A 135574-nucleotide genomic window follows, 5' to 3' on the forward strand; every position below is an offset into this window, starting at 1 on the left:
GTGTGAATTTGTTGGTGTACCTGTAGGTGGGATAACTGAGTGAATGCTGTCCCACACTGAGAGCAGGTGAATGGCCTCTCCCCAGTGTGAACTCGCTGATGTGCCTGCAGGTTGGATAACCGAGTGAATCCTGTCCCACAATCAGAGCAGGTGAATGGCCTCTCCCCAGTGTGAATTCGCTGGTGCGTCAGCAAATAGGCTCAGGTTCGAAATCTCTTTGTGCAGTGAGAGCAGCTAAACGGTCTCTCCTCAGTGTGAATTTGTTGGTGTGTCAGCAGTTGGGATGAATAACTGAACTCCTTTCCACACGTGGAGCAGGTGAATAGCCTCTCCGTGTCGTGGACTGGCTGGTGCCTGTGTAGGTTGGATAACAGAGCAAATCCCTTCCCACACATGGAGCAGGTGAATGGCTTCTCCCTGACGTGGACTGACTGGTGTGTGTGCAGGTTGGATAACAGCGCAAATCCCTTCCCACATGTGGAGCAGGTGAAAGGCCTCTCTCCAGTGTGACTGCGCCGATGAGTTTCCAGTGCAGATGGGAATCTGAATCCCTTCCCGCAGTCCCCACATTGCCACCGTTTCTCCATGGTCCAGTCACGCTTATGATTAAAACCTTCTGAAGCAGAAAGAAGATAAACCTTTATCCTTCTCGATTCAAAGGCCGATGATATTCAAGTCCCGGTGAATTGAGTGACTCAGTCAGATGGAGACGTGAGGTTTGGTTTGAGATTGCTGTCTGGAATTCTTCCTCTTCTAATATCCTGTAATGGAATTTACAAATGTCATCACTGTCAGTACATGCTAGAAATTCAGAACAGACAATTCTAGTTTCTCTGGAATATTCTTTCCTCTCTCATTCCCCAAAAGGTGTAAATCTCCATCCCACACACTCTCCCTGCATTCTCACTCTGCTGTGTCTAGTATTCACCCTCCCAATTCTCCTGAAGGTGCTGATTCAGGCTGATTGACAGATCCATGCTCACTGCTTCCTGTCCAGGACACAGACATCTGAAAATATTTGTGCAGGCTGCCAGCCTAACGGAAATATGTAACTGGACTAAAATTGTGTTTAATGTACAGGATTGTTTCAGATGGTTAAGATACAGGGGGCTGTGATTGATCACGATCTTGAACTTGCTGCCAGTGAGGGACCTCAAGCAGAGCTGATCAATAATTTCTAACTGAAATTGGATGGATGCTGCAGGGTTACAGAATGGGACCCACTCCAGACTGACAGAATTGGTCGACATCAACTCGAGTTGTCCTTCTGTGCCACAACGACGTTATGACTGGAAATCTGTTGGGTGAAAATATTCACGAATAGACCTTTCTGGTGAGCAAGAGAAGCAATGTATTGTTACAGAGCTCTGGGAGAAGAGTCCCAGAACCCGTGGAAACATCTTCCCGTTCGAGCCAGGGCTTACGCTGGTTTAATATACAGTTTCAAAAAGTGGAATTAGTTTGTGTACTCATTTACATGTAGCCAATCGATTCCCCTATTTACACATTCAGATCACATTTCTCCAATCAGGTCCTTACACATTAGGTTTGTAATTGATAATGTGGAAAGATGTGTCATTTGAAACATGGAAGTCTGACAATACCTGATTTAAGAAACATGAGAGGATGCAGGGAAAGACCCCACGAATGGTTAATAGCAGCTGCAAAGAGCAGGATTATAAAATGCAGATTCCTTCTTCCAAACAGACTTAGCAAACAGACAGGATTTTTGTAAGCATCTGGAAAAGCATGGATGAGGGTTTCACTTGAGTTAGGTGATAAATGTAAACCTTTCAAGTTATAACCAAGTGGATTTTTAGCATACAGCTAAAAGCAATGTTTCACACCTTCATTGAAATTAACTATCTTAGTAAGCAGCTGGAAAGGAAAGGATGAGATTCAGTTGAATTTGGTGACAATACCGTGTGAAATGTTGCTAATATCAGGTAAATTAAAGAAAATTGGAGACTATCAGTCTACGAGAAACATAATTTAAAGCTAAAATCAAAGTGAAAATTATGAAAATTATGGGGACACAATTGGAAAATAAAACTATAGAAATGACAGGGACCAAGATTCACACCCCTCTTGAAATCAAAGCATTTTGAATATCACGAAGGAACTTTGAACATCACAAAGGAACTTTGAACATCACAAAAGACGATGTAATCAGATCTGAGGGCTGAGGTCATGCCCAAAATGAATACTTAGTCGTGAGTTAGAAAAATTCAGATTAAAGGTACCTTTTACAATCCAAGTGAAATAAAAGTTACTTTACAATAAAGACATAAAAACTTAATAACTGTTTGAAAAATATATAAACCCAGAGACCAGAGCAGGAACTACAAGAACCAGAGGGAGGGAGAGAGAGAGAAGGGACAAGAGAAGCAAGCAGAGTCAGCTTACAGTCAGCTCGGTCATGGGACAAAGCAAGGTAGCCGAGCTAAAACAGCTAATACATCTAAGGAAGACTAGAATTTAAAGAGGAGGCAGAGTCAGCTCAGAGACAGCCAGCAGAGTCAGCTCTCACAGCTCGGTACGTGGGAAAGATAGGACATAGCAACCAATGGAGGGATGCTTTTCTAATTGGAGGGCTGTGACCAGTGGTGTTCCACAGGGATCAGTGCTGGGACTGTTGCTCTTTGTAGTATATATAAATGATTTGGAGGAAAATGTAACTGGTCTGATTAGTAAGTTTGCAGACGACACAAAGGTTGGTGGAATTGCGGTTAGCGATGAGGACTGTCGGAGGATACAGCAGGATTTAGATTGTCTGGAGACTTGGGCGGAGAGATGGCAGATGGAGTTTAATTCGGACAAATGTGAGGTAATGCATTTTGGAAGGTCTAATGCAGGTAGGGAATATACAGTGAATGGTAGAACCCTCAAGAGTATTGAAAGTCAAAGAGATCTAGGAGTACAGGTCCACAGGTCATTGAAAGGGGCAACACAGGTGGAGAAGGTAGTCAAGAAGGCATACGGCATGCTTGCCTTCATTGGCCGGGGCATTGAGTATAAGAATTGGCAAGTCATGTTGCAGCTGGAAAGAACCTTAGTTAGGCCACACTTGGAGTATAGTGTTCAATTCTGGTCGCCACACTACCAGAAGGATGTGGAGGCTTTAGAGAGGGTGCAGAAGAGATTTACCAGAATGTTGCCTGGTATGGAGGGCATTAGCTATGAGGAGCGGTTGAATAAACTCGGTTTGTTCTCACTGGAACGCAGGAGGTTGAGGGGAGACCTGATAGAGGTATACAAAATTATGAGGGGCATAGACAGAGTGGATAGTCAGAGGCTTTTCCCCAGGGTAGAGGGGTCAATTACTAGGGGGCATAGGTTTAAGGTGAGAGGGGCAAGGTTTAGAGTAGATGTACGAGGCAAGTTTTTTACGCAGAGGGTAGTGGGTGCCTGGAACTCGCTACCGGAGGAGGTAGTGGAAGAAGGGACGATAGGGACATTTAAGGGGCATCTTGACAATTATATGAATAGGATGGGAATAGAAGGATATGGACCCAGGAAGTGTAGAAGATTGTAGTTTAGTCGGGCAGCATGGTCGGCACGGGCTTGGAGGGCCGAAGGGCCTGTTCCTGTGCTGTACATTTCTTTGTTCTTTGTTCTTTGTTCAACCGAGCTAACCAGCGAATACATCTAAAGAAGACCAGATTTTGAAAAGATTGATTGTCAAGTTGGGCCTGAAGGTCCCTTCAACCAACCAGAAGGATCCAGAAGCAAGATCTTTTTACTTTTCTGTAAAGACAGTGATTGCATCTTTTAAAAGAAAAAATATATAATCATAAAATAACTTAAAAGTTTTAATCTGAAATAGTGGTTATTCCAAAGTCTACTTTACTTACTTTACAATGCGGGACCCAGGATCGATACTACTAAGTGGTAAGTAAATGAAATCTTCAGTGAAGGTATGGGTTATACCGGGGGATAACTTGAAAATATAGTTTGACCTGAATAGCACCCACCGAATCCCTGTTCACTATTTAGAATGTCGGCCCTTTTTGGTATAGGGGGACTTCTAAGAATAGTGGTGAGTTTTCAACAACAGGTTACATTGTTCCAATCAGCTCTTTACATTTGTGATGACATATTGGTCATGGTGTCTCAGGTAGTGATGCACAAAGAGGGCCTCTTCCTCTTTTGGTTGCTATTTTGAGTTTGGTCACTCGCTCCTGTGGTTGTGGAGCAATGGGTCAGTTACATACACAGGATGCACCTGGTCAGGGGACACTTGTTTTCATCAAAGTTTGTGTTCAGCAGAATTCAGTGTTCATACTTTCGAAGGTGACAGGGTGTGTATTATACGGCCTTTGGGGCATGCGGCTTCACAGATGTTCCGTATCTGCACCTTACCTGTAGCTCATCAACTACCCTTCACATGGAGTCCTCCGCACATTGCTCGATATTTCTGTCATCTTTGTTGTTGCCAGGTGCACATATCAAAGGGTTCAATGTTCCAGTCTCATCGTCTGTCACTGCGCTAGCAACAGGCATCATCTGAGCCACCATGACTTTACAGCAAGTATTAAAACATCCAATAATTAAACAACATATTACAAGGACTATGACTCGCCCATGTGTCAGGTATGATCACCAGGATCCTCCCGGTAACCAATCTAACCATCCATTCCCCGGTGATTCGTGTAACTTTTTAACCTCCTGGTGGATACGATCCGCAAGGTTAGTGATGTTCTCCGAACTGTCAGGAATATAGGTACAACATTTGGAGCCAATTCTGGTGCAAGTCCCACCCTCACTAAGCAGGAGGTAATTTAGGGCCATTCGGTTTTGCAGGGTCACTGTCCTTATTGCTACCATTTCGGTGCTTATCTCGATCAGTGCCTCGGTAGTATCGTTTGCCACTTCTTCCAGAATGTTAGCGACCTTTCGTAGTTCTTTTATGGCAAAGGCCACTCCTATGGTGGTGGTGGTGGTGGTGGTGGTGGTGGTGGTGGTGGTGGTGGTGGTGGTGGTGGGTGGGGGGGGGGGGGGGGGAGTAAAATTCCAAAGTATCGCTGTGTCTCGGTCTCTTTTCTGTAAGGCCTGGGTTCTCTCTCAGGGTCCGTATGTGGTGTACATAGGGAACAACATATCCTAAGTAGCAGGATCCTGTCCACTTACTGGGAGCCATGGGTAAGCTTTGTGTCCACAAATAAAGTGGACATTATAATGTACCGTTATATGCTGTGTATTGCATCGGATTAGTTCCCATTGTCACTACCCAGATCCACTCTCTTGCCCCTGGGTATGTGTTATTGGGCAACTCTTTCAGCTATGCATATCCCTTGGAGATGTCATATGTCCATCGGCATGTGCTGTGTCCCACGCTAATCACCCCGGGCCATCCCGTTGGGGTTCTTTGCAGACACAACACCTCATTAGTCCACCTCATATCAGTGATTGCGAACCATGGTGGAGCTTGGGTGAAATTATACCGGGGTTGGTAAAACCCGGTGAACACCCCTGAGATGGTACCCTGCCTTCTTCCATTGTTCTAGATGTATGGCGTATATATCTATCCCCGCGATATCGTCCATCGATTTCCCCCCCGTCTCGTTCTGCTTAATTATTCACGCTGCCACCTCCGTTATATTAAAGGGCACTGATCTCAGGGGTATTCCCCCTTTTGCATGGATTGGCACATGGGCACACACCCAACAGCTAGAGACATCTATGCCTTTCGCATATAAACATGACATGTACAAGTAGGTATTTACATGCAAGTCCCGTTAATTCTGCGTTGGGAGTCTACTCCCGGTTACTACCATCAAACATATTATCATTCTTACAGCAAACATCATGGGTCTTCTGCAGTTTTTCGGAATTTTGGTTGTGTGGAGTTACCTGATTTGAACATAAATACATATTTTTACTCTCGGTATACTTTTAATTGTGCCCAATGTTTCCATCGTCCCATACCCTTTATGTTCACACATACACAGGTATCCCCACTGATCAGGACTTGATACGGTCCTGTCCATCGGGGGCAAACCCAGGCTTTACCATCACCTTTGTCTCTGCTGTAGGGACATCAGGGAATGCAGTCCAAAATAAGTCCAGATTTTTCTCCTTTGTCTCCTGCCCAGTCCACACTGGCTGCCGCATTTCCTTTAACTGATTACTGAGCTCTAATATGTATCTACGCGTCCTGTCCCTTATCGGACTATTTCTTCTCCCCGTTATTATCCCCTGCACAGTTGCATAGCTCATCCCGTCGTCACCTCATAGGATGATAATCCAGTTGTTCGGTTTGGGCTCGCTCTTAACTTCATTAGGACAATGAGCAGCACATCTACCCATTGCTGCCGATTCTCCCCTAGAGCCTTTGTCAGGGCAGTTTTTTAGGGTCCTATTCATCTGCTCTACCATTCCTGAGCTTTGGGGATGGTCAGGGATGTGGAATTTTTGTTCGATCCCCATCGACTCACATGTTTTCTTCATTACTGTTCCAGTAAAGTGTGTTCCTTGGTCCGAATCTAGTTGCAAAGGTATCCCCCAGCGAGGAATCGCATCCTTGTCTAATATTCGTGCCACGGTTGTGGCTGTGCAGTCGCGGGTTTGGAATGCCTCCACCCATCTGGTAAATTGGTTAATTATTACTAGGCAGTATCGTTCTCCCTGGCTCGGGGGTTGTGATCCGGTAAAGTCAATTTGGAGATTCTCCCAGGGTCCCTTTGGTCTCGGCTGATGTGCCACCCAGATCTTTACGGGGCACCCCGGGTTGTACTGCGCACATGGGATGCATCTCTGACAGTGCTTAGCTATATCTCTCCCCATTCCTGGCCACCACCATTAAGTAAGTAGTCTTACAACATCAGGTTAAAGTCCAAAAGATTTGTTTCAAATCACCAGCTTTCGGAGCACAGCTCCTTCCTCAGGTGACGGAGCTGAATTTTCCTCAGCTGAAGGTGAACTTTCACCTGAGGAAGGAGCTGAGCTCCGAAAGCTAGTTGGACTTTAACCAGGGGTTGTAAGACTTCTTACTGTGCCCACCCCAGTCCAACACCGTCATCTCCACATCATTAGGAATTAACACTGTTTCCCAGTGGGCCTGTTGTAGGTTTGAGACTGATCTGAGCTTACTGTTGTTCAACATTTCTACAATGGTATGCCTGGTGTGCAAGATAATATCTCCGTTCATTACTGTAGGTTCGCTGACTCTGACCGCCCATGCTGCGCAGTCCAGAACTGCCACGCAGCGAGCCAAGCCCGTCTTGTTGAGTAATATGCCACTGGTCTTCGCCTGTCCCCGTGGACTTCGGTCACTACTGCGGCATGGAACTCACCTTCGTTCCTGCAATGTATGTAGGTCGGCTTTCTCAGGTCTGGTGGACCGAGGCCGGGGGCAGAAGTCAATGCTTGTTTTAACTTCCCGTGTGCTTCTTCCTGTTCCGGTCCTCATTCTATGGAGCAGACTGATTCCTATTGGCTGATTGCGGCAAGGCTCCCCGTGACGTCACAATGCGGAAGTGACATTTTGAGCCTCACAGTTATTCCTATTGGACAAGTGATCCACTGTGACGTCTAAAGGACGGAAGTGACATTTTGAGCTTCAGAGTGATTTCTATTCAGTGATTCGTACAGGATTGCATTGTGACGTCACAGGAATGGAGGGGCGTTCGCAGTCAGTTTGGGACAAACAAAATGCTGCAGATTGGAAATGAGCTCAGTGCGTCCGGCGGTGAAAGCCCCGCCCACTCCCACGTGAGGCCCGAATCCACCCTCTATTGGCTACAGGAACAATGGAAACCTGGGGAGGACCGGAAATACGCTGGGCCTGCAGCAGATCAGTGTCCGGTCTTTGTGTCAATGGCTGCACGGAGCTTCCTCCACTGGTCTGCCCAGCAAAGCTGCTGCTCCTCTGTCTGAGTGAATATCGATCTTCACACAGACTGAAACTTCCTCCTGTCTCCAACATCTGGGAGTAAAACACTTTCTTTTCTTCCCCTGTCCATTTCTTTTCAAATTCTGACCTTCAATTGCTTTTTAAAAAAAATAAATTTAAAGTATCCAATTATTTCTTTATTCCAATTAAGGGGCAATTTGGCATGGCCAATTCACCTACCCTGCATATCTTTGGGCTGTGGGGGTGAGACCCACGCAGACATGGAGAGAATGTGCAAACCCCACAAGTATAGTGACCTGAGGCCAGGATCGAACCTGGGACCTCAGCGCTGTGAGGCAGCCATGCGATCCATTGTCACCGTGTCACCCCTGACCTTCAATTGTTGACTTATTTAAATCCCCAGGCCTCCATGGGAGGCAAGGGAGGAGATTGAAGAGGATCTGACAATTTCAAATCTTCTCTGGTCACAGGAGCGGAGCTAGAGGACAGGAGGACAGATAATGTAGTACCATTATTCAAAAGAAGTAAGAAAATACCAGGAAATTACAGACCAGTGAGTCTAACTTCAGTGTGTGGAGATGCCGGCGTTGGACTGGGGTGAGCACAGTAAGAAGTCTTACAATACCAGGTTAAAGTCCAACAGGTTTGTTTCAAATCACTAGCTTTCGGAGCACTGCTCCTTCCTCAGGTGAACGAAGAGGTGGGTTCCAGAAACATATATATAGACAAAGTCTAAGCTGCAATACGATGCTTTGAATACAAGTTTTTGCAGGTAATTAAGTCTGCAGGTCCAGACGGAACAACTGGGGAGAGGGAGAATCACAGGTTAAAGAGGTGTGAATTGTCTCAGGCCAGGAGAGTTGGTAGGATTTTGTTTCGATTTGGATTTTGGTCTGACATCAGTGGTCGTTAACTATTGGAAAAAAAACTCTGGGGCAGAATTGATCAAGGATAGTCAATATGGTTTTGTCAGGGGGAGATCGGGTCTTTCAAATTTGATCTGAATTTTTTGAGGAGGTGACTAGGTGATGAAGGCTGTACAGTTAATGTAGTTTAAGTGGACTTCTGTGAGCCTTTTGATAAAGCCTGACACAGAAGACTAGTCAGGAAGATAAAAGCCCTGGGGATACAGGGCAATTTGTCAAATTGAATCCAAAATTGGCTTTGTGGCAGGAGGCAGAGGGTGATGGTCGAAGATTGTCTTTGTCACTGGAAGTCTGTGTCCAGTGATATTCCGATGGGATCAGTACTGGGTCCCTTGTTGTTTGTAGTGTACATTAATGATCGGGTGTGAACGTAGGAAGTAAGTACGTTTGCAGATGACACAGAAATTGGTGGTGTGGGAAATAGTGAGGAGGAAAGCCTTAGATTACAGGATGATGTGGACGGACTGGTTAGATGGACAGAACAGTGGCAAATGGAATTTAACTCTGAAAAGTGTGAGGTCATGAATTTTGGGAGGATTAACAAGGCAAGAGAATATACAATGAATGGTCGGACCCTAGGAAGTACAGAGGACCAGAGGGACCTTGGTGTGCATGTCCATAGGTCCCTGAAGACAGCAGGACAGGTAGATAAGGTGGTCACGAGGGGATATAAGAGTATAGGTCAGAGGAGCAGAATTAGGCCATTCAATCAATCGGGTTATGGGATTCATGCTTCTATTGGCTGAGGTATAGAATATAAGAGCAGGGAGCATTTGATCGGCCAAAGCATACAAGGCTGTGGACCAAGTGGTGGGAAATGGGATAAGAATAGATAGGTACTAGATAGCTGATGCTGAAATGATGGGCTGGAGGGCTTCTTGTTCTGCTGTAAAACTCTGATTCTATGAGGACAGAGAGATGTCTGGTGTTGTTTTATTGCACAGATTAGATATATTATTGGTTGTTCTGGAATAAAGTACATTGATTATTCTGGTTTTGTAATATAGTCCTGTAGCTACGTTATATATTTCCAGTCAGATTTATAACAGAAGACGAGGAGTCCATTGGACGTTTCAAGTCGATGCCCACTCTGTTGAGCAATTCTGTCAGTGTCGAGTGGGTCCCATTCTGTGACCCTGCATTGCCCATCCAATTTCAGTCAGAAATTATTCATCATCTTTGCTTTAAAAATAAAGTTTTTCAGTTTTACAAATTCTTACAGAACATGCAAATTTTTATAAAACCCCAAAACATCCACCAAGAAAAAAAGAAACAAAACACAATCCGACACAAGACAACTCCACCCCCCCACCTCCCAATCCCCCCCACCTCCCAATCTCTTCCCCCCCACCTCCCAATCTCTTCCCCCCCCCCCCGCTACAGCAACTGATAGTGACCAACTCCTTGAAGTAAGTAATAGAAGGCCACTACCTTGAGTAAAACTCTGGACTGATTCCCTCACGGTGTATTTAATCTTTTCAGTATAAAAATTTCATTAGATCCCCACACCATGCTGGGGCAATTGGTGGGGTTGGAGACCTCCACTGAGCAGGACTCACCTCTGGGTGATCAACGAAGGGAAGGCAAGGACATCGGCCTCCGCTCCCCCGTCTGCAGCCCCAGCGAGTCCGACACCCCAAATATGGCAACCAAAGGCCAGGGCTCCAGTTCGATATTGATAATCGCCGACATGGTACGAAAGAAGGAGACCTGAAAGCTCACTAGTTTGGGACAGGACCAGGACATGTGTGTGTGGTTGGCCGGCCGGACCTCTGGAACACCGCTCACACCTATTGTCCACATCCAGGAAAAAACTGCCCATCCTCTCCTTGGTTAGCTGTCCCCTAAACACTACCTTTAGCTGGACCAAGCCCAGTCTCGCACACGATGACGTGGAGTTCACCCTGTCAAGGACTTCACTCCACACCCCATCATCTCCTACAGGCCCCACATCCTCCTCCCACTTCACTTTCACTCCATCCACTGAGCTTACTTCTTCTGAAAGGATCCGCCCATAGATTCCAGACGTGTTACCCTCCTGCGATCCCGCAAGTAAAAGGATTCTTTCCATTAGAGATGCTGGCAGAGCTTGCCCTTGTTTCTCAAAGTACTTCCCAACCTGCTTCTCAAACTCCGACGGCAGTGCCCCCACCAGCATATCCACCGTGATAGGAACGGCTGCACCCACTGGAGTCAATTCCACCAACCTCCCTCCTGGTGAGCCACACGCACTCACCAAATCCGTCGAAGGGTTTCCTCTCGTAACTTCCTTCCCATCAGACTTTTTTAAATTTTCAGCATGATTTTGTCGACGTGTTCACTGAACCTTCAGCTTGACCCAAGTTTGTTCACATAAATTCCCCGGGAATTGGGCAAAAAGGACGAAAAAAACCAACCATCCTGATGGTGCGACGTAGTGTGTGACCTTCTCCAACATACAGCCACCGGAGATCTGACAGGAAGCAGTGAGCATGGATCTGTCAGTCAGCCTGAATCAGCACCTTCAGGAGAATTGGGAGGGTGAATATTAGATACAGCAGAGTGAGAATGGAGGGTGTGTGTGGGATGGAGAGTTACAGCTTGTGGGGGATGAGAGAGGAAAGAATGTTCCAGAGAAACTAGAATTGTCTGTTTTGAATTTCTATCCTGCACTGACAGTGATGTCTTTTGTTAACTCCTAGTCCAGAATATTCAACAGTGAGGATTTACAGAAAGAAATCTCAAACCAAACATCACATCAAGATCTGACCGAGTCACTCGGTTCATTAGGTCCTGAATATCATCGGCCTTTGAATCTGGAAAGAGAAATGTTTCCCTGATTTGTCAGCTTCAAAAGATTTTAACCATCAGTGTGACTGGAAAAGCACCAAGACACACACACCCGAGTGAGAGTGTTCCAGAGCATTGACTGTGGAAAGAGCTTTAACCAGTTACACAGCCTGAAAACACATCACACCATTCACAGCGGGGAGAGACCGTACACGTGTTCTGTTTCAACTGATTGTCCGACCTGGAGAGACACGAGGAGACCCAAAACATGGAGAAACCATGGAAATGTGGGGACTGTGGGAAGGGATTCAGGGCCCCATCAAAGCTCGAAGCTCATAGACGCATTCACAGTGGGGAGAGGCCGTTCACCTGCTCTCAGTGTGGAAAGGGATTCATTCAGTTATCCAACCTGCAGAGACATCAGCGGGGTAACACTGGGGAGAAACCTTTTACCTGTTCTCAGTTTGGGAAGAGATTCACTCAGTTATCCAGCCTGAACTCACACCATCGAGTTCACACTGGGGTGACGCCATTCACCTGCTCTGAGTGTGGGAAAAGATTCACTCGGTTATCCAGCCTGAAGTCACACCAGCGAGTTCACACTGGGGAGAGGCCATTCACCTGCTCTCAGTGTGGGAAGAGATTCACTCACTTATCCAGCATGCGGAGACATCAGCGAGTTCACACTGGTGAGAGGCCATTCACCTGCTCTCAGTGTGGGAAGGGATTCACTCACTTATTCAATCTGCAGACACACCACCGACTTCACACCGGGGAGAGGCCATTCACCTGCTCTGACTGTGGAAAGGAATTCTCTCGACTATCCCACCTGCAAACACACCAGCGAATTCACACTGGGGAAAAGCCATTTAGTTGCTCTCAATGTGGGAAACGATTCAATGATTCATCCGCCCTGCGGAAACATCAGCGAGTTCACACTGGGGAGAGGCTGTTCACCTGCTCTGTGTGTGGGCGGGGATTCACTCAGTTATCCATCCTGCAGACACACCAGCAAGTACACACTGGGGAGAGGCCATTCACCTGCTCTGGCTGTGGGCAGAAATTCTCTCGGTTATCCAGCCTGCAGAGACACCAGCGAGTTCACACTGGGGAGAAGCTATTCACCTGCTCTCAGTGTGGGAAGGAATTCACTCGGTTATCCAGCCTGCAGACACACCAGAGAGTTCACACTGGGGAGAGGCTGTTCACCTGCTCTGACTGTGGGAAGGGATTTACTCAGTTATCCACACTGCGAGTACACGAGCGAGTTCACACTGGAGAGAGGCCCTTCACCTGCTCAGTGTGTGGGAAAGGATTCAGTCAGTCATCAGACCTGCTGAGACACCAGCGAGTTCACAAGTGATGACAGGGGTTGGATTCGGCTGTTATTGCTGCTGTTAATCACACCCAGGACTGAACCGTGTTGATTCTGACACTTGGTGCAGTGGGAGGGTGGGAGGGTTTCTTTCTGCTGGATTGGCCATGACTTTGCTTCCAGTGGGCTGATGATCATTGAGCCTGAGAGAGCACATTTCCACTGAAATAATCCACAAAAGCTGATGGAAGGACATTTATTTTATCATGCAAAGTAAATAATGTTTTTCCTACCACTACAGGCAGATCTAATATAAATACATTTGTCTCTTTGGGAAGGATGCATCATCAATGGGTGCACACTCTCCCCGTGTCTGCGTGGGTTTCCTCCGGGTGCTCCGGTTTCCTCCCACAAGTCCCGAAAGATGTGCTTGTTAGGTGAATTGGACATTCTGAATTCTCCCTCCGTGACCTGAACAGGCGCCGGAATGTGGCGACTAGGGGCTTTTCACAGTAACTTCATTGCAGTGTTAATATAAGCCTACTTGTGACACTAATAGAGATTATTATTAAAGAAGGAAGTAAAGGATTAAACTGAAAGTGCTGCACAAATCTGAAAAGGTTTGTGTTCGGTCAAAGGTGGGACCGATTTTAAGAAGCAGCAAAAAATGAACAAAAATATAATAAAGAGGTAGGAAGGAAGTAGAGTCTGAGGGTAAACTAGCTCGAATATATAAATAGATAGAATCAGATGTGGCATGATTTATACAGTTGGGAGTTAAGGTCAGAACTTCAGCTTGGAACTGCCAACAAACAGCCTCGTCCATAGTACTTGAGGAAAAGGACAGTCACATTGCTGGGTGTTTATTGTAGACCCCCAGATAGTCAGCGGGAAATTGAGGAGCAAATATGTGCGCAAATCATGGAGGTGTGTAATAATAATAATAGGGTAATTATCTAAGGTGATTTCAACTTTCCCAACATTAATTGGAATAGTCATCAATAGTCATCATGTTAAGAGTTTAGTTAATAATCTTTATTAATGTCACAAGTAGGCTTACATTAACACTGCAATGACGTTACTGTGAAAATCCCCCAGTCGCCACATTCCGGCTCCTGTTCAGGTACACTGAGAGAGAATTCAGAATTTCCAATCCACCCAACAAGCAGATGGAGTAGAGTTCTGAAAATGTATGCAGGAGAACGTTTTAGCTCAATATGTAGAGGGTCCAACAAGGGATGGTGCAGAGCTGGACCTAATTCTGGGGAATGAAGCCGGCAGGTGGTTGATGTGTTGGTGGGGGAGCATTTTAGTGATGGCGACCACAACATGGCACAAAATAAAATGGACAAGTTGCAAAAAAAGGTTGTGTATTGGGAGAGAGCGGATTTTAGTAAAATAAGACCATGGAAGTACAAGAGTTACTTGTGGGAAAATCTACAGAAGAGCACTGGGGTCATTCAAAAAGGAAATGGGGAGGGTATAGGCCCAACATGTTCCCTCGAGGGTAATAGGAAGGAATAACAAGCACAGAGAACCATGGATGGCCAGAGACATTCAGGATAAGATGAGAAGGAAAAGAGAGTCTTTTAGCAAGTACAAAGGGAGCAATCAACAAAGGCATTAGTGGAGTATAGAAAGTGCAGGGTGGAGTTTAAGAAAGCAATTAGGAGAGCAAAGAAAGGACATGAGAAAGTTCTGGCTGGTAAAAGTAGGGAAAATCTCAAGATATTCTCTAAGTATATCAATAACCGGGGAAAGAGTCGGGCCCATTCGGGATGAGGGGGAGTCTGTGGGTGGAGCCAGAGGACATTGGCAGGATGTTGAACAAATTCTTCACATCTGTCTTCACCCAAGAGAATGAGGAGGTAGATATGGAACTCGGGGAGAGAGACTGTGAGGTTCTTGAGCAAATAGGGAATGACAAGGTATTGGAGGTGTTGGCAGGCTTAAAAGTGGACAAATCTCCATATGCAGATGATGTATGTCCCAGGATGCTGTGGGAGGGAAGGGAGGAGATTGCACGGACTCTGCCCCAAATTTTTAACTGCTCTCTGGCCACAGAGGACTGGAGAATAGCTAATATGGTCCCACTATTTAAGAAAGGTTGTAGAGATAAGCCAGGGAACTACAGAGCAGTGAGTCTCATGTCAGTGGTAGAGAAACTGTTGGCGAAAATTCTGAATGAGAGAATCTATTTCCACTTGGAGAGGCAAGGATTGATCAGGATTCGTCAGCATGACTTTGTCAGAGGGAGGTAATGCCTAACAAATTTGATTGAATTTTTTGAGCATGTGACCAAGTGTGCAGATGAGGGTAGTGCAGTTGATGGTGGTTAGGGGCTGTTTAGCACAGGGCTAAATCGCTGGGTTTGAAAGCAGACCAAGGCAGGCCAGCAGCACGGTTCAATTCCCGTAACAGCCTCCCCGAACAGGCGCCGAAATGTGGCGACTAGGGGCTTTTCACAGTAACTTCATTGAAGCCTACTTGTGACAATAAGCGATTTTCATTTCATTTTATATGGATTTCTGCAAAGCCTTTGACAAGGTCCCACATGGGAAACATATTACAAAGACAAATGCACATGGGATACAGGGTAACTTGATACGGTGGATTCAAAATTGACTTGGCTGTAGGAGACCAAGGGTGATGACAGATGGCTGCTTTAGTGACTGGAAGCCAGTATCCAGTGGTGTCCCACAGGGATCTGAGCCGGGTCCCCTATTGTTCATCATTTATATAAACAACATAGATGACGATGTGGGGGGTACAATCAGTAGGTTTACAGATGACACAACGATTGGCCGGGTGGTTAACAGTGAGGTGGAGTGTCTTGGGTTGCAGGAAGATACAGACGGGATGGTCAAGTGGGCAGAAAAAAGGAGATGGAATTGAACCCTGAAGTGTGAGGTGATACACTTTGGAAGTTGAAATTTGACTGGGAAGTATTCACTGAATGGCCTGACAGTGGGAAGTTCCAAGGAACAAGGGGACATTGGCGTGCTGTCCATAGATTTCTGAAGGCAGAAGGGCAGGTTAATAGGGTGGTGAAAAGAGGCATATGGGACACTCGCTTTTATTAATTGGGGCATAGATTACAAAAGCAGGGAGGTCATGTTGGAGTCGTGTAGAGGTTTGGTGAGACCACAGCTGGAGTACTGTGTACAATTCTGGTCACCACATTATAGGAAGAATGTGGTTGTACCGGAAAGTGGAGCTGAGTCCACAAAAGATCAGCCATGATCTCATTGAATGGTGGAGCAGGCTCGAGGGGCCAGATGGCCTACTCCTAGTTCTTATGTACTGGAGGGGTGCAGAGGTGATTCACCAGGATGTTGCCTGGGATGGAACATTTTAAGTTGTGAACAGAGGTTGGATAGGCTTGGGTTGTTTTCGTTGGAGCAGAAAAGACTGAAGGGCAGCATGATTGCACAGTGGTTAGCACTGTTGCCACACAGCGCCAGAGACCTGGGTTCGACTGTGTGGAGTTTGCACGTTCTCCCTGTGTCTGCGTGGGTTTCCCTCGTGTGCTCCAGTTTCCTCCCACAGTCCGAAGATGTGCAGGTTAGATGGATTGGCCATGCTAAATTGCCTCGAGGTGGGGAATTGGGCCGAGATAAGGTGCTCTTTCAGAGGGCCGGTGCAGACTCGATGAACTGAATGGCCTCCTTCTGCACTGTAGGGATTCTATGACCTGATCAAGGTGGACAAAATTATGAGTGGCATGGACAGGGTGGATCCAGGGTGGACAGCAGCTGTTCCCTTTAGTTCAAAGGTCAGCTACGAGGGGACAGAAGTTCAAGGTGAGGAGCAAGAGGCTTAGGGGGATTTGAGGAATAACATTTTTACCCAGAGGGTGCTGACAGTTTGGAATGCACTGCCAGGGAGGGTAGGAGAGGCGGGTTGCCTCACAGCCTTTAAAAAGTATCTGGATGAATACTTGGCATGTTCTAACATTGAAGGACCAGGTGCTGGCAAATGGGATTGGGGAGGCAGGTCAGGTGTCTTTCATGCTTCGGTGCAGACTCTGATGGGCTGAAGAGCCTCTTCTGCACTGTATTATTCTGTAAAGATCTGGATGAAGGTTTTGAACTTCAATCGCTTTAATTGATGGGCGGGGGGGGGGGGGGGGGGGGCTGGAAAGGACTCTCGCTGGAAATCACATGAGAGAGGAAAAAAAGACCAGTCGTCAACCTGCTAGTTGTGAAGGCAGTCTCATTGGGGAACAAGCTGAGGAAGGAAGGCTATGTTTGCTGGCTCTCTCTCTCTGCCTTGTCTAAAATTGTGTGTGGCTCTCACCCTGCAGTCAGAGAACTCTCAGTGTGACTGGTCTGCATTTAAACCTGCAAAGCTGGGACCAGTTGGTGATAAATCCCAGATTTATCCACCTGGACCAGCTTTACACGGGAAACTCCAGGTCAACAACCTGGAGACCCTGCAAACTTTATCCTTTGTTTTGTAACAGCCTCTGAAGCGAGACTCTATCTGTTTGTTGTTTGTTTGTCTATGCGTGTACTCGAGGAATTCTTCAGGAAGACATTGATAGTTTTACTTCCCAATTACAACCGTGCGTTTATCAATGCTTGCAACTTGTTAAAAGTACTTTGTTATATAATAAACAGTAGTTTATTGAAAGAAGCCTTGATAAAGACCTTTTTTGGGGAGATTGGGAGAGAAGTTGAACCGTTGGCCATTTTGGTGAGTAAATTGAAGCTTTAGGTGAATGGTACAACCTGCGGAGTTGTGGGGCGAGATACTACTCACACTCCTCCCATCTCGATTGGAACAATTTGAAGAGGAAAAGAGTAACTAAAGCTGGCATTTGTCCTCTGGAGAGTGAGTCTGGGGAATTGATAGTGGAAAACAACAAAATGGAGGAGGCTTTAAACGGGTATTTTGTGTCTATCTTCATGGTAGAAGCCTTAAAAAAATTCAGAAAGGTAATTGAAAATCAAGAGATGATAGAGAAGGATGAACATCGAACAATCACTGAGAAAAGTTCCAAGGAAACTATTGGACCCAAAGGCTGACAAGTCCCCAGGGCCAGATGACTTGTATCCTAGGGTTTTAAAAGTAGTGGAGGCACAGAGAGTAGATGCATTGGTTATAATCTCCCAAAATTCCTCAGATTCTGGAAGGGTCCCAGTGGATTGGAAAATAGAGAATGTAACACTTTTGTTCAGGAAAGAAGGGAGGAGAAAGCCGGAAACCATAGGCCAGTTAGCCTAACATGTGTGTCATAGAATCATAGAACATACAGTGCAGAAGGAGGCCATTCGGCCCATTGAGTCTGCACCGACCCACGTAAGCCCTCTCTTCCACCGTATCCCCATAACCCAATTACCCCTCATAGAAATGATGTAGAGATGCCGGCGTTGGACTGGGATGAGCACAATAAGAAGTCTTACAACACCAGGTTAAAGTCCAACAGGTTTGTTTCGATGTCACTAGCTTTCGGAGCGCTGCTCCTTCCTCAGGTGAATGAAGAGGTATGTTCCAGAAACATATGTATAGACCGATTCAAAGATGCCAGACAATCCTTGGAATACGAGCATTAGCAGGTGATTAAATCTTTACAGATCCAGAGACGGGGTAACCCCAGGTTAAAGAGGTATGAATTGTGTCAAGCAGGACAGTTGGTAGGATTTCGCAGGCCAGATGGTGGGGGATGAATGTAATGCGACATGAATCCCAGGTCCCGGTTGAGGCCGCACTCATGTGTGCAGAACTTGGCTATAACTTTCTGCTCGGCGATTCTGCGTTGTCGCGCGTCTTGAAGGCCGCCTTGGAGAACGCTTACCCGGAGATCAGAGGCTGAATGCCCTTGACTGCTGAAGTGTTGCCCGACTGGAAGGGAACATTCCTGCCTGGTGATTGTCGCGCGATGTCCGTTCATTCATTGTCGCAGCGTCCGCATGGTCTCGCCAATGTACCACGCTTCGGGACATCCTTTCCTGCAACGTATGAGGTAGACAATGTTGGCCGAGTTGCACGCGTATGTACCGCGTACCTGGTGGGTGGTGTTCTCACGTGTAATGGTGGTATCCATGTCGATGATCTGGCACGTCTTGCAGAGATTGCCATGGCAGGGTTGTGTGGTGTCGTGGTCACTGTTCTGAAGGCTGGGTAGTTTGCTGCAAACAATGGTTTGTTTGAGGTTGCGCAGTTGTTTGAAGGCAAGTAGTGGGGGTGTGGGGGTGATTCCCAAGATGTTCATCTTCATCGATGATGTGGTAAACACTGTGAAGAAGATGTCGCAGTTTCTCCGCTCCGGGAAGGTACTGGACGACGAAGGGTATTCGGTCGGTTGTGTCCCTTGTTTGCCTTCTGAGGAGGTCGGTGCGGTTTTTTGCTGTGGCGCATTGGAACTGTCGATCGATGAGTCGAGCGCCATATCCCGTTCGTACGAGGGCATCTTTCAACGTCTGTAGATGTCTGTTACGCTCCTCCTCGTCTGAGCAGATCCTGTGTATACGGAGAGCTTGTCCATAGGGGATCGCTTCTTTAATGTGTTGAGGGTGGAAGCTGGAGAAGTGGAGCATCGTGAGGTTATCCGTGTGTTTGCGGTAAAGCGAAGTGCTGAGGTTACCGTCCTTGATGGAGACGAGTGTGTCCAAGAATGCAACTGAATTTGGAGAGTAGTCCATGGTGAATCTGATGGTTGGATGGAACTTATTGATGTCATCGTGTAGTCGTTTCAGTGATTCTACACCGTGGGTCCGAAGGAAAAAAATGTCATCGATGTATCTGGTGTATAACGCCCTCATAGAAATGTTCCAGCACAGAAGGCCATTCAAACCATCTTGTCCGTGCCAGCCCGAGGACTCCCAGGTGCCCTTTCTAATCCAACCTTCCTGCACCCGGTCCATAGCCCTGTAGCTCAGAGCACTTAAGGTGCAAGGCCAGGTACTAAGAGTTTAGGGTCTCTGCCTCCTCAAACTCGTGCAGCGAATTCCAGATTCCTACTAACTACCCTCTGCATAAAAAAGTTCTTCCTCATGTCCCCTCGACACTTTCTGCTTCTTATCTTGAATCTATGTCCCCTGGTTCTAGAATTCTCCACCAAGGGAAACAATTTTATCCTGTCCACTCTATCTCTCCCCCTCATAATTTTGTACGCCTCAATTAAGTCATCCATCAGCCTTCGTTGTTCCAAGGAAAATAACCCCAACCTAGCCAATCTCTCCCCGTAGCTACAAGTTTTTCTAGGCCCAACAATATGCGTACTTGTACACCAAGATCTCTCACTTCATCTACCCCTCTTCATACATTCCCATTTATTGTGTACTCCCTACAACTGTTTGACATCCCTAAATGCATGACCTCACACATCTCTGTGTTAAATTCCATCGGCCACTTTATCACCCACTCCACCAATTCATCTTCATTCAGGAGATTGTATCTATCCTCTACACAGTCCACCACTCGGTCAATCTTTGTGTCGACTGCACATTTCCCAATCGTGTTTCCACGTTCACGTCCAAATCGTTAATCTATAACACAAACAGTAAGGGTCCTAAAATCGAACCGTGTGGAACATCACTTGAAACAACTTTCTAATTGCAAGGGAAGTCATTACCCTTTGTTTCCTGTTCCTAAGCCAACTTTTTATCCAGTTTGCCACATACCTCTATATCCCATGGGCTTTCACTTTCTTGACCAATCTGCCAACTGGGACTTTGTCACACGCCTTGCTAAAATCCATGCATACCGCATCCACTGCACTACCTCTATCAACCTTTCTTGTTTGTCACTTGCTCAAAGAATTCAATCAAATTTGTGAGGCAAGACCTTCCTGTAACAAATCCATGCTGACTATCCTTGACTAGTCCATGCCTTTCTATGTGACAGTCAATCCTATCTCTCAGGATTGATTCTAGTAATTTGCCCACCAATACACAAGACTAACTGGCCTATAATTGTTTGACTTTGTGATAGGGAAAGTCTGAGAATCCATTATTAAGGTTACAGTAGGTTACTTATAAAATCATAATGTGATCAGGCAGAGCCAACATGGCTTTGTGAAAGGGAAATTGTGTATAACTAATCTGTTAGAGTTTTTTCATGCAATAACATTCAAGGTGGATAAAGGGGAACCGGTAGATGTGGCAGACTTTAAATTCCAGAAAGCATTTGATAAGGTGTCACATCAAAGGTTACTGCACAAGATAAGATGCCATGGTGCGGGGGGGGTGGGGGGGGGGGACGTATTTACACGGATAAAGGATTTGTTAGCTAACAGGAAGAAGAGTAGGGATAAATAGATCCCTTTCTGATTGTCAAGCTGTAACTGGCGGAGTGACACCGGGATCAGTGCTGGTTCCTCAAATATTTACAATCTACATCAATGAGTTAGATGAAGAGATCAAATATATGAAAGTTAAATTGAGCAATGACACCAGGGTAGAGAGGAAAGATGTCAACAGGAGGTGGAGATTCTGCAAATGGATGGGGCCAGGTTCAGTGAGTGAGCAGACATCTGGCAGATGGAGAATAACGGGAGTAAATGTGACCTTGTCTGTTTTGGCAGGAGGAATGGAAAAGCTGTATATTAGTCAAATGGAGCGAGATTGCAGAACTCTGAGGTACAGAGGGATCTGGGTGTCCTGGTACAGGAATCACAAAAGCTTAGTGTGCAGGCACAGCAGGTGATTGGGAAGGGAAATGGAATATGGACATTTATTGCAAAGGGAAAGGATTACAAAAGAGGGGAGTTTCACTGCAGCTGTACAGGGCCTTGGTGAGACCACATCTGGAATACGGTATACAGATTCAGTTTCCGTATTTGGGAATAAAGATATAATTGCTTTAGAATCAGTTCAGAGAAGGTTCACTTGACCCAATCCTGGGATGAGGGGCTGATTGGATGAAGAAGTTGAATAGGTTGGGCCCAATCCCACTGGAGTTTGGAAGAATGGGAGGTGATCTTATTGAAACATGGAATATTCTGAGGGGACTGGACAAGGTGGATACCCAGAAGATGTTTCCCCTTGTGGGGGACAAGGGAACTCAGAGGCAGATTTTAAGAATAAGAGGTTTCCCGTTAAAGACAGAGATGATGATTTTTATTTTGTGCCTCAAGAGGGTGATGAGAGTGGAATTCTCTTCCCAGACAGCAGTGGATCATTGGCTCACTGAATCTACTCAGGGCTGAGTTCCACAGATTGTTGACAGACGAGTCCAGGGTTATGGGGGTGGGAGCAGACAGGAAGGTGGAGCCAAGACCACAGTCAGATTAGCCACGATCTTATTGAATGGTGCAGCAGGCTTGAGGGGCCGAATGGCCTACTCCTGCTCCGAAGTCCAATGTTCCCCTGTTGCTTTGCAAACTTCAAACTACCATCAGGTCACCCTTCAGTCTTCTCTATTCTAGGGAAAAGCCCCAGCTTTTCCTGAGGGTGAAATGCTCTCAGTTCTGCTATTATTCGTGTGAATCTTTGTTACACCTTCTCCAGTGCCTCGATTTCCTTTTTCTGAATGGAAATCATAAATGTTGTCAGTGCTCCCAGTGTAATCTAACCCTGGTTCTAAACAACATAACCCTGCTTTTCAATTCTCTCCCTCCAGAATGGAACCCTATATATGGGCCCCACATCGCAGGAAAGATGTGAAGTTCTCAGAGAGATTGCAGGGAAGATTGACGAGAATGGCACCAGGGATGAGGGACTTCAGTGAATTGGAAAGACTATAGAGGCTGAAATTTTCTCTTTAGATCAGAGCCATAAGGACAGAGAAGGAGGCCATTTGGCCCATCGAGTCAATGCCAAATTTCTGTAGAGCCAACCAGTCGGTCCCACTGCTCTATTCTCTCCCCCAGCCCCACAAAGTGAAATTGAGTGAGGGGTCGGAGAGAGTTTCCCTCCCGCTCGAGGTGTGGGCTGGAAAAACCCTGGGGGAAGCCCTACTTCAGGTTTTCTTGCTAATTAGTGAACATTCAATTAAATTCAATGACTGGCTGTGGATTTATTTTGAATTTGATTGTTACACTTCTCCTGTTTTTATTCCTGTTCTGATTACGCTCTGGGTAAGGATGGTTGACAGGTGACAGGATGGGAAATTGTGGTTTGGGTCTTCACTGACCAAATGTTTTATTGATCTGAACTGTGTAAAAGGGACCAAACTGCAGCAGAAATCGAGCAGAGCTGAGAACAGACGACTTGCTCTGTGGGAACAGGGAGATAAACAGCTCCCAGAGGACAGAGAAAACAAGAGTGCCTGGAATCCTAGACAACACCTGGGTATCAAGGCCATCATGTTTTCACTGCTTGGCATGGGAATGCTGACTCCCCGTACCGGGGACGGAGCGTGGGGAAGACAATTGTTTGCGAGTTTGACGTGGTTTGGGCGGGTACAGACGGTTCAATGACAGGCTTTATAATTGGTCCGTTCAAATGTTAGCTCAGCAATGATTGGGTTAAATCTGTCTCCATAGACTTTGTGATGTAATAAAGTATAAGAAGGGATTCCCCGAGCACAGAGATTTGTTGAGGTTTTACATATTCCACTGGCTGGGACCATGGCATCTGGGGCAGAACAGGGAGCATTAACCTGAAGATGGTGCTTCCACCCAGAGTGTAATGGGAATGCTGCTGCACTTTGATACTACTGCTCAGACATTAGCATGTGTCAGCTCTTATTTATACTGAATAACATCTAACCACTGTCACCAATAAGGGTTATCACTGTGAATCATTTCAGAGTTTGGGGAAGCGGGTGTTAAGGGTCGATACATACAAATTAGGAGAAGTGGGCCATTCGGCCCCTCAAGCCTGCTCCACCATTCAATAAGATCAGGGCTGATCTGATTGTGGTCCCAACTCCACTTTTCTTCCTTCACCCTTTCACTCCCTCGTCAATCAAGAATTTATCAAACTCAGCCTTAAAACCTATTCACTGCCCCTGCCCCTCCACTCTCTTGGGAAGAGAGATCCACAGTACCAGGGCCCTTAGGAGAACAAATATCCTCATCAGCATCTTAAATGGGAACCCCCTTGGGCTGGATTCTCCGCCTTGCCAGCAGCGCACCCATGCTGGGGATTTCCTGGCGGCATGGGGCTGCCCACAATGGGAAACCCCATTGACCGGCTGGTGAGACGGAGAATCCCGCAGCCAGCGGGGCGCACTGCACCAGAAAACTGAATCACAGCCCCGGTTTTTAAACAGTATCCCCGAGTTCTAGTCTCTGCCACAAGGGGAAACATCCTCCCAGCATTCTCTCTGTCAATTCCACTCAGGACCTCGTGTTTCAATAAGATCCTCTCTCATTCTTCTCAACTGCAATGGATACAGTCCCAACCTGTCAAACCTGAGGATAACCCCCTCATTCCAGAATCTGGGGGTCAACCTCTTATGAACTGCTTCTAATGCAACTATCTCATTTCTGAAATAAGGAGACCCAAACTGTACGCAGTGCTCCAAATATGGTCTCACCAAGGCCCTGTACAACTGCAGCAAAACATCCCGACTTTTATGTTCCAGTCCCCTTGCAATAAACAACAATATTCCATTGTGCTTCCCAATCACTGGCTGTACCTGCAAACTAATTTACTGAGATTCCTGTATCAGGACACCCAGATCCCCCTGTACCTCAGAGTTCTGAACTCTTTCTCCATTTCTATAATATGGTGTTTTATTTAATCCTTCCTGCCAAAGTGGATACGTTCACATTTTTCCACATTATGCTCCATCCTTAACATTTTTGTCCATTCACTTAACCTATTTGTTGTCCTTTGCAGACTCCTTAAGTCCACGTCACAAATTACTTTCTGACCTATCTTTGTGTCATCAGCAAATTTCGCTGTCAAGGACGTCATGGTGGTGCAGTGGTTAGCACTGCTGCCTCACAGCTCTGAGGACCCAGGTTTGATCCAGGCCGGGTCACTGTCCATGTGGAGTTTGCACATTATCCCCGTAATTGTGCGAGTCTCACCCCCACAACCTAAAGGTGTGCAGGATAGGTGAACTGGCCACACTAAATTGCCCCTTATGTGGAAAAAAAAGAGAATTGGGTACTTTAACTTTATTTTTGTATAAATTAGCCGCCATGCATTTGGTTCCATCATCCAACTCATTATTATCGATTGTAAATAGTTGTCAATAGCACTGATCCTTGTGACACTCCACTTGTCACATCTTCCCACCCCAAACATGACCCTTTATACCTACTGTCTGCTTCCTGTCAGCAACCAATCCTCTATCCATCCTGAAACGTCAACCCCTACACCAGGGTTTCTCAAAACCTTTTTGCCCGGGACCATTTTTACTAACCGACCATCCTTCGGGACCCACGCTGGCCGACCTTTTTTCTTACCTTTAATGCGAGAGGTGAGCCTGGGCTTATATTCTATACTCTAGATTTCATTGAATTTACAGCTCAGAAGGAGGCCATTCGACCTATCGAGTCTGCACCGGCCCTTGTAAAGGGTAGCGAAGAATGAGAAATGACCTCATCGAAACAGGCATTATTCTCTCAGGACTCTACAGAGCAGATGCAGGATGTAAGTTTTCCTCACACGAGTGGTTTACAGCCTGGGGATATAGTCTGCAAATTACAATGCGACTATTTTAGATATAGATGAGGAGGAATTACAACTCAAAGTATTGTGAAACTTTTTAATCTCTAAAATTCACTATCAAAGAGAGTTCTGCATGCTCAGCCCTTGAGCATGTTCAAGACCAATCCAGGAAGACTGAATTGAATTTTAAAAAAAAATCTTCTCCTGGGTCAGGAGGAGGCGGTGTTTCTCTCTGGGCTCCGCGTGCCCGTATTTCTAAAGCCTCTTGCAGCCGCCATTTTTAAAAGCTGGACGCTGCGGCTGTTGCGCCTGAATTAACGCAATCGGGAACGCCGCGATTGATGGCTCCGTGACCCTCCCGATACCCGCCCGTGACCTACCTGCAGGCTGCGATCTCCACTTTGAAAATTCCTGCCCTATACCATGAGCTCTTATTTTGTGCAGTAACCTTTGATGTGGCACCTTGAGAAATACCTCCTGGAAATCTAGATAAACCACATCTACAGGTACCCCTTTATTGACATCCCTTGTTATTCCCTCAAAGAACCTTGATAAATTGGTCAATCATGATTGACTCCCTGAACCCCATTTTCAAACACTATGTGTCAAAAGAAAAAGAAAATCTCATCTCCCCCTCTGGCTCCTTTATCCATTACCTTTGAGGGACTCACTTTCTGTTAAAGAGCCTGCCAACTCCTCTCACCCACTTTCCCTTAAGTGAATGAATTTGAAAAGACCAGAAAAAAAATCAAATATTTTTAACAAAACAAGTTTATTAATGAAACAGAACATGGTTTAAAAAAACAATACTTGTTGATCAAAGACAACCAGAGTAAAAGAGTAACCAGAGTAAAAGGATGTTCACAATGTTCTGGACCCAAATGGTTTCTCTTTGGCGCCTCTGTTCCTGTGACTCCCCGCTTTGGCACAGGGGTACTGAACTCCGGGGGTCACGGAACCATTAGCCCTGGTCACCCGCTCCAATTCCCAGTCCATCCTCCAAGCACCTTCCTGTTTCTCTGTCAGTGTGATGCCCACGGCAGTTTCCCAACTAGGGCACATTATTCCAGCTAAGGATCACACAACAGGATTTCAAGTTTTATGCTACAAGTGTGAAGTGATGCACTTGGGCAGGTCAAACAAGGCAAGGGAATACATGATAAACGGCAGGACCCTGGGAAGCACCGAGGATCAGAGGGACTTGATGTGCATGTACACCAGCCCCTTAAGGTGGCAGAGCAGGAGGATCCAGTGGTTAAGAAGGCATATGGCATACTTGTCTTTATTAGCTGAGGCAGAGAGTTTAAGAGCAGGGAGGTTATGCTTGAACTGTATTAAACATTGGTTAGGCCACAGCTAGAGTATTGTGTGCAGTTCTGGAATCCACATTATAGGAGGGTTGGGATAGCACTGGAAAGGGTGCAGAGGAGATTTACCAGGATGTTTCCTGGGTTGGAGAGTTTTAGTTATGAAGAGAGATTGGATAGACTTGGATTGTTTTCCTTGGAGCAGCGGAGACTGAGGGGGACATGACTGAGATGTAAAAAATTATGAGAGACATAAATAGAGTAGACAGGAAAAAACCTTTCCCTTTCCTGGAGGGATCAGTGACCAGGGGGCACAGATTTAAGGTTAAGAGGCAGGAGGTTTAGAGGGGATGTGAGGAAAAGCTTTTTTACCCAGAGGGTGGTGGGAGTTTGGAACTCACTGCCTGAAAGGCTGGTGGAAGCAGAAACCCTCATAACATTTAAGAAGCATTTAGATCGGCACTTGCGATGCCCAGGCTATAGGCCAAGTGCTGGGAAATGGGATTGGAATAGTTAAGAGGTTGTTTTGGACTGGCGCAGACTCGATGGGCCGAAAGGCCTTTACTGTGCTGCATGACTCTATGACCCATGTGAAGTTGAAGTTACAAGCAGATCAACTGGTGTCTCTGATGGATAATCGAGTGATTCACTTCTCACATTGAGAGCAGGTGAACGGCCTCTCCCCAGTGTGAATTCGCTGATGTTTCCGCAGGATGAATAAATGTCTGCATCCATTCCCACATTGAGAGCAGGTAAACGGCCTCTCCCCAGTGTGAATCCGCCGGTGTCTCTGCAGGCTGGATAATTGAGTGAATCCCTTCTCACACTGAGAGCAGGTGAACGGTTTCCCCCCAGTGTGAACTTGCTGATGTCTCTGCAGGGTGGATGAATGTCTGAATCCCTTCCCACACTGAGAACAGGTGAATGGCTTCTCCCTAGTGTGAAGTCGCTGGTGTGTCTGTAGGTGGGATAACTCAGTGAATCCCTTCCCACACTGAGAGCAGGTGAATGGCCTCTCCCCAGTGTGAACTCGCTGGTGTGTCCACAGGTTGGACGAACAACTGAATCCCTTCCCACACTGAGAGCAGGTGAACGGCCTCTCCCCAGTGTGAACTCGCTCGTGTGACTTCAGGCTGGATAACGCACTGAATCTGTTCCCACATTGAGAGCAGGTGAATGGCTTCTCCCCAGTGTGAATTCGCTGATGTTTGTGCAGGCTGGATAAATGTTTGAATCCCTTCCCACATTGAGAGCAGGTAAACGGTCTCTCCCCAGTATGAACCCGTTGGTGTCTGTGAAGGTTGGATAACTGAGTGAATCCCTTCTTACACTGAGAGCAGGTGAATGGCTTCTCCCCAGTGTGAATGCGTCGATGAGCTTCCAGCAAACATGGGGCTCTGTATCCCTTCCCACAATCCGAACATTTCCACGGTTTCTCCATGTTTTGGATCTCCTTGTGTCTCCACAGATTGGATAATTGAAGCCTTGACCACACACAAACACGTGTAGTCTCTCCCCGCTGTGAATGGTGCAATGTAACTGGTTAAAGCTCTTTCCACAGTCAGTGCTCTGGAACACTCTCACTCGGGTGTGTATGTCTCGGTGCTTTTCCAGTCACACTGATGTTTAAAATCTTTTGAAGTCAACACTTGGGGCAAACATTTCTCCTTCTAGATTCAAAGGCTGATGATATTCAGGTCCAAAGGAATCGAGTGACTGCCAGATTGAGATGTGACGTTCGAGATTTCTGTCTAATTCGTCCTCTTCTAATATCTTGCAGAAACAATTTACAAAAGACATTACTGTCAGTACAGGATAGAAATTCAGAACAGACAATTCTAGTTTCTATGGAACATTCTTTCCTGTCTCATTCCCCAAAAGCTGTAAATCTCTGTCCCCCACAGACCTAAAACATGGAGAAGCCATGGAAATGTTCGGTTGTGGGGATACAGTGACCCATCTTTGCGAGAAGCTCATCGACGCATTCACACTGGGAAGAAGCCGTTCACCTGCTCTCAGTGTGAGAAGGGCTTCACTCAGTTATCCAACCTACACAGACACCAGCAAATTCACACTGGGAGACCATTCACCTGCTCTCAGTGTGAGAAGGGATTCACTCAGTTATCCAGCCTGCTGAGACACCAGCGGATCCAATACAATCCAAATTTTCTCAGGGAATGTATAGGGCATCCATCGCACTATCAGAAGGAAAATGATTGTCTCCTTTCTCAAGGAGAAAGTCGACATAGCTTTATTCCAGGAAACTCATCTCGATTAACCTCAATTGGGGCGACACAGTGGCACGGTGGTTAGCACTGCTGCCTCACCGCTCCAGGGTCTCAGGTTCAATTCTGGCCTCGGGTGACTGGCTATGGGGAGTTTGCACATTCTCCCAGTGTCTGTCTGGGTTTTCTCTCAGTCCAAAGATGCGCAGATTAGGTGGATTGGCCATGCTAAATTGCCCCTTAGTGTTCAAAAAGGTTTGGTAGGGTTACTGGGTGACTGGGATAGGCTGGAGCATGGGCTTAAGGAGAGAGCTCTTTCAAAGGCAGATGCAGACTTGATGGGCCGAATGGCCTCCTTCTGCACTGTAGGGATTCTGTGATGAGGAACACTTTAAATTGAGGCAGGATCGGGTGGGGCAGGTTTTTTTGCCTCCTTTTCATCAAGTAACAAGGGTGTGGCAATCCTTATTAATAAAAATATCCCTTTTGTCATGATATTCAAACACACACATCATGATGGACACACCAACAGGCAAATCAGAGCACACAACACCACAACCAATCACAGACAAGAACACCAACCACATAAAAAGCACGAGCACGACACCTGGTGGTCAGTAGGTCTGGGGACAAAGAAACAAGGAAGAGCTGTTAAAACATCACAAGCAGGGAACCCCCACGTGCAGAGTGCAAAGACAAAACTGTACATAGTAAGTTTAAATAAAATAGCGTTGTACCATATACAACCGTGTTGGCTCATCTGTGTGTCAGAACACCCAACACCACATGGTACAGGAGTGGATCGATACCTGCCTACTAACCTGCCATTCTGGACATGGACCACACCGACGGACCGCAGCCGTTGCAAGTCGCGGGGAACCTAGGTACCAATTGGAAGCTCTTCAGGCAGCGATTTGACCTGTACATCCGTGCCACCGAAAAACAGAGTGCCTCGGATGAAACGAAGATGGCAATGCTCCTCTTCTACGCAGGTCAGCACGCCACCGACGTCTTCAACTCACTGGTGTTCGAAGAGGGCGAAAACCAGTCCAAATATGACACGGTCATCCTCAAGCTGGACCAGCACTTTCAAGTTGAAGTAAATGAAAGTTTTGAAAGATACCTCTTTCAGCAACGCCTGCAAGGTAAGGAGGAGCTTTTTCAACCCTTCTTGACGCACCTCCGGATTCTAGCGCAGTCCTGCGGTTACGGCACCATCACAGAGTCCATGATCAGGGACCAGATTGTTTTTGGCGTTGCCTCTAGTGGCCTACGCCAGCAGCTTCTTAAAATAAAAAGCCTCACCTTAGCGTCTGCTGTGGAAGCCTGTGTCCTCCACGAAAATGCTACCTGCCGTTTTGCCCAATTTCAGGCGTCTGAGTTGGCACGGAGGGGGTCCCCAGCCGTCGAATCGGCAAGGCAGGCCGCCCACGACGTCGAACGCATCCAGGCCGTCGATTACTTCCCGACCCACGGCCCGGACGACAGCGGCCGCTTCCCGCGCTTTTCGCGGTCTCCCGCGCAGGTGCGCGCCAAAAATAACGGCCACAACGAGGGACGCACTGCGCAGGCGCGCCCACCGCAAGATCGCACTGCGCATGCGCAGTGGCGCAACGAACGCCGTGACGTCATGACGTGCGGCAATTGTGGAGCTCTACATTTAAAAGGGCAATGTCCTGCAAAAAACCGACAGTGCCTCAGATGTGGCAAGATGGGCCACTACGCAGCCCACTGTCGTTCGGCTCAACCCATGGATCTGGCGCATCCTCGACAATCTCGCAGACAAGTCAGGACCGTCCAGCCCACGCATCAAGACTTCCAGTTAAGTGATGCAGATGACCAGGATGCCTTCCGCGTTTCCGTCATCGATGTCAACAAGGTCAATGCCATCAATCCAGCCGATGAGTGGTGTGCCACCCTGACGGTCAACCGATCGCGCGTCGCCTTCCGTCTGGACACCGGCGCATCCGCCAACCTGATTGCATATTCTGCAGTCCAGGCCATGAAGGTCAAACCACCCATCACGCCATCCCGGCTCAAGATGGTTGACTATAACGGGAACGTCATCCCGTCCATAGGATCTTGCCAGCTACAGGTGACCCACAAGATGTACACGGCCACACTCCCCTTCGAAGTTGTCGGCTCATCAAAGGACTCGTTACTGGGCGCACAGGCGTGTAAGGTCCTTCACCTGGTACAGCGCATTATGTCTCTCTCTCCAGATGAGATATCCGACTTCCCGGATGCTGAGTTCCACGCAAATCTCCATTCCCTCCTTGCTCACAACCAGGAGGTTTTTGAAGGCATGGGGACATTGCCATACACGTACAAGATTCGACTCAGACCGGACGCCATCCCTGTCGTTCACGCACCTCGCAGGGTTCCTGCGCCACTCAAAGACCGCCTCAAGGCACAACTGCAGATTCTTCAGGACCAAGGGGTCCTATCCAGGGTCACGGAGCCCACGCCATGGGTCAGCTCCATGGTCTGTGTAAAGAAGCCCTCTGGCGAGCTCCGTATATGTATAGATCCTAAAGATCTGAATAACAACATCATGCGGGAACACTATCCCATCCCGAAACGAGAGGACCTCACCAGCGAGATGGCGCGAGCCAAAATATTCACCAAATTGGATGCGTCCAAAGGATTCTGGCAGATCCAACTGGACCCGGCCAGCCGAAGACTATGCACATTCAACACCCCTTTTGGCAGATTCTGCTACAACCGGATGCCATTCGGCATCATTTCAGCATCTGAAGTTTTCCACCGCATTATGGAGCAGATGATGGAAGGCATCGAAGGGGTACGTGTATATGTGGACGATATCATCATTTGGTCCACCACTCCGCAGGAACACATGCATCGTCTACGACGTGTCTTCACCCGCATACGACAAAATGGCCTGCGTCTCAACCGTGCGAAGTGTGCCTTCGGCCAGACGGAGCTGAAATTCCTCGGGGACCACATCTCAAGGTCAGGGGTCCGTCCCGATGCAGACAAGGTTAGCGCCATCACAGCCATGCCACGACCGGCTGACAAGAAGGCTGTCTTAAGATTCCTGGGCATGGTCAACTTCCTTGGGAAGTTCATTCCCAACCTGGCTTCTCATACAACAAATATGCGCCATCTCGTAAAAAAATCGACAGAATTCAACTGGCACCAATCGCATCAGCGGGAATGGGAGGAGCTCAAGCACAAACTGGTCACGGCACCAGTGCTGGCCTTCTTTGACACGACTCGCCCTACAAAGATCTCAACAGACGCCAGCCAATCTGGTATTGGAGCGGTACTCCTGCAAAAAGACAGCACGTCGTCATGGGCCCCGGTTGCATATGCCTCACGAGCCATGACCCCTACCGAACAGCGCTACGCGCAAATCGAAAAAGAATGCCTGGGCTTGTTAACTGGACTGGACAAGTTCCACGACTATGTGTATGGCCTGCCACGATTTACGGTCGAAACTGACCACCGCCCCCTGGTCAACATCATTAACAAAGACCTGAACGACATGACTCCTCGCCTCCAGCGCATCTTACTTAAACTCAGGAGGTACGATTTCAAACTGATCTACACTCCGGGGAAGGAGCTCATCGTGGCGGACACTCTTTCCCGAGCAGTGAGCACACCACCAGATGCGGAGGGGTTCGTGCGTCAAATTGAGGCACACGTAACTCTGACAGCAGCAAATCTGCCAGCTGATGATCCTAGTCTGGCCCACATACGCGCAGAGACGGCGACTGACCCCCTTCTGCAGCGAGTGATGCGCCACATGACGGAAGGGTGGCTCAAAGGGCAGTGCCCCCAGTTTTATAATGTGCGAGATGATCTTACCAACATAGACGGGGTCCTTATGAAATCACACAGGATCGTTATTCCGCACAGCGTGCGCCAGATGATTCTTCATCAACTACACGAAGGCCACTTGGGCGTCGAAAAATGCAGACGAAGGGCCCGGGAGGCGGTATATTGGCCGGGTATTAATGAAGACATAGCCAACATGGTGCTCAACTGCACAACCTGTCAGAGGTTTCAGCCGGCGCAACCTCCGGAAACACTTCTACCACACGAGATGGTGACGTCCCCCTGGGCGAAGGTGGGTGTTGACCTATTTCACGCGCTCGGCAGAGATTACATCGTTATTATAGACTACTTCTCAAACTACCCGGAAGTCATGCCTCTCCATGATCTGACGTCGTCCGCAGTCATTGGGGCCTGCAAGGAAACATTTGCTCGCTATGGCATTCAAAGGACTGTCATGTCAGACAATGGACCCTGTTTCGCCAGCCGTGAATGGTCGTCCTTTGCCGCAGCATATGGTTTCACTCATGTGACATCCAGCCCTCTGCATCCACAATCGAACGGGAAGGCTGAAAAGGGTGTCCACATCGCCAAGCGGCTCCTGTGCAAGGCGGCTGCTGCCGGATCGGACTTTAACCTTGCCTTGCTGGCCTATCGATCGGCCCCGCTATCCACGGGTCTCTCGCCAGCGCAGCTACTAATGGGTCGCTCCCTCAGGACGACGGTACCTTCCATCCTGGCACCAACAACAGACCATGAGACGGTTCTTCGGAACATGCAACTGCAGCGTGATCGCCAGAAAAGTCGGTACGACACACGAGCGACGGACCTGCCCCCCCTGTCCTCCGGAGACAAAGTACGCGTCCATCAACCGTATGGTGGCTGGTCAGCACCGGCCGAAGTCCTCCGACAAGTGGCTCCCCGCTCGTTCCTGGTTCGCATGCCGGATGGTTCCGTGCGTCGCCGCAATCGGCGCGCCCTTCGCCGACTTCCACGCTCGCAGCCACACAGTACGCACACGCCAGATCCGCAACAGGCTTCCGAGGATGACTTTGTGGAGCTGCCGCACATCACGCCCTTTCCATCGCCACCCATGGCCATGCCTGCACAGCAGCCGGTGGTTCTTGATCCACCCTTGAGGCGATCAACCCGAACTCGTCGCAAGCCCATTAGACTGGACTTATAATACCGTTCATATGTTTAACAAGTTGCACAATTTCACATGATAACCTGTTGTTGTTTATCGTTCCAGATGTCGTCTGACTGGACAACTGTTCAAGTTTTTTTTTTTTCCTTCTTCTCTCGCTCGCATTTATGTTATGTTATGGTACAACTTGGTTCATGTGACGCACCCGACATCGCCCCATGTACATAGTTCCGTTATATGCACATGCTGCACACGACACACACTTTTAGATGCACTCACGACACGATCATATTTATTACCACGTAGGCACATATCTTTGTAAAAAGGGGGGATGTCATGATATTCAAACACACACATCATGATGGACACACCAACAGGCAAATCAGAGCACACAACACCACAACCAATCACAGACAAGAACACCAACCACATAAAAAGCACGAGCACGACACCTGGTGGTCAGTAGGTCTGGGGACAAAGAAACAAGGAAGAGCTGTTAAAACATCACAAGCAGGGAACCCCCACGTGCAGAGTGCAAAGACAAAACTGTACATAGTAAGTTTAAATAAAATAGCGTTGTACCATATACAACCGTGTTGGCTCATCTGTGTCTCAGAACACCCAACACCACACCTTTAAAGGTTGAAATCTGCATCAAGGATAAAGGAGGTCGATATGTGATCATTAGAGGTTCAGTGCATGGAGATGTTGTTTCAATAATGAATGTTTATGGATCCTCGAATTACTCCCCGGAGTTCATTACTAAGGTTTCTGTGGATTTTGTAGTCAGCTTCGACTGACTCTTTTGTGGTTGGTGACTTCAACGGCCACTTAAATCCTCTGGTAGATAAGCTCCTGGTTACCAGAACCCCACCACACACCACGCTGTAAGCTGGGGTGTTGGCCTCGGCTTGTGAGGAGGTGGGTTATGTGGATGCTTGGAGAACTTTGCACCCGAGGAGCAGAGATTTTACCTTCTTTCCAGCCCCACATCAATGTCATATTAGAATCAACAACTTTCTTGTTCCGAGGACAATCCTACACCTGGTGTCCTCCTGCAACACAGGAAACATCGTAATTGTGGATCTTCCCCCCCACCCCCCCCTCCTCGTTGTCCCCGAGGTTCTGCTCAAGGGCTCACTCCGGTCAAGAACGTGGAGATTTGATACCTCCTGATAAGAGGTACTTCATTTACTACACATTTTAAGGAAGAGTTTGAGTTCTTCCTTTTGTTTAACTCGGCCCCTGGTATTTCCCGCTCCATTTTGTGGGAGATGTGTAAAGTTTATGCTCGGGGCTGATAATTTCTTAAACTGCTAATACAAGGTGCAGGATAACCAGAGGCTTGTTTGGCGAAGGCCAAGGAGAATCATATGGAGGCCCCGAGTAAGCTACCGCTGAAGGAGGTTAACGCAGCAAATTGGCTTTGGACTCCCTGTTGACTCAGCAGGCCAAGCTTTGCAGAGTCTGCACCCTCCCTGGATTCACTTCCTTTCCCTTCAGTTGCTGCAAGTGACCAATTGAAGGTGAGAATGAGAAAAGAAATGGAAAGGGGGAGAAGAGAAAGTGTTTTACTCACAGATGTTGGAGACAGGAAGAGGTTTCACCTTCACTTCCGCTGTGACATCACAATGGTGCCCTGCCTGAATCAGCCAATAGCAATTACTGTATTCCGCGGAGTCGTCACCGGGTTCCAGTGCGCAGGCCCAGGAGCCCCTCCTCCTGCAGCTCCTGGAGACAAGGTTTCCAGGCAACCGGCTGACGGCTCCGGCCAGAGGGAGAAGCCGTTCGGTGATCTCTCCCTCCCCCGGTCCGGGACTGCGCATGTCTCGGGGAGAGGGGCAGCTGTGCATTTGCGAATTGAGCCCGCCTCCTGCCCTTTCACCTGAGGTATTGACCAATGGGAAGAGTTGAGCGCGGGCATTGCGTGAATGGATATTGAGCTTCACACAGAGTGAAATCTCCTCCTGTCCCCAACCTCTGTGAGTAAAACACTTTCTTTTCTCTCCTTTCCATTTCTTTTCTCATTCTCACCTTCAATTGGTCACTTGCAGCAACTGAAGGGAAAGGAAGTGAATCCAGGGAGGGTGCAGACTCTGCAAAGCTTGGCCCAGGTCTCTCTCTCTCAAAGACATTGACATCCTTTGCTCCCTCAGCTTGACACATTTATTCGTCTGGCTAAAAGGATGGTTTCTTTCCCAATATTCACAATTAAAGGGTAGTTTCCCCAGGAGATGGCTGACATTTATGGGGATAGTAAATTAATATCGGACAGAGATATGTCTATTGTTATAAGGTACATATTAATTATATTGTTAATGGTTCTGTAATAAAGCATATTATTATTATTTCCAGTTGTGTAATATTGTGCTGTAGCCACGTTATAGATTTCCGGTCATCTCTTCCCTCAGAGGGTTGTTAGTTTCTGAATTACTCTTCCACAGGGACCACTGGAGGCTAGGGGGTCACTGAATATATTTAAGGATGAGTTGAATTTTTTTGTTACGTTTTTTTAACCATTTTATAAATCATGAATGAATGCAACAGAGTAACAGAAAAATTGGTGGAAAATGGGTACAGAGCAGAACGACTGATATTGCCACATAAGTACAAGCAACACATTGCAGAATTAATTTGTGGCAGTACATTTGAGCGACCAGAGTCTGGAGATGAAATGCCAGATCAATTGAACAACTGGTTAACAGGTTAACATAGTGAGTGGAGAAAGAGGGTAAGAATATATAAAAACAGAAGGATACCAATGCAGGTCACACAGCCCAAAATATTACAAAACAGATAAACAGCATAGTTGAATTAAAATAAATTACCTGGGGGTGCAGGTTGCCCGGGAGTGGGGGAGGGGCTCCGTAGCTACAACATTTCTAGTTTGATGGGGAGAGTGAAAGCTGATCTGGCAAGGTGGGATGGTCTCCCTCTGTCAATGGCGGGTCGGGTATAGGCAGCTAAAATGAATGTGTTGACGTGATTTCTGTTTATTTTCTAATGCCTGCCGATTTTGCTGCCAAAGATATTTTTCAGAGAGATTGAAGGAATGATTACCTCATTCATATGGGGAGGGAAGGCGGCCAGAGTTAGAAAGGTGCTGCTACAGAGGGGAAGGCATGCACGGGGTTTGGGCGGCAAATGTGCAGAAGGTGCGGAGCTGGGTCAGAGGGGTTGATTCCCAGTGGGTCAGAATGGAGGAGAGTTTGTGTAGGGGGTCGGGATTGAAGGTGCCAACAACAGCACCGTTCCAGATGGCCCCAGGGAAATACTCAGGGAGTCCGGTAATAATAGCTTCATGGAGAATTTGGAGGCAGTTTCGCCAACACTTCAGGTTGGGGGTAGGGTCAAGAGAAATGCCGATTCGGGGGAATCACAAATTTGAACCAGGGAAGTGGGACGTAAATTTTCGGAAATGGGAGCAGAAGGGGATTAAGACACTAAAAGATTTGTTTCTTGGGGGTCAGTTTTCAGGATTGAAGGAGCTGGGAGTGAAGTATGGGCTGCAACAGGGGGAAATGTTTAGATAGATGCAGGTTCGAGATTTTTCCAGGAAGGAGATACAGAGCTTCCCGGTGGAGCCGGCCTCCACCTTGTTGGAGGAGGTGCTGAGGATAGGGGGACCGGAGAAGGGGGTAGTGTCGGCAGTTTACGGGGCTATTTTGGAAGAGGAGAAGGCACCACTGGAAGGGATCAAAGCAAAGTGGGAGGAAGAGTTGGTAGTGGATATGGAGGAGGGGTCCTGGTGTGAGGTGCCCCGGAGAGTGAAAGCCTCCACCTTGTGCGCAAGGTTGGGGCTGACACAGCTGAAGGTGGTATATAGAGCACACCTCACGAGGGCGAGGATGAGTTGGCTCTTTGATGATGTGTGTGAACGTTGTGGGGGTAGCCCAGCATATCACGTTCATATGTTTTGGTCCTGTCCAAAGCTGGAGGATTACTGGTAGGAGGTTTTTAGGATAATCTCTAAAGTGGTGCACGTGAAACTAGACCTGGGCCCTCGGGAGGCCATATTCGGGGTGTCGGACCGGCTGGTGTTGGAAACGGGTGCGGAGGCAGATGTTGTATCCTTCGCCTCATTGATCGCCCGAAGGCGGATCCTGTTGGGCTGGAGAGCAACCTCTCCACCCTGTGCCCTGGTGTGGCAGGGGGACCTGTTGGAATTCTTGACTCTTGAGAAGGTTAAGTTTGAACTGAGGGGAAGGATAGAGTGGTTTTACAATTCATGGGCGTTATTCATTATGCACTTTCAAGAATTGTATAACATCGAACATTAGTTGGGGGGGGGAGGGGGACTGTGTGTGTTAATGGTGACCATGGGTGATTCCTGATTTCCTTTGTTATTTGCTTATGTTAACATGCGGGCAGTTTGGACCCAGATTTAAGGACTGGGTAAAGCTATTATATAAGGAGCCGAGGGCCAGTGTCCGCACAAATAACATCAGCTGAGAATACTTTCCTCTCCACCGTGGGACTTGGCAGGGATGTCCTATGTCACTCATGCTGTTTGCACTCGCGATTGAGCCATTGGCCATCGCATTAAGAAGTTTGGGAGTATGGAAAGAGATAGTGCGGGGGGGGATAGAGCATAGGGTGTCTTTATATGGCTATGACTTGCTGTTATATGTGTCGGAACCAAGTGTGTCAATAGGGGGAATACTGGAGCTGCTTCGGGTGTTTAGGTCTTTCTCGGGTTACAAATCAAATCTAGACAAGAGTGAATATTTTGTGGTGTCTCGTCCGGGGGTGGCGGCAGGGCTGTTATTCAGTAGGGTAGGGACTCACTTTAGATACCTGGGGGTGGAGATGCTCGGGATTGTGGGGGGGGAGGGGGGGGCTCCGTAGGTACAACATTTCTAATTTGGTGGGGAGAGTAAAAGCTGATCTGGAAGGTGGGATGGTCTCCCTCTGTCGCTGGCAGGTCGGGTACAGGCAGCTAAAATGAATGTGCTGCCGCGATTCCTGTTTATTTTTCAATGCCTGCCGATTTTCCTGATGACCTCATTCATATGGGGAGGGAAGGTGGCCAGAATTAAAAAGGTGCTACCACAGAGAGGAAGGCAGGCAGGGGGTTTGAGTCTTCTGAACATGATGTATTATTACTGGGTGCTGAATGTGGAGAAGGTACGGAGCTGGGTCAGAGGGATTGACTCCCAATGGGTCAGAATGGAGGAGAGTTTGGGTAGGGGGTCGGGATTGAAGGCGCTAGCGACAGCGCCACTCCCGACGGCCCTGGAGAGATACACAGGGAGTCCGGTAGTAATAGCTTTGTTGAGAATTTGGAGACAGTTTCGACAGTACTTCAGGTTGGGGGCAAGGTCAATGGAAATGCCGATTCGGGGGAACCATCGATTTGAGCCAGGGAAGTGGGATGGAAATTTTCGGAGATGGGAGGAGAAAGGAATTAGGATACTAAAAGATTTATTTCTTGGGGGTCGTTTTACGGGATCGAAGGAGCTGGGAGTGAAGTATGGGATGGAGCAGGGGGAAATATTTAGATACATGCAGGTTCGAGACTTTGCCAGCAAGGAGATTCAGAACTTCCCAGCAGAGCTGGCTTCCACATTGCTGGAGGAGGTGCTGACGACAGGGGGACTGGAGAAGGGGATAGTATTGTCGGTTTACGGGGCTATTTTGGAGGAGGAGAAGGCGCCGCTAGAAGGGATCAAGGCAAAGTGGGAGGAAGAGTTGGGTGAGGGTATGGAGGAGGGGCTCTGGTGTGAGGTGTTCCGGAGGGTGAACGCCTCCACCTTGTGTGCGAGGTTGGGGTTGATACAGCTGAAGGTGGTGTATAGAGCGCACCTTAAAGGGTGAGGATGAGCCAGCTTTTTGAGGGGGTAGATGTGTGTGAACGTTGCGGGGTGGCCCCGCAAACCACGTTCATATGGTTTGGTCCTGTCCAAAGCTGGAGGATTACTGGAAGGTGTTTAGGCTAATCTCTAAACTGTTGCAAGTGAAACTGGACCGGGGCCCTCGGGAGGCCATATTCGGGTGTCGGACCAGCCGGGGTTGGAAACGGGTGCGGAGGCAGATGTTGTAGCCTTCGCCTCATTGATCGCCCGAAGGTGGATTCTGTTAGGGTGGAGATCAACCTCTCCACCCTGTACCCAGGCGTGGCAAGGGGGGGGGGGGACCTGCTGGAATTCTTGACGCTTGCAAAGGTCAAATTTGAACTGAGGGGAAGGATGGAGGGGGTCTACAATTCATGGGCATCATTCATTGTGCACTTTCGAGAATTGGATCACATCGAACATCAGTGGGGTTGGGGGCTGGGAGGGTTGGGGGAGGGGGGCTGTGTGTGTTATTGGTGACTATGGGTGATTCCTGATTCCTTTTTGTCATTTGTTATGTGTTAACATGCGGGCTAATGTCTGGGGTTTGGTGGGAGGATGGGATCGTTGTTATTGATATGGGGATTGATATTTCATTCGTTACTGATTATTGTTTATTGTTGGGTGTAAATTTGGGAGAAAATGTGAAAAAGAAGAATAAAAAATATTTTAAAAAAGAAATCTACAAGTTGTGAATCTTTGGAATTCTCTACCCCAGAGGGCTGTGGACGCTCAGTCATTGAGTGTGTTTAAAGCAGAGACTGACAGATTTCTAAATACCAATAACACAAAGGGATATGGGGATAGTGTGGGGAAAAAGGCATTGAAGTGGATGATCAGCCATGATCGTATTGAATGGTGGAGCAGGCTCGATGGGCTGAATGGCCAACTCCTGCTCCTATGTTCCAATGATACAAAGATAGGTAGGAAAGTAAATTGTGAAGAGGACATAAGGAGGTTAAAAAGGTACATGTTAAATGAGTGGGACAAAATCTGGCAAATTGAGAATAATGTGGGAAAATGTGTAATTGTCCATTTGTCAGGAAGAACAAAAAGGCTTATTACCTAAATGGTGAGAGATTGCAGAGCTCTGAGATTCAGAGGGATCTGGGTGTCTAAGAGCATGAATCACAAAAGGCGAGTATACAGGTACAGCAAGTAATTAGGATAGCTAATAGAATGTTATCGTTTATTGTGAGGGGAATTGAATACAAAAGTAGGGAGGTTATGCTTCAGTTATACAGGACATTGGTGAGACCACATCTGGAGCACTGTGTACAGTATTGCTCTCATTTAAGGAATGGTGTCAATGTGTTGGAAGCAGTTCAGAGAAGGTTTACTGGACTCATAACTGGAATTGGAGGCTGGTCTTATGAGGAATGATTGGACAGGCTGGGCTTGTGTCCGATGGAGTTTAGGTGACGTGATTGAACAGTAGAAGATGCGGAGGAGCCTTGACAGGGTGGATGTGGAAAGGATGTTTTCTCTTGTGGGAGAATCTAGAAATTGGAGTCACTTCAAAAGCAATAACTTGTCCATTTAAGGCAGAGGAGAACTTCTTTCTCAGGGGGTTGGGAGTCTTTGGAACTCTCTTCCTCGAAGGGCAGTGGAAGCAGAGTCTGTGAATGTTTTTAAGGCAGAGCTGGATAGATTCTTGAAAATCAAGGGGGTGAAAGTTTATCAGGGGTAGGTGGGAATAAGACCAGAGGAAATAGGAACAGGAGTAGGCCATTCGGCCTTTCCAGCCTGCAACACCTTACAATTGGATCATGGCTGAAACCAACATTTCTCACGTTCACTTTCCTGCCCTTTCCCTGTAATCCTAGGTTCCCTCACTGATCAAAAATCTATCTCAGCCTGAAATATACACAAGGACTCTGTCCCCACAACTCTCTCAGGTCCAAAGACTCTCCAAAGAATTTCATAGAACATGGAACATTACAGCGCAGTACAGGCCCTTCGGTCCTCGATGTTGCGCCGACCTGTGAAACCACTCTAAAGCCCATCTACACTATTCCCTTATCGTCCATATGTCTATCCAATGACCATTTGAATGTCCTTAGTGTTGGCGAGTCCACTACTGTTGCAGGCAGGGCATTCCATGCCCTTACTACTGAGTAAAGAACCCTCTGACATCTGTCCTATATCTATCTCCCCTCAATTTAAAGCTATGTCCCCTCGTGCTAGACATCACCATCCGAGGAAAAAGGCTCTCACTGTCCACCCTATCCAATCCTCTGATCATCTTGTATGCCTCAATTAAGTCACCTCTTAACCTTCTTCTCTCTAACGAAAACAGCCTCAAGTCCCTCAGCCTTTCCTCATAAGATCTTCCCTCCATACCAGGCAACATTCTGGTAAATCTCCTCTGCACCCTTTCCAATGCTTCCACATCCTTCCTATAATGCGGCGACCAGAATTGCACGCAGTACACCAAATGCGGCCACACCAGAGTTTTGTACAGCTGCAACATGACCTCATGGCTCCGAAACTCAATACCTCTACCAATAAAAGCTAACACACCATACGCCTTCTTAACAACCCTCTCAACCTGGGTGGCAACTTTCAGGGATCTATGTACATGGACACCAAGATCTCTCTGCTCATCCACACTGCCAAGAATCTTACCAATAGCCCAGTGCTCTGTCTTCCTGTTATTCCTTCCAAAATGAATCACCTCACACTTTTCTGCATTAAACTCCATTTGCACCTCTCAGCCCAGCACTGCAGCTTATCTATGTCCCTCTGTAACTTGTAACATCCTTCTGCACTGTCCACAACTCCACCGACTTTAGTGTCATCTGCAAATTTACTCACCCATCCTTCTACGCCCTCCTCCAGGTCATTTATAAAAATGACAAACAGCAGTGGCCCCAAAACAGATCCTTGTGGTTCACCACTAGTAACTAGACTCCAGCCTGAACATTTCCCATCAACCACCACCCTTTGTCTTCTTCCAGCGAGCCAATTTCGGATCCAAACTGCTAAATCATCCTGAATCCCATGCCTCCGTATTTTCTGCAGTAGCCTACCGTGGGAAACCTTATCAAACACTTTACTGAAATCCAGATACACCACATCAACTGCTTTACCCTCAGCCACCTGTTTGGTCACCTTCTCAAAGAACTCAATAAGGTTTGTGAGGCACGACCCACCCTTCACAAAACCGTGTTGACTATCTCTAATCAAATTATTCCTTTCCAGATGAATATACATCCTATCTCTTATAAATCTTTCTAAGATTTTGCCCACAACAGAAGTAAGGCTCACTGATCTATAGTTACCAGGGTTGTCCCTCCTCCCCTTCTTGAACAAGGGGACAAAATTTGCTATCCTCCAGTCTTCTGGCACTAATCCTGTAGACAAAGATGACTTAAAGATCAAAGCCAAAGGCTCAGCAATCTCCTCCCTAGCTCCCCAGAGAATCCTAGGACAAATCCCATCCGGCCCAGGGGACTTATCTATTTTCGCACTTTCCAGAATTGCTAACACCTCCTCCTTATGAACCTCAAGCCCTTCTAGTCTAGTAGCCTGAATCTCAGATTTCTCCTCGACAACATTGTCTTTTTCCTGTGTGAATACTGACGAAAAATATTCATTTAGCACCTCTGCTATCTCCTCGGACTCCACGCACAACTTCCCACTACTGTCCTTGACTGGCCCTACTCTTACCCTAGTCATTCTTTTATTCCTGACATATCTATAGAAAGCTTTAGGGTTATCCTTGATCCTACCTGCCAAAGACTTCTCATGTTCCCTCCTGGCTCTTCTTAGCTCTCTCTTTAGGTCCTTCCGAGCAAATTTGTAACTCTCGAGCGCCCAAACTGAACCTTCACGTCTCATCTTTACATCAGCCTCCTTCTTCCTCTTGGCAAGTGTTTCGACTGCTTTAGTAAACCACGGTTCCCTTGCGCGACCACTTCCTCCTTGCCTGACAGGTACATACTTATCAAGGACACGCAGTAGCTGTTCCTTGAACAAGCTCCACATTTCCATTGTCCATCCCCTGCAGTTTTCCTCTCCATCCTAAGTCTTGCCTCATAGCATCATAATTGCCTTACACCAGATATAACTCTTGCCCTGCGGTATATACCTATCCCTTTTGATCACTAAAGTAAACGTAATCGAATTGTGGTCACTATCACCAAAGTGCTCACTTACCTCCAAATCTAACACCTGTCCTGGTTCATTACCCAGTACCAAATCCAATATGGCCTCTCTTCTCGTTGGCCTATCGACTGTTGCTCATTTTAGCCTTAGTTTACTTATTCTTATTCTGTCACCTTTGCTCATGAGTCGCCAGGTATCTTTCTGATACCGCCATGTGGTTCAAGTCCGAGTAATGATTAATAATCCAACACACCGCTTAGTAAGAGTTAAATCAACGCTCATTTATTATATACAGCAATTAATACTTATACATTAAATCTACTGCTAAACTACTTCCTACAACTAACAGGCCAATACGTAACTTTGGAAATGGCCCACCAGGTCAGGGAAACGAATGGTCTTTTGAATGGGTTCTGAGCCTGCGGGAATCAAAAGCTGGTACAGGTCGATAGTCAGGAGTGTCTATCTGGTAGCGATCGCTGGAGTAAAACTTACGTTATCTTGCAGAAGGGTTTCGAAGGGTCGAGTTGAACTTGGCCCCTATTCTTATAGTCCCCAGGGGCTTCCCGCCTCTTGGGGCAGATCTTGTACCTGGTTCCAAGTGATTGGACTTGGTCCCAATCACTTGGTTCGACGTTCTCCAATACTGGAGCGATTCCTTGATCGAGGGGTGGATGTTTACCTTCCTTTGTGTCAGCTCCTGCTGGCGCTGAAAGGTCTGGGTCGGCTTTGTGTTGCTAATTTGTAGCAATTGTTCCTGGGGATGGCTGATTAATATGCAGATGGCTGGGTTGTTGTGATGTTGATGGTTGCAGGTATCGATTCGGTCTGGCTTCCCCAGAGGCGAATACACTGTTTTACCTGCAGCTGTCTGTTTGAGTCCTGTTGGCTGATTTTCCCATCAGCCTCTTCCGTTCGCCATTTTAAATCGGGGTTTGGCCATTCTAATCGGGAGTTAGCCATTTTAAGTGGCTACATTCTCTCCTTGTGATCCTAACGCGAAGCGTGAAGGATCACATCATTTTTTTCTTTCCATTCCCTGACCGGGGGGTGGGGGGACACCTCCTACATGGCCTCTGCTCTGACCATAGCTATGCACAAAAAATTTTAACTAACAATTCTAAGGGCGCTATGTCAGACAGGGGCATGCATTACAAAATAACAAACTTGGAACCTCTAACTTATCCTTAGTACACTACACTCGCTAAACATTTCATTATCCTACCTTCCTCAGGCATACAACAAAATCACATCATTCCATATAATCTTTCCTGGCTTGGCAGTCAAGCTCAGGATCATACAATTGTTTTGCTTATGAAAAAGTTTGTACATTTCTTTATTTATTACAACAATAAACGCAAGTGAATGCACTTTATTATTGCATTCGCGGGGGTCGGGGGTCTGGTCGTAACCGAACATAGGGGATCTGATCCTATATACCGGGGTTCGAGCGCGGTAGGCTCTCCTTCTCCATTTACGTAGGCGCATCGTCTGCACTACACAGCAGAGTATCGCCAACGCCAACAGTTCTTCGATCACATAGGACAGGGAGTACCAGGTTATGAACCTGGCACACCAGGATGATGCAGTGTCGCTGGTGACTGGGCTCTGGGTACTGCGTGGCAGTGAAACATTAACGGCTGGGAGGTTTGAAGTCATGGGGTTCGCGGTCACGCGCAACCAAATGTCCAAAAGTAGTGTGTTGATCACGATGAAGGAAGTCCTCATGGCTGTTCTCTTTTCCTTTTCTTTCTTCTCTTCTCTTTATTTTCTCCGATCCTGGAGCTTCTGGAGTTCTGTAGGAACAAGCATAGTACCTGTAACTATCTTTGTTTAATATATGGGATGCTAGTGTGTCTGTCCTTTGGTGTCAATTATTCCCTTATAATTGGTCACTATGTGTGACTCCCTTATTTTTTTTTCAAAACAAGTTTTAGGACACGGCACACTTCCCAATCATGAACCAGTGCTGAGTTACCATCCAAATGTTCCAGGATGTAAATAGCATATGGCGGCAACCTAAAGGTTATCTAAAACAAATAAAAAACTTTTTGAAATGAAAGATGTCAAATGAGGTGCGTATGGGCCGCGACGGGTAAGAGATGGATGGAGTCCCCGGGTAGGACGGCTACCAATGCCGTATCTCTCCTACCCGAGCGTAGTTGACCAGCGGGGGGGGTCCCCAGGCAGGGCGGGTCTCACGCCGTTTCTCCACTGCCTGAGCAACCGACAAGAACGGGCAAAAATGTAGTCATCGTGGTGGGGCTGCCATAGTGGTTCTATCGTTCGAACCAGAAGGGCAGTTACAATCGGGCGTCTGATACCCGAACAAATATCAGCTGAAAAGCTAGTTCCTCTGAACGAGCGTGTGGTCTCTTGACCAGTATCTGCAGATAAGCTAGTTCCGCTGAACAAGCGTGTGGAAAAAAAATTCTCCTGTCGGACAAACAACATTGAACAAACTTACTAACAACATAAAACATTCTGCAGGTTCCATCAGAAAGAACAACACTTTTCCCAAGCGGTTCCTTTAAAACGTCATCTGGACACCTCAGTTCTCGGTTGCGAACAGGGTCGCAAAGGGGTTGGCGGTTTGGGAGTCAGACCCGAGGTCGTCACCTTCTCCCGGGTGCCAAACTCTGGAGTGGATTAGGGCTGAAAGGGCTGCCTGGTGTGAGTTGGGGTCGCTCTCGTCATTGCGGACGAGGCGGTATGTGTTGTCACGGTTCCAGTAATTGGTGTCTAGTTGGGTGGGGACAAAATCGGGGTTGTCAGTGTGGTTCGGTGGTCGGTGGTGGGGTTTGTTCAGAAAAGTGATCAGGATGGGATCGCTTGGATCGTAGTCGGAGTCACTGGGCGTGGGTCCGTTTGCATGGGGATAGTAGGGAGGAGTGCTCTGGCTCTCGCCCGAGTCCCAGTCGCTGTCTCTGCTGCTGCAGTCTGTGGGCGTTCCGGGGCGGAGTGTATATTTCGGGGGTCGAGTCTGTGGCTGGGCTGGATGTCGTGGGGGTTGGTCGGGTTATGTTGGCTGTGGGCGGGGTGTGGTCTGCTGCGTCAAGCATGACGTGGTGTGCGTGGTTCGACTGTGCTCCATAAGCCTTTAACTGGTTGATATGAAACCACGCAGTCTTACAATTGGGGTACTTTATTTTGTAAACGGATGGGCTTACTTTGTCCGCAATGGAATATGGACCCGAGTATTTTGGTGCCAGGAATGTGCTGGGGTTATACACAGACAGCATCACTTGCTGTCCGATATCGTACTCCGTTGCATGCACTGTCTTGTCGAAACAAGCCTTGCTCTGTTTCTTCTTGGTGCCCAATTTTACCGCGGCTGCTAGCTGAGCCGTTTTAACATTAGCAACTAATTGCTCCACGGCTTTCTCGTATGTGAGGGCCGTTACTTCGGGGCTGGTCAGGTCTAAACCTAACAAGTATTCTGTCCCTTTCATGGGGCGTCCGGTCATGGGTGTGTGTGGGGACACCATTTTAAAAAGTGTAAATCTGGAGATGATAGTTGACTGTGCCAACATTTTTGTGAATGTAAGAAAAACTTGTTAAAAGAAAAATTGTTAAGATAAAGAATTAATTAAGTTGTAAATGTTATACAAGTTTGTGTTAAGCAAATCGTAAATTTAGTTCTGAGTTGAGATCAGAGCTAAGCTTGCAAGTTGCAGTAATTCAATTTGAATTTTCAAACATTTTTAAGTTTAAAAAAAAAAACACTGTTAGAACCTTTTCAATCGCTTTGCCAAAAAAACCCCAAAAAAACGCGCAAGTAGAGACAGGAAAGACGCGGGTCAAACAAGAGATGAGCTACGTAGTTCAATGGCTGGCCTTGAATTGACAGAAAATGATTAATTCAATAATTTAGAAAATGTTCACTAAAAGTTCCGACTGCACCTGTAACATTGTCTGCACTAATTCCAGAACCAACAGAGTATAATAATTGATATCCAGTCACTGCTCCCAGATTCCAATTATGCCAGTAACTCAAGCCCTTTTGGGTGATAGTATGGGTCCTGATTTACCATCTTCACGATCAGTAGAGAAAGAGGAGCTCTGTTTCGCAAGCCCAGTTAGCTCTAGAACCAGATCTCGGACAGCGAGAGAAGGGCTTGATCTTCACCAGAAACAATTAAGTATACCACCTAAGTCCCTCCAAACTAAGGTGAAACCGCAAGGTTTGTAGAACAAAGGAAGCTGCAACAGATGATTTTGAAGAGAAAGAACTCCCTCTAGTGACAGGGAGAGATGTCGAAGAACCAGAGGAAATAGCTAGAGTGCCCCCTGGTGAGATTCGGAGACAGTTGCCGATTAGGAAGATACCAAACCCACCCAAAGGGACCCTCAGCTCCTTTTTATGGCCCACCGTATGCATCAACAGCTTTACAACCGCCGCCCCCTCTGAGGGGCCATTGGTCTACTGGGAGACGAGGACGGGGCAGATATAGAGGGAGCAATGCATGTTATAATTGCGGCCGTGCAGATCACTGGCAACAGGAATGCCCCTTTAAAAGACAGGCAGGAGAAGGAGATTACCCGACCCAAAGGAGGGGGTACCCACCAAGGGGAGGACAGGTGAGATACACTGACTTCTTCCAGGAAAACCCTTTCCCAACACAGGATTGACTAGCTAATTTAGTCATAAGGACTCTCCAATCGGACAGGGAACCTATTATCTCTCTGCAGATAGGAGATCAACATCACTCATTTGTAATCGACACTGGAGCAGCCATGTCTTCTGTGCAATCAGAACTTCGACTACCACTATCCGACCACACGCAGCAATTGTCGGGGTTCCAAGGACAGGTGTGTGAGTATCCTATTTCTGAACCTGTGACAGTCACTTACGAGAATAAGTCTGCAGATCATCAGTTTGTAGTGACTACTGGATTGGACTGTAACTTGTTGGCCCGAGATTTACTGTGTATCTTCCAGCTACAGCTAGAGTGCGGAGACGAGGGGGTAACGGTTAAATCATGGAGGATGAGACAACAGTGCTATATTTCTATCACCCCCAGTGGTGGACGTTAGACATTGAACATTCACTGCATCACGTTACCCTGGCCTATGACAGAACTGGACAAAACAGGGAGTTGGAGGACAAATACCGGCCATTAATTGGGACCGAATGGCCACTCAAGATTACAGCCACAGTCACGGGAAAAGAAGGTACAGCCGATTTTGTTACAATACCACCACATTTATGGCCACAGTCAGCTTCGGTAAGCCCTCATATTACACGTCAGGTCCACGACCAGTACCATGCCAGGGATCTGGGGCAAATGGTAAGGAGGGCAGTGGATCATTTGGATCCAACAGAAGTACGCACTTCAAGTCATGCCGGACGGCACTACCATAAAATATTTTGAGGTCCCTGAAACAACGAACACTCGACTGCAGCATCACTGGGGACATGATGTGTTGGAATATGTCAATCCACAGGTCTGGGCGGAATACCCATCACAAGTGGGAAAGACAAATGTTACACCTATAAAGGTAATGATTAAGGATCATGTAAAGCTACCTTCCATTCGGCAATACCCCCTGAAATCCCAAGCTGCTCTGTCAATAGACAAATTAATTCAAGAGCTGTTGCAACAGGGTATTGTGGTCCCTTGCCAATCAGAATGTAACACCCCCATACTTGCTATGCCTAAACCAGCCAAACCAGACCAGTACCGATTAGTACAGGATTTACGTTCAATCAATGCCATCGCATAGCCGTTACATGCTCTCACCCTCCAACAGGATATTACGGTGTATAGCTCCCACTCGGTCATCGCACTATTGGGGCAACTGCAGACTCAGCATCTTACCGCAGCTCGTCAGAATAGGTATGAGGTATACCTTTTGAACAATCCACGTCTGACATTTAACCACTGTACCACTATCAATCCAGCCTGTTTTCTTCGTGGTCCCCCTGTCCATGAAGACGCACCTGGCCACGACTGTTTAGCCTTGATTCAGGAAACTACCACAATAAGGGGCGATTTGAGTGACATTTCGTCAGAACAACCTGACATGATTATGTGTGATCAAATATCCCACCGGGGTTTAGTTAATGACTTACTGCAGGCCCTCCTTATGCCCGCGCAGATTTCCGTTATTAAATGCGCTGCCCACACAAATGGTACAACCCCAGTTGACGTTGGTAATGAACGAGCAGATTGTGCAGCGCGGACAGCCACGCAAATTCAACAAGTGATGGTGCCTAAAATGTTAAGTCAGACTAAACGATCTACTATTAATATGTCTGCTTCTGACAAGTCAATGCCAACCATCCAAGACGTCATAAGGTTACAGGAGGACGCTCCTGAGAGTGATAAACAAATATGGAAACGGTTAGGTTGTACATATGATTCTGTTTCCTCTTTATGGACCACGCCAGCACATCAGACTTGTATGTCTGATGTACTGGCTTTATGGGTCATTGAATGTGTACACTTTGCAACTCATTGTGGGGCTCGAGGGACTAGTGATTTTTTGCTGGACACTTGGTGCAGGGGTTGGCCCAGAGCATCAGTAATCGGTGTTTGATTTGTCAGCAATATAACACCGGAAAAGGTATCCCTTGTGGGATGGGGCAAACCCCGTTGCCCAGTGGTCCCTTTGAGACGCTCCAAATGGATTACATTGAGTTGGAAAGGTGTCAATGTTATAAATATGTTTTGGTCATTGTGGATGTGTTCAGCAGATGGGTCGAGGCGTATCCGACTATCGATAATAAAGCTGCTACTGTGGTTAAAGTCTTGATGCGGGAAATCATTCCCCGGTACAGTAGACCAGCTCAGTTGAGTTCTGATAACGGGCCTCATTTTCTTGGACAGATTAACCTGCCTCCCTTCTCCAGTGCTATTTTACAGGTGTGGAGCATGATGGGGTGGCTACGCACCGCCTGTGTGATATTTGGCCTCACCTCGCTTGGAGTGTTACTGGCGATGGACATGGAAAAGGGGAATATTATCTATGTTTGTAACCCCAACCAATCTACAAGGATACATCACCTATGCAAAGGTGATGTTCTTCGCTGCCCCCCTATACGAGGACATGGTATCGACTCATGGAAGGTCGTCAAAGTTAAGGAGAATGCAGGACTCATGAAGCAATTGCACCGGTCCCGGCGATGGGAAGGGAATATTATATGGACATTGCCTTGTTTTTGGAATACATGTAAATTTGATTTTGGATGTGTTAAGATTGGTGCAATAAAGCGTAGGAAGAGGCTATGAGAAAGAGAGAGGGACTAGAGAGAGGACGGGGCGTGTGAGAAGGGAAGTACAGCTAGAACGTAGGTTACCGGGAGATACACTTAAGTTAGTTAAAGGCCAAACTGAGGAAAACCCGGGTAGTATGAATCTCTTTTACCAGATTTACCACCGCTTGTATGGCCAGGGACGGGTTGTCTGCTACCCGAACCCCGCAGCGGTGTCTAGGTTATTTTCTGTTTCACCGCTTTGGGGCACTCCCCAAACGGTGGTTCATTGTCAGCATTCCGAGCCACTGTCTGAGCAAGTCACTCTTCCTTACGATCCGGGTTCAGCACCACCGGCTATTTGCCTTCCCCTTCCTCGGGATAATTCCCATTCACAGTATGATAGGCTGCAACGGTGGAGGGCGTACATACCTAGCCACTTCACTCCCAATAGGGATTCCCGGTCGTACGAGAATTGTTTCCGCAGTGAAGGATACGGCTGTTTGCTGGTAGAGGTGGAAACGAATATAACATGTCTGTTCCCCACCTGTACGGACAGGAGGTGCCATATCACCCAGGCGTCTGGCCAATGTATTTGTTACAACACCACTTGCGTTCCATTGAACGCCGGCCTCCAGCTCCTTTGTGGCTGGGCGAATGTCTCTCATATCACTGTTGGGACTAGGGCTTTCCGCATTGCTAGGCGGCCCAAATGGGCATTTCAAAGCTGGATAAACTGGGCTACTGGGGGATCCTTACGCAACCAATATACTGATTGTGATGCTAGCCTGCACACGGAGCAAGGATACTACTTTTTATTTAATGGCACAGCGACCAACGTTTTGTCACCCCCATTTCCCCGCCAAATTGCTATAGGGACTCTAGTCCCTACCACAGTCCCCTGCCCTTCGGCGTGGCAGCTGCATAATCAGTTAGCACGCCGGGCAGTCTCTGCTGAATTTTGCGAGAACTGGAAAAAACCTCAGGTTCTCGCACCCAACCGGGGCCACTCAGCCGGGTGGGGGATTCTGAGCGTCTTGACACTGGGAGGTGTGGGGGGTTCCTTGGCTGTCAGCGAAAGGAATTATTTTATTTGTGGCCTTACCATCTTGGGAAATGAAACCTTGGGAGCCCTCGGGGCAATAACCAAGGAATTGTCTCAGCTACGGTTGTTTGCAATGCAGCACCGGTATGCTCTTGACTATCTTCTGGCCCATGAGGGTGGGGTATGCGCCATAGTGCAGGGCAAGTGTATCCTGGGAGTTCAGGACTTGACCGCTAACATCACTAAATTTATGGATCATATACGGGATCACCTGGACGGAATGCAGGATCCTGGCTCTTGGGGTAACTGGGGATTTGGAGGTTGGAAGGACTGGTTGATAAATATGGCCATGTATTTAGTGGTGGCTATCGTCTGCATCTTTGTGGGCCTAGCTATCCTTAAATGTGTGTTGGGTAGAATGCGGGGTGCACTGGAACAGATCAACGCCCCTAAAATCTTAACTGTTAAAATCCATGAGGGTGCAGCAGATGAGGGGGGGCTAAGCCAGGAATTGGAAATGCAGCGACGGATCTTTTTAGATGAGGAACCGTAGCTATGGATTGGGTAGTTCGGTTATCATGGAATGATAAAAGGAGGGAATGACGAATGTGATATAAAATAGTTACTTTAGAGATATTAATTAATGTAATGTAGAGGTAGGCCAGTCTAATTCTGGTGAGTTCACAGACAAAGGATTTCAGACCGCATGGAAAAGCAGGAAGAGGTGTGTCCACCAAAGCAGGAGAAAAGGATGCTGAGTAATAGGGGCCAGAGGAAGGGATTGGAAGTGAGCCAATCAGAATAGATCAAACAGGTCAGGAGGGATATAGGATGACCTATGGGCGTCGAGTATGTGAAACTTGATACCATTTGAATTGATTTGCAGAGATCCCTTTGTCTCTTTGTTCATTCGCTTTCCTGGATGTCAGGGAGACCCAGTATCCGAAGGTTCTTCCTTCGCGCTCTGTTTTCTAGGGCCTCAATCCTTTCAATGCACTTTTTGTGGAGCGCCTCGTGCGTCTGTGTTTTGACCGCCAGGCCCAGGATCTCGTCCTCGTTATCCGTCACCTTCTGCTCCACCACGCGGAGCTCTGTCTCCTGGGTCCTTTGTGCCTCCTTGAGCCCCTCAATTGTCTGTAGCATCGGGGTCAGCACCTCCCTCTTTAGTAGCTCCACACACCGTCTCAAGAATTCATCTTGCTCGGGCCCCCATGCCGCCTGGGCTTTCTCCGCCGCCATCTTGTGTCTCCTCCCTTTCTGTCCCTCTCATTGAGGATTCCTCGCGCTGCAGCCGCCGCCGCCGATATTTTCCTCTTTCGTTGGGGGGGACGACTCCCTATTCACTCACCCCACACCGGGTTTCGTCGCGCGAAAATTTCCCGTTGGGGCTCTTAAAAGAGCCTGAAGGTCCGTTGGAGCTGGAGCCGCCGAAACGTGCGGCTTAGCTAGTCATCGCCGCAACCGGCGGGGGACAACATTTGCTATCCTCCAGTCTTCTGGCACTATTCCTATTGACAAAGGTGACTTAAAGATCAAAGCCAAAGACTCAGCAATCTCCTCCCTAGCTTCCCAAAGAATCCTAGGATAAATCCCATCTGGCCCAGGGGACTTATCTATTTTCACCCTTTCCAGAATTGTTAACACCTCCTCCTTATGAACCTCAAGCCCTTCTAGTCTAGTAGCCTGAATCTCAGATTTTGGAAATATAAATCCCCTCTCCTTCTCCGCCTCTGTTCTCAATCTTTTCTCACTCTCCTCCCCCCACAGAGGCCTGAAACGTTTCTGGCCCAGACCTGTGGAAGGTTCCCTTCCCTGAACTACATCAGTGAATCAGTTGTTCCTTTGTGAACATCTAGCAGTTTTCAAGGTCACCTTTTCCTAGTGCCGGCCTCACAAATGACCAGATTTCAGCTCAATTTCACAATCCACCATTGTGTTTTTCTGGATTTTCTCTCACTCCTTTTTTCTGTCTAAACTGATTTCACAGGATATTGGAAGGGGAAGGTTTGCATTCGGGAAACATCACATCAGGATCTGACGGAGTCGCTTAAGTTATCCTTACTGAATATCAGCAGGTTTTGAACATAATATAAGAACATAAGAACTGGAAGCAGGAGTAGGCCATCTGGACCTTTGAGCCTGCTCTGCCATTCAATGAGATCATGGCTGATCTATTGTCGACTCAGCTCCACTTTCCCGCCAGAACACCATAACCCTTTATTCTTTTATTCTTCAAAAAACTATCTATCTTTATCTTGAAAACATTTAATGGAGAAGCCTCAACTGCTTCACTGGGCAGGGAATTCCATCGATTCACATGGAAGGAAAAAACACCATTCACAGTGGAGAGAAACCATAGATGTGTTGTGTGTGTGGACGAGGTTTCAGCCAATCTTCTGGCCTGTCAAGACACAAGCGCAATCACACTCGCGCGGAACCGTGGAAATGTGGGGAATGTGAGGCGGCATTTGGTTTACCGTCTGAGCTGGAAACTCATCGACGCACTCACACTGGGGAGAGACCATTCATCTGCTCCGTGTGTGGGAAGGGATCTACTTGGTCATCAAACTTGCTGACACAACAGCGGGTTCACACTGGGAGAACCTGTTCACCTGGTTTGTGTGTGGAAAAGGATTCATTGATTCATCCAAGCGACTGAAACAGCAGCGAGTTCACACCGGGGAGAGACCATCTGCCTGCACTGAGTGTGGGAAGGGATTCACTCAGAGATCCACCCTGCTGAGACACCAGCAAGTTCACACTGACAAAATACCTTTCAAATGTCTGCACTGTGTGAAGTGCTTTAAAAGCTCTGGAAAACGGATGTACCATCAACATGTTCACACTGATGGGAGACATTTTAAATGCCCAGATATGTGAAATGTTATGAAGGCTCCTGGGAGCTGATGTCCCATCAACACATTCACACTGATGAGAGACCGTTCAGGTTCTCTCGCTGTGGGACTGGGTTCAGGCGATCATCTCAACTCACTGTCCACCAGCGGATTCACACTGGGGAGAGGCCATTCATCTGATTGTGGGAAGGGATTCCTGCAGTCATCCGCCTTGCTGAAATACTAGTGGGATCATATTGGGGTGGTACAGTAGCACAGTGGTTAGCACTGTTGCTTCATAGCGCCAGGGTCCCAGGTTCGATTCCCGACTTGGGTCACTGTCTGTGCGGAGTCTGCATGTTCTCCCCGTGTCTGCGTGGGATTCCTCCGGGTGCTCCGGTTTCCTCACATGAGTCCCGAAAGAGGTGAACATAGAACAATACAAGAGCAGCACGGTGGCGCAGTGGTAGCACTGCAGTCTCACGGCACCGAGGTCCCAGGTTCAATCCCAGCTCTGGGTCACTGTCCGTGTGGAGTTTGCACATTCGCCCCGTGTTTGCATGGATGTCACCCCCACAACGCAAAAGATGTGCAGGGTAGTTGGATTGAACATGCTAAATTGCCCCTTAATTGGAAAAGATGAATTGGGTACTCTAAATTTAAAAAGAACATAGAATGCAGCACAGGAACAGACCCTTCGGTCCTCCAAGCCTACGCCGACCATGATAACTGCCTAAACTAAAACCATCTGCACTTCTGAAGTCCATATCCTTCCACTCCCACCCTATTCATATATTTATCTAGATGTCCCTTAAATGCCGCTACCATACCTGCTCCCACCACCTCCCCAGGCAGCATGTTCCATATATTTCCCACCGTGTAAAAAACCTGCTTTGCACATCTGTTCTGAACTTTCCCCCGCACACTTTAAACCCATGTCCCCGAGTACTTGACTCTCCTACCCTAGGAAAGAGCACCTGACTATCCACTCTGTCCATACCACTCATAATCTTGTAAACCTCTATCAGCTCGCCTCTCAACCTCTGTTGTTCCAGTGAGAACTGACCGAGTCTATCTAACGAGCTGTTGGGTAATTTGGACATTCTGAATTCTCCCTCCGTGTACCCGAACAGACGGCAGAATGTGGCGACTCGGGGCTTTTCACTTCATTGCAATGTTAATGTGAGCTTACTTGAGACAACAGAGATGATTATTATTAAAGACAGACCTTTCAAATGTCTAAACTGTGGGAAATTCTATAAAACGTCCAGGGAACTGATATCCCATCAGCTTGTTCACACTGATGAGAGACCATTCAGGTGCTCTCACTGTGGGACGAGATTCATGCGATCGGAGCAACTCACTATACACCGGCGAATTCACACTGGGGACATCCAATATTTCCTCAAAGTTAAAATTCTCCATCCCTGGTAACATCATCATAAATCTCCTCTGCAACTGGCAGCATGAGGTCCCCAGGTTCGATCTCGACTCTGGGTCACTGTCCGTGTGGAGTTTGCACATTCTTCCCGTGTTTACGTGGGTTTCGCCCCCACAACACAAGGTTGTGCAGGGTAGGTTGATTGGCCACAATAAATTACCCCTTAATTGGAAAAAAGTAATTGGGTACTCTAAATTTAAATAAATAAATAAATAAATCTCCTCTGCAGTCTCTCTCGTGTGATCACATTCTTCCTGTAATATGGCTGTGGTCTAACTGGTGGTTGATGCAGTTCCAGCACATTCTCCCTGTTCTTATAATCTCAGCCCTCGGCTACCAAAGGAAACTATCCCACCTGCCTTCCTAAGCACCGAAGAGAGTGAGTGGCAGCTGAGAGAGACAGAGGGAGAGAGAGGAAGCAGAGGGAGTGAGAGACACCAGAGAGAGAGAGGAGCACCAGAGACTGAGAGGCAGCAGAGAGAGAGGGGAGAGAAGAGAGAGACAGTCGAGTCAGTAACATGAATAAGTAATGGAATTCAGTTCAGACACAGATCTGCATTAACTGACATCACTTTATTGACAGATTGGCAAGGTAGTCACTGTACTTGAATCAATGTTATTCACTTTTGGAATTGAATGAATAAAGGGTCAGATTAACTATATCACAATCACCCAGTATCAAATATGTCTGTTTAATACAGAACAGGATTAAACCCAGTGTCCAATATTAGAGGTCTCTGTGGCTGTTGGACGCCTAGTTTCGCTGACAAGTCCACAGCTTCAATGAACTTGTCTACCCAGGGTCTGTTTCTAAACACTCATCACAACATATTACCTGGTTAGCTATTGTATCATGGTCGGACAGCTAACACAAAGTTCAACCAGAAACTATGGTTCTTCTTTCTACTGATTCCAGCTCCGACAAGCGGTCACAGCATCTCCAGCCTTCAGCTCTGTTACTGGGCTGTCATTGACATGAGCAACAGAGAGACAGCAAGTTGCCTGAGGCTTAAATGGGAAGTTGAAACTTGTGACTCAAGACCAACTGTGTAAGATGGTTGAAAAGATCAGGAATTTTGAAAGATAAATTCTAAACCCAGTGAACAAATAATGAGTCATAAGACAAAAACTTCAGGTTTTATGACTTTTACTGCAACAAACTAGAAGCAACAATGCCTAAACACTATTTTTATAGGGAGCGTATCCCTTAAACTACAAATAGAATGTTGCCCTTTTACTTTTAAGACAATCAAAAATCACACTCCATGGTTTTGTCGCTGAAGTTGTCACTCAATTCTCCTGGAACCAGCCCAATGTGATTCTTCGTTCCTGTGTTTACTTCCATTCTGTTCCTTTGCCTGATTGGCAATCCTTAACCCCAGAAGTGTATTTTGCAGTGATGGTTCTCCTGATGATATTCAGGTCCTGATAAACCAAGTGACTCTTCCAAATCCTGAAGTGGCGTTAGGTTTTTTTCTGCAAATCTTCATCTAATATCCTGTAAAAGGAATTTACAAATGGAAATTGAGATCAGGCAATTCTAGTTTCCATCCAACACACTCTCCCTCCATTCTCAGTCTGTTGTATGTAATATTCATCCTCCTAATTCTCTAAAGGTGCTGATTCAGGCTGACTGACAGATCCCTGCTTCCCGTTTTGGAGAGGCCTGAAAATCTCCATGCAGGCTGCCAGACAGAAATATGTCTATGTTACTGAACTCAAAATGTGTGCAACATACAGACTGGATTCACTTCCTTTCTCTTCAGCTGCTGCAAGTCACCACTGTCCCCTCAGAATGAGGAAAGAAATGGAAAGATAAAGTAGACTTGGAGCGGCTGCTGCCTCTTGTGGGGCATTCCAGAACGAGAGGTCATACATAGTCTTACGGTAAGCGGTAGCAAATTCAAAAGTTTTAATTTAAAAAAAATAAATACATTTAGAGTACCCAATTATTTTTTTTTCAATTAAGGGGTAATTTAGTGTGACCAATCCACCTACTCCGCACATCTTTGGGTTGTGGGGGTGATGTTGCCCAGAGGAGGAACTTTTAGTCTGAAAACCATTGATCAACCTCAACAGTGTGACATCACAAAGGGGCTCATCCTCTAAATCAGCCAATAGGAATCAATCCACTCCGCGGTGACGTCATTGCATGAGCGCGCACACGCCAGCGCGCGCACACGCGATCCCCCGCCCCCATCCTCTGTTCCCTCTTCCCCCAACACATTCTCGAGACGGTTTCCAGGGAACCGGCTGACAGTTCCGGCCGTCGGTGATTTCCCCTCCCCTGACCCGGTACTGCGCATGTCTCAGGGAGAGGGGACGCGGCGCATGCGCAAGGATGCTTACTTCCGCTGACCTGCCCGCTCAGGTGTTGACCAATGGGAAGACCTGGAGGACCGGAAAGATTCTGCCTCTCCACCAATCAGAGCTCTCCCATTGTCTCAATGCGGAAGCCGGACATGGAGGTTTTTGCCGAACAAAGCTGTTGTTCCTCCAACCCTGAATGAGCTGGAGCTTCACACAGACTCCTGTCACCAACATCTGTGAGTAAAACACTTTCTTTTCTCATTCTGACCGTCAATTGGTAACTTGCAGCAACTGAATGGAAAGGAAGTGAATCCAGGGAGGGTACAGACTCTGGAAAGGTTGGCCCAGGTCTCTCTCTCTCACTCTTAAAGACATTGACATCCTTTCCTCCCTCAGCTTGACACATTTATTTGTCTGGCTAAAAGGATGGTCTCTTTCCCAATGTTCACAATTAAAGGGCTGGTTTCTCCAGGAGATGGCTGACATTAAAGGGGCCAGTAAACAGGCCAAATCCAACCCAGCCAATTACTTCCCTGTCGGAATACTCTCCATCATCAGCATAGTGATGGAAGGAGTCATCAAATGTCCTATTAAGTGGCACTTATTCTACAATAACCTGCTCCTGGACGCTCAGTTTGGGTTCTGCCAGGGTCACTCAGCTCCTGACCTCATTACAGCCTTGGTTCAAACTTGGACGTAAGAGCTGAATGCCAGAAGTGAGGTGAGAGTGACTACCCTTGTCATGAAGGCAGCATTTGACTGAGTATAGCATCAAGGAGCCCCAGCTAAACTGGAGTCAATGGGATTCAGGGGATAACTCTCCACTGGTTGGAGTCATACCTGGCACAAAGGAAGATGGTTGCGGTGATTGGAGGTCAATCATCTCAGCTCCAGGACATCACTGCAGGAGTTCCTCAGGGCAGTATCCTAGGCCCAACCATCTTCAGCTGCTTCATTAATTATCTCCCATCATAAGATGAGAAGTGGTGATGTTTGCGGATGACTGCACAATGTTTAGCACCATTCTCAACTCCTCAGATAATGAAGCAGTCCATGTCGAAATTTAGTAAGACCTGGACAATATCCAGACTTGGGCAGATAAGTGGCAAGTTACATTCGTGCTACACAAGTGCAAGGCAATGACCATTTCCGACAAGAGAGGATCTAACCACCACCCCTTGACATTCAGTGGCATTCCCATCGCTGAAACCCGCCACAACCAACATCAAACCTTCCACATTCAAACCTTCCACCACCGACAAATATTAGCAGCCGTGTATACCATTTCCAAGATACACTGCGGTAACTCCTAAAGGTTCCTCAGACAGCACCTTCCAAATCCACAACCACTACCATCTAGAAGGACAAGAGCAGCAGATACCTGGGAACCTCACCACCTGGAGGTTCACTTCCAAGTTACACACCACCCTTACTTGGAAATATATTGCCATTCCTTCACTGTCCCTGGGGCAACATCTTGGAACTCCCTCCTTAACAACACAGGGGATGGAGGGCAGCATGGTGGAGCAGTGGTTAGCGCTGCTGCCTCACGGCGCCGAGGTCCCAGGTTCGATCCAGGCTCTGGGTCACTGTCCGTCTGTAGTTTGCACACTCTCCCCGTGTTTGCATGGGTTTCACCCCCACAACCCAAAGATGTGCAGGGTAGGTGGATTGGCCTCACTAAATTGCCCCTCAATTGGAAAAAATGAATTGGGTACTTTAAATTTATAAAAAACAAATTAAAAAAAAACAGCACGGGATGTACCAACACCTCAAGGACTGCAGCAGTTCAAGAAGGCAGCTCACCACTACTTCGGAAGGGCAACTGGGGATGGGCAATAAATGCTGGCCTGACCAGCATTGTCCACATCCTGTAAATTAATTTTTAAAAATTTACTATCAGACAGAGATATGTCTAGTGTTGTTATGTGGTATGTATTATATATATTATTGGTTCTGTAATAAAATACATGTATTATTATTTCTATTTTTGTAATATAGTACTGTACCTACATTATATATTTCCAGTCATACAGTCATTGCAGCACTGACAGAATCCATTTGGGAACTCAAGTCAATGCTGACTCTCTGTACAGCAATCCAGTCAGTCCCATTCCCCCTCGATATCCCTGTTCCCCTGCAAGTTTATTTTCTTCAAGTGACCATCCTATTTTATTTTAAATTATTGATCAACTGGACTTCCACAACCCTTGTGGGCAGTGAGTTCCCTGTCATGACCACTCCATGACTAAATAAAATTCTTCCTCAGAATTTCCCTATCTCTAATCAGTAAATGTAATTGTATGGAGATTCTCTACTCTTGTGCAGGTTTTAGTGAGTTTAGATTTGTTGATCAGCACCTTCAGGAAAATTGGGAGGGAAAGTAAGTGAATACAGTCTGTTTATTACACACATTTTTCATCCAGTAATATAGACATATATCTGTCTGGCAGCCTGCATGAAGATTTTCAGGTCTCTGTGTCCAGGACAGGAAGCTCGGATCTGTGAATCAGCCTGAATCAGCGCCTTCAGGAGAATTGGGAGGGTGAATATTAGATACAGCAGAGTGAGAATGGAGGGAGAGTGTGTGGGATTGAAATTTAGAGCATTTCAGGGAAAGAGAGAGGAAAGAATGTTCGATATTATCTAGAATTGTCTGTTCTGAATTTCTATCCTGCACTGACAACGATTACTATTTCTGTTTGCAGGAAGTTAGAACGAGAGGAGTTTCAGGCCGATATCTCAAACTAAATATCATGTCAAGAACTGACTGAGTCACTCAATTCTTGGGAACTGAAGATCATCGGCCTTTGAATCTAGAAGGAGAAATGTTTGTCTATTCTGTCTGCTTCAAGATATTTTAAACATCAGTGTGTCTGGAAAAGCACTGAGACACACACACACACCCGTGTGAGACTATTACAGAGCACTGACTGTGGAAAGAGCTTTAACCAATGACACAGCCTGAAAAAATACTACACCGTTCACATCAGGGAGAGACTGTATAGGTGTTCTGTGTGTGGATGAGGCTTCAACTGATCGTCCAACGCGGTGAGATCACCCGGACCATGGAGAGACCATGGAAATGTGAGGATTGTGGGAAGGGATTCAAAGGCCCGTATGGGCTGGAAAGGCATCAATGCAGTCACACTGGAGAGAAGCCGTTCACCTGCTCTGACTGTGGGAAGGGATTCACTCAGTTATCCAGACTGCAGAGCCACCAGAGAGTTCACACTGGAGAAAGGCCTTTCACCTGCTCTCAGTGTGAAAAGAGATTCACTCAGATTGGCAACCTGCGGAGACACGAACGAGTTCACACTGGGGAGAGGCCGTTCACCTGCTCTGACTGTGGGAAGGGATTCACTCAGTTATCCAGACTGCAGAGCCACCAGAGTGTTCACACTGGAGAGAGGCCTTTCACCTGCTCTCAGTGTGAAAAGGGATTCACTAACATTAGCAACCTGCGGAGACATGAACGAGTTCACACTGGAGAGAGGCCTTTCACCTGCTCTCAGTGTGAAAAGGGATTCACTGATAGTGGCAGCCTGTGGAGACACGAACGCATTCACACTGGAGAGAGACCTTTCACCTGCTCTCAGTGTGAAAAGGGATTCACTAACATTAGCAACCTGCGGAGACATGAACGAGTTCACACTGGAGAGAGGCCTTTCACCTGCTCTCAGTGTGAAAAGGGATTCACTGATAGTGGCAGCCTGTGGAGACACGAACGCATTCACACTGGAGAGAGACCTTTCACCTGCTCTCAGTGTGAAAAGGGATTCACTGACATTGGCAGCCTGCGGAGACACGAACGAGTTCACACCGGGGAGAGGCCATTCATCTGCACTGTGTGTGATATGGGTTTCACTCAATTATCCAGCCTGCTGAAACACCATGTCACTCACACCAAGAGCAGGCCCTTTAAATGCTCTGACTGCTGGAGGGGTTTCAAAAGCTCACAGCGACTGATGTCCCACCAGCGCGTTCACTCTGAGGAGAGACCGTTCAGCTGCTCTCACTGCACAAAGAGCTTTAGAACCTCATCCAACCTGATGAAACACGAGCGAGGCCACACCGGGGAGAGATAGTTCACCTCTCCGACTGGGAAAAGATTCACTCGGTCATCACTTGCTGAACCACAATGTCACTCACACCAATGAGAGACCCTTTAAATGCTCTGACTATGGGAGTGGGTTTAAAAGCTCTCGGGTACTGATGTCAGACCAGCGCATTCACACTGAGGAGAGACCGTTCAGCTGCTCTCCCTGCACAAAGAGGTTTCAAACATCATCCACATTGCGGAGACACCAGTGAGTTCACACTGGAAAGAAGCCATTCACCTCTCACTGTGGGGAGGGATTCACTCAGTCGTCCAACATGCTGAGACACCAAAGGGTTCACAAGTGATGATGGTTAGATTCTGCTGTTATTCCTGCTGTTAATCACATCCAGGACTGAACCTGGAATGGGTGGAGAGATTTGTCTTCTCATCAACTCCTCCTGCTGCTAGGATGTGGCGATCCTGGCGAACTACTGCTCCCCGGACCTGGAATACCCGACTGTGAAGTGCCATCCAAACTACCTTCCATGGAGTTCACTTCTACCATCATCACGGCGGTTTACATCCCACCCCAGGCGGAAGTGAAGAAGGCACATCAAATAAAACATCAAAACATAATAAAGAGAGTTAAACAAAAACATTAAAAAATATTAGGAAATGAATAGATGGTTCAGAATTTCTTAAAGCATGAAAACAGAACAAACTTTAGTCATGAAACTTTATTCTTAAAGAAATTCTTATCAATGGTCTAACCCCTTATTGGTTTCAAATTCTCAGCTGAGGCTTCCTAATTTATTCAATTCTAGAAACTGAATTTAAGAATTTTACTGCACCAATTCTTAAAGGTACCAATAAAGCAATAAATCTGTAATCTATCAATGAGCCTCTTCCTTTGACCTAATGGAATCTTTAATTTTTCTTGTTACTGAAGCCCACTGGAGGCAAAGTCATGAGACTGCCAAGTCCAGCAGAAAGAAACCCTCCAACCCTCCCTCTTCACCAAGTGTCAGAATGAACAAAATGCAGTCCTGGATGTAATTGAAGCAGAAACAATAACAGCAGAATCCAACCCCTGGAATCAATTGTGAACTTGTTGGTGTCTCAGCAGGTATGAGGAAACACTGAATCCGTTCCCACACTGAGAGCAGGTGAATGACTTCTCCTCAGTGTGAACTCATTGGTGTGACTTCAGGCTGGATGATTGAGTGAATCCCTTCCCACACTGAGAGCAGGTGAACGGTCTCTCCCCAGTGTGAACTCGCAGGTGGGACGTCAAGGTAGATAATTGATTGAATCCCTTCCCACACTCAGAGCAGCTGAATGTCTTCTCCCCAGTGTGAACTCCCTGGTGTCACCGCAGTGTGGATGATTCACAGAATCCCTTCCCACACTGAGAGCAGATGAACGGCCTCTCCCCAGTGTGAACCCACTTGTGCCTCTGCAGGCTGGATAATTGAGTGAATCCCTTCGCACACTGTGAAAAGTTCAATGGCCTCTCCCCAGTGTGAACCCTCTGGTGTGTTTGCAGGGTAAATGACTGACTGAATCCTTTCCCACACAGAGCAGCTGAATGGTGCCTCCCAGTGTGAATGCGCCAATGAGCTTCCAGTGCAGATGGTGCTTTGAATCCATTCCCACAGTCCCAGCATTTCCACTGTTTCTCCATGTTTTGGGTCTCCTTGTGTCTCCCTAGGTCAGACAATTGAAGCCTTACCCACACAGAGAACATTTGTACAGTCTTCCCCCGCCGCTGTGAATAGTGCGGTGTTTTTTCAGGCTGTGTAACTGATTAAAGCTCTTTCCATAGTCAGTGCACTGGAACATTCTCACTCGGGTGGGTGTTCTCCAAGGGATCAAGTGACTGTCAGATCAAGAGGTGATGTTTGAGATTTCTGTCTGTAATTACTCCTCTTCTAATATCCTGTAAAAACAATTTACAAAAGTTATCACTGTCTGTACAGGATAGAAACTCAGAACAGACAATTCTGGTTCCTATGCAACATTCTTTCCACTCATTCCCCACATGCCGTAAATCTGCATCCCACACACTCTCCCTCCATTCTCACTCGGCTGTATCTAATATTCACCCAATTCTCCTGAAGGTACTGATTCAGGCTGATTGACAGATTCATGTTCACGGTTTCCTGTCCTGGACACAGCGACCATAACAAATATGAGCTGCAGTCGGCCATTTGACCCACTGAACTTTGGCTCAACCCTGTATTGAGCCCAATCGCCGATTTAGCTCAGCACCATTTCCCCACATTATCCCCCATATCCCTTGGTGACTTCAACATCTCTCAACCTATCAATCTCAATCTGGAAAATATTTGATGACTGAGGCTCCACAGTCCTCTGGAGTAGAGAATTCCAAAGCTTCACCACATCCTCAAGTGAAGAATTCACTCCTCATCTTAACTTTTCAGTCCATTTTCCTACCTGTTCCCCGTGACCCTCAACTCTCTCATCAATCAGAAATCTATCTAGTTTCACAGCGCCGAGGACCCAGGTTCGATCTGTGTGGAGTTTACACAAAATCCCCGTGTCTGCGTGGGTCTTATTTCCACAACCCAAAGATGTGCAGGGTAAGTGGATTGGCCATACTAAATTGGCCCTTAATTGGAAAAAACATTATTTGGGTACTTTAAATTTAAAAAAAGATGTTTTGGTGAGGGGGGTGGGGGGGAGGTGTCACAATCAAAACCAATTACTAGCCACATGTACCTTGTCATGTTGGGGTCAATGTCCACCCCTTCACTTTTCATCCCAGTCCCAGGAGGTTGGAGACTGGGCTCTGGAGAAGTAATGGTGGCCGCAGCTCCCACAATTCCCCCGTGCTGAAGAAACTGCTCTATCCACCGCACGGGCGAGCGGATGACCGGAACTGCACATGTCCAAGAGAGAGAGGCCCTCAATTGAAAAAAAAAAAGACTGGGCACTTTAAATTCCAAAAAATATTTCTGTCCAATTTCCTTGAATATATTCAATGAACCCAGACTCCACTGGTTCCTGTGGGAAAATAATTCCAGAGATTAACAACACTCTGAGGGAAGAGATGACTGGAATTATATAACGTAGCTACAGATTACAAAACTAGAAATAATAATCAATGTACTTTACACAACCATAAATAATGTATCTAATCTGTACCATATAACAACACTGGACATTTCTTGATCTGATATTAATTTGCTGTTCCCTTAATGGTCAGCCATCTCTGGGAAACCAGCCCTTTAATTGTGAACGTGAGGAAAGAGACCATCCTTTTAGCCAGACAAATAAATGTGTGAAGCTGAGGGAGCAAAGGGTGTAAATGTCTTTAAGAGAGAGAGACCTGGGCCAAGCTTTGCAGAGTCTGCACCCTCCCTGGATTCACTTCCTTTCCCTTCAGTTGCTGCAAGTGACCAATTGAAGGTGAGAATGAGAAAAGAAATGGAAAGGGGGAGAAAAGAAATGGAAAGGGGGAGAAAAGAAAGTGTTTTACTCACAGATGTTGGAGACAGCAGGCAGTTTCAGTCCGTGTGAAGCTCAATTGTCATTCACACAAAACCCGCGCTCTGATTGGCTTAAGGACCAGAGTCTTTCCGGTCCTCCCAGTTTCTCATTGGCGAACACCTGAGCAGGAAGGTCAGAGGGTGGGCTCTCCTCTGCGCTGCGCAGTTCCCTGTCTCCCTTGGACATGCGCAGGTGGAGATGGAGAACACCGAGCGGCTTCTCGCTCTGGCCGGAAGCGTCAGCCGGTTGCCTGGAAACCTTGTCTGCTGATGTGCAGGGGGTGGGGAAACAACGACTGGGGGCGGGGCTCGTCTGCGCCCGCCGGGCCTGCGCACTGGAACCCGGAAACGTCACCGCGGAGCAGTGATTCAGGCAGGGCTCCGTGGGACGTCACAATGACTCAGATGGGCGTTCCCAGCACACAGTCTCCCATTGGGAGCAACATCCCTGGTCACAGAAACAAAATATTGCGGATTGGACAACAGCTCAGCGTAAGGAGGTCAAATCCCCGTCCGCCCCCTCATTGTCTCCATGAGTGACATTGGCCAATAGGAACTTGTGGAGGATTGGATTGGCGCTGATCCTCCATCCAATCAGAATTTGGGGCCTGTGTCACTGGCTGCACGGAGTTTCCTTCACTGTCTGCCCAGCAAACCTGCTGCTCCTCTCGCTTCACACAGACTGAAACCTCCTCTAAACCCTGTAAGTAAAACACTTTCTTTTCTCCCCATTACATTTATGTTCTCATTCTCACCTTCACATGGTGACTTGTTTAAATCCTCAGGCCCAGATGAGATGTTTCCCAGGCTGCTGTGGGCCGCAAGAGAGGAGATTGCAGAGGCTCTGAGAATAATTTTCAAATCTCTGGTCACAGGAGCGGTGCCAGAGGACTGGAGGACAGATAATGTGGTTCCATTATTCAAGAAGAGTAGGGAAAATCCAGGAGATTACAGACCAGTGAGTTTAACGTGAGTGTTAACACGTGGCTAAAGGAGTGGTGCGGGAAAGAGGGATTCCATTTCATGGGGCATTGGCATCAGTACTGGGGCAGGAGGGACCTGTACCGTTGGGACGGTCTTCACCTGAACCATTCTGGGACCAGTGTTCTAGCGAATAGGATAAATAGGTTGGTCACAAGGACTTTAAACTAGCAAGTTGGGGGGAAGGGAAGGGTAAAGCTATGGACAGTATAATGGAGTCTTACAACACCAGGTTAAAGTCCAACAGGTTTGTTTCGATGTCACTAGCTTTCGGAGTGCTGCTCCTTCCTCAGGTGAATGAAGAGGTCTTCATTCACCTGAGGAAGGAGCAGCGCTCCGAAAGCTAGTGACATCGAAACAAACCTGTTGGACTTTAACCTGGTGTTGTAAGACTTCGTACTGTGCTCACCCCAGTCCAACGCCGGCATCTCCACATCATGACAGTATAATGGTTAATGGAGATCAAGGCAGCAGGTTACGTGACAGGTTATTATGTAGAGATATGGGTTCAAAGACGAGGAAAATTAGGAGAAAGGGTAAGAGGAAAAATAAATTGCGAAAAGTTACTGATCAAGGTGTTAGGATTCATAACAAAGACATAAAAAACAGCATAAGTGTACTTTACCTGAATGCTCGTAGTATACGAAATAAGGTAAATGAGTTGATGGCGCAAATCATCGTGAATGACTATGATTTAGTGGCCATTACTGAAACATGGTTAAAAGATGGTCACGACTGGGAGTTAAATATCCAAGGGTATCAGACTATACGAAAGGATAGAATGGACGGTAAGGGCGGTGGTGTAGCTTTGTTGTTTAAGGATGGCATCCGGGCAATAGTAAGGGATGATATTGGTGCCATGGAGGGCAAGGTTGAATCAATTTTGGTGGAAATCAGGAATAGTAAGGCGAAAAGGTCACTGAAAGGAGAAGTCTATAGGCCACCAAATAGTAACAGGATGGTAGGGCAGGCAATAAGCAAATAAATAACGGATGCATGTAGAAATGGTACAGCGGTTATCTTGGGAGATTTTAATCTGCATATCGATTGGTTTAACCAGGTTGGTAAAGGCAGCCTTGAGGAGGAGTTTATAGAATGTGCCCGGGATAATTTCCTGGAACAGTATGTAATGGAACCTACAAGGGAACAAGCGGTCCTAGATCTGGTCCTGTGTAATGAGGCAGGATTGATTAATGATCTCATAGTTCAGGATCCTCTTGGAAGGAGCGACCACAATATGGTGGAATTTGAAATACAGCTGGAGGATGACAAGGTAAAATCAAACACTAGTGTTTTGTGCTTAAACAAAGGCGATTACAATGGGATGAGAAAAGAACTAGCTAAGGTAGACTAGGAGCAAAGAGTTCATGGTGAAGCAGTTGAGGAACAGTGGAGAACCTTCCGAGCGATCTTTCACAGTGTTCAGAAAAGGTTCATACCGACAAAAAAGAAAGACGGTAGAAAGGGGAAAAATCGACCTTGGATATCGAAGGAGGTGAGGGAGAGTATCAAATTGAAGGAAAAAACATACAAAGTGGCAAAAATTAGTGGGAGACTAGTGGACTGGGAAGTTTTTAGGGGACAACAGAAAGCTACTAAAAAAGCCATAAAGAAGAGTAAGGTAGACTATGAAAGTAAACTGGCTCAGAACATAAAAGCAGATAGTAAAAGCTTCTACAAATGTATAAGACAAAAAAGAGTGGCTAAGGTAAATATTGGTCCTTTGGAAGATGAGAAGGGAGATTTAATAATAGGAGACGGGGAAATGGCTGAGGAGCTGAACAGGTTTTTTGGGTCAGTCTTCACAGTGGAGGACACAAATAACATGCCAGTGACTGATGGAAATAAGCATATGATAGGTGAGGACCTTGAAATGATTGTAATCACTAAGGAGGCAGTATTGGGCAAGCTAATGGGGCTAAAGGTAGACCAGTCTCCTGGCCCTGATGGGATGCATCCCAGAGTGTTAAAAGAGATGGCTAGGGAAATTGTAAACGCACTAGTGATAATTTATCAAAATTCACTAGACTCTGGGGTGGTCCCAGAGGATTGGAAAGTAGCAAACGTGACACCACTGTTTAAAAAAGGAGGTCGGCAGAAAGCGGGTAATTATAGGCCGGTAAGCCTAACTTCGGTTGGAGGGAAAATGCTAGAATCTATTATTAAGGAGGAAATAGCGGGGCACCTGGAGGGAAATTGTCCCATTGGGCAGACGCAGCATGGGTTCACAAAGGGTAGGTCGTGTCTGACTAATTTGGTAGAATTTTTTGAGGCCGTTACCAGTGCAGTAGGTAACGGGGAGCCAATGGATGTGGTATATCTGGATTTCCAGAAAGCTTTTGACAAGGTGCCACACAAAAGGTTGCTGCATAAACTAAAGATGCATGGCATTGAGGGTAAAGTGGTAGCATGGGTAGAGGATTGGTTAACTAACAGAAAGCAGAGAGTGGGGATATGGGTGTTTCTCTGGTTGGCAACCTGTAACTAGTGGGGTCCCTCAAGGATCAGTGTTGGGCCTGCAGTTGTTCACAATTTACATAGACGATTTGGAGTTGGGGACCAAGTGCAATGTGTCAAAGTTTGCAGAGGATACCTGAAGTCTGCAGAAGGATTTGGATAGGTTAGGTGAATGGGCTAGGGTCTGGCAGATGGAATTCAATGTTGCCAAGTGTGAGGCTATCCATTTTGGGAGGAATAACAGCAGAATGGATTATTATTTAAACGGTAAGATGTTAAAACATGCTGCTGTGCAGAGGGACCTGGGTGTGCTGGTGCACGAGTCACAAAAAGTTGGTGTGCAGGTGCAACAGGTGATTAAGAAGGCTAATCGAGTTTTGTCTTTCATTGCTAGAGGGATGGAGTTCAAGACTAGTGAGGTTATGCTGCAATTGTATAGGGTGTTGGTGAGGCCACATCTGGAGTATTGTGTTAGTTTTGGTCTCCTTACCTGAGAAAGGACATATTGGCACTGGAGGGAGTGCAGAGGAGATTCACTAGGTTGATCCCAGAGTTGAGGGGATAAGATTATGACGAGAGGTTGAGTAGACTGGGACTGTACTCATTGGAATTTAGAAGGATGCGGGGGGATCTTATTGAGACATATAAAATTATGAAGGGAATAGATAGGATAGATGCGGGCAGGCTGTTTCCACTGGTCGGGGAAAGCAGAACTAGGGGGCATAGCCTCAAAATAAGGGGAGGTAGATTTAGGACGGAGTGTAGGAGGAACTTCTTCACCCAAAGGGTTGTGAATCTCTGGAATTCCTTGCCCAGTGAAGCAGTTGAGCTCCTTCTTTAAACGTTTTTAAGAAAAAGATAGGTGCCTTTCTAAAGAATAAAGGGATTCGGGGATATGGTGTACGGGCCAGAGAGTGGAGCTGAGTCCACAAAGATCAGCCGTGATCTCATTAAATGGCGGAGCAGGCTCGAGGGGCCAGATGGCCTACTCCTGTTCCTAATTCTTATGTTCTTATGAGTGGTCAGGAAATAAATATTCTGAGGGACAGAATTAATCTCTGTTGCTGAGGCAAGAATTAATCAAGGATAGTCAGCATGGCTTTGTCAAAGGGAGATTATGTCTTATAAAGACCGACCCAAACAAAGGCTGTAACAGGTTTCTGAGCAGCAATAGCAGTGCCTCTGGTTCTGCACCAGAACAAGGAGATGGAGCAGAGGCTGTGGACAGGGCACGTTCTGCACAATGTCCTCTGCCAATTTGGAGACTTGGAGTCAGACCTCTACATGCTGCTTGACAGTGAAGGGACTGACTGTCTGACAAGCCAGCCAATCCACTCAGCATCTCAATGTTCACCCTCATCCGTGCCTTTAAAATCCTCATCTGAGTCCACCCATAGCAGAACCCATCTCTGACCTCACCATCCAATGAACTGGCAAGCAAACTATATTTCACCCTGACCTGGATCCAGTTCCAGTGTTTCACCACAGCTGATCCCAACTCTATCGTGGCTGCTAAGTTTGTGCAGTGTCATATCTGAGCTGGTGGCAGAGAGGGACAGATCAAATGGCTATGTGTCTTCATGAAGTGCTAAGCTGTTGCACTCTCTTTTCATCTTTGACCTGCTGTGGCTGAACAGGCAGCATTTTCACGATGGGCCGAAGGGCATCTTTCTGTGCTGTAAAACTCTCTGACTCTTAAGTTTTGAGTCTCTGAAAGCAGGAAATGAGAAGGAGAAAGTTGGTTTGAAGGAAGACGGTGGAGGGTTGGAAAGGAAGAGATCTATGGTCTACATTGTGTGGTGTTTGCTCGTTCTCCCCGTGTCTGCGTGGGTTTCCTCCGGGTGCTCCAGTTTCCTCCCACAGTCCAACGATGTGCAGGATAGGTGGATTGGCCATGAACAATTGCCCCTTAGTGTCCAAAAGGTAGGTGGGTTAAAGGGGATAGAGAGGGGGAGTGGACCTGGGTAGCATGCTCTATCGGAGGGTCGGTGCAGAAGGATTCTGTGGATTCTATTTCATTTGCATTTTCCGAGGAGGTGACTAGGTGTGTAGTTGAGGGGAGTGCAGTTGATAATAATATCTTTTGTCACAAGTAGGCTTACATTAACACTGCAATGAAGTTACTGTGAAAATCCCCCAGTCGCCGCATTCCGGTGCCTGTTTGGGTACATGAAAATGAAAATCGCTTATTGTCACAAGTAGGCTTCAAATGAAGTTACTGTGAAAAGCCCCTGGTCGCCACAATCCGGCGCCTGTTCGGGGAGGCTGGTACGGCAATTGAACCGTGCTGCTGGCCTTCCTTGGTCTGCTTTAAAAGTCAGCTCTTTAGCCCTGTGATCAGCCAGCCCCTGTATGTACATGGAGGGAGAATTCAGAATGTCCAATTCACCTAAGAAGCACGTCTTTCGGGACTTGTGGGAGGAACCCAGAGCACCCGGAAGAAACCCACACAGACACGGAGAGAACGTGCAGACTCCACACAGACAGTGACCCAAGTCGGGAATCGAACCTGGAATCATGGAACTATGGAGCAACAGTGCTACCCACTGTGCCGCCCACATGTAGCCCATATCGACTTCAGTAAGGTTTGTGACCAGGTCTGACATGGGGGACTGGTCAAGATGGGATCCAGGGCAAATTGATACCAAAATTGGCTTCCTGGCAGCAGGCAGAGGGTGATGGTCAAAGATTGTCTTTGTGACTGGAAGCCTGTGTCCAGTGGTGTTCCACTGCGATCGGTGTTGGGTTCCATGTTGTTCGGAGCGTACATCAAGATCTGGATGTGAATGTTGGAGATCTGATAAGTTAGCAGATGACACAAAAATTGGGGGTGTGGGAAATGGTGAGGAACGCCTCAGATTACAGGATAATATGGACGGGCTGGTTAGATGGCAGAACAGTGGCAAATTGAATTTAATCCTGAAAAGTGCAACAGGTCAAATTTGAGTAATCTCTCCTAACTCAGCAACTGGAGCTGTGTATATAGTTAATGTTAAATAAAATAAGTTTTGTTTTCTCTACAACTCGGTGTTATACTCTTCATTGTCCCGTATTAAATACCCATATCCCTGCACTCTCCTGCCACTCAACCAATTTCCTAACCGTGTCAATAATTTGCCCTCAACTCCGAGGGCTTCCACCTTAGCCAACAGTCTCTTGTGTGGGACTTTATCAAATGCCTTCTGGGAGTCCGTATAAATGACATCCATAAACATTCCCCTGTCCTCTACCCTAGTCACCTCCTCAAAAAATTCAGTAAAATAAGCTGTCCCTGATCGAACAAAGTTTTTAAAAGTGTTCAGTTACCCCATCCCTAATTATACACTGCAGCAGTTTCCCCATCATAGATTTTCATAATAATCTTTATTAGTGTCACAAGTAGGCTTACATTAACACTGAGGGAGAAGACAGACTGTCCGATTCACCTATAAGGACGTCTTTTGGGACTTGTGGGAGGACCAAGATAAAACCTACGCAGACACAGGGAGAACGTGCAGACTCCACACAGACAGTGACCTAAGCCGGGAATCGAACCTGGGTCCCTGGTGCTGTGTAGCAACAGTGCTAACCATTGTGCTACCATGCCGTGTTCGGTTCGTGGTCTGTAATTCCCTGTTTTTCCCCTTTCACCCATCTTAAAAAATGAATCCCTTCCCACACTAAGAGCAGGTGAATGGCCTCTCCCCAGTGTGAACTCGCTGGTGTATCCGCACTTCAAAAAGTGCAATTCTCCAATCCAGAGGGACTACTCCTGAATCTAGGGAACTCTGGACGATTATCGTTGGGGCATCTACAATGTGCTCCCCGACTTCCTTTAACACCCTCGGATGGAAACCGTCAGGTCCTGGGGATTTGTCACTCTTTAGTTCCATTAGTTTCCTAGTTAGTGATGGTATAGTTATGTTAATTGTATTAAGTACCTGTCCTCTATCGACTATTAATTTTTTGGGGACTTCTGGCAAGTTATCCTCCTTTTCAACTGTAAATACTGAGGCAAAGTAATTGTTCAACGTGTCTGCCATTCCCCCATTATCACTGACAATATCTCCATTTCCAGCTTTTACTGGGCCTACATTGCTCTTCACCCCCCGCTTTCCCGTTACATAACTAAACATTTCTTCTCATTGATATTGATGTCGCTTGCAAGTTTCCTTTCATAATCCCTTTTAGTTGCGCTTACAAGCTGCTTTATGACCCTTTGCTGGTCCTTGTACCTGTCCCATTCACCCGGATCTGTACTATGTCTTGTACATTTGTGCGCCCTTTCTTTTAGTTTTAAGCTGTCCCTAATCTCTTTATTTGTCCGTGGCTGTTTTCTTTTTGTGAAGTGGAAACTTTTCCTCTCAGGGGTATATACTTGCTCTGTATATTGTTAAATGTTTCTTTAAACATTCTCCACTGATCTTCAGTTGTTTGACCCATTAACAGATCTCCCCAGTTTACCGAGGACAGTCTCTGTCTCATCCCGTTAACGTCAGCCTTACCCAAGCCTAAAACTCTACTGTCTGTAACTTGCTTTTCACTTTAAAACACTACACTGAATTCAATCATGTTGTGATCACTATTTGATAAATGTTCATGCACAGTTAGGCTACTCATTAAATTGGGCTCATTACTCATAATTAAATCTAATATTGCCTGTCGCCTTGTTACATCTGGAACATATTGCAGCAGGAAACTATCTCGGACACATTCCAGAAATTCACTCCCTTTCTGACAGTTGCTTGTCTGCCTCTCCCAATCTGTGTCAGTTATAATCCCCCATTAATACTACTCTGCCTTTGCTACACACTTGCCTAATTTCTGCCTTTATACAATCTAGCGCCTCAGAACTGCCACCAGGGGGTCGATACACAACACCCATTACAGTTTTAGATTTTTTTGTTCCTCAGTTCCACCCATATGGGGCGGGATTCTCCATCCCGTCGGCCAATGGGGTTTCCCATTGTGGGCACCCCCATGTCGTCGGGAAGTCCGCGGGCGTGAGTGCACTGCTGGTGAAGCAGAGGATCCCGACGACGGAGAATCCAGCCCATGGTCTCCGCTGGATACTTCCCCCTCATTATCCTCCTTCACCATTAAGGTGATAGTATTTCTAATCAGTAAAGCTACTTCACCCCCTCTGCCATATTCTCTGTCCCTCCTGTAAACTTTATAACCGGTATATTTTGTACCCAGTCCAGACCGTCCTGATACTTGTTTTTGGAACTGTATTGAGTTCTCCTGAGGCCTTCCCCTCCCCCTCCATTTATTAGTTTAAAGTCGTTCTGACCTCCCTATTTATCCTTTCCACGTGGACACTGGTTCCAGATCGGTTCAGGTGGAGACCGTCCCAACGGTACAGATCCCTCCTGTCCCAATACTGATGCCAGTGCTCCATGAAATGGAACCCCTCGTTCCCGCACCACTCCTTTAGCCACGTCTTTACTTCCCTAATTTTCCTCATTCCTACACCAAATTACACGTGGCTCGGCAAATAATCCAGAGATTATAAGCCTTGAGGACCTGTTCTTTAATTTTGTTCCTAGTTCCTGATATTCCCCAAACAGGTCCTCTTTCCGAGTCTTGCTGATGTTGTTTGTCCCAACGTGGACCCCAACAACTGGATCCTCCCCTCCCTCTCCAATATCCTTTCAAGCCGGTTAGAGATGCCCCTCACCCTGGCACCGGGCAGGCAACATACCATGTGGGACTCTCGGTCCTGCTTCCAAAGGATGTTCTCAGTTCCCGTAATTATAGAATCCCCGACAACTACCACTTCTTCCCCCCTCTTGGATGGCCTCCTGTACCAGGGTGCAGTGGTTAGCCAGCTCATCCTTCCTACAGTCACTGCTCCGATACCCTGCCCCTCCGAGTCCACTCCCTGGAGACTCGGCAGTGAATCCCTGAGGTAAGGTTTTTGTCCTCACAGCTCCGAAACTCCATCCCTCCGAGTCCGCTCCCTGGAGAGTAGGTCTGGGGAATAGGTATTGGAGACAGGTATTGGGGAATGAGAGGTAGGAATGTTCCATAGAAACTAGAATTCTCTGTTCTGAATTTCTATCCTGTACTGAGTGTTGACTTATGTAAACTTCTTTTACAGATATTGCAAGAGGAGGAATTACAGACAGAAATCTCAATTGTCACATCTTGGTCTTACAGAGTCACCTTGGGACCTGAATATCATCGGCCCTTGAATCTAGAAGGAGAAATGTTTGCCCAATCTGTCGGCATGAAAAGATGTTAAACATCAGTGTGACTGGAAAAGCACCGAGACACACACACCCGAGTGAGAGTGTTCCAGAGCACTGACTGTGGAAAGAGCTTTAACCAGTTACACAGCCTGAAAAAGACATCACACCATTCACAGTGGGGAGAGACCGTACACGTGTTCTGTGTGGAGTGGACGAGGCTTCAACTGATTGTCCAACCTGGAGAGACACGAGGAGACCCAAAACATGGAGAAACCGTGGAAATGTGGGGACTGTGGGAAAGGATACAGATTCCCATCTCAGCTGGAGACTCATCGACGAATTCATACTGGGGAGAGGCCATTCACCTGCCCTGTGTGTGAGAAGGGATTCACTCTGTTCTCCAGCCTTAAGACACACCAGCAAATTCACACTGGGGGGTGGCCATTCACCTGCTCTCAGTGTGGGAAAGGATTCACTCAGTTACCCAATTTGCAGGCACATCAGCGAGTTCACACTGGGGAGAGGCCATTCACCTGCTCTCTGTGTGGGAAGGGATTCACTCAGTTATCCAACCTGCAGAGTCACCAGCGAGTTCACTCTGGGGAGAGACCGTTCATCTGCTCCCAGTGTGGGAAGGGATTCAGTAAATCATCCAACTTGCGGACACATCAGCGAGTTCACGCTGGGGAGAGGCCGTTCACCTGCTCTCTGTGTGGGAAGGGTTTCACTCAGTTATCCCACCTGCAGAGTCACCAGCAAGTTCACTCTGGGGAGAGACCTTTCATCTGCTCCCAGTGTGGGAAGGGATTCACTCAGTTCTCCAACCTGCGGACATACCAGCGAGTTCATACTGGGGAGAGGCCATTCACCTGCTCTCAGTGTGGGAATCGATTCACTCAGTTATCCAGCCTACAGAATCACCAGCGAATTCACACTGGGGAAAGACCATTCACCTGCTCCCAGTGTGGGAAGGGATTCAGTGATTCATCCAACCTGCGGACACATCTGCGGGTTCATAGTGGAGAGAAGGCAATCACGTTCTCTGAGTAAGGGAAGGCAATTAGTGTTCCATCCCGCCTGCAGACAGACCAGTGAGTTCACCCCGGGGAGTGAGCATTCACCTGCACTCAATGTGGGAGGGAATGTGGTGTTTCCTTGTACCTGCCGAGACACCAACAAGTTCAAAGTGATTACAGGGGCTATTGCTGTTATTGTTTCTGCTCTCGGTTACATCCGGGACTGCATTTTGTTCATTCTGTCAGTTGGTCACTGGGGAGGGTCGGAGGGTTTTGTTCTGCTCGACTTGGCAGTCCCATGGCTTTGCCTCCAGAGGGCTGACGCTCTTTGAGCCTTGTTGCGACTACCTTGGTTCAAATTTCACAAGGATCACAGAGTGAAGGGGTGTTTGGAAGTGAGAAGATATTCAGTTTGCATTTCTGTTTGGATCCCTCTAAATCCTGCCACATTACCATGAAGATGGGCCTTGGTGGTTCCATGTTTTTGTTTAATTTATCTGGGTGAACATCCAATCAGGGTATGAGGGGCAAGTTGTCTGAGGTAGACTGGGAAACTGCATTAAATGGTATGGTGGGAGACAGGCAATAGCTAATATTTTAAGGCATTATTATTCATCTACGGGGGGTGGGGGGGGGGGGGGGGGGGAGTCAGTTAGCTCAGTTGGCTGGATGGCTGGTTCATGATGCGGAGTGATTCCAATAGCCGGGGTGCAACTGTTGTACTGGCTGAGGTTATCCATGAAGGGTCCACCTTCTCAACATTGCCCCTCACCTGAGATGTGGTGACCCTCAGATTAAACCACCAGTCATCTCGCTCTCGCTCCCTCTCTCTCTGATATCTTCAGTCTGGATAGGCCCAGTGGACCCGGCTATTCTGGGTCTGGATATTTTATTCTAATTGAATTCTCCCTTAAGCTTTGAAAATGGGACAGTAACATGGTCAATCAGAACCATCAGGAAAGATCAGCTTTATGAACATCAAATGTGGCAAAAGATAAGAATGATTGTGGCCAATTACAGATGGAACCAGCATCATTCACTGGTAATGTTCCACCGTGTACCAAACAATACCCATCAACCCGTCCCCAACCAAAGGGATTTTACCCACAGTAGAGCAACTGGAGGAAAGAGGAGTGTTAATTAAAACACGCAGTTCGTCAAATAGTCCAGTTTGGCAAATGGTACAGGGTGTCTGACCTTTGACGACTGAAAGGCAAACCTATATCAATCTGGTCTCCACCTGTGTTCCAGTGAAAGTCTGGAATGTTTAGATGGGATGAATAAGTTGATCACTTTCTCCTGGAAATATTTACATCCTGGCCCATGAATTTTGTTTCAAAGAAATCCACATTTGAAAGCCCGGCCAAGACATGAAATATCAACACCATAACAGGGCAGATAAGAAAGACAGATACTCACTTTCATCTTCAGAGCATCTGAGAGTTAAGAATATATGACATGATTTTGGGATACCGGTGTGGGTGTGCAGATGTGATTTGTTACATGTGAAAAATAACAAGCCTAAATTCACGGTGAAATGGACTGAAGACCGAGTCCCAAACACACACAGCTACTGGAGACACAGCAGGAGATGAAATGGTTAATGTGACCAGGGGATTGAGACACCATTGTGACATCATCAAGATATTGACACACTCCAGAGTGAAACTGACTTTAAAACAACCAGGAACGAATTAAACACACTGGACATGGGCAAAGTGGGAGTGAAATTAAAGTGATAATGGGACAATGAAGGGCTTGGGAGAAATAATACTGAGTAAGAACTGTCCACAAGTTGGATGGGGGTAAAGGGGGAGTTGAAGAATCTTATACATCCATGCTTGATCTGTTGCTTGAAGCATCTGTCCTTATGTACCAGTAACCTAGAATTTGCCGCACAAGAAGAAAATATGGAGTAGATGTTACCCCAGGCGGGGCCAGAACTGGACAATAAAGGAGTGAAATTGAGTGAGGATTTGTGGAGAGAGTTTTGTAAATTCTTAATGGAATGCGGGAGTTGCTGGACCAGAATTTATTGCCCTTGAACTGAGTAGCTTGCTCGGACATGTCAGATTTTAACCGGGTCTCCCCGATTTCTAGTCTCTGCCACAAGGGGAAACATCCTCAGCACCGTGGGCTGCATGGTAGCACAGTGGTTAGCACAGTTGCTTCACAGCTCCAGACTCCCAGGTTCGATTCCCGGCTTGGGTCATTGTCTATGCGGAGGCTGCACGTTCTCCCCGTGTCGATGAGGTTTCCTCCGGGTGCTCCGGTTTCCTCCCACAAGTCCAAAGATGTGCGGGCTAGGTGGATGGGCCATGCTAAATTGCCCTTAGTGTCCAAAAACGGTTAGGTGGGGTTACGGGGATAGGGTGAGGTATGGGCTTGAGTAGGGTGCTCTTTCCAAGGGCCGGTGCAGACCTGATTGGGCCAAATGGCCTCCTTCTGCGCTGTAAATTCAATGAATCTCTCTGTCAATTCCACTCAGGATCTCATGTGTTTCAATAAGATCATCTCTCATTCTTCTCAACTGCACTGGATACAGTCCCAACCTGTCAAACCTTTCCTCAGAGGATAACCCCCTCGTTCCAGAATCTGTGAGTCAACCTCCTCTGAACTGCTTCTGATGCAATTATCTCATTTCTGAAATAAGGAGACCCAAACTGTACACAGTGCTCTAAATATGGGGCGGGATTCCCGTCCTGCAGAGCATCCCTGCCAGCAGCGGGATTCTCCGTCCTGCGGCATGTCCCTGCCAGCAGCGGGATTCTCCATCCTGTGGCGCATCCCTGCCAGCAGCGGGATTCTCCATCCTGCAGCGCCCCCACCTGGAATGGCCAATGGGGTTTCCCATTGTTGCCAGCTCCACGTCGTCTGGAAGTCCCCAGGTGTGGGTGCGCTGCCGGCGCAATGGAGAATATACAGTGGAGAATCCATCCCATGGTCTCACCCAGGCCCTGTACAACTGCAGCAAAACACCCCAACTTTTATATTCCACTCCCTTTGCAATAAACAACAATATTCCATTCACCTTCCTAATCACTTGCTGTACCGGCTGTAAGGGCCCTTCCTTTTCATAACCTTATTTCCCCTTTCTTTTATTGTTGCCGTTACATTTTGTCCATGGATGCTTAATGGACATGTCACTTTAAGGCAAGCAGCCTGTATCTTTAATTCAAGCAGAAGAATCCAGGCGTCTGTGCCGGTTTAAACTGGATTGGCCCAGAAGGCTGTGCTCCAAGGTAACAGGCGGTGATTGGATCCTATCCCGCTGGGATGTTTTTCACAATCCCAAGCTTTTAGTTTGATTCTAGCAGCACAAGAGGCAGAACTGACTACCTCTCTCCAGAAGGCAGCTGTGAGTGCTATCTCTCTTCCCAGATAGCCTGTGGGTGCTGTCGTCCTGAAACCATGGAGACCTGAATACAAACCACAAACTGAAATGTTTGAACAGAGATGAGGTGCCTCTCCAGAAAAGTGTGAGTACTGCATTTCTAAACTCCAGAGAACCTGAACAAATTAATCTACAGAGAAGATCACTACAGGCTGTAAACTAAAGACTTTAATCTGCAAGCTTGCTGTGAAGAAAAGTGCCAAAAACCATCATCTGAAAAAAAGAATTTCTTTAACTTATGATTTTATCCCTTTCCACCCCTCTGTGTTTGTCTGTCTGTGTGTGTGTGTAGAGGCTGGGGGCAGGTTAAAGTGGGAATTAGGAATTGGCTTATAGTTAACCAGTTGTGTTTGCTGCATATTTTATTGTTGTTCTTGTAATAAATAAACAGTAATTGTGTTTATATTTGCAACTATGGTGACTGATTGTTGGGCAGCCGAGGACCAAAGACATAAGGGGCTGGATTCTCCGTCCCACAGTGCCAGATTTCTGGTTCAGTGTGCTGTCAGGTTTCGCCAGCTGATCAATGGGGTTTCCCATTGTGGGCCAGCAGTCCAACGCTGTCGGGAAACCCCCGGGCTGCCGGCAAAACGGAGCATCCCGGCGGCGGAGCATCCAGCCCAGGGTATTTTCATAAAAATTATTGATTAATTCACTTGTGCTGTGACTCTGGGGCACGTGGGGCTGGAATTGACCGCGCACTAGCCCAGGGTGTCGTAACACAGCAAACTAACTTGTGATTCCTGTACCAGGACACCCAGATCCCTCTGTGCCTCAGAGTTCTGTAATCTCTCTCCCATTTAAATAATGTTGTTTTATTTAATCCTTCCTGCCAAAGTGGGCACGTTTACATTTTCCCAGGTTATGCTCCATCTGTCAATTTGTTCTCACTCAGTTCATCTATTTGTTGTCCTTTGCATTCTCCTGAAGTCCACTTGGCAAATTAATTTCCAATCCCTCTTTGTGTCATCAGCAAATTTAACCCCATCCAACTCATTAATATAGATTGTAAATAGTTGAGGGCCCAGCACTGATCCTTGTGATACTCCACTTGTCACATCCTACCAACCCAAACATGACCCATTTATATCCACTCTCTGCTTCCTGTGAGCTAACCAATCCTCTATCCCTGCTGATATGTTGTCCTCTAGTCTACACCATGAGCTCTTATGTTGTGCAGAGACCTTTGATGTGGCACCTTGGGAAATACCTTCTGGAAACCTAAATAAACCACAGCTGCAGGTTCCCCTTTATTGACATCCCGTGTTACTCCCTCAAGGAGCCTGAATAAATGAGTCAATCATAATTGACTCCCTGAACCCCATTTTGTGTGTTAAAAGAAAAGTCATAGTGGCAGCATGTGGCGCAGTGGTTAGCACTGGGACTGCGGCGCTGAGGACCCGGGTTCGAATCCCGGCCCTGGGTCACTGTCCGTGTGGAGTTTGCACATGTCTGCGTGGATTTCACCCCCACAACCCAAAGATGTGATGGATTGGTCATGTTAAATTGCCCCTTAATTGGCAAAATAAATAATTGGGTACTCTAAATTTATTTTAAAAAAAAGAAAAATCAAATCTCCTCTCCCCCTCTGGTTCCTTTGCCAATCACCTTAGAGGGACTCACTTTCTGTTAAAGAGCCTCTCAACCTCTCACCCACTTTCCCTGAACTACATCAATCTAATCACGAAAAATCCAGCCAAATCAAATATTTTCTTGTTAATTGTTTATTAATGAAACAACATGGTTAAAAAAACTAACAGAAAATTACTTGAGGATAAATAGCAAGCAGAGTAAAAGGATGTTTACAATGTTCAGAACCCAAATGGTTTCTCTTTGGTTTCTCTGTTCCCGTGACTCCTCACTTTGGACACGGGCACTGAATACCGGGGGTCACGTCACTTACCCCAGTCACCCCCTCCTGTGTCCTAATTGAACATAGAACATAGAAAAGTACAGCACAGGAACAGGCCCTTCGGCCCTCCAAGCCTGCGCCGACCATGCTGTCCATCTAAACTAAAATCTTCTCCATGTCCGGGGTCCATATCCCTCTATTCCCATCCTATTCATGTAAATGAACATCATAAAAATAGACAATAGAACAATGAGAACACATTGAACACAGGGAGAATTGGTTGGAGGTCCATTTCCCAGTCAGTCCTCCAGCACCTTCCGGTCTCTCTATTAGTGCGACGTCCATGGCAGTTTCCCAACTGGGGTGCAGGCCCCGTTATTCTCAACTAAATTCAGCCCTCAGCTCCATCTCCTGACTGTCATTGACACGAAAAGTGAGCCAGAAAACTGCCTGAGGCTCAAATGGGAAGTCATAACTTGTGGATTAGGATCTCTGTACAGATCAATAACTTTAAAAAAAATCAATTCCAAGTCAACAATGTAAAGGATCACACAACAGGCCTTACGGTTTTCTGGCTTTTACTGCAGCAAACAAACCAGAAGCAACATTTTGTTTCCAATTTTTCCAATTAAGGGGCAATTGAGTGCGGCCAATCCATCAATCCTGCACATCTTTGGGTTGTGGTGGTGTGACCCACGCAGACACAGGGAGAATGTGCAAACACCACACGGACAGTGACCCTGGGCCGGGATTGAACTCGGGTCCTCGGCGCCGTGAGGCAGCAGTGCTAACCACTGTGTGACCGTGATGCCTTAGTAGCAACATTGACTGAACACTACTTTTGCCAGAAACCTCCACCTTTATTTATAAAATAGAACTTGTCCTTTTACACAATCTAAAATTCCACTCCACGGTTATACTTTACTCTGCACCAGAAATCCAAACTGAAGTGTCTCAGAACGGTAGCCTTGTGGATAGCACAATTGCTTCACAGCTCCAGAGTCCCAGGTTCGATTCCCATCTTGGGTCACTGTCTGTGCGGAGTCTGCACATTCTCCCCGTGTTTGCGTGGGTTTCCTCCGGGTGCTCCGGTTTCCTCCCACAGTCCAAAGATGTGCAGGTTAGGTGGATTGGCCATGCTAAATTGCCCTTAGTGTCCAAAATTGCCCTTAGTGTTGGGTGGGATTTCTGGGTTATGGGGATGGGGTGGAGATGTGGGCTTGGATAGGGTGCTCTTTCCAAGAGCCGGTGCAGACTCGATGGGCCGAATGACCTCCTTCTGCACTGTAAATTCTATGATAATCTAGGAGTACAACAGTTGCACCCCTGCGATTGGAGTCACTCCACATCATGGTCAGACATCCAGCCAACTGAGCTAACTGACACCCCCCTCTGGCAGATATATAATAATTCCTTCACTATTAGCTATTGCCTGTCTCCCATCATACCATTTAATGTGGTTTCCCAGTCCACCCCAGACAACTTGCCCCATATACCCTGATAGTTTTCTTCTGTGAGAAACACCTAGATAAATTAAACAAAAAAAACTTGTAACCACCTAGGGCCCATCTTCATGGCAATGTGGCATGATTTGGGGGGCAACCAAACAGAAATGCAAACTGAATATCTTCTCACTTCCAAACACTCCTTCACTCTGTGATCCTTGTGAAATTTAAAACCAGGTAGTCGCAACAAGGCTCGAAGAGCGTCAGCCCACTGGAGGCAAAGTCGTGAGACCGGCCAGTCCAGCAGAAAGAAACCCTCCCCATTGACCAACTATCAGAATGAACAAAATGCAGTCCTTGATGTAACTGAGAGCAGAAACAATAACAGCAGAATCCAACCCCTGTAATCAATTGTGAACTTGTTGGTGTCTCAGCAGGTGGGATGAATCATGGATTCCCTTCCCACACTGAGAGGTGAACGGTCTCTCCCCAGTGTGAACTCGCCGGTGTCTCAGCAGGTGGGATGGTTCACTAATTTTGTTCCCCTCCTCAGAACACGTGATTGCCTTCTCCCCAGTGTGAACTCGCTGATGTGTCTGCAGGTTGAATCCCTTTCCACACTGGGAGCAGGTGAACGGCCTCCCCAGTGTGAATTCGCTGGTGACTCTGCAGGTGGGATAACTGAGTGAATCTCTTCCCACACTGAGAGCAGGGGAATGGCTTCTCCCCAGTGTGAATTCGCTGGTGTTTCTTCAGGTCCGGTAACCGAGGGAATCCCTTCCCACACTGAGGGCAGGTGTATGGCCTCTCCCCAGTGTGAACTCGCTTATGTGTCCGCAGGGCGGATGAATGTCTGAATCCCTTCCCACACTGAGGGCAGGAGAATGGCTTCTCCCCTGTGTGAACTCGCTGGTGTGTCTGCAGGTTTGATAACTGAGTGAATCCCTTCCCACACTGAGAGCAGGTGAACGGCTTCTCCCCTGTGTGAACTTGCTGGTGTGACTTCAGACTGGATAAGCGAGGGAATTCCTTCCCACACTGAGAGCAGATGAACGGTCTCTCCCCAGTGTGAACTCGCTGGTGTGACTTCAGACTAGATACCTGAGTGAATCCTTTCCCACACTGAGAACAGGTGAACGGCCTCTCCCCAGTGTGAACTCGCTGATGTTTCTTCAGACTGGACAACAGAGTGAATCCCTTCTCACACTGCGGACAGGTGAACGGCCTCTCCCCAGTGTGAACGCGTCGATGAATCTCCAGCAGAGATGGGAATCTGTATGCCTTCCCACAGTCCCCACATTTCCACGGTTTCCTCATGTTTTGGGTGTCCTCATGTCTCTCCCTGTTGGACAATCAGTTGAAGCCTCATCCACACAGAACACATGTACGGTCTCTCCCTGCTGTGAATGGTGTGATTTGTTTTCAGGCTGTGTAACTGGTTAAAGCTCTTTCCACAGTCAGTGCCCTGGAACACTCTCACTCGGGTGTGTCTGTCTCGGTGCTTTTCCAGTCACACTGATGTTGAAAGTGGGCAAACAATTCTCCGAGATTCAAAGGCTGATGATACTCAGATTCCAAAGTATCGAGTGACTCTGTAAGACTGAGACGTGTCAATTAAGATTTGTCTGTAATTCCTCCTCTTGTAATATCTGTAAAAGGAGTTTACAAAAGTCAACACTCAGTCCAGGATAGAAATTCAGAACAGATAATTTCTCTGGAACATTCTTTCCTCTCATTCCCCAATACCTCAGCTCCACTACCACAAGACCATAAGACATGGGAGCAGAATTAGGCCACTCGGCCCATCGAGTCTGCTCCGCCATTCAATCATGGCTGATATTTTTCTCATCCCCATTCTACTGCCTTCTCCCCATAACCCTTGACCCCCTTATTAATCAAGAACCTATCTATCTCTGTCTTGAAGACACTCAGTGATTTGGCCTCCACAGGCTTCCGCGGCAAAGAGTTCCACAGATTCACCACCCTCGGGCTGAAGAAATTCCTCCTCATCTCTGCTTTAAAGGATCGTTCCTTTAGTCTGAGATGGTGTCTTCTGGTTCTAGTTTTTCCTACAAGTGGAAACATCCTCTCCACGTCCACTCTATCCAGGCCTCGCAGTATCCTGTGAGTTTCAATAAAATCCCCCCTCATCCTTCTAAACTCCAATGTAAACAGATCCAGAGTCCTCAACCGTTCCTCATACGACAAGCTCTTCATTCCAGGGATCCTTCTTGTGAACCTCCTCTGGACCCTTTCCAAGGTCAGCACATCCTTCCTTAGATACGGGTCCCCAAACTGCTCACAATACTCCAAATGGGGTCTGACCAGAGCCTGATACACCTATTGCCCATACCTAGTCTCCAGGGAGCGGACTCGGAGGGGCAGGGTATCGGAGCAGTGACTGTAGGAAGGATGAGCTAGCTGACCACTGCACCCTGGTACAGGAGGCCATGCAAGTGGGGAGAAGAAGTGGTCGTTGTCGGGGTTTCTATAATTAGGGGAACTGATAACATCCTTTGGAAGCAGGACCAAGAGTCCCACATGGTATGTTGCCTGCCCGGTGCCAGGGTGAGGGGCATCTCTAACCGGCTTGAAAGGACATTGGAGAGGGAGGATCCAGTTGTTGGGGTCCACATTGGGACAAACAACATCAGCAAGACTCGGAAAGAGGACCAGTTTGGGGAATATCACGAACTAGGAACAAAATTAAAGAACAGGTTCCCAAGGGTTATAATCTCTGGATTATTCCCTGAGCCACGTGCAAATTGGCATTGGGATGAGAAAATTAGGTAAGTAAACACGTGGCTAAAGGAGTGGTGCGGGAAAGAGGGGTTCAATTTCATGGGGCACTGGCATCAGTATTGGGACTGGAAGGATCTGTACAATTGGGACGGTCTCCACCTGAACCGATCTGGGACCAGTGTCCTCGTGGAAAGGATAAATAGGGAGGTAGTCAGGAACCTAACATCAGGAACTGCAGCTAATGACAAAGCAAGTAGCATCCTGGTTAACGCAAAAGTGAAAAGTAACAAACAAGCAAATAACAAACAAGTAAATAACAAACAAGCAAATAACAAACAAGCAAATAACAAAGAAGCAGTGCTGAGGGAGCGGTCAGGGGGAACAGCCCGATTAAGAGTTCTGTAGACAAATACACGGAGTGGAAGGAATAAACTAGACGAGCTGCAGGCGCAAATGCAAGTTGAAGATTATGATGTTGTCGCTATTACAGAGACTTGGCTGCAGGATGGTCAGGACAGGGAACTAAATATACCGGTTATAAAGTTTACAGGGACAGAGAATATGGCAGAGGGGGTGGAGTAGCCTTACTGATTAGAAATACTACCACCTCAATGGTGAGGAAGGAAACAATGAGGGGAAAGCATCCAGTGGAGACCATAGGAGTGGAACTGAGGAAGAAAACAATCTCAAACTGTAATGGGTGTTGTGTATCGACCTCCTGGTGGCAGTTCAGAGGTGCTAGATTGTATAAAGGCAGAAATTTAGCAAGTGTGTAGCAAAGGCAGAGGAGTATTAATGGGGGGATTATAACTGACACACAGATTGGGAGAGGCAGACAAGCACCTGGCAGAAAGGGAGTGAATTTCTGGAATGCGTCCGAGATAGTTTCCTGCAGCAATATGTTCCAGATGTAACAAGGGGACAGGCAATATTAGATTTAGTTGTTAGTAAGGGCCAGCACAGTGGTGCAGCGGTTAGCACTGCTGCCTTACAAAGCCGAGGACCTGGGTTCGATCCTGCCCCAGGTCACTGTCCGTGTGAAGTTTGCACATTCTCCCTGTTTCTGCCTGGGTCTCACCCCCACAACCCAAAAAGATGTGCAGGGCAGGTCAATTGGCCACGCTAAATTGCCCCTTAATTGGGGGGGGAAAAAAGAATTGGGTTACTCTAAATGTATTTGAAAAAAGATTTAATTATGAGTAATAACCCAAATTTAGTTGGTAGCCTAACTGTGCGCAAACATTTATCAAATAGTGATCACAACATGATTGAATTCAGTGTAGTGTTTGAAAGTGAAAAGCACATTACAGACAGTAGAATTTTAGACTTGGGTAAGGCTGACGTTAACGGGATGAGACCGAGACTGTCCTCGGTAAACTGGGGAGATCTGTTAATGGGTCAAACAACTGAGGATCAGTGGAGAATATTTAAAGAAACATTTAACGAGATACAGAGCAAGTATATACCCCTGAGAGGAAAAGGCTCCACTTCACAAAAAAAAAGCAGCCATGGACAAATAAGAGGTTAGGGACAGCTTAAAACTAAAAGAAAGGGCGCACAAAAATACAAGACATAGTACAGATCCGGACGAATAGGAAAGGTACAAGGACCAGCAAAGGGTCATAAAGCAGCTTGTTAGAGCGACTAAAAGGGATTATGAAGGGAAACTTGCAAGGGACATCAATATCAATGAGAAGAATGTTTAGTTATATAAAGGGAAAGCGGGTGTGAAGAGCAATGTAGGCCCAGTAAAAGCTGAAAATGGAGATATTGTCAGTGATAATGGGGGAATGGGAGACACGCTGAACAATTACTTTGCCTCAGTATTTACAGTTGAAAAGGAGGATAACTTTTCAGAAGTCACAAAATAATTAATAGTCGATAGAGGACAGGGACTTAATACAATTTATGTAAATATAGATTAGATTTATATTTATTGTCACGTCTACCGAGGTACAGTGAAAAGGATTGCTCTGCGTACAGTCCAGGCAGATCCTTCCATTTATGAAGAAACATAGGACGTATAATAAATACACAATGTAAAGACATAGACATAGTGTGAAGCAGACAGAGTATAGTGCGAACAACAGGAGAGAAGATGCAGAGAGAGATCAGTTCAGTCCATAAGAGGGTCATTCAGGAGTCTGGTAACAGCGGGGAAGAAGCTGTATTTGAATCTGTTAGTGCGTATTCTCAGACTTTTGTTTCTTCTGCCCGATGGAAGAGGTTGGAAGAGAGAATAACCCAGGTGGGAGGGGTCTTTGATTATGCTGCCCGCTTCCCCAAGGCAGCTATAGTATCACTCACAAGGAAATTAATGGAACCAAAGATTGACAAATCCCCAGGACCTGACGGTTTCCATCCGAGGGTGTTAAAGGAAGTTGGAGATGTTAAGAAAAATGCGAAAGATGTCATTTGAAATGAGAAGGTCTGATGATAAAACCCAAGGAACATGAGAAAAAGCAAAGTAACAGAAAAGATCCTATAAATGTAAATGTAATGAAATGCTAAAAAATGATATAGCAGAAGGCCCTCGAAGGGTCAACTGCAGACAAATATTCTTTGGAATGCAGACGGCCATTATCACACAGGCCTCGAGATAACGAAGCAGCTCATGCTGTAACCTGATATCTTTAGTTCAAGTCGGAGAAAGTTTTGTAAAAGTTAAGTTTTAAGTTACATAAAGGGAATGAGTTTACTACCCTTTAATAGAAGTTAATTAGTTTAGCAAGCAATTGATTGGAATTGCCAAAATCTTAAGTTTGAATTACTTGAAATAACATTTATTTGTGAATGATAGAAATTTAATGACACCAGTTAAAAGTGGATATCTGGAGAGAAGAGTTGATTTTAATACCGGACAATTCACCGCAGCTCACTGCTTCTTTTCAAAAAAGCAGTCAATAGCTTGTTGTAAAATTGTAAAAAGGGAAGAATATAACTTGAAACATTTGGAATACAAGAAAATACAATGCTTAAAAAAGATAAGGGATTGAAAGTCTGGAATGCCACAGAATAATTAGCAGGACGTCTCCCTGCCAGTGAGCTGACAAACCAAGGTCAAGCTTAACATGAAGGCACTCTCATGTTCGACATTACGGAAACTAGATGTGGAATCATATGGACAGAAAGGGTATTGCGTTAAGGAGCAGAAGAAAATACTTAAAAATAATGTCATGTAATCAGCAAGGCTGTTGGAAGGGTGATATATATCCTGAATAGCTCTCAGCCAGGCACTCACTCTCAGCTTGCAGGGTGATTTCGGTACATGGGACTGACAGAATACGAAAGCCGAGCAGAACCACAAAATAACCGGGAGAAAACCAACAGATAAAGAAGAGAGATTGTCAAGGAGGCCCAGGAAGGTCTGATCAGCCAACCAGGAGAATCCAGAAGCAAGATCTTTTTGCTTTTCTGTAAAGACAGTGATTTTATCTTGTAAAAGAAAAAATAATAATAAAATAATTTAAAGTTTTAACCTGAAACAGTGGTTATTACAAAGTCTACTTTACTGACTTAGCAACGCGGGACCAAGATCGATGCTACTAAGTGGTAAGTCGATAAAATTCTTCTCTAAAGATATGGGTTATGCCGGGGGATAACTTGAAACACTAGTTTGACCCGAATAGCACCCACCTAAGTCTGCAGAGGAGTCAGGGAGTGAGAATCCCTGTTCACCATTAAGAATATCTTGACCCTTTTTTGGTACAGGGGGAATTCTAAGAATACTGGTGAGTTTTTTACTTCAGGGAGCATATTGTAGATGTCCTAACAAGAATCTCCCAGAGTTCCCTAGATTCAGGAGTAGTCCCTCTGGATTGGAAAACTGCACTTGTCACTTTTTAATGAGGGGGGAAAGGGGGAAACCCGGGAATTACAGACCAGTTCGCCGAACATCTGGGGTGGGGAAATTGCTGGAGTTTATAATCAGGGATGGGGGTAACTGAACACCTTAAAACATTTCAGTCCATCAGGGAGAGCCAGCAGAGATTTGTGAAGGGAAGATCATGCCTGATAATCTGACTGAATTCTTTGCAGAGGTGACAAAGGTAGTGGGCAGGGGAATGTCTCTGGATGTCATGGACTTCCCCATTGGGTGGGTAAATTGGGGTAGGTTTGGACGGGAGAGCGGTGATGGGGAGTGTGCCCTTTGTTTCTCTTTGTTTGTTGCTGGTCGGGAGGGTTGAGGGGAAGGGACGGACTGGAATAGTGAGAAGAAGTCAGAGGCCTTGGGCAGGGACCGCCATGCGAGCTGGGCAGGCTAGTTAATGGGAGTGAAGTTGGGGGTTGCCAGGAGGAAGGCATGGGGGAGGGGTGGAGAGATATTGGGTTGGTTCTTTGTTTGCTTGTGAGAGTGGGGAAGGGGGGTGGTTGGTGTGGCAAAGGGAGAGATGACGGTGAACATCTGAGGGCGGGCCTGAAGGGGCGCATGCTGGGGGCTGGCTTAAATGGGGATCTGGCTGTTCGGCAGGGGAGGGGAGCGGGGCCCCCCTCCCTGGCCAGCTGGTCATGTGGAACGTGCGAGGGTTGAATGGGCCGGTTAAACGATCGCGTGTTTTTGCTCATTAGAGGAACCTGAAGGCGGACGTTGTGCTCTTGCAGCAGATGCAGCTGAAGTTTGGGGATCAGACGAATGGGTGGGGCAGGGGTTCCACTCGGGGTTAGACATGAAGACGATGGAGTGGCAGTGTTGGGTTATAAGAGAGTGGCTTTTGAGGTGGGGGAGCATTGTGGCCGATCCGAGGGATGGGGGGTAGCTCTGTGATGGTCAGTGGGAAGCTGGAGGAGATGCCAATGGTGCTGGTGAATGTTTAAGCCCCGAATTGGGACAACGTGGATGTTAGAGAGGATCCCAGACCTGGACACGCATCGGCTGATTATGGGGGTAATTTCAATACAGTCCTAGATCCAAGTGTGGATCGGATGCGTCCTAAGTCGTTGAGGGTGTTGGTGGTGGCGATAGAGTTCAGGGGTTCATGGGCGCATTGTTTGCAGGAGGGGGGGGGATACCCATGGAGGTTTGGGAGGCCGAGGGCGAAGGACGTCTTGTACTTCACCCACATACCCATATGCACGGGGCATATTCGCGGATCAACAGTTTTGTTATGGACAAGGTGCTGCTGCCGGAGATATTGGGTTGGTTCTTGGTTTGGTTGTGAGAGTGGGGAAGGGGGGGTCGGAGGTGGCCGACTCGGAGTACTCGGCCATTGTGTTTTTCGACCACGCGCCCCATTGGGTGGATTTGAGGATGGGGGGCCTAACAGCTGCAGTTGGGGGGTTGGATGTGGGGCTACTGGCGGATGGGTGAGTGGGTAATGGCTGCTATGTCGAGTTGAACGATATGGAGGAGGTCCCAGCCACCACGCTGTGGGATGCACTTAAGGCTATAGTTAGGGAGGAATCCGGGAGGATAGGGAGAGGGTTCCCACCTCTCCCTCCCTTTCAGTCATTGAGTTCCAGATTCCAACAAACCTCTGGGGAAAAGCTTTTCCTCACATCTCTGAACCTCCTGCTCATTACCTTAAATCTGTGTCCCTAGTTATTGATCCCTCCACTAAGGGAAAGAGCAGCTTCGTAGCCACACTATCTATCTCTCAGAATTTTATACACCTCAATCAGGTCCCCTGTCAGCCTTCTCTGCTCCAGGGAAAACAATCCCAGTCTCTCTTCATAACTGAAACACTCCAGCCCAGGCAACGTCCGAGTGAATCTCCTCTGCACCCTCACCAGTGTAAACACTTCCTTCCTATAGTGTGGCGAGCAGAACTGCACAGTACTCCAGCTGGGGTTTAACCAGCATTTTATACAGCTCCAGCATAACCTCCCTGCTCTGATATTCAATGCCTCGGTTAATAAAGGCAATATTCCCATTGGCCTTAACCAGCTTATCCACCTGTCCTGCTGCCTTCAGAGATCTGTGGATATGCACACCAAGTCACTTTGCTCTTCTGTACTTCACAGGGTCCGACCATTCATTGTATATTCCCTTGCCTCGTTAGTCCAACCAAAATGCACAACGTCACACTTTTCTTGCTTAAATTCCATTTGCCACTCTTCTGTACATCTTTTTAAAAATAAATTTAGAGTACCCAATTATTCTTTTTACAATTAAGGGGCAATTAAGCGTGGCCAATCCAGCTACCCTGCACATCTTTTGGGTTGTGAGGGTGAGACCCACGCAGACACGGGGAGAAAGTTAAAACTCTACACGGACAGTGACCCGGGCCGGGATTGAACCTGGGTCCTCAGCGTCGGGAGGTGCCAGTGCTAACCATTGCACCATCCTGCTGCCCCCTCTTCTGCCCATCTAGCCAGCCTATCCATATTGTCCTGTAATCTAAGGCCTTGTTCCTCACCATTTACTACACCACCAATTTTTGTGTCATCTGTGAACTTCCTAATCTACCTCCTACATTCACATCCAGATCATTAATGTGTACTACAAAGAAGTGCCCCAGCACTGATCCCTGCAGAACACCGCTGGACACAGGCTTCCAGGCACAAAAACAACCTTCAAACATCACCCTCTGCCTCCGGCCACTAAGCCAGTTTTGGATCCAGTTTGCCAAATTGCCCTGGATCCTATGGACTCTTACCTTCTGCATCAGCCTCCCACGTGAGTTTGTCTAAAGCCTTACTAAAGTCCATGTAGACTACATGAACCACACTACCTACATCTACACACCTAGTCACTTTCTCAAAAAATTCAATCACATTTGTGAGACATGCTCTCCCTTGTTTAATCCTTGCCCCTCCAAGTGGAGATTAATTCTGTCCCTCAGAATGTTTTTCAGTAGTTTCCCTGGCAGTGAAGTTAGACTCACTGGCTTGTAATTTCCTGGTTTGTCCCTACTTGCCTTCTTGAATAATGGCACCACATTAGCTGTCTTCCTGTCCTCAGGCACCTCTCCTGTGGCCAGAGAAGATTTGAAAATGTTTGTCAGAGCCTCTGCAATCTCCTTCTTTGCCTTCCACAGCAGCCTGGGATACATCTCATGTGGCTCTGGGTATTTATCCACTTTCAGACCTGGTGAAACTGTTCATACCTTCTCCCTCTCAATGTCAAGTTGTTCAAGCAAATCACCATGTGCCTCCGTGATTTCTATACCTACATCATCCTTCTCCGTAGTGAAAACAGATATGAAGTATACATTTAAAACCTCACCTGTATCTTCCACTTCCATGCACACATTGACTCATTGGTCCGTACTCTTACCCTGGTCAACCTCCTGCCCCAAATATACTTAGAAAACATTGTTGGATTTTCCTTTATTTTACCCGACAGTGCTTTTCCAAGCTCCCTCTTTGCTCTCCTAATTCCTTTCTTAAGTAATCCTTTGCACTTTCCATGTTCCTCTAAGACTTCCACTTTGAACCCTCGGTATCTGTGATAAGACTCACCTTTAATTCTTTATCCAACCCTAGATATCCCTTACATCCAGGGTTCCTTGGACTTATTGCTCCCACCCTTCCCTATCATGGGAACATAGAATTTACATTGCAGGAGGCCATTTGGCACATCGAGTCTGCAACATCCCTTGGAAAGAGCACCCCACTGAGGCCCACACCTCCCCCCTATCCACATAAACCCCACCTAACCTTTTTGGACACTAAGGGCAATTTAGCATGGCCAATCCACCTAACCTGCACATCTTTGGACTGTGGGAGGAAACACGAGCACCTGGAGGACACCTACGCAGACACAGGGAGAACGTGCAAACTCCACACAGACAGTGACCCAAGCCGGGAATATAACCTGGGACCCTGGAGCTGTGAAACAACAGTGCCAACCACTGTGCTACCGTGTCACCATGTGCATTGTCTATTTCCTTTTTGGCTGAATCCCACTGCTCTGATGTTGATTTTTCTACAAGTGGCTGCTCTCCGGTAATTTTGTACAGCTAATAATGTCTTATTTTTTAAAAATTTGCCCTCCCCACTCTGTAACGTATGAGACCCCAACCTCAAATTCAGAAGTTTCAATTTTATTGTAAGAAGTCTTACAACACAAGGATTGTTTTGAATCAGCTTGCAAAATCCTATCAACTGTCCTGTCTTGAGACAATTCACACCTCTTTAACCTGTGATTATCCCTCTCTCCAGTTGCTCTGTTTGGACCTGTGAAGACTTAATTACCTGCAAAGACTCGCATTCAAAGTACCGTCTTGCATCGTTGACTTTGTCGATATATATGTTTCTGGATAAAAGCAACTAACTGCGGATGCTGGAATCTGAAACAAAAGAGAAAATGCTGGATAATCTCAGCATGTCTGGCAGCATTTGTGGGGAGAGAAAAGAACTAACGTATCGAGTCCAATGACTCTTCGTCAAAGCTTTTCTCTCCCAACAGATGGTGCCAGACCTGCTGAGATTTTTCAGCATTTTCTCTTTCGTTATATGTTTCTGGAACCTACCTCTGCATTCACCCGAGGAAGGAGCAGTGCTCCGAAAGCTAGTGATTTGAAACAAACCTGTTGGATTTTAACCTGGTGTTGTAAGGCTTCTTACTGTGCTCACCCCAGTCCAACGCCGGCATCTCCACATCAAATTTATTGGCTTGATCCTCTTGGGCTTTCCATGAACAAATTCAATTTATCCATTTCAAGTTGACTATGTTGTTAGTCAGTTCCCCAATACTTTAGGGTGTGTGAGCTGCATTGTTATCCTCCTGTTTTTATAGAATCTAACCCTCTTTCCCCACTCACTGTGTGAACATGTTGACTGGTTGTTGAATTGCTGACATTTGATCTGGAGGCTGTGCTCCCTCAGATATCCTGTTCTGAATGAATTCTCAATGTCTGGTTGTATTTCTGCGGCAATATCTCTTGTTCTCTGGGCCCATTTCCCGCCAGTTTTTCTGCTGCTTTCAGTGTTTGAAAAATGGTGAAAAGAAAATAAATAAAAATATTGACATTTGCGGGTGTCTGGCGGGAGGTGCGCGGCTTCCCTTCAGACAGGGAGTCAGGGAGCCGCTTCAGCTCTTTCCGTGCAGCCTGGTCAAGCTGCCGAGAGCCTCGGGACTCCCTGCTCGGTGTCGCCGGTCGGTGCTGCGGGTCTGACGGGGGAGCAACCCAGTCAGTGACCTTCCCCCCCCCCCCGGCCCGGGAATGCGCATGTGCGGAGGGCCCACCCCCTGACCTTCCTGCTGACGTATGAACCAATGAAAAGAATTGGAGGACCGGAAGGACTTTGGTCCTCCAGCCAATCAGATCGCGGACTTTGGGCAAATGAAGTTTGAGCTTCACACAGACTGAAACCTCCTCCTGACTCCAACTGGGAGTAAAACACTTTCTTTTCTCCCCTTCCCATTTCTTTTCTCATTCTCACCTTCAATTGGTCACTTGCAGCAACTGAAGGGAATGGAAGTGAATCCAGGGAGGGTGCAGACTCTGGAAAGATTGGCCATGATCTCTCTCTCTCTCTCTCTTAAAGACATTGACATCCTTTGCTCCCTCAGCTTGACACGGGGAGAAAGTGCAGACGCCGCACAGACAGTGGGACCAGGCTTTTGGGCCGAACCCCTGGGTGGTTCCAATGTGCTTGGCCCGGCGGTCGCCTGAAAGGTCTCCTGTCCCCGACCCACACTTGGGCTGATGTGTTTATGTCACAAAGGCCCCTGGATTAAGGGGGTAGCTCTGCCTCCCTCATCCAGGTAGATTGTACGAGGGTCAGGCCTGAGGGAATGAGTTGCAGATCTATTGGCCTCCTGTAGGGTTAGAACCTGGGAAAACGATGCTGAGGTAGAGGGGCCAATTATCTCATCGAATGGTTGAGCAGGCTTGATGGGCCAAATGCAGCTCCTATTTGTTCTGTCTTCAAGCGCATGATAGCATAGTAATTAGCACTGTTGCTTCACAGCTCCAGAGTCCCAGGTTTGATTCCCGCTTGCGTCACTGGCTGTGCGGAGTCTGCGCATTCTCCCTGTGTCTGCGTGGGTTTCCTCCAGGTGCTCCGGTTTCCTCCCACAAGTCCTGAAAGGCATGCTGTTAGGTGAAATGAAAAATGAAATGAAAATTGCTTGTCACAAGTAGGCTTCAAATTAAGTTACTGTGAAAAGCACCTAGTCGCCACATTCCAGCACCTGTTCAGAGAGGCTGGTATGGGAATTGAACCCGCGCTGCTGGCCTTATTCGGCTTTACAAGCCAGCTCTTTAGCCCATTGTGCTAAACCAGCCCCTCAGTAATTTGGACATTCTGAATTCTCTCTCTGTCTATCCGAACAGGCGCCGGAATGTGGCGACTCAGGGCTTTTCACAGTTATTTCATTGCAATGTTAATGTAAGCCTACTTGTGGCAATAAAGATTATTATTATAAAGCAATGAGCATGGATCTGTCAAACAGCCTGAATCAGCACCTTCAGGAGAATTGGGAGGGTGAATATTAGATACAGTGAATGGAGGGAGAGTGTGTGGGATGGAGATTTACAGCTTTTGGGGAATGAGAGAGGAAAGAATGTTCCATGGAAACTAGAACTGTCTGTTCTGAGTTTCTATCCTGCACTGACAAGTGATGTATTTTGTAAATTGTTTTTCCAGGATATTAGAAAAGGAGGGATTACAGACAGAAATCCCAAACATCATATCTTGATCTGACAGTCACTTGATTCTTTGGGTCACACACACCCGAGCGAGAGTGTTCCAGAGCACTGACTGTGGAAAGAGCTTCAACCAGTTTCAGAGCTTCACAGCGGGGAGGGACTGTACACATGTTCTCTGTACGAGTAAGGCTTCAATTGTCTAACCTGGAGAAACCCAAGGAGACCCGAAACATGGAGAAACAGTGGAAATGCCGGGGCTGTGGGAAGGGATTCAAAGCCCCATCTGCACTGGAAGCTCATCGGCGCATTCACACTGGGAGAGGCCATTCAGCTGCTCTTTGTGGGGGAAGTTTCAGTCAATCATTCACCCTGCAGACACACCAGAGGGTTCACACTGGGGAGAGGCCATTGAACTGCTCTCAGTGTGGGAAGAGATTCAATCAATCAGCCAGCCTGACATTCCACCGGCGAGTTCACACGGAGGAGAAGCCGTTCACCTGCTCTGAGTGTGGGAAGGGATTCAGACATTTATCCACCCTGCGGAGACATCAGCCAGTTCACCCCGGGGAGTGAGCATTCACCTGCACTCAATGTGGGAAGGGATTCTGTGTTTCCTTGTACCTGCTGAGACACCAACAAGGTCACAAGTGATTACAGGGGTTGGATTCTGCTGTTATTGTTGCTACTCTCAATTACACCCAGAACAGCAGTGTGTTCATTCTGTCAGTTGGTCAATGGGGAGGGTCGGAGGTTTCGTTCTGCTGGACTGGCCGGTCTCACGACTTTGCCTCCAGTGGGCTGATGCTCTTGAGCCTTGTGGCAAATACTTGGCTTCAAATTTCACAAGGATCACAGAGTGAAAGGGTGTTTGGAAGGTAGATGACAGATAGTTCCTGTTTCTGTTTGGAACCCCAAAGAATGCAGGTTTAGATGAAGATAGGCTTTGGTGGTTACATGGTTCTGTCTCAGAAGGAAACTGTCAAGCGATGAGGGGCAAGTTGTCTGCAGTTGATTAGGAACTTACAATAAAATGTGTAATGATACAATCGCATTTAAGGAATTATCACATATTTACATAAAATATAGATTCCTTTAAGAAACAAAAATCCAAGAGGAAAAGTGACGCAACCGTGGCTAACAAGAAAAATTAAAGGTTCCATTAGGTCAAAGGAAGAGGCTCATTAATCGATTACAAATTTATTGCTTCACTGATTTATTGGTACCTTGAAGAATCAATGCAGTATAATTCTTTAAATTCAGTATACATACAGACAGAAAATGGAATATCCACAAGGCAAAGTCATTGTTTCAGATAAAAATATGAGAATTGGTCTTCCGGGTGCGGCGATGACCAGCTAAGTCGCACGTTTCGGCAGCTCCCGGTGGAACGGACTTTTGGGCTCTTAATAGGAGCCCCAACGGCAATTTTACCGGCTAAAAACACTGTGCGGTAAACCAGAAGGGAATCCCCCCTGGACACGGATGGAAAAAGGAGAGGAAAGTGGCCGGATTGTGGTGGATCCTCTAGAGCAGTGGCCAGGAAGGCAGGCACAAAGCAAGATGGCGTCGGAAGGAGGCAGTTTAATATGGGGCCCTGACCAACAAGAGTTCCTGCGGCGTTGCGTGGAAGAACTTAAAAAGGAGATGAAGAAGGAGCTGTTGGCCCCGATATTACAGGCGATTGAAGGGCTAAAGGAGGAGCAAAAGACCCAGGAGCAGGAGCTTCGGGTCGTGAAGGCAAAGGCTGCTGAGAATGAGGACGAAATACAGGGCCTGGTGGTGAAGACAGAGATGCACGAGGCACAACACAAAAGGTGTGTGGAAAGGCTGGAGGTGCTGGAGAATAATGCGAGGAGGAAGAATTTAAGGATTCTTGGTCTTCCCGAAGGTGCAGAAGGGGCGGACGTCGGGGCATACGTGAGCACGTTGCTGCACTCGTTAATTGGATCGGAGGCCCCGACGGGCCCGTTGGAGGTGGAGGGAGCCTATCGGGTTATGGCGTGAAGACCGAGGGCTGGAGAAATTCCTCGAGCCATAGTGGTGAGATTTTTCCGATATAAGGACAGAGAGATGGTCCTCAGATGGGGAAAGAAAACTCGGAGCAGTAGGTGGGAGAACGCGGTGATCCGCGTATATCAAGATTGGAGTGCGGAGGTGGAGAGAAGGTGGGCAAGCTTTAATCGGGCCAAGGCGGTGCTGCACAAAAGGAAGGTTAAATTTGGAATGCTGCAGCCGGCAAGACTGTGGGTCACACATCAAGGGAAACACCACAACTTTGAAACGGCAGAAGAGGCGTGGACATTTATTGTCGAGGTGAAACTGGAATAAGCGGGCTAGAAAAAGAACGTTTGGGGTGATTATGTGGGATGAAGGGGGGAAAAAGGGGGAAGAGATGATTTCCCAAGTTGTTAATCCTGCGACCCTGTAACTTTTCCCTCTTCCCCATGTCGTGGGGGAGGGGGGGGAGGGAGGATGAGGAGTTGGGGAGGGAGGATGAGGAGCTGGGGGTGCCGGCCATTGGGGGCGGGGCCAAATGGGAAGTGCGGGCTTTGTTCCCGCGCTATGGTAATCATGGCGGGAACAGGGAAGCAGGAAGGAGGGGGCCTCGCACAGTGGGTGCCGAGGTCACGGAGGGAAGCCGAGGTCGGCCAGAGTTTGCTGACTTCTGGGAGCAACATGGGGGGTGCAATTACGCTAGTGAGGGATCTAGCGGGGGGGGGGGGGGTAACTGGGTTGCTGCTGCTGGGGAGAAGGGGGAGCTGGTATGGGGTGGGGTGGTCGGGGCGGGTGGGCGCCGTTGGGGGGAGATACGGCTACGTGGGAACCGGGTGAGGAGCTGGATTGAAAAAGGAGATGGCTAGTGGTCAAAGGGGGAGGGGGTAAAGAGCCCCCCAACCCGGCTGATCACGTGGAATGTGAGAGGGCTGAACGGGCCGATAAAGAGGGCACGGGTACTCGCACACCTAAAGAAACTTAAGGCAGATGTGGTTATGCTGCAGGAGACTCATCTGAAACTGATAGACCAGGTCAGACTACGCAAAGGATGGGTGGGACAGGTGTTTCATTCGGGGCTAGACGCAAAAAACAGGGAGGTGGCTATATTAGTGGGGAAGCGGGTAATGTTTGAGGCAAAGACCATAGTGGCGGATAGTGGGGGCAGATACGTGATGGTGAGTGGCAAATTGCAAGGGGAGGCGGTGGTCTTAGTGAACGTATATGCCCCGAACTGGGATGATGCCAACTTTATGAGGCGTATGTTAGGACGTATCCCGGACCTAGAGGTGGGGAAGTTGGTAATGGGTGGAGATTTTAATACGGTGCTGGACCGAGGGCTGGACAGATCGAGGTCCAGGACCGGAAGGAGGCCGGCTGCAGCTAGGGTGCTCAAGGACTTTATGGAGCAGATGGGAGGAGTAGACCCCTGGAGATTTAGTAGACCTAGGAGTAAGGAGTTTTCGTTTTTCTCCTATGTCCACAAAGTTTATTCACGGATAGACTTTTTTGTTTTGGGAAGGGCACTGATCCCGAAGGTGACGGGGACGGAGTACACGGCTATAGCTATCTCGGATCACGCTCCACATTGGGTGGACCTGGAGATAAGGGAGGAAAAAGAACAGCATCCACCCTGGAGAATGGACATGGGATTATTGGCAGACGAGGGTGTGTGTTTAAGGGTGAGGGGGTGTATTGAAAGGTACTTGGAACTCAATGATAATGGGGAGGTTCAGGTGGGAATGGTCTGGGAGGCTCTGAAGGCAGTGGTTAGAGGGGAACTGATATCTATTAGGGCACATAAAGGAAAGCAGGAGGGTAGGGAAAATGAGCGGTTGTTGGATGAACTGCTGAGGGTGGACAGACAATACGCGGAGGCACCGGAGGAGGGACTATACAGGGAAAGGCAAAGGCTACATGTAGAATTTGACTTGTTGACTACGGGTAATGCAGAGGCACAATGGAGGAAGGCACAGGGTGTACAGTACGAATATGGGGAGAAGGCGAGCAGGTTGCTGGCCCACCAACTGAGGAAAAGGGGAGCAGCGAGGGAGATAGGGGGGGGTGAGAGATGAGGAGGGAGAGATGGAGCGGGGAGCGGAGAGAGTGAATGGAGTGTTCAAGGCATTTTATGAAAGATTATATGAAGCTCAGCCCCCGGATGGGAAGGAGAAAATGATGTGCTTTCTGGATCAGCTGGAATTTCCAAAGGTGGAGGAGCAGGAGAGGGCAGGACTGGGAGCACAGATTGAGACGGAGGAAGTAGTGAAAGGGATTGGGAGCATGCAGGCAGGGAAGGCCCCGGGACCAGACGGATTCCCTGTGGAATTCTATAGGAAATATATGGACTTGCTGGCCCCGCTACTGATGAGAACCTTTAATGAGGCTAGGGAAAGGGAGCAGCTGCCCCCGACTATGTCAGAGGCAACGATATCGCTCCTCCTAAAGAAGGAAAAAGACCCGCTGCAATGCGGGTCCTATAGGCCCATGTCCCTCCTTAATGTGGACGCTAAGATTCTGCCCAAGGTAATGGCAACGAGGATAGAGGATTGTGTCCCGGGGGTGGTTCATGAGGACCAAACTGGGTTTGTGAAGGGGAGACAGCTGAATACAAATATACGGAGGCTGCTAGGGGTAATGATGATGCCCCCACCAGAGGGGGAAGCGGAGATAATGGTGGCGATGGATGCTGAGAAAGCATTTGATAGAGTGGAGTGGGATTATTTGTGGGAGGTGCTGAGGAGATTTGGCTTTGGAGATGGGTATATCAGATGGGTACAGTTGCTGTATAGGGCCCCGATGGCGAGCGTGGTCACGAATGGACGGGGGTCTGATTATTTTCGGCTCCATAGAGGGACGAGGCAGGGATGTCCTCTGTCCCCGTTATTGTTTGCACTGGCGATTGAGCCCTGGCCATAGCATTGAGGGGTTCCAGGAAGTGGAGGGGAGTACTCAGGGGAGGAGAAGAACACCGGGTATCTCTGTATGCGGATGATTTGTTGTTATATGTGGCGGACCCGGCGGAGGGGATGCCAGAGATAATGCGGATACTTGGGGAGTTTGGGGATTTTTCAGGGTATAAATTGAACATGGGGAAAAGTGAGTTGTTTGTGGTGCATCCAGGGGAGCAGAGCAGAGAAATAGAGGATTTACCGTTGAGGAAGGTAACAAGGGACTTCCGGTACTTGGGGATCCAGATAGCCAAGAATTGGGGTACATTACAGATGCTTAATTTAACGCAGTTGGTGGAACAGATGGAGGAGGACTTTAAGAGATGGGACATGGTGTCCCTGTCACTGGCAGGTAGGGTGCAGGCGGTTAAAATGGTGGTCCTCCTGAGATTCCTTTTTGTGTTTCAGTGCCTCCCGGTGGTGGTCACGAAGGCTTTTTTCAAAAGAATCGAGAAGAGTATTATGAGTTTTGTGTGGGCCGGGAAGACCCCGAGAGTGAGGAGGGGTTTTTTGCAGCGTAGTAGGGACAGGGGGGGGCTGGCACTACCGAGCCTAAGTGAGTACTACTGGGCCGCCAATATTTCAATGGTGTGTAAGTGGATGGGAGAAGGGGAGGGAGCGGCGTGGAAGAGATTGGAGAGGGCGTCCTGCAGGGGGACTAGCCTACAAGCAATGGTGACGGAACCGTTGCCGTTCTCACCGAAGAAATACACCACAAGCCCGGTGGTGGTGGCTACATTGAAAATTTGGGGGCAGTGGAGACGGCATAGGGGAAAGACAGGAGCTTCGGTGCGGTCCCCGATAAGAAATAACCATCGGTTTGTTCCGGGGAGAATGGATGGGGGATTTGGAGCATGGCAAAGAGCAGGGGTAGCACAATTGAGAGATCTGTTCGTGAATGGGACGTTTGTGAGTCTGGGAGCGCTGACGGAAAAATATGGGTTGCCCCAAGGGAATGCATTTCGGTATATGCAACTGAGGGCTTTTGCGAGGCAACAGGTGAGGGAATTCCCGCAGCTCCCGACGCAGGAGGTGCAGGATAGAGTGATCTCAGAGACATGGGTGGGGGATGGTAAGGTGTCGGACATATATAGGGAAATGAGGGACGAGGGGGAGATCATGGTAGATGAGCTGAAAGGGAAATGGGAAGAAGAGCTGGGGGAGGAGATTGAGGAGGGGCTGTGGGCTGATGCTCTACGTAGGGTAAACTCGTCGTCCTCGTGTGCCAGGCTAAGCCTGATACAATTTAAGGTTTTTCACAGGGCGCATATGACTGGAGCACGGCTCAGTAAATTTTTTGTGGCAGAGGATAGGTGTGGGAGATGCTCGAGAAGCCCAGCGAATCACACTCACATGTTCTGGTCATGCCCGGCACTACAGGGGTTCTGCGTGGGGGTGGCAAAGGTGCTTTCGAAGGTGGTGGGGGTCCAGGTCGAACCAAGCTGGTGGTAGGCTATATTCGGGGTTGCAGAAGAGCCGGGAGTGCAGGAGGCGAGAGAGGCCGATGTTTTGGCCTTTGCGTCCCTAGTAGCCCGGCGCAGGATATTGTTAATGTGGAAGGAAGCCAAGCCCCCGGGTGTGGAGACCTGGATAAACGACATGGCAGGGTTTATAAAGTTAGAACGGATTAAGTTCGTATTAAGGGGTTCGGCTCAAGGGTTCACCAGGCGGTGGCAACCGTTCGTCGACTACCTCACAGAAAGATAGAGGGAATGGAAAAGAAGAAGACAACAGCAGCAACCCAGGGGGGAGGGGGGGGCGGAGAGGAACCGGACGGACTCTCAGGGATGCTATTGTATATGTATAGACATTTGTTATAGGTAAAGTATATTGGACTGTTGGATTGTATCTTTGGAGAGTATTTATTTTTGACAAGGCAGTTGCCATTTAGTTTTGTTTTTGTTTCTGTTTATATATTATTTATTTATTTGTTTAAAACTGGTCACTGTTATTTATATTGCTTTATTGTTGTTTAAAAGAAACACTACGTACTGTTATGTTTGGCCAAAAAAATCTTGAATAAAATATATATATTTTAAAAAATGAGAATTGCAGTACAGCAACTTAATATGTGTACGAATCTAACACTGTTTCAAGAAAAGTTGCATAAAAGCCCTCGTAATGAATAAACCGTTGTTCTACAAATACATCTAGTAATGAAAATGTTTTGCAGCCTCAACAGAAACATTCACAAAATGTAGCAAAGCCTTAGCAACAAGCAAGGTTAATGCAGAACACCTTGGGGGCGATTCTCCAATATTGGGCCCAAGAGTTCGCGCCACCATGAATGCCATCGCAAACCGGGCCCGGTTACGTACGATTCTGCCCCCCATAGGGGCCAGCACGGCGCTCGAGCAGTTCACGCTGCTCCAGCCTCCTTTTGCGGTGCCAAATGGGCGCCACGCCAACCCACGAATGCGCAGTTGGGCCAGCTCAATCCTGCGCATGCGCAGTTGGGCCGCGCCATCCTGTGCATGCGCGGGGGACTTCTTTAGCGTGCCGCCCCCGACTAAAGATGGAGTAGGTGTTCAGGGGCCGGCCGCGCCAGAAAGTAGGCCCAGGGAGGGATTTGAAGAGGAGGCAAACCCATCCACCCACTCCAGGTTCAGTCCTGGATGTGATTAACAGCAGGAATAACAGCAGAATCCAACCCGTCATCACTTGTGAACCCTTTGGTGTCTCAGCATGTTGGACGACTGAGTGAATCCCTCCCCACAGTGAGAGCAGGTGAATGGCTTCTTTCCAGTGTGAACTCGCTGGTGTCTCCGTGAAGGAATCTATAATTTATGGGATCTTAACCTGTCGAACTACGCCAAGTTTGGGGGAAGCTTAGTTGATGAATCAAGTCCTGGCGCAATACGACAAGTTATAAGATTTGTACTATTTGTAGACTGTGTTAAGTTGTTCGATTCCTTGTATTATTCGACTGTGTATAGTTGAAGGAATTTATATCATCTCTGCTATTCGGTTATCAGTAGCACTTTGCGAATACTGGAACTCAGCAGAAATTTGCATTATAAACTCCTCAGGTGCCAAAAAGAATTGTTTTATTTGTAGTCGCTTGATTACAATTTGAAAGTCATTTAAAAGGCAATTCGTAGACAATTCGAAGCTTTCAGAGAATTACAGACATTATCTTTCTTTGCTTAGGCAGACAGCTCGAAAGTAACTTTTAAAAGGTCAAAGTCTGGCAATGAAACATGAAGAGAGGGAGAAAGCTAATCTTCAGCAAAACTCAAAGTCAAAAGTGGACTAACATCACTGACACAGACTGTTAAACTGACAACCCCCAAAAGACATCTCTAAAATGGAGACTATAAAGGACAAAACTGACTAAACTAAACACTAAAACCAAACCTACAAAGACAATACTCACAAAGACAATACTCACAAAGACAACAAAACCCAAAATGGCGGGGAGAAACGTTTTAGTTATACACTTTCAAATCTGTCTTAAGTCATCTAATTACACCCCAATATAATCCTAATTGGTTTGGGTTAGACTCAAACACATTTGGTTTGATGGCAAGCCGTCCATCTTCAATGTGCAACATCAGCTTTTCTGACCCAGCTGTTATCTGCATTGTGAACAATGTTGCTGTGTATTCAGTCCCTGTCCTTGACAATTAGCACAAGCAATGTCAAATTATCTTGCTGTTTTAATGTCACACTGTCTTTGAAAATATGCATTTGCCAGAACAACGGACTTCCGTAAAAATGAATTATGCTGTATAAATGGGTATTAAAAACTGGGGCTCAACATTTATGCTTAAACAGCTATCTTTTACCTATACTAGTTGTATTTGAAATACTTGGCTTCTACACTCCGCAATGTGGATGATGTTTGAAACCACTTTGTGCAGTGAGAGCAGCTGAACAGTTTCTCCTCAGTGTGAATGCGCTGGTGGGACATCAGTACCCTAGAGCTTGTAATCCCACTCCCATAGTCAGAGCATTTCAAGGATCTCTCATTGCTGTGAGTGACATTGTGGCTCAGCAAGTGATGACCGAGTGAATCTTTTCCCAGTCGGAGAGGTGAACGGGCTCTCCCCGGTGTGACCTCGCTCGTGTTTCATCAGGTTGGATGAGGATCTAAAGCTCTTTGTGCAGTGAGAGCAGCTGAACGGTCTCTCCTCAGTGTGAACGCGCTGGTGGGACATCAGTAGCTGTGAGCTTTTGAAACCATTCCTGCAGTCAGAGCATTTAAAGGGCCTGCTCTTGGTGTGAGTGACATTGTGTTTCAGCAGGCTGGATAATTGAGTGAATCCCATATCACACACAGTGCAGATGAACGGCCTCTCCCCAGTGTGAACTCGCTGGTGTGTCTGCAGGCTGGATATCCGAGTGAATCCCTTCCCACAGTCAGAGCAGGTGAATGGTCTCTCTCCAGTGTGAACTCGTTCGTGTCTCCGCAGGCTGCCAATTTGCGTGAATTCCTTTTCACACTGAGAGCAGGTGAACGGCCTCTCCCCGGTGTGAACTCGTTTGTGTATCCGCAGGCTGCCAATGTCAGTGAATCCCTTTTCACACTGAGAGCAGGTGAATGGCCTCTCCCCGGTGTGAACTCGTTCGTGTCTCTGCAGGTTGCCAATTTGCGTGAATTCCTTTTCACACTGAGAGCAGGTGAATGGCCTCTCTCCAGTGTGAACTCGTTCGTGTCTCCGCAGGCTGCCAATGTCAGTGAATCCCTTTTCACACTGAGAGCAGGTGAAAGGCTTCTCTCCAGTGTGAACTCGCTTGTGTCCCTGCAGGCTGGATAACCGAGTGAATCCCTTCCCACAGTCAGAGCAGGTGAACGGCCTCTCTCCAGTGTGAACTCGTTCATGTCTCCGCAGGATGCCACTATCAGTGAATCCCTTTTCACACTGAGAGCAGGTGAATGGCCTCTCCCCAGTGTGAACCCGTTCGTGTCTCCGCAGGCTGCCAATGTCAGTGAATCCCTTTTCACACTGAGAGCAGGTGAAAGGCCTCTCTCCAGTGTGAACTCGCTGGTGTCCCTGCAGGCTGGATAACTGAGTGAATCCCTTCCCACAGTCAGAGCAGGTGAACGGCCTCTCCCCAGTGTGAACTTGTTTATGTCTCCGCAGGTTGCCAATGTCAGTGAATCCCTTTTCACACTGAGAGCAGGTGAACGGCCTCTCCCCAGTATGAACTCGTTCATGTCTCCGCAGGTTGCCAATGTCAGTGAATCCCTTTTCACACTGAGAGCAGGTGAAAGGCCTTTCTCCAGTGTGAACTCGCTGGTGTCCCTGCAGGCTGGATAACTGAGTGAATCCCTTCCCACAGTCAGAGCAGGTGAACGGCCTCTCCCCAGTGTGAACTCGTTCGTGTCTCCGCAGGCTGCCAATGTCAGTGAATCCCTTTTCACACTGAGAGCAGGTGAACGGCCTCTCCCCAGTGTGAACTCGTTCATGTCTCCGCAGGTTGCCAATGTCAGTGAATCCCTTTTCACACTGAATGCAGGTGAAAGGCCTCTCTCCAGTGTGAACTCGCTGGTGTCCCTGCAGGCTGGATAACTGAGTGAATCCCTTCCCACAGTCAGAGCAGGTGAACGGCCTCTCCCCAGTGTGAACTCGTTTGTGTCTCCGCAGGCTGCTAATGTCAGTGAATCCCTTTTCACACTGAGAGCAGGTGAACGGCCTCTCTCCAGTGTGACTGCGTTGATGCCTTTCCAGCTCGCACGGGGCTCTGAATCCCTTCCCACACTCCTCACATTTCCATGGTTTCCCCATGGTCCGGATCATTTTGCGTCTCACCACGTTGGACGATCAGTTGAAGCCTCGTCCACACACAGAACACCTATACAGTCTCTCCCTGCTCTGAATGGTGAAGTATTTTTACAGGCTGTGTCACTGGTTAATGCTCTTTCCACAGTCAGTGCTCTGTAACAGTCTCACACGGGTGTGCGTGTGTGTTTCAGTGCTTTTCCAGACACACTGACGTTTAAAATCTCTTGAAACAGACAGAATAGACAAACATTTCTCCTTCTAGATTCAAAGGCCGATGATCCCAAGAATTGAGTGACTCAGTCAGTTCTTGATGTGATATTTAGTTTGAGATATCGGCCTCAAACTCCTCTTGTTCGAACTTCCTGCAAACAGATTTTACAATAGTAATCATTGTCAGTACAGGATAGAAATTCAGAACAGACAATTCTAGTTTCTATCGAACATTCTTTTCTCTCTCTTTCCCTGAAATGCTCTAAATCTCAATCTCACACACTCTCCCTCCATTCTCACTCTGCTGTATCTAATATTCACCCTCCCAATTCTCCTGAAGGTGCTGATTCAGGCTGATTGACAGATCCAAGCTCACTGATTCCTGTCCTGGACACAGAGACCTGAAAATCGTCATGCCGGCTGCCAGACAGATATATGTCGATATTACTGGATGAAAAATGTGTGTAATAAACAGACTGTATTCACTTACTTTCCCTCCCAATTTTCCTGAAGGTGCTGATCAACAAATCGAAACTCACTAAAACCTGTACAAGAGTAGAGAATCTCCATACAAGTACATTTACTGATTAGAGATGGGGAAATTCGGAGGAAGAATTTTATTCAGTCATGGAGTGGTCATGACAGGGAACTCACTTTCCACAAGGATTGTGGAAGTCGAGATGATCAATAATTTAAAATAAAATAGGATAGTTACTTGAAGAAAATAAACTTGCAGGTGAACAGGGATATCGAGGGGGAATGGGACTGACTGGATTGCTGTACAGAGAGTCAGCATTGACTTGAGTTCCCAAATGGATTCTGTCAGTGCTGCAATGACTATAACTGGAAATATATAATGTAGGTACAGTACTATTTACAAAAGTAGAAATAATACCTGTATTGTATTACAGAACCATCAATAATAGCTACAATACATACCATATAACAACACTCGACATATCTCTGTCCAATATTAAATTTTTAAAAATTAATTTACGGGATGTGGACAATGCTGGTCAGGCCAGCATTTATTGCCCATCCCCAGTTGCCCTTCCGAAGTAGTGGTGAGCTGCCTTCTTGAACTGCTGCAGTCCTTGAGGTGTAGGTACATCCCCTGTGCTGTTTTTTTTTCCATTTGTTTGTTTATAAATTTAGGATACCCAATTAATTTTTTACAATTAAGGGGCAATTTAGTGTGGCGAATCTACCTACCCTGCGCATCTTTGGGTTGTGGGGGCGAAACGCAAGCAAACACGGGGACAGTGTGCCAACTCCACGCGGACAGTGACCCAGAGCCGAGATTGAGCCTGGGACCTCGGAGCCGTGAAGCAGCAGCGCTAACCACTGCTCCACCATGCTGCCCTACATCCCCTGTGCTGTTAGGGAGGGAATTCCAGGATGTTGCCCCAGGGGCAGTGAAGGAATAGCAATATATTTCCAAGTCAAGGTGGTGAGTAACTTGGAGGAGAACCTCCAGGTGGTGGGCTTCCCAGGTTTCTGCTGCTCTTGTCCTTCTAGATGGTAGTGGTTGTGGGTTTGGAAGGTGCTGTCTGAGGAACCTTTATGAGTTACTGCAGTGTATCCTGTAAATGGTATACACGACTGCTACTGTTTGTCGGTGGTGGAAGGTTTGAATGTTTGTGGAAGGCGATGCAATCAATCAGGCTGCTTTGTCTGGATAGTGTCGAGCATCTTGAGTGTTGTTGGAGCTGCACTCATCCAGCAAAGTGGAGTGTATTCCATTACACTCCTGACTTGTGCTTGTAGATGTCTGGTAGACAGGCTTTGGGGCATCAGGAGGCATGTTACTCGCCGTAGGATTCCCAGCCCTTGATCTGCCTTGGTAGCTACAGTATTAATATGGCTAGTCCAGTCCAGTTTCTGATCAATGGTAACCCCCAGGATGTTGGTTGAACCAAGGCTGTAATGAGGTCAGGAGCTGAGAGACCCTGGCAGAACCCAAACTGAGCGTCCTGGAGCAGGTTATTGCAGAATAAGTGCCACTTAATAGGACCTTTGATGACTCCTTCCATTACTTTGCTGATGGTGGAGAGTGATCCGACAGGGAAGTAATTGGCTGGGTTGGATTTGGCCTGTTTACTGACCCCTTAAATGTCAGCCATCTCCTGGGGAAAGCAGCCCTTTAATTGTGAACATTGGGAAAGAGACCATCCTTTTAGCCAGACAAATAAATGTTTTGAGCAAAGGATGTCAATGTGTTTCAGAGAGAGAGAGACCTGGGCCAAGCTTTGCAGAGTCTGCACCCTCCCTGGATTCACTGCCTTTCCCTTCAGTTGCTGCAAGTGACCAATTGAAGGTCAGAATGAGAAAAGAAATGGAAAGGGGGAAGAAAGAAAGTGTTTTACTCACAGATGTTGGAGACAGGAGTCTGTGGGCAGCTCAAACTTATTCAGGGTTGGGGGAACAGCTTTGCTCGGCAGAAACCTCCATGTGCAGCTTTCGCATCGAGACAATGGGGGAGCTTTGATTGGCGGAGGGGCAGAGTCTTTCCGGTCCTCCAAGTCTTCCCATTGGTCAACACCTGAGAGGTAAGGTCAGGGGAAGTGAGCTCTCCAACGCATGCGCATCATTCCCTCTCCCTGAGACATGCGCAGTCCCGGGTCAGGGAAGGGGCGATCACCGACGGCCGGAGCTGTCAGCCGGTTGCTGCAAACCGTCTCGAGGATGTGTTGGGGGAGACGGAACTGAGGGTGGGGGCGGCGCTCGCGTGTCCGCGCGCCGGCGTGTGCGCACTAATGCAGTGACGTCACCGCGGAGCGAATGGATTCCTATTGGCTGATTTAGAGGATGAATTCCTTTGTGATGTCACAACGTGGAGGTTAAACAATGGGTTTCAGACTAAAACTTCCTCCTCTGGGCAACATCTGGGAGCAAATCAATGCCCCCCCCCCTTTCAGAAGTTCATACGATATAAGAACAGAATTAGGCCATTTGGCCCATCGAGTCTGCTCCGCCATTCGGTCATCGCTGATCTCATCCTGGCCATCTCCACCGTCCTGAGAGTTCTTCAGAACCCTTTAACCCGATTAAAAATCTGTCTAACTTCTCCCTAAATTTACTCACTGTCCCAGCTCCACCGCACTCTGGGGTAGTGAATTCCACAGATTCACAGCCCTTGGGAGAAGCAGCTTCTCCTCAACACTGTTTTGAATAGGGCAGCACTGTGGCCCAGTGGTTAGCACTGTGGCCCAGTGGTTAGCACTGCTGCCTACGGCGCTGAGGATCTGGGTTCGATCCCGGCCCTGGGTCAATGTCTGTGTGGAATTTGCACTTACTCCCTGTGTCTGCGTTGGTTTCACCACCACAACCCAAAGATGTGCAGAATAGGTGGATTGGTCACACTAAATTGCCCCTTAATTGAAGAAAAAAATAATTGGGTACGCTTAAAAAAAATTTTTTTTTAAATTAAAACTTTTGAATTTGCTACCGCTTACCGTAAGACTATTATCTCTCGTTCTGGAATGCCCCACAAGAGGCAGCAGCCGTTCCAAGTCTACTTTATTTTCCATTTCTTTTCTCATTCTGAGGGGACAGTGGTGACTTGCAGCAACTGAAGAGAAAGGAAGTGAATCCAGTCTATGTTCCACACATTTTGTGTTCAGTAACATAGACATATTTCTGTCTGGCAGTCTGCATGGAGATTTTCAGGCCTCTCCAAGACGGGGAGCAGGGATCTGTCAGTCAGCCTGAATCAGCACCTTTAGAGAATTAGGAGGATGAATATTACAGCAGAGTGAGAATGGAGGGAGAGTGTGTTGGATGGAAACTAGAATTGCCTGTTCTCAATTTCCATTTGTAAATTCCTTTTACAGGATATTAGATGAAGATTTGCAGAAAAAAACCTAACGCCACTTCAGGATTTGGAGGAGTCACTTGGTTTATCGGGACCTGAATATCATCAAGAGAACCATCACTGCAAAATACACTTCTGGGGTTAAGGATTGCCAGTCAGGCGAAGGAACAGAATGGAAGTAAACACAGGCACGAAGAATCACATTGGGCTGGTTCCAGGAGAATTGAGTTACAACTTCAGCGACGTAACCATGGAGTGTGATTTTTGATTGTCTTAAAAGTAAAAGGGCTACATTCTATTTGTAGTTTAAGGGATACGTTCCCTATAAAAATAGTGTTTAGGCATTGTTGCTTCTAGCTTGTTGCAGTAAAGTCATAAAACCTGAAGTTTTTGTCTTATGACTCATTAATTTGTTCACTGGGTTTAGAATTTATCTTTTAAAATTCCTGATCTTTTCAGAGATCTTACACAGTTGGTTTTGAGTCACAAGTTTCAACTTCCCATTTAAGCCTCAGGCAACTTGCTGTCTCTCTCTTTAGTAATGGGAGATGAGGAAATGGCTGAGGAACTGAACAGGTTTTTTGGGTTGGCCCTCACAGTGGAAGACACAAATAACATGCCAGTGACTGATGGAAATGAGGCTATGACAGGTGAGGACCTTGAGAGGATTGTTATCACCAAGGAGGTAGTGATTGGCAAGCTAATGGGGCTAAAGGTAGACAAGTCTCCTGGACCTGATGGAATGCATCCCAGAGTGCTAAAAGAGATTGCTAGGGAAATTGCAAATGCACTCGTGATAATTTACCAAAATTCACTAGACTCTGGGGTGGTCCCGGCAGATTGGAAATTAGCAAACGTGACACCACTGTTTAAAAAAGGAGGTAGGCAGAAAGCGGGTAATTATAGGCCAGTGAGCTTAACTTCGGTAGTAGGGAAGATGCTGGAATCTATCATCAAGGAAGAAATAGCGAGGCATCTGGATGGAAATTGTCCCATTGGACAGACGCAGCATGGGTTCATAAAGGGCAGGTCGTGCCTAACTAATTTAGTGGAATTTTTTGAGGACATTAACAGTGCGGTAGATAACGGGGAGCCAATGGATGTGGTATATCTGGATTTCCAGAAAGCCTTTGACAAGGTGCCACACAAAAGGTTGTTGCATAAGATAAAGATGCATGGCATTAAGGGGAAAGTAGTAGCATGGATAGAGGATTGGTTAATTAATAGAAAGCAAAGAATGGGGATTAATGGGTGTTTCTCTGGTTGGCAATCAGTAGCTAGTGGTGTCTCTCAGGGATCAGTGTTGGGCCCACAACTGTTCACAATTTACATAGATGATTTGGAGTTGGGGACCAAGGGCAATATGTTCAAGTTTGCAGACGACACTAAGATAAGTGGTAAAGCAAAAAGTGCAGAGGATACTGGAAGTCTGCAGAGGGAATTGGATAGGCTAAGTGAATGGGCTAGGGTCTGGCAGATGGAATACAATGTTGACAAATGTGAGGTTATCCATTTTGTTAGGAATAACAGCAAAAGGGATTATTATTTAAATGATAAAATATTATAACATGCTGCTGTGCAGAGAGACCTGGGTGTGCTAGTGCATGAGTCACAAAAAGTTGGTTTTCAGGTGCAACAGGTGATTAAGAAGGCAAATGGGATTTTGTCCTTCATTGCTAGAGGGATGGAGTTTAAGACTAGGGAGGTTCTGCTGCAATTGTATAAGGTGTTAGTGAGGCCACACCTGGAGTATTGTGTTCAGTTTTGGTCTCCTTACTTGAGAAAGGACGTACTGGCACTGGAGGGTGTGCAGAGGAGATTCACTCGGTTAATCCCAGAGCTGAAGGGGTTGGATTACGAGGAGTGGTTGAGTAGACTGGGACTGTACTCGTTGGAATTTAGAAGGATATGGGGGGATCTTATAGAAACATATAAGATTATGAAGGGAATAGATAGGATAGATGCGGGCAGATTGTTTCCACTGGCGGGTGAAAGCAGAACTAGGGGGCATAGCCTCAAAATAAGGGGAAGTAGATTTAGGACTGAGTTTAGGAGGAACTTCTTCACCCAAAGGGTTGTGAATCTATGGAATTCCTTGCCCTGTGAAGCAGTAGAGGCTCCTTCATTAAATGTTTTTAAGATAAAGATAGATAGTTTTTTGAAGAATAAAGGGATTAAGGGTTATGGTGTTCGGGCCAGAAAGTGGAGCTGAGTCCACAAAAGATCAGCCATGATCTCATTGAATGGTGGAGCAGGCTCGAGGGGCCAGATGGCGTACTCCTGCTCCTAGTTCTTATTATGTTCTTGCTCATGTCAATAACAGCCCAGTAACAGAGCTGAAGGCTGGAGATGCTGTGACCGCTTGTCGGAGCTGGAATCAGTTGAAAGAAGAACCATAGTTTCTGGTTGAGGTTTGTGTTAGCTGTCCAAGCAGGCTGACCATATATAAATAGCTAACCAGGTATTATGTTGTGATGAGGGTTTAGAAACAGACCCTGGATAGACGAGTTCACTGAAGCTGTGGGCTTGTCAGCTGTACAATGAAACCAGGCATCAAACAGCCACAGGCACCTGTAATATTTGACACTGGGTTTAATCCTGTTCTGTATTAAACAGACCTTTTTGAATCTGGGTGATTGTGATATAGTTAATCTGACCCTTTGTTCATTCAATTCCAAAAGTGAATAACATTGATTCAAGTACAGTGACTACCTTGTCAATCTGTCAATAAAGTGGTGTCGGTTCATGCAGATCCGTGTCTGAACTCAATTCCATTACTTATTTTTGTTACTGACTAGACTGTCTCTCTCTATTCTCCTCTCTCTCTCCTGCCTCTCTCAGTCTCTGGTGTTCCTCTCTCTCTCTGGTGCCTCTCACCCCCTCTGCTTCCTCTCTCTCCCTCTGTCTCTCTCAGCTGCCTCTCACTCTCTCTCTTCAGTGCTTAGGAAGGCAGGTGGGATAGTTTCCTTTGGTAGCCGAGTGCTGAGATTATGAGAACAGGGAGATTGTGCTGGAACTGCATCAAACACCAGTTAGACCACAGCCATATTACAGGAAGGATGTGATCATCCGAGAGAGACTGCAGAGGAGATTTATTTATTTAAATTTAGTGTGCCCAATTAATTTTTTCCAATTAAGGGGCAATTTATTGTGGCCAATCGACCTATCCTGCACAACTTTGTGTTGTGGGGGTGAAACCCACGCAAACACGGGGAGAATGTGCAAACTCCACACGGACAGTGACCCAGAGTCGGGATCGAACCTGGGACCTCATGCTGCCCGTTGCAGAGAAGATTTATGATGATGTTACCAGGGATGGAGAATTTTAACTATAAGGAAAGTTTAGATCTCCCCAGTGTGAATTCGCCGGGATACAGTGAGTTGCTGAATCTAGTCCCACAGTGAGAGTACCTGAACAGTCTCATCAGTGTGAACAAGCTGATGGGACATCAGTTCCCCGGACGTTTTATAGAATTTCCCACAGTTTAAACATTTGAAAGGTCTGTCTTTAATAATAATCATCTCTATTGTCACAAGTAAGCTCACATTAACATTGCAATGAAGTGAAAAGCCCCGAGTCGCCACATTCTGCCGTCTGTTCGGGTACACGGAGGGAGAATTCAGAATGTCCAAATTACCCAACAGCACGTTAGATAAACTCGGTCAGTTCTCACTGGAACAACAGAGGTTGAGAGGTGAGCTGATAGAGGTTTACAAGATTATGAGTGGTATGGACAGAGTGGATAGTCAGATGCTCTTTCCTAGGGTAGGAGAGTCAAGTACGAGGGGACATAGGTATAAAGTGCGCGGGGAAAAGTTCAGAACAGATGTGCGGAGCAGGTTTTTTACACAGGGTGGGAAATATGTGGAACGTGCTGCCTGGGGAGGTGGTGGGAGCAGGTACGGCAGCGGCATTTAAGGGACAACTAGATAAATATACGAATAGGGTGGGAATGGAAGGATTTGGATTCCATAAGCACAGACGGTTTTAGTTTAGGCAGGTACCATTATCGCCGCAGGCTTGGAGGACCGAAGGGCCTGTTCCTGTGCTGTATTGTTCTGTTTTTTTTAAATTTAGAGATCCCAATTCACCTTTTCCAATTAAGGGACAATTTAGCATGTTCAATCCACCTACCCTGCACATCTTTTGGGTTGTGGGGGTGACACCCACGCAAACACGGGGAGAATGTGCAAACTCCACACGGACAGTGACCCAGAGCTGGGATTGAACCTGGGACCTCGGTGCCGTGAGACTGCAGTGCTACCACTGCGCCACCGTGCTGCTCTTGCATATTGTTATATGTTCACCTCTTTCGGGACTCGTGGGAGGAAACTGGAGCACCCGGAGGAAACCCATGCAGACACGGGGAGAACATGCAGACTCCGCATAGACAGTGACCCAAGCCACAAATCGAACCTGGGACCCTGGCGCTATGAAGCAACAGTGCTAACCACTGTGCTACTGTATCACCCCAATATGATCCCACCAGTATTTCAGCAAGGTGGATGAATCCCTTCCCACAATCAGATGAATGGCCTCTCCCCAGTGTGAATTCGCTGGTGGACAGTGGGTTTAGATGATCGCCTGAACCCAGCCCCGCAGTGAGAGCACCTGAACGGTCTCTCATCAGTGTAAATATATTGGTGGGACATCAGCTCCCAGGAGCCTTCATAAAATTTCACATAGGCTGGGCATTTAAAAGGTCTCTCATCAGTGTGAACATGTTGATGGTACATCTGTTTTCCAGAGCTTTTAAAGAACTTCCCACAGTGCAGACATTTAAAAGGCATTTTGTCAGTGTGAACTCACTGGTGTCTCGGCAGGGTGGATAAATGAGTGAATCCCTTCCCACACTCAGTGCAGGCAAATGGTCTCTCCCCGGTGTGAACTCGCTACTGTTTCAGTCGCTTGGATGAATCAGTCAATCCTTTTCCACACACACAGCAGGTGAACAACTTCTCTCCAGTGTGAACCCGCTGTTGTGTCAGCAAGTTTGATGACCAAGTAGATCCCTTCCCACCCACGGAGCAGATGAATGGTCTCTCCCCAGTGTGAGTGTGTCGATGAGTTTCCAGCTCAGACGGGAAACCAAATGCCGCCTCACAATCCCCACATTGCCACGGTTTCGAGCCAGTGTGAATGCGCTTGTGTCTTGACAGGCCAGAAGATTGGCTGAAACCTCGTCCACACACACAACACATGTATGGTTTCTCTTCACTGTGAACGGTGTTTTTTCCTTCCATGTGAATCGATGGAATTCCCTGTCCAGTGAAGCAGTTGAGGCTCCTTCATTAAATGTTTTCAAGATAAAGATAGTTTTTTGAAGAATAAAGGAATAAAGTGTTATGGTATTCTGGCGGGAAAGTGGAGCTAAGTCGACAATACATCAGCCATGATCTCATTGAATGGCGGAGCAGGCTCGAAGGTCCAGGTGCCCTACTCCTGCTTCCAGTTCTTATATTCTTATATTATGTTCAAAACCTGCTGATATTCAGTAACGATAACGTAAGCGACTCTGTCAGATCCTGATGTGATGTTTCCCAAATGCAAACCTTCCCCTTCCAATATCCTGTGAAATCAGTTTAGACAGAAAAAAAGGAGTGAGAGAAAATCCAGAAAAACACAAAGGTGGGTTGTGAAATTGAGCTGAAATCTGGTCATTTGTGAGGCCGGCACTAGGAAAAGGTGACCTTGAAAACTGCCAGATTTTCACAAAAGAACAACTGATTCACTGATGTCGTTCAGGGAAGGGAATCTTCCACAGGTCTGGGCCAGAAAAGTTTCAGGCCTCTGTGGGGGGAGGAGAGTGAGAAAAGATTGAGAACAGAGGCAGAGGAGAGGGAATTTCTCTTTCCAAAATCTAACCAGAACATTGACAGAATCTCCCAACCCCTCTACCTCCGCCTCCTTGAAGGACCAGGATATCGGGTCTGTGAACACCATCACATCCAGGTTCCCCTCCACGGCACACACAGTTCTGACAGTAAGTAATGGGTGAGCAGAAACTTTCTCCACTTCAATATTGGGAAGACATTGCGTTCAGCCCCTGTAACAAACTACATTTATTAGCCACTGAATCCATCCCTCACCCTGGTCATTGTTTTGAGATTGAGATTGAAAGAGATTGTCCAAATGGTTGGTGTGATATTTGACCCTGTGACTTGCTCCCAACCACATATTTACATCATCTTGAAGACTGGATTCCACCTCAGCAACATTGCCTGACTCCAGCCAAGGCTCAGAGCATCTGTTGCTAAAACTCTGATCTATTCCTTTGTTATCTCTGAGAGATCTATGCTCCTCGAATTGATACTTCCTGAGTATTCCTAATTTTCTTTACTCTGTCTTAGGTGGCATCACCTGAAGGTGCCAAGACCACAAGACATTGTAAGGTGCACCTTGTACACCACCTTCAGTGGTATCAGCCCCAGCCTCGCACACAAAGTTGAGGCGTTTAGCCTCCGCAGCACACACCCTCCTCCAGTGCCACACCCAGCTTTTCCTCCCACTTGGCCTTAACCCCTCCATGGACACCCCATCCTCCTCCAAAACCCTCCTGTAAATCACCGAGATGACACCCCCCCCCCTCCCCTCCCCTCCCCCTGTCCGCTGACAGCACCGCCTCCAACAGCGAGGAGACAGGCACTATTCGGAAGGTCAGGAAGACCTTCCTTGCAAAGTCCAGCACCCGCATATACCTAAAACATTCTCCCCACGCCAACCCAAACATGTCAGTCAGCCCCTCAAAGCTCGTAAACTTCCCTTCCAGAAACAGGGATTCTATAATTCGAACTTTTAAAGAATATTTTAGAGTAGCCAATTATATTTCTTTTCCAATTAAGGGGCAATTTAGCGTGGCCAATCCACCCAACCAGCACATCTTTGGGTGTGAATATAATTCTAACTTAGGATGACCACTCGTGTGCCCTACTGAACTTAACTTTACCCCTTGACATTGTCAGCAGTTCGTTCTTGGTGCAATATGTAGATAATCCAACGAGGGAAGGGGCAGTACTGGATCTGGTATTGGGGAATGAGCCTGGACAGGTGGTCGAGGTTTCAGTAAGGGAACATTTTGGGAGTAGTGAGCATAATTCCATATGTTTTAGGGTACTTTCGCCACAGATTTTTGGGCACAAAAGGCAGGACGTCCCTTGAGGTAGTAGGATCCAGAGAGCAGGATTTACATCCTTTTCTTTCCTTCCCTGCTTCCACCCTGTCTCATCATTAAGACACTGGGACTCAAAGGGTGACCCAGTTTGATGGACAGGTTGTCTCTATTTGAAACAATGGGGGACAAGCTCCACCCAGCTATGAAAATAATGCCCCCAACGTGATGGCGGCCGCACATGCTCAGTGCCGCACATTGCCCCCAATAAAGATGGTGATCATTAACCGGGACGATTTAAGGGATCTTTGGCCCCGCTCAGTACAAATGCGATTGATGAGTTTTTGAGGGAGTTTGTAGATCACACAATCTGTATAGAAATCTTCCCGTCCACACGCCGGTTCCATCATACGCTCCGATCTGTGATTTTCCGCTTACAAATTACGGATCCGAGAAAAAAAGCATCCACCCCTCACCATTTCCCGCACTGCGCATGCTTCATTCACTGCCCCTCATTCGCTCCGATTGGTTGTAGGACCAGCCGCAACCGTTCGGTCCTCCAGTCCTGCCCCCTATTATTCGTGGTCCTGAGCCGCCGTCAATCATTCCCCTGGGCATTGTGATCTGGAGCATGCGCAGTGCGGTTGCTGAGGTGAGACAGTAGCGCGCAGGTGCAATGCTATTGTTCGTCTGGAGGAGAGTCCTTTGTCCCGGGGAAGCAAAGTTAGCATCAGGCGGTGGGAGGGAGGATCCGCAAACCCTTCACAATCATTGTCAGCTCCCTGGTTTGCAGCTGCGGGGCTTCTCCCTCCTGCGAACAAGCCCAGGTTAACGGTCACCATCGAGCTTCAGCGACTGGAGGATGGTTCACATCAGAAGATGGGGGAGGGGGGACAATAAATAAGAGCTCACACCGCACTCAATTCAATGAGGACTCTGATCTCTGGAAAGGAAGGAAACCCTGGGAGGTGCGCAGGGAGGATTCACAAACACCCGCTGGGGGCCCCAACCCACCAAGAAGAACCCGCAGATCCTGATTTTGCAGCTCCCGGGGCTTGTTTGCTTCAGCTGCGGCCGTCTTGGTGAAACAACAGAGTGGGCGGGGCATCAGGATTCCAGTGACCAGGAGAGAAAATTACCGATTTATTCTCACTGCACAGAGGGACTTGAGAACTGAACCCAGCCAGAGTGGAGGGAGCGGGTAAACTGTAAGGAATGGAATTTTGAAGGTGGTTTGAAAGATTTGGCAGACTGACAAACTCTCATGGTGAAAATTAAAGGTAAGCCTGCATGGGTCTGTGTGAAGAGGTGGGCGGTGTTGGGTGGGCTGCTGACAGAAATGTGAGGCCAGGGAGGGGGTGGTTGGCTACCAGAATGGTTGGAACAGAGTTCTACATAGGTCCAGTTGACGAGTCAGACACCCAAGCAGCAAATCTCAGTGGATTCAAATATGGCCCATAAAATGTGGGCTGGTTTGTCACCCTGGGGTTTGGATTCCAGCATAGGGAGGAAGGAGAATGGATGTGATGAGGATTTACTGTTTCACAGAAAGAAGTGCAGAAAACCTGTTCCATACAAACGAGAATTGTCTGTCCTTCATTTTTATTCAGTATTGACAATGATGATGTTCATAAACTCTTTTTATGGGAAATTTGAAATTTACAGGTGTGAAATCGTCCAACCTGGAGAGACACAAGGACATCCACACCATAGACAAACCATGGAAATGTGGGGCCTGTGGGAAGGCATTCATATCTCCATCCCAACTGGAAACTCATCTGCGTAGTCACTCAGGGGAGAGACCTTTCACCTGCTCCATGTGTGGGAAACAGTTTAATCGATTGTTCAACCTTCGCACACACCAGCGAATTCACACTGGAGAGCGGCCATTCATCTGCTCTGTGTGTATGAAGGGATTCAGCAGTTCATCACACCTGCTGAAACACAAGCGTGGTCACACTGGGGAAAGACCGCCCATCTGCTTCAAGTGTGGGAAGAGATTTACTAATTCATCTGACCTTCTAACACACCAGCGAGTTCACACCGGGGAGAGGCCTTTCAACTGCTCCATGTGTGGGAAGGGATTCACGCTGTCACAAAACCTAATGAGACACAGGCGAGTTCACAAATAACTTTTGGGAGTAGATTCAGCTGAACGGATGATCTCAGTGTCAGTGACAAAGAAATCAATGAGCTCCTTGCACTTGTTTGAAGTCAGGAGAGAGATTTAAGAAGATGATCATGAAGAACAGAATCTGGGTTGTCCTTGCTTCCAGGAACAATCCAGAAATAGTGATCAGTTTAGGCAGAGGCGAGCAGGGCCAGGTAGAGCTGGATGTGTTGCTGCTGCCTCTGGTAATCAACAGTTCAACCAGTTGATAAGACTGCGCCAAGTGAAAAGTGAATTGGTAAGAGTGAGAAAATGGGCAGCAAATGATCTCAAGTTTACAGATGATAAAGGTTGGGATGCTGTTCAGGAGTGTGTTGGAATCATCAAGTTTAAAGATAACAGTTGCATAGATGTTGGTTTCAGAGCAGATACACTGAGGTGTGGGCTAGTTCAGGCAATATTATTGAGCTGGATATAAACAGTCTTAGTGATGGTGCAAATATGTAGTCAAAAGCTCATCTTCTGGTCAAATATGACATTGAAATCTGCATTAGTCACACACAGTGCGCGTACCACCTACAAGATGCACTGCAGCAACTCAACAAGGCTCTTTGGACAGTACTTTTCAACTTGTGACCGCCTCATACGACAAGAACAGCAGACACATGAGAACACCATCACCTGCAGGTTCCCCTCCAAGCCACACAACAACCTGACTTGGAACTATGTCCCTGTTCCTTCACTGTTGTTGGGTGAAAATCCTGGAACTCCCACCCTGGTCACACTGTGGCTCAACCTACAGATCATGCATTACATCAGTTTGAGAAGACAACTGACCACCATCTTCTCGAGGGCAATTAGGAGTGGGCAATGATTTCTCCCAGCAATATCCACTCCCTGTGAAAGGATAAAATAAACAGTTTCCAGGGAGGTGGATGGTGACTAGAGAATGGAGTTTGTAGCAGGGCCATAAGACAATGGCTTCACTATTTATTTTTTAAAATAAATTTAGAGTTCCCAATTATTATTTTCCAATTTAGCGTGGCCAATCCACCTACGCTGCACATCTTTGGGTTGTGGGGATGAAACCCACGCAGACACTGGGAGAATGTGCAAACTCAATGACTTCACTATTTCCAATGTTTAATTGGAGGAAATGTCTGTTCACCCAATTCTGGATGTCAGACAAGTCAGGACGATGTGTGAATTGGAGGTGGTGGTTTTCATATACACCTCTTACTTTGGGAAAGTTGGGGGTTTGAGATTCTGTCAAAGTTATTGTTCAAGTTGTAGTTGTATAAAATTTGTCTCCTTTACCTCCTGCCTCTCCACTTCTATTTGTCCCCTTCTGCTCCCAAAGTGTCCAGAGTCTAGTGTCGGCCCACTGACCCAGGGTGACCGGCCGCCATCTTGGTAGAAACAAAGTAGAAACTTGGTAAAAACGGCGCATGTGCGGCCATTTTGGTGAGGGAACAGGAAGTGGAGGCTTCAGGGTCCCAGTGACCAGGAGAAAAATCATTCTGAACCCTGGACCAGCTCTACCCTCCCATCCAATAATTTTAATATTTAAACATATTTTTCTGTTGATATTTTTGAAATACTCTCGTACTGCCCACTGCAAAACCTTCACTGAACTACCTGTATCACAATGGCAGTTGAGCAAAACTCAGTGAGTTCCAGGATCTGCCTGAAAAGGCAGCGATACGATTCACTAATTAATTTTAAAAGAGAGGTGGATAGTTACCTGAGGATGAGAAGGTGCAAGGCGAGGGACATGAAACTGGACTGAGGGACTGAACAAGTCCGTTCTTTCTAAAAGTCAGCACAGGAAAGATGAGCTGAACAACCCCCACCACCCCCTCTTGTGCAATGCACCTCTACGATTCTCGGAACCTGAATGGAACCAAAACAAAATCCAAAATCGTTATTGGTCATTTTACTAAATGTAAAGAGGACACTGTCCATCAGGGGCCACTTAAGAGCAGAATAAACAGGAGCAGTTGGAGGACATAGAGCCTGCTCCACTTTTTCTCCTTGTCGCCATTTTCCTTCTTTCCCTCTGTATCCAATAATCTCTTGAATTCAGTCTTGAATATACTCAGCGACTGAGCATCCACAGCCTTCAAGGGTGTCGAATTCCAATTGAGAAACTTGAATGAAGAAACACCTCATCTTATTCACATATCGCCACTAACATCTCAAGATGTTTTACCGGAGGATAGGCAGACAGGGATTCCTACAAATAGTTGTTTGTGGTTCATTGCAGTTCCTTGACAAGGTATCGGCTTTATTCTGAGTGTTGTGAAGGCTGAGCTGACTTTTCTGGTACGCCTGCTTTCCAGAGATGATCAGACAAGAGTAATGCTGCTGGGCTCAACGCTTTTTCAGCCTCTGCAGGAAATTGAGAAAAGAGGCAGCATTGCTCTGCGGCCACACAGGATAGTACTGGTTAGATTCAATGTCTTTATCCAGAGGGTGTGGAACTTGCTGCCACATGGACTGGTTGAGGAAAACAACATGAATGCACTTAGCAAGTTGCAGACACAAGAGAGAAAGGAATAAAAAGACCTACAGACAGAGAGAAGTGATAGGCTCATGGGGAATATATACACTGACACTGGGTACAATGACCTGTTTTTGTGCTGTCTATTGAGTTTCATTCTACTTTGATTCTTTTTACAGGGTATTGGAATGGAAAGACTTACAGACAGCAAACTCAAAGTTTGAGAGCCTTTTGATTTGTCAGGATATGAATATCATCGGCCCCTGAATGTGGAAAGAGAAATGTTGGTCTTCTATCTGTGGGAAGGTCAGTGTGACTGGAAAAAGCACCGAGACACATACATACGCAAGTGAATGTGTTCCAGTGAGCTGACTGTGAAAAGAGCCTTAACCAGTTACACAGCCTGAAAAAACATCACATCATTCACAGCAGAGAGAAACTGTACACGATGTTCTGTGTGTGAATGAGGCTCCAATCTGGAGAGACACAAGGTCATCGGCACCATGGAGAAACGGTGGAAATGTGGAGACTGTGGGAAGGGGTTCAAATCTCCATCCCTGCTGGAAGCTCATCAACGCAGTCACACTGGGGAGAGACCATTCACCTGCTGCCTGTGTGGAGAGGGATTTACTCAGTCAGCACACCTTATGAAACATCAACTTGTGCACAGTAATACGAGATCTTTTAAATGTTCTGACTGTGAGAAGAGCTTCAAAAGTGAAATGGATCTGCTGAGACACCAGTGAGTTCACACCGGAAAGAGGCCATTCACCTGCTCCGAGTGTGGGAAGGGATTCACTCAGTCAGCCAACCTGCTCACACACCAGCAGGTTCACACTGGGGAGAGGCTGTTCCCTTCCTCTGTGTGTGGGGAAAGATTTAATCATTTATCTAACCTGCAGAGACACCAGAGAGTTCACACTGGAGAGAGGTCGTTCACCTGCTCCGAGTGTGGGAAGAGATCCCTTCACTTATGGAACCTTGCTACACATCAACTTGTTCACAGTGATCAGAAACCTTTTAAATGTTCTGACTGTGAGAAGAGCTGTAAACTACATCTGATCTGCTGAAACACCAACGCACTCACACTGGGGAGAGGCCGTTTATCTGCTCTGTGTGTGGGGAGAGATTCACTTGGTCATTCCACATGCTGAGACACCAGAGACTTCACGAGTGACTGCAGGGGTTGGATTCTGCTGTTATTGCTGCTGTTAATCACATCCAGGACTGAACCATGTTCATTCTGACAGCTGGAGTTTGTTTCTGTTGATAATAATCCCTGTTACCAGTTGGAGCTCAATATTTTGATATTTGTCAAATGAATTAATGTTTCAGACACACACTTTGTTGGGTCCTTAATTTCTCCAGGATAAGAGGCAACTAATTTGTGTCCTGTCACAGATTGCTCCATTTTTTGGACTTTTCTCCTTTCTAACTCTAGATTATTTCAATTCTCATACCTTATTACTTCCTTGGGTTTGAGGGTGAGACCCACACAGACACAAAATACTGTGTTTTCTGTATTGGACAATTACATTAAAATCTGGAACACATGTCGATATGGATTGGTGTCTCCATATCATGTGTATAAAGTATTGATGTTCTCTAGTTACGCTCTTCCCCACATTCTCTCCATATCCTCTCTCACAAAACCTTCCATTATTTTAAAGATTTCTATTAGGTTATCCCCTCCGCCTTCATTTCGAAGGAGAGATGAGACCCAGCCTGTCAATCCTTTCCTGATATTTTATATGTACCGACACATTTCTGGTTTCACAATTATAAATCTTCTTTGCACCCTCTTCAGTGCCTCGGTATCATTTTATAATATCGTGACCAGAACAGCATGCAGTGATCGGTGAGATACTTGATCCAAGAGTCACAGATAACCCCAAAAATGGGACCAAGCTAATATGCGATATTACGCTGGTTTATTAAGAAACAGTTTAAAAATGATGCATAATGGACACACAAAACATCATACAGCCTGAGAATGATTTCCCAGTCCCAGAGGACAGACGGATGATGCAGAATGAGTACTGGTCTCCATTACTAGTGGCTGCAGTCTCCTCTGGATGGTTCACTGCTGTGAGCCAGTGTGGGTGTTGGGTGAACCAGTATGGATCTTTTTAGAAATCTCTTCCTGTTTTAACCTTTACACAGACAAATGGTTTGCGGATGGATCCTGAGATCCAATCATATCAGGATTAGAAATGTCAATTTAAGAGCCTGTGTTAGAGACCAGTCCTGGGCAGAAAGAACAGGTCTGTCCTGTGTTTGTCACCCAGCAAGCTGCTGTGGGAGATTTCTTCACAGGCGAGAAAGGAAGTGAGCTATTCCTATAATATTCAATAAATGCCTTAATATTTTATCATTTATTTCTTACAAATCTTCCCGTCTTGAGAAGTGAATATCCTTATTGACTTCTCTCAACTGATTTCTGATCAACCCACCTATTTCTACACTACAAGCTTGTTTTCATAATTTCTTGATTACATCGATAACACACTTAGATAACATACTAAAACTGCTAAAGTTATCAGAATCAGCAACACAAATGCTTGAGCTGCCGCCAAGAATAAAAGTAAAAACCTTTCCAGTAAATTGTGATAACTGTTCACTTAGATTCATCTTTCCCAGCTGCAGAGCATCTCACACCATTCCAAATTATTGGCATGTTGAAAATACATCAGCTTCAAACAGAAGTTCATGCACGGACTTTAAAGATTCTCCAGCTCTCTGTTCAGCTACCTTCACCTTGTGGATATTTTCTAAATCCAGATTCTAGGTCCCTCTTCACTTTAATTTCACTCCCTCTGACAGATATAAGTGTGTATAATTATATTCTGATTGTTTTAAAGTCAGTTTTCCAGTGGAATATGAGTCAATATCATAATGATTTAAAATGTTGTCTCATTCTACTGATCACATTAATCGCTCGATGTTGTTCTGTTATCGAATAGCTGAGTATGTCTGGGACCCGTTCTTCAGTGCAGCTTCACCATGCATTTCCACATCAGCACACCCACACTGGAATCCCAGTATCAGGCTCCATGTGCCATACACGTCACTCTTGGCCTTTCAGGTGTTCTCACTGAAAAGTCTGGCCCGGGGGGGGGGGGGTCTCTGTCGGAGGATCTGTACTTCTCTCTCCCTGCATGGCTCCAATGCCTCAGTCAATGGCCAATCAATTCAGTTTATCTTTTAAAGTTCAGAGGCAGGGACATATTTATCTCCAAGAGAAAGTTATCAATTTATTTGTCTGATCTACACTGATTTTCACTAGAATGTACATCGATATAACATTGTTCTATTCTATTGAACTCTCCCCAGGGTGAGTTATCCCATTTCCCATTGGGTGATGTGATTTTCTCTATATCTTATTCTAAGTGGGCCATCCTATTAATTATTATCAGTCTCATTCAGGAGTCCTGGAGAAACTTTACTGTCCAATAGTAATTGCATTCACACAATATTGTCTTTGTATATCAGAGACACCAGTATTTGAAATCAGTTTGGAGATAACTCCCATATCTCCCGTTCTCAAACACCCTGTTTTGAAAGATAAGAAATGGGATAAAGCCAAATCTTTAAAATGCAAATTGTCACCGTGCTGTCAGTGGAAAGGGTTAACTTCTCTGTTTGGAGGGGATTATAAGAGGGGATTATAAGAGACAAGATTTATAATCATCTAGATAGGAATAATATGATCAGGGATAGTCAGCATGGCTTTGTGAAGGGTAGGTCATGCCTCACAAACCTTATTGAGTTCTTTGAGAAGGTGACTGAACAGGTAGACGAGGGTAGAGCAGTTGATGTGGTGTATATGGATTTCAGCAAAGCGTTTGATAAGGTTCCCCACGGTAGGCTATTGCAAAAAATACGGAGGCTGGGGATTGAGGGTGATTTAGAGATGTGGATCAGAAATTGGCTAGCTGAAAGAAGACAGAGGGTGGTGGTTGATGGGAAATGTTCAGAATGGAGTACAGTCACAAGTGGAGTACCACAAGGATCTGTTCTGGGGCCGTTGCTGTTTGTCATTTTTATCAATGACCTAGAGGAAGGCGCAGAAGGGTGGGTGAGTAAATTTGCAGACGATACTAAAGTCGGTGGTGTTGTCGATAGTGTGGAAGGATGTAGCAGATTACAGAGGGATATAGATAAGCTGCAGAGCTGGGCCGAGAGGTGGCAAATGGAGTTTAATGTAGAGAAGTGTGAGGTGATTCACTTTGGAAGGAATAACAGGAATGCGGAATATTTGGCTAATGGTAAAGTTCTTGAAAGTGTGGATGAGCAGAGGGATCTAGGTGTCCATGTACATAGATCCCTGAAAGTTGCCACCCAGGTTGATAGGGTTGTGAAGAAGGCCTATGGAGTGTTGGCCTTTATTGGTAGAGGGATTGAGTTCCGGAGTCGGGAGGTCATGTTACAGCTGTACAGAACTCTGGTACGGCCGCATTTGGAGTATTGCGTACAGTTCTGGTCACCGCATTATAGGAAGGACGTGGAGGCTTTGGAGCGGGTGCAGAGGAGATTTACCAGGATGTTGCCTGGTATGGAGGGAAAATCTTATGAGGAAAGGCTGATGGACTTGAGGTTGTTTTCGTTGGAGAGAAGAAGGTTAAGAGGAGACTTAATAGAGGCATACAAAATGATCAGGGGGTTGGATAGGGTGGACAGTGAGAGCCTTCTCCCGCGGATGGATATGGCTGGCACGAGGGGACATAACTTTAAACTGAGGGGTAATAGATATAGGACAGAGGTCAGAGGTAGGTTCTTTACGCAAAGAGTAGTGAGGCCGTGGAATGCCCTACCTGCTACAGTAGTGAACTCGCCAACATTGAGGGCATTTAAAAGTTTATTGGATAAACATATGGATGATAATGGCATAGTGTAGGTTGGATGGCTTTTGTTTCGGTGCAACATCGTGGGCCGAAGGGCCTGTACTGCGCTGTATTGTTCTATGTTCTATGTTCTATGTTTGTTTGCAAAGGGATTGGTTGCAAACATTCCCAACTGTGCCCAATTGTGCTGACTTTATGTGACTTTCCTTTTCAGATCAATGAACCAAACGCTGTCTGTGCGGAGTCTGCACGTTCTCACCGTGTCTGCGTGGGTTTCCTCTGGGTGCTCCGATTTCCTCCCACAGTCCAAAGATGTGTGGGTTAGGCGGATTGGCCATGCTAAATTGCCCTTAGTGTCCAAAAAGATTAAGTGGGGGTTACTCGGTTATGGATTACGGGGATAGGGTAGAGACGTGGGCTTGAGTAGGGTGCTCTTTGTAAGGGCCGGTGCAGACTCGGTGGGCTGAATGGCCTCCTGCACGGTAGATTCTATAGTTTTTAGTCCAGTAATTATAAACATATATCTGTCTGGCAGCCTGCATTTAAATTTTCATGTTTCTGTGTCTAGAACAGGAAGCAGTGAGCAGGGATCTGTCACTCAGCCTGAATCAGCACCTTCAGGAGAATTGGGAGGGTGAATATTAGATACAGCAGAGTGAGAATGGAGGGAGAGTGTGTGGGATGGAGATTTACAGCTTTTGGGGAATTAGAGAGGAAAGAATGTTCCAGAGAAACTAGAATTGTCTGTTCTGAATCTCTATCCTGCACTGACAGTGATGTCTTTTGTAAATTGTTTTTCCAGGATATTAGAAGAGGAGGATATTAATATCGGTCAGAGATATATGTCTAGTTATAAGGTGCAGATTACAAATATTATTCATGGTTCTGTAATAAAGTATATTGATATTTCCAGTTGTGTAACATTGTACTGTAGCTACATTATATATTTGCATTCATCTCTTTCCTCAGGGGGTTGTTGATCTCTGGAATTCACTTCCAAAGGGACTAGAGGAGTCTGGGAGTCATTGAATATATTCAAGAATCAGTTGGACAGATTTCTGATTGACAATGGAGTTAAGGTTTATGGGGAACAGGCAGGAGGAGGGATTTCTTCACTCGAGGATGTGGTGTAGCTTTGGAATTCTCTACCCCAGAGGACTGTGGAGCTTCAGTCATCCAAGTATTTTCAAGACTGAGATTGATAGGTTTCTAAATATTGAGGATATCACGGGATGTGGGGGACAGTGTGGGAAAATGGTGCTGAGGTAAATCAGCCAATGATCTCATGAAATGGTTGAGGAGGTTCGATGGGCCTAATGGCTGACTGCAGCTCCTATTTGTTATGATCTCCCTATCCTGGAGAGGAAGCATGGATCTGTCAATCAGCCTGAATCAGCACCTTCAGGACAATTGGGAGGATGAATATTAGATACAGCAGAGTGAGAATGGAGGGAGAGTATGTGGGATGGAGACTTGCAGTTTTTGGGAATGAGAGGGGGAAAAATATTCCACAGAAACTAGAAATGTCTGTTCTGAATTTCTATCCTGTACTGACAGTGATGTCCTTTCCAAAATGTTTTTACAGGACAGTAGAAGAGGAGGAATTACAGACTGAAATCTCAAAACATCATGTCTAGATCTGACACAGTCTCTTGATTCCTTGGGACCCGAATACCATCCTTTGAATCCTGAAGAAATGTTTGACTGCTCTGTAGGCTTCAAAACATTTTAAACATTTATGCGACTTGAAAATCACCGAGACAACACACACCCTAGTGAGAGTGTTCCAGAGCACTGACTGCGGAAAGAGCTTTAACCAGTTACACAGACTGAAAAAACATCACACCATTCACAGCGGGGAGAGACTGTACACGTGTTCTGTATGTAGTTAAGGCTTCAACTGATTGTCCAACACGGAGAGATACAAGGAAACTCAAAGCATGGAGAAACCTTGGAAATGTGGGGACTGTGGGAAGGGATACAGGGCCCCATCAGAGCTGGAAGCTCATCGGCGCAGTCACACTGGGGAGAGGCCATTCATTTGCACTCAGTGTGGGAAGGGATTCAGTGATTCATCCCACCTGTTGAGGCACCATCAGGTTCACACTGTAGAGAAGCCGTTCACTTGCTCTCAGTGTGGGAAGGGATTCAATCGTTCATCCACCCTGCAGACACATCAGCGGGTTCACACTGGAGAGAAGCCATTCACCTGCTCAAGGTGTGGGAAGGGATTTAGACATTCATCCACCCTGCAGAAACATCAGCAAATTCACACTGGAGAGAGGCCATTCACCTGCTCTCAGTGTGGGAAAGGATTCACTCAATTATCCAGCCTGCGAATACACCAGCGAGTTCACACTGGGGAGAGGCCATTCATCTGCTCTCAGTGTGGGAAGGGATTCCCTCAGTTATCCCACCTGCGGGTACACCGCCGAGTTCACACTGGGGGGAGGCCATTCTCCTGCTCTCAGTGTGGAAAGGGATTCAGTGATTCATCCACCCTCCAGACACACCAGCGAGTTCACACTGGCGAGCGGCCATTTCTATGCTCAGTGTGTGGGAAAGGATTCACTCTTTCATCCATCCTGCTGACACACCATAGAGTTCACACCGGGGAGAGACCATTCCTCTGTCCTGAATGTGGGAAGGGATTCATGCATGAACGCAACCTGCGGAAACACCAGCGAATTCACATCATGGAGATGCCATTCGCCTGCTCTGAGTAGGAGAAGAGATTCACTGATCCATCCCACCTGCAGAGGCACTGGCAACTTCACACTGGGGAGAGGCCATTCACCTGCTCTCCATGTGGGAAGGGTTTCCGTGATTCATGGCGCCTGCTGAGACACCAACATGTTCACAAGTGATTACAGGGGTTGGATTCTGCTGTTATTGTTTCTGTTCTGAATTACATCCAGGGCTGCAATTTGTTCATTCTGACAGTTGGTCAATGGGGAGGGTCGGAGGGTTTCTTTCTGCTGGACTGGCCGGTCTCACAACTTTGCCTCCAGTGGGCTGATGCTCTTTGTCTTGTTGAGAAAACCTGGTTTCAGATTTCACCAAAGATCACAGAGTGAAGGGGTGTTTGGAAGTAGAAGGTATTTCATTCTCATTTCTGTTTGGGAACCCCTAAAATTATGCCACCTTGCCATGAAGATGGGATATGGTCGTTACATGGTTTATTTCTTTAACTTATTTAAGTGTTTTCGTCTGTGAGAAATAATCAGAGGATGAGGGGCAAGTTGTCTGAGGTGAACTGGGAAACTGATGGGAGACAGGGAATAGCTAATATTTACGGAATTATTACATATTTACATGGGGGCCAATTTTCTCAGTTGGCTGGACGACTGCTTCATGATGTGAAATGACACCAACGGTGCGGGTCAACTCCCATACCGGCTGAGGTCATCCATGAAAGCCCCGCCTTCTCAACATTGCCCCTCGCCTGCGGTGTGGTGATCCTCAGGTTAAATCACCACCAGTCAGCTCTCCATCTCCTAAATACATACATAGATACATCGAAAATAGAAGCAGGAGGAGGCGATTCAACCCTTCGAGCCTGCTCTCCCTTTCATTATGATCTGGGTGATCATCAAGCTCAATACCCTGACCCTGCCTTCTCCCCATATTCTTTTAGCTACAAGAGCTTTGACTAACTCTTTCATCAAATTACACAATGCTGTTGTCTCAACTAATTTGTGTGGTAGCGAATTCCACAGATTCTGGGTGAAGAAATTTCTCCTCACCTCAGTCCGAGAAGGTTTACCCCTTATCCTCAAACTATGACCCCTAGTTCTGGATTCCTCCACCATCAGGAACATTCTTTCCGAATCTACCCTGTCTAATCCTGTTGGAACTTTCTAAGTTTCTATGAGATCCCCTCTCACTCTTCTAAACGCCAATGAATATAATGCTAACCGACTTAGTCTCTCCCTCAATGTCAACTAAACGAAGGAGATTGTCATCGACATCAGGAAGCGTAGTGGAGAACATGCCCCTCTACATCAATGGGAACCAAGTAGAAAGGGTCGAGAGCTTTAAGTTTTTAGGTGTCCAGATCACCAACAACCTGTCCTGGGCCCCCCATGCCGACACTATAGTTAAGAAAGCCCACCAAAGACTCTACTTTCTTAGAAGACTGAGGAAATTTAGCATGTCAACTACGACTCTCACCAACTTTTACAGATGCACCATTGAAAGCATTCTTTCTGGTTGTATCGCAGCTTGGTATGGATCCTGCTTTGCCCAAGACCACAGCAAACTACAAAAGGTTGTGAATGTAACCAATCCATCATGCAAACCAGCCTACCATCCATTGACTCTGTCTATAATTCCCGCTGCCTCAGAAAGGCAGCCAGCATAATTACTCTATTCCACCTTCTTCCGTCAGGAAAAAGATACAAAAGTTTGAGGTCACGTACCAACCGACTCAAGAACAGCTTCTTCCCTACTACCATCAGACTTTTGAATGGACCCTGCCTTGTATTAAGTTGATCTTTTCTCTATACCCTAGCTATGACTGTAACATTACATTCTGCAGTCTCTCCTTCCTTCCCTATGTACGGTATGCGTTGTCTGTATAGCATGCAAGAAACAATACTTTTCACTGTATAGTATACATGTGACAATAAATCAAATCAAAATCCTCATATGAGAGTCCGTTCCCAGGATCCAGCCTGTTAAACCTTCGCTGCACTCCCTCCATAGCAAGAACATCCTTCCCCAGGTAAGGACAACAAAACTGCACACAATACTCCAGATGTGGCCTCACCAATGGCCTATACAACTGCAATAAAACATCTCTATTCCTATACTCCAATCCTCTCACTATGACACCCAACATACCATTTGCCTTCTTTACTGCCCGTTGAACCTGCACACTTACTTTCAGTGACTGATGCCTGAGGACACCAAGCTCTCGCTGTATCTCCACCTCTCTCAATTTACACCCATTCAAATCATAATCTGCCTTTCTACCTTTGCTACCAAAGTGGATAACCTAACATTTATCCAGGTTAGACTGCAGCTGCGATACATTTGCCCACTCACCCAGCCTGTCCAAATCACGCTGACGCATCTCTGCATCCTCACAGTTCACCCTCCCCGCCAACTGTGTCATCTGCAAATCTGGAGATAATACATTTACTTCCCTCGTCCAAATCATGAATACATAATGTGAACAGTTGGGGTCTGAGCACAGATCCCTGTGGCACCTCAGTAGTCACTGCCTGCCAATCAGAAAAAGACCCATTTAGTCCAACTTTTTGATTCCTGTCTGCTAGCCAGCTTTCTATCCATTGCAAGACACTACCCGCAATCCCAAATGCTTTAACTTTACACAGTAATCTGCTGTGGGAGACATTGTCGAAAGTCTAAATAAACCACATCCATTGGGTCTCCCTGGTCAAATCTACTAGTTACCTCACGGCGCTGAGGTCCCAGGTTCGATCCCAGCTCTGGATCACTGTCTGTGTGGAGTTTGCACATTCTCCCCGTGTTGGTGTGGGTTTTGCCCCCACTACCCAAAAGATGAGCAGGATAGGTGGATTGGCCATGCTAAATTGCCCCTGAATTGGAAAAAATGAATTGGGCACTCTAAATTTATTTATTTTTACAAAATCTACTGCTTACATCTCAAATAATTCTAGTGGATTTGTCAAACATGATTTCCCTTTCATAAATTCTTTGGCAATCTCGGTTTCTGCGGCTTGACCAGAAGTCGCAGCCGCATGATCTGACAGTATGGATGGCGGTTCATCCTGAGGTAGTTCCAGCACACACGGTACTGGCACATTGATGGGTGTCACTAACAACTGATCTGTGTTGTCTCTACACTCGCTCGGCTTCAGTTTGTACAATGGGGCACGGTGGCACAGTGGTTAGCGCTGCTACCTCACAGCACCGAGGTCCCGGGTTCGATCCCAGTTCCGGGTCACTGTCCGTGTGGACTTTGCACTTTTTCCCTGTGTCTGCCTGGATTTCACCCCCACAACCCAAAGATGTGCAGGGTAGGTGGATTGGCCACGTTAAATTGCCCCTTAATTGGAAAAAAAAGAATTGGGTACTCTAAATTTGTATTTTAAAAAATGTTCAGTTTGTACAGTATAGGAATCAGGGTCAGTTTCCATAAGACTAGGGATGGGCAATAAATACTGGCCCAACCAGCCCGCATCCCGTAAATGAATTAAAAAAAACATTGGAGCAGAATTAGGCCATTCGGCCCATCTAGTCTGGTCTGCCATTCAATCATGGCTGACATGTTTCTCATCCTTATTCTCCTGCCTTCTCCACATAACCCCTGATCCCTTTATGAATCAAGAACCTATGTGTCTTAAAGACACTCCGTGAATTGGCCTCCACAGCCTTCTGCGGCAATGTGTTCCACAGATTCACCACCCTCTGGCTGAAGAAATTCCTCATCTCAGTATTGAGAGATTTTCCCTTAAGTCTGAGGCTGCGGCCTCCGGTTCTAGTTTTTCCTACTGGGGGAAATATTCTCTCCGTGTCCACTCTATCCAGACCTCTCAGTATCCTGTAAGTTTCAATAAGATCCCCCCTCATCCTTCTAAATTCCAACAAGTACAGACCCAGAGTCCTCAACCGCTCCTCATACGTCAAGCTCTTAATTCCAGGGATCATTCTTGTGAACTCTTTCCCAGGCCAGCACATCCTTCTTTATGTACAGGGCCCAAAACTGCTCACATTACTCCAAATGGGGTCTGACCAGAGCCTTATACAGCCTCAGAAGTACATCCCTGCTCTTGTATTGTGTCCCTCACGACATGAATGCTAACATTACATTTGCCTTCCTAACTGGCAACTGAACCTGCACATTATCCTTAAGAGAATCGTGAACAAGGACTCCAAAGTCCCTTTGTGCTTCTGATTTCCTCAGCATTTCTCCGTTTAGAAAATAGTCTATGCCTCCATTCTTCCTGCCAAAGTGCATGACCTCATACTTTTCCACATTGTATTCCATCAGCCACTTCTTTGCCCACTCTCGTAGCCTGTTCAAGTCCTTCTGCAGCCCCCTGCTTCCTCAATACTAACTGTCCCTCTGCATAGCTTTGTATCATCTGCAAACTTAGCAACAGTGCCCTTAGTTCTTCTTCCAGATCATTAATGTATATTGTGAAAAGTTGTGGTCCCAGCACAAACCCCTGAGGCTCACCACTGGTCATCAGCTGCCATTCTGAAAAAGACCCCTTTATCCACTCTGCCTTCTGCCAGTCAGCCAATCCTCTTATCAATGCCAGTATTTGTCCTTTAACACCACGGGCTCTTAACTTATTTAACAGCCTCCTATACGCCATCTTGCCAAAGGCCTTCTGGAAATCTAAATAGATCTCGTCCACTGGTTCTCCATTGTTTAACTTCCTTGTTACATCATCAAAGAACTCTTAACAGATTTGTTAAACATGACTCCCCTTGACGAAGCTGTGCTGACTCAGCCCTATTTTATCATGTACTTCCAGATACTCCACAATCTCATCTTTAATAATGGACTCTTAAAATCTTATCAATGACCGAA

The 135574-nt window shown here is 46.9% G+C and overlaps 4 protein-coding genes and 4 long non-coding RNA genes across 19 annotated transcripts; 4 read left to right on the forward strand and 4 right to left on the reverse strand.

Moving 5' to 3' along the window:
* The first annotated feature begins 7540 nt into the window (after positions 1 to 7540).
* Positions 7541 to 15522, forward strand: LOC140422332 (uncharacterized). Of its 6 annotated transcripts, none has more exons than XM_072507365.1 (3): positions 7541 to 7933; positions 8326 to 8452; positions 11463 to 15522. In XM_072507365.1, exon 3 carries the CDS (start codon positions 11819 to 11821, stop codon positions 12911 to 12913), a length of 1095 nt encoding a protein of 364 aa, XP_072363466.1. In that variant the 5' UTR covers positions 7541 to 7933; positions 8326 to 8452; positions 11463 to 11818; the 3' UTR covers positions 12914 to 15522. The 6 variants fall into 6 exon arrangements, with proteins under 6 accessions (XP_072363466.1, XP_072363467.1, XP_072363468.1 ...); XM_072507366.1 differs by having other exon boundaries at positions 11468 to 15522; XM_072507367.1 differs by having other exon boundaries at positions 7541 to 7713.
* Positions 15523 to 26133: 10611 nt separating this feature from the next.
* Positions 26134 to 35646, reverse strand: LOC140422366 (uncharacterized). Its single transcript, XR_011947413.1, has 2 exons — positions 35437 to 35646; positions 26134 to 28460 (listed from the first exon to the last, which is right to left on the reverse strand). It is a non-coding gene; the product is annotated as an uncharacterized lncRNA (long non-coding RNA).
* Positions 35647 to 57449: 21803 nt separating this feature from the next.
* LOC140422351 (uncharacterized) lies at positions 57450 to 66291 on the reverse strand. 2 transcript variants are annotated; one of them, XR_011947396.1, is made up of 3 exons: positions 66178 to 66291; positions 65414 to 65698; positions 57450 to 57817 (listed from the first exon to the last, which is right to left on the reverse strand). It is a non-coding gene; the product is annotated as an uncharacterized lncRNA (long non-coding RNA). The 2 variants fall into 2 exon arrangements; XR_011947397.1 differs by lacking the exon at positions 57450 to 57817 and adding an exon at positions 63699 to 64610.
* LOC140422335 (uncharacterized) lies at positions 58708 to 63564 on the forward strand. Its single transcript, XM_072507369.1, has 2 exons — positions 58708 to 58865; positions 61338 to 63564. Exon 2 carries the CDS (start codon positions 61653 to 61655, stop codon positions 62715 to 62717), a length of 1065 nt encoding a protein of 354 aa, XP_072363470.1. The 5' UTR covers positions 58708 to 58865; positions 61338 to 61652; the 3' UTR covers positions 62718 to 63564.
* Positions 66292 to 66519: 228 nt separating the features above from the next.
* Positions 66520 to 89721, forward strand: LOC140422365 (uncharacterized). Its single transcript, XR_011947412.1, has 3 exons — positions 66520 to 66886; positions 66969 to 67152; positions 89491 to 89721. It is a non-coding gene; the product is annotated as an uncharacterized lncRNA (long non-coding RNA).
* Positions 81913 to 95327, reverse strand: LOC140422341 (uncharacterized). Of its 6 annotated transcripts, none has more exons than XM_072507377.1 (2): positions 95156 to 95327; positions 81913 to 85150 (listed from the first exon to the last, which is right to left on the reverse strand). In XM_072507377.1, the coding sequence occupies exon 2, from the start codon at positions 84816 to 84818 to the stop codon at positions 84051 to 84053; it is 768 nt and encodes a 255-aa protein (XP_072363478.1). In that variant the 5' UTR covers positions 84819 to 85150; positions 95156 to 95327; the 3' UTR covers positions 81913 to 84050. The 6 variants fall into 6 exon arrangements, with proteins under 6 accessions (XP_072363478.1, XP_072363479.1, XP_072363477.1 ...); XM_072507378.1 differs by lacking the exon at positions 95156 to 95327 and adding an exon at positions 94949 to 95149; XM_072507376.1 differs by lacking the exon at positions 95156 to 95327 and adding an exon at positions 94761 to 95149.
* Positions 95328 to 103809: 8482 nt separating this feature from the next.
* Positions 103810 to 110180, reverse strand: LOC140422323 (uncharacterized). The gene is made up of 2 exons (XM_072507351.1): positions 110034 to 110180; positions 103810 to 107815 (listed from the first exon to the last, which is right to left on the reverse strand). Exon 2 carries the CDS (start codon positions 107466 to 107468, stop codon positions 105693 to 105695), a length of 1776 nt encoding a protein of 591 aa, XP_072363452.1. The 5' UTR covers positions 107469 to 107815; positions 110034 to 110180; the 3' UTR covers positions 103810 to 105692.
* Positions 110181 to 110237: 57 nt separating this feature from the next.
* On the forward strand, positions 110238 to 111863 carry LOC140422347 (uncharacterized). Its single transcript, XR_011947390.1, has 2 exons — positions 110238 to 110374; positions 111497 to 111863. It is a non-coding gene; the product is annotated as an uncharacterized lncRNA (long non-coding RNA).
* Positions 111864 to 135574: the final 23711 nt, after the last annotated feature.

Source organism: Scyliorhinus torazame, chromosome 5 (genome assembly GCF_047496885.1).
Source record: "Scyliorhinus torazame isolate Kashiwa2021f chromosome 5, sScyTor2.1, whole genome shotgun sequence".
NCBI lineage: Eukaryota > Metazoa > Chordata > Chondrichthyes > Carcharhiniformes > Scyliorhinidae > Scyliorhinus > Scyliorhinus torazame.

Excerpts from the sequence above, each read along its gene's own strand:
- LOC140422323 (XM_072507351.1), bottom strand. The coding sequence starts at position 107,468 with ATGATCCGGACCATGGGGAAACCATGGAAATGTGAGGAGTGTGGGAAG.
- LOC140422341 (XM_072507377.1), bottom strand. The coding sequence starts at position 84,818 with ATGAGGAAACCGTGGAAATGTGGGGACTGTGGGAAGGCATACAGATTC.
- LOC140422332 (XM_072507363.1), top strand. The coding sequence starts at position 11,819 with ATGGAGAAACCATGGAAATGTGGGGACTGTGGGAAGGGATTCAGGGCC.
- LOC140422335 (XM_072507369.1), top strand. The coding sequence starts at position 61,653 with ATGAGGCTTCAACTGATCGTCCAACGCGGTGAGATCACCCGGACCATG.